The sequence below is a fragment of the Rutilus rutilus genome, assembly GCF_951802725.1.
Source record: "Rutilus rutilus genome assembly, chromosome: 22".
Lineage (NCBI taxonomy): Eukaryota > Metazoa > Chordata > Actinopteri > Cypriniformes > Leuciscidae > Rutilus > Rutilus rutilus.
Window position 1 is genome coordinate 29840450 of NC_140227.1, and position 144179 is coordinate 29984628.

Genomic DNA, 144179 nt, shown 5'->3' on the forward strand with positions numbered 1-144179 from the left:
CTCTAACTCAAGATAATTACTCACTTTGATGCCATAGAAATATACAAAGCTACCGCAAAAATGAAAGTTCAAACACAAAAATTCTTGTTTCTCTGGCGCATATATGTCTACACTAGTCCAAACACATTTTAGGGCCACTATATTCGGAAGTAGCTCAGTTCGTCTATGTTTACCAGGTTTAATCTCCTCTGTTCATTCACCTCTCTGTGAACAGATAGACAGACGCACGGAAAGAAAGAGAGAGAGAGAGAGAGAGGCAACTTAAAAGACTTGTGTTTTCCCACTATGTAAAACAGAATGAAAAGTAACATTTGTTTTGCCGCCTGTTGGATAATGCGCACAATCAAGGCCACAGAGGAGGCTAAATGCATTATCCATCAGCGAGTGGCACCACGCACTTGGCCCGGATCCTGCCGCTGTTGTCACTTTAGGTTATATGAAGAGGAAAGTGCTTTAGCCAAAGACTGTAGCGCTTTTCTCTCTCCTTTGCATATGAAGTGGAGGCAGGCTATGAGAAGCCAAGCTTAAACTGCTACCCTACTGAGAGAGAGAGAGATGCTCTGAGCTCTTCTAGAACTCTGCTTTCACACACCAGGGTGTCAATAGACTTACAACACGCAGATCATTGCGCAATACGTGTGACAAGCGTGTCTAACGGAGAAGTTTCATTATAAACAGAGGCCGTTTGAGGCGCTGCTTGTCAAGAAATCTTGCAATTATAATTGATTTAATATAATTGATTTATATTTTAGAATTATATTATTTTAATCGGCCTAATATTTATTTATTCATGCGTTTACAGCCTATGGTTTTCATATGGTTATCAGTAGAAAGTTTAGTCTAATTAAAACGAATTATTACAGTATCACATTGTTAGTTCATTAACATCAAATAGTATTTTTAATTGTTGTCCTGAAGTGATAGCCAAGCTTATTGTTAGCACAAATGCAGTCTTAAAATGTTGCTCATTTAATTATCCCTTAGATTAATGTGATAAGTTTGAAACTTGACATTTCGTAATAGTGCCACCCGAATCTCACCCTAATAAGTTTGTCTAATAATGAGTCATTAATGATGCTGCTTATGCTTGAAATTGGGATTTTGATTTGAGACTATTTTAAAATTGCCTGATTTCCCAAAAAAGTAATGTTTTCTGAAAAGTGTTAAATACCTTAAAATAGTATTTTAAACTAATATTTGTTGTTTTACATTCCTTTAGTAAACCTATAGTTCTTTGACATCAAGAGCTGTTAAACTTCATAAATGTCAAATCAATACAGAGATCCATGCAAGTTTGTACTAAAAAAAAAACAAGTTCAACCCTCCGAAAAATGTGAGTTTTATTCCATTTCTGAGCCAGTGAGTCCCACACAAACAATCTCTGACATGGATGTACCATTGATTTCACATTCCCCCGTCCAAACTTAAAGAGACGACGGGATTGTGTGTGAATCCTCAAACCTGTGTGCAACCCAGACTCTGTCAAGCTGACACCAGCTCCTCTCTCTGTAAACTGCCGAGATTATTCACTCAACAGGATCTTTCCCCTTTCATCCGCTGAACCGCAGGCCAATCCGTGTGCTGACAGCCCTGCGATAGTATACAGATGGAAATAAGGAGGAAGAGTGGCTCTGTTTGTTAAACATGCCGCTGGTAGATGGCTGGTATTCCTCGCTCCTTGACGTAATTCACCTGACCAGCAAGTCGACCGTATAAAAATCATACGACATGTAAGAAAGCATTTAGAAAGCGCAGCACGTCAACTAACTCTAAGAATGTTTAATGTGGACGATCAAAATACCAGAACTTCAGATCGTTAAAGATTTTATTTTACAGTCCATGTACATGTGCATACTATGTACTTATTATTAATAACTTGGTAATAACTAGGTAATAACCCCGAACCTACCTATAAACCTAACCTTTATCCATGTAGTTACCTTATTAACCTGTACACTCCCATTCAAAAGCAGGGGTCATGAAGATTTTTTAAAAGAAATGAATAATTTTATTCATCAAGGATGGTTAAAAAATAGATGACAGTAAAGACATACAGTAAAGAAAAATATTTCAAATTCAACAAAAAATCCTCCACAAATATATGAAGCAGCACAACTGTTTTCTACATTAATAATAATCAGAAATGTTCCTTTAGCAGCAAATCATCATATTAGAGTGATTTCTGAAGGATCATGTGACACTGAAGACTGGAGTAATGATGCTGAAAATTCAGTTTGATCACTGGAATAAATTACATTTTTACAATACATTCAAATAGAAATCTGTTATTTTAAATTGTAATAATATTTCACATTTTTGCTATTTTAACTGTAATTTTGATCAAATAAAGTCAGCCTTGGTGAGCAAAAAAAAAAGACTTCTTTCAAAAACATTCCTGTGGGGTTAAAATTGGAAATTGGAAATAGATTGGGTTGCACTTTATTTTACAGTATCACTGTCAGAAATAGGGGTACAGTAGGAGTCCATTTCTGTCCCCCAAGGTACAATCTACACTAACGTACCCCATAGGGCTTATTATTGGACCTCAAGGTACATATATGTTCATTTTTGAGGGTCAAAAAGCATTAAAAGGTACATATATGTACCATTTCTTTTAAAGGTTAAGGTACAATATTGTACCCTTAAGGGTACAGCCCCAGTGACAAGCCATTGTACCCCTAAAGGTATAATTATGTACTTTTATTTTCTGAGAGTGTACTTGCACTTATTTTATATGTAAAGGAAGGTAAAGAAAGAGTTTTGATATCTGTCCACTCTTTACCATATAGTTCCCTGCTTTCTGCCTTATCAGACCCTTTTCTCTTTTTTTTCCCCAGAATAAATGATGTCCTCCTCTTTAAAGGAGGGTGGAGAAGAGGGCTGGTCTGGCCTGATTCATGTCATACACACAGGCTATTATGCACGGAGAATTGATTTCTGAAGCGTCGGGGCCGGTGTTGGATCTTGATGGCGCCGCTGAAATGTCACCTTACTGATGTTACAGTGCGGGAGATATTAAAGAGAGCGAGATTCAAAGACTTCCATTTGTTTCTGATCCACTCCCACTGTGTGCTCGAGGAGGACACTGATCATCTGAGTTTATTTTTTATAGTTCTGATGGTTTAGTTCTCTTATCTGCTCGAGACAGTGAGCCGGCTTCTGTCGCCGCATTGAACATTTCCAATCGAGGACTTGCATCGTCCGTGTCTTTAAAGTGGAAATCCAAATATAGAGTCGTTTTGCTTTCTTCTTTTCTACTTTTTGAAGACATAATTAAGATATCAGCTATATTGTGTGTGCATATGTATGTGATCGAGGGAATATTTAACACCCCAGGCCTAAAGTTAAGTTTTAGCCCTGAAGCGTTAATTATAGACCTACATACATTACAACCCAGTTAAGAGCATTTGGATTAGAATTAGAGGATAATAGATGAGGATTTTAGAAACGTACTGTTTAATTAAATGTTTATTGTGGTGACAATATGGCGCAATATGAAAATCTGTGCAATTGCCCTTTTTTATATAGTGCATTGAATTTAAATGAAAAAAATGTAGGCCTACCTAACAAAAAAGTACTACAGTAATGGTGTCACATGGTGATTACCATATTTATACCAGGGCTTCTACATTACAAGAAAACCATGGTTAATATTAAACCATATTAAAAAATATTTAAATGCTGTTTTTATTACAGTTCTGTAATACATAGCATAACTTCTGATCACAAAATTAAACATGGTTTATTAATTAAATATGAAAATAATTAGCCGTGTTATTAATTCGGTATACAGTATATCAACAAAAAAGTTTGAAAATAATAAGCTTTCTTTATGAAGAGTGGCCTTTGAGTCAAAAAGGATATGACCACTGATCTAAATAAAGTTTTTTTAACCTATCAGTTTATTTTTGACTGTACATATAGGCCTTAAACCACAGCAACGGTTATATTTTAAGATAAACAAGTGGAGGAAACTAGGTCTCTCCGCCATATAATCAGCTGTGAATGAACATGTAAATATAGCCCAGTATTAACAGAATGATTTCTGTCCATCCTCTCGTATCTCACCCCATCAGATCAGCGTGACTGGAAGAAAACGGCAACAGATTTCAGTCTGAAAGAAATGCCACGTTGAGGGCGGCCGCTGATACACACCATATGTGTTTAGGTTGGTAGTTTTACAGCAAATTATATCAGTCTTAGCACAACATAAAGCAAGAGGAGCCAGCGTGTTACATGGCTGAAGACAGCTACCGTGTGATGGGCGTCTGTGTGTGGGAGGGTGATGTCATGATCTGTCACACACTTGGTTTCAGGACACAGCTGCTCGCCTCACCTGCCACATCCCGTACACAGCTGTCTCCAACCCGTCCGAAGCACATCAACGGCTGCGTCTTTACTTTTGACCGCATGCCATTTTTATTGTTTAGAGAGTGGATTGTTGGCAGGAAACTCTGGATCGGAAAACAACGCACGCCAGACTCGAACCTGCATCACCCACACGAGCACCACAGCACAACATGACAGAACTCAAACCATGTAGGATGAGGCCTTTAATTGTAAAAACGTCCCCTTCAGGCTGAAGTGCGCTTTGGCTTTGAATCTCAATTGTATTGCATTGCATTGTATGTTTTGACCCTCACACTAAAACTTAAGACCCCAAAGAAACTTTGACTTCTGAAAAATACGCTAACTGTATTTATAAGAAGAATTCATAAACATGCACATGCAGTTTTCATAATGCATGTACACATTTTTACCCAATCGGTGATGTCTGGGGGCATTTTGACCTCACACAAAAACTGCTGAAATTTACTCATAACAGGAGGGTTAAATATAATCTTGCTAAGATATAATATTGGGATAATATCACAATATCACAATATAAAATCACAGCTGTGCTGACACAACAGTGCAAGATACTCTTGTGGTATTTATTGAGTATTATTTTTTAATGATCATGCTTGCACATAAGTTGGATTATATTGTGCATTTGCCCAAAATTACAACATGGAAGAAAATGGAAGCACTTTGGGGAAAAAATCCGCTTTTATCACTTTTAAGAATATAGTGTTACAATGGACAAAAAAAAAAAAAAAAAAAAAAAACATTTTCTAAGCTGACAACCTGGCTAGAACACATGTTGAGGGGTTAAATATTAATACTGGATAGGTTGATATTAAAGTTTTAATATCAGTTTTGGACTATAAATGGGTCTGGTTTTAATAAATCAGGATTAGGCCTTAGTTCAATTAGGACATTTAAGTAGCTTTTATAATTGTACCTTAGAAAACATTACTGGTGTGCATCTTGCGACAAAACAATGGCAGTGACATATTTTAAGATATGCCAGTGTTACTTTCAGTTAAACATGCATTTTAGTCTGCTTGAGACTAGGCTTAAACCTTGTCTGTGAAACCGAGGGATAGCACCTGATATTTATGTACATTTTATGTTAGCAGTCTGTTATACTGCTATACACATTGAGTTACAGTACATTACAAGCGGCCTTTTTGGCCTTATAAATATCAGCATAAGCACCAAATTGCATATTTTTGCTCAGTTTGGGCCTGTCTTAGAAGTGTGATGATCAATAGCAATGCACGGTTTAGCTTACTGATGTGGATGGAAAAGCTCAGATAATGAAGTCTGAAGAATTTGCTGTTTGTATTGAGATCTCATGTCATACTGAGTTTATCTGAGCTCTTTTCGAGACTCCAGAGATTAGGTGTTTTTCTCAGGAGGCCAAACTGAAGCCAAATCCCCCATTTTAACTTTCACTAGAGAAACGATTAAGACATTAAAAATATCTCATTTGCATTTCCGTAGCTGTACATTTTTCAATAAAACTTTTTTAATGAAGTGACAAATCACAGAAACGTTCCTGGCGACTTATAGATATGTACTCTTGTGCAATTAGTGGCATGTTCTCCCCGTAGCTGTGGATTATCCCACTCACTATTGCCCCTAAAAATCAATAGAAAATCATTAAATAGGTGCTCAAGCAAAAGCCCTGGCATATTCTACACCTCAAGCTGTCTGAACCGGAGGGCCACGTTTGTGAAGATAAGCCGAGGATGGGCTCAGCTGGTGGGCACCAGCGTCAGCCGCTCTACACTCTAATAATCCCCGTATTTGTTACACCCACCTCGGAGCGCTGGCCCCCATAGGGCCCTGCTTCAGGTCTGCATGTCATCAGCGTGCTGTGTTTGAAGATAGGCCCTGTGTGTTATTATGAGCTAATGAAAGCAAAAGGAGAGTGGAACCTTCAAATCCCACCGGGAGTATTGCAGTCTACAGGCCGCGCACGTATCTCCGTGCACCCATGGCCTGGGAGCAGCACATGCATTTGAAATCATGTCGTGTGTGTGTGTTAGAAAGGCACATTAACATATATGCATGGGACGGACAGACAACTAAGATACCAGGTGTTAATGCAATGCGCTTTATCTGAGCTGACTTTGACTGCTTTGAAGACTCAAAGCTCTTAACGGTAAACGGCAATGAATGTCACAAATTATTGTGAGTTACTACCGGTGCATCTTTTAGACTGACAACATCTGGATTGTTCATTATGATTACTGCAAATTAAATCATTCACCTGGTAGATATGACTGAAAAGTTAGCAGTGTTTGTTAGTCAATCATCACTAATAAAAAAAAATCAATGACATAAACCTCAAGAAGTAATGATGTAACATTTGTGCGTAAAAAAGTTACATGTTACCAAATCACATTTTATTGTCTGGTGTCCGTGCAGACCTCAACATCCTTAAATGAAAAGCCTAAAATGGTTTAATATTAAAGTTTTTAACTTTGAAGCATTTGTGTTATGCATGATTCCCCAAATCGAACCAGAACACCAGAAAACCATTTGTGCCCGGAAATGCCCTGGTAACCACCCAGTACACACAATCATTATGGTTGCATTGAGTAAATGTATATGTTTTTAAAATATGTGCTTATGGTTGGGATGAGAAAATATGTACTCATGTACTGTATATACATGTACCTGGGCCATTAGGATGTGCATGGATGCCCAAGCATTGGTTGCAATGAGTAAAAATGTTCAGGAAAATGAGTGAGCTGTAAATATGTATGATATGCAATTGAAAAATGACGTGCACTTTAGCAGCCTGAGATATACAAGTCAAGCTAACATAGTGTGTATTCCTCCGCTGTCTGATGCAGATGTCACACAGGTCTGTCTCCTATAGAAGCACGGTCTTCTTGTGCATGCTCGCCCCTCTGGAATAAATAAATAAATAAATAAAAAGGCAAAAAAGAAAGTGTTTATTTTCATGTTTACACCGTTTCATATTCACAGGGCTGGTAACAGGATTACTCAGTGACAAACAAGAATTTGTGGGATTCCCTGACTTCTTGCATCTGTTGGTTGCCTTCTTTAAAGGAAGAAAAAATCCTCAGTATTAAAGAATCCCCAGTGGGAACATTCCAGAAGCCCCTGAGGTTTGAGCGGGAACCTCTGCGCAGCGTTAGATAAAGCTTCAGTCTGCAGAGGGTCTGGCAGATAATAAAGCATGTTCCTTTAATTGCACGAAGGGCCCTTACGCTCCTGCGTCAGTCAGACGATCTGATCGCAGATGAGTAGGAACGTATCACACCGCTATATCAGAAGAGCTGCCAAACCCAGATGAAAGGCCCAGCGCACTTGTTCTCATCCCTTGTTCTACAGTAAATGTGTTTTGCATTACTCCTCTTAAGCTGTGTGTTTGTGGGACATGACTCTGGGAGGTTTTCAAGAGTGCCAGCGACGCACCATTTTGAGCTTCCTCGACTTCTTCCTGAAGTCCACACACACGGCTAACTGGAAACAGACTGAATGTGGAAGTTTTAATCTGCTCACATTTCCTTTCCGCTCCATGACTGAACCTCGATTGAAAAGTTGCGTCTTTGCAGCCTGATGACATGCTTGTTGAGTAAATCAGAGAAGAGAAAAGCAGAGTTGTTTAAACAAATTACTGGCGTTAAACTAAAAGTCAACATTAAAACCGGCTCTATTTGCTTTCTAAATGCGGGTTCTTGGACTTTACTGCACGATGTGATGCCGAAGAAAAGTCTGAAGAGACTTTCCTTTTCTGCTGAAGGCCTCTATTTTTTTGCTTTCTGTCCTGTGCAATTTTATATTTGATTCTCTCTTTTTTCACTTGCTGACCAACACAGAACGTTTTTTAGCATTAGTGCCACCATAATGAAGAGCAAAGTATGATTAGGTGTTTAATTGATATTTTAGACGACTGTATTTCATCCTTCTCCTGCTGCCACTGAGACTGATAGGAAATGTAGTTTTGTTGCAAAAGCCTGTCGTGTTGTAAATAAAATCACTCTGACATGAATTTCAAATTTCAAAACTTTCTCTCCAGTCCATATTTTGAAAACAAGAATTGGCTAATTATCACCGAAACACATTTTTGAATAGTTATTGAAACTTAAACACATGGTTCAAAAGTTTGGGGTCAGTTCGATGTTTTACTGTATTTGAAAGAAATCTCGCCAAGGCCGCATTTATTTGATCAAAAACACAGTAAAAACTGTAATATTGTGAAATATTATAACAATTAAAAAAAAATCAATTTTCTATTTTAATATATTTTGGAAATATAACTTATTCCTGCAATCAAAGCTAGCATTACTCCAGTCTTCAGTGTCACATGATCCTTCAGAAATGTTTCTAATATGCTGATTTGCTGCTCAAGAAAAAAAAAATATATATATATATATATATATATATATATATTCATCATTATCAGTGTTGAAAACATTATTTTGCAGAAACTGTGATAACTGATTTTTTCAAGATTATTTTTAAGGTTAAAAAGAACAGCATTTATTTGAAACAGAAATCTTTTGTAACATTATAAATGTCTTTACAGTCACTTTTGATCAATTGAATGCGTCCTTGCTGAATAAAAGCATAATCAACTCTGGATGAGAAACTCAACCGGCATGAGGAGCCCGTCATAACAGATGTCATTTACATATAGAAGTCTTAACTGTAAAATCAGAGAGATTGAAAGTAGTCATGGACACTAAATTAAGACTGTTTTGGTGCAATAACCTTTATTTTCAGGGAGAACAATTAAACTCCAAACCCAGCGTAAGCACGCATAACTCTGCTAGGCCTGTTTCACAAGGCGACAGCAGAAGCTGTGTTGAGTCCAAACTCAAGGATGTTCTCTTTTGTCTTGAGAATGTGTCAGTGCATCTTAACCAGCGCGAGCGGCTGCCAGCAGAGAGTATGTTGAGGATTGCGCACAGATGGTTCAGCGGGCGACTCCACATCGCCAGTGTTTCAAAGCATAATCCCTCAGGATACCAGGGTCACCTGTTTTACAAACAACTTTAATTGCCATTTTGTATTTACAGCACAGGCACACTATACACTTCTTGGGTAAAGAGCTGGGGAAATAATTAAATAAAGAGGGGAAATAAGCTAGTGCTACTATGTAGGGTGAGCTCAGTTGATCCCAGTTGCATATGCTGGTAATCACCACTGCCTGCTGGATTTGCTCACAGGCACGCAACAAACAGGCCTCAGCCAGGACCCTGCGCAGTGTGTGTCCTTCTGACTGATGCATTATATATCACGGTCCAAATATGGAATCTCCAGATGCTTTTTCTGTATCAGCTTGAGACTTGTACTTCTTTTTAGGGTGCAGGATTTCGATAATTTTGCACTGGGTGAGGGAGCAGTCCAACCATCATCTACATCTCATTAAAATCAACACATCCATGACACAATTCTTTTGAAATGACTGGAAATTTGCATCTGGTGTCAACATTTTTGTTGCTCATAGGTGATGATGACACTGAATGCAGTCACAAATACAATGGTCTATAGCGTCCTCTAGTGGCTCAAGAGCTGCATTTCTCCATAAATATCTTCACTGGCTTTTAACAGTGATGTTTTACCATTTTAAAAGCAAATAACATTTACTTATATTATTTTAAGATGAAATAAATAAACAAATATTAAAGGGACGGTTTACGGCACTCCCCATACTATGGAAGTCAATGAGTGCTGTAAACTGTCTGGTTACCAACATTATTCAAAGTATCTTTTTTTGTGTGTTCAGCAGAAGAAAGAAACTCATACAGGTTTGGAACAACTTGAGGGTGAGTAAAGTGTCATTTTTGGGTGAGCTATCCCTTTAACCCAAGTGAAACTCTTAAAATATAACATTACTGTGGATATATTCCCCTGTTGTTTAAAAGTTAAGAATATCCACCTCTATATTTTTTTCCCCAGGAGATCCAAACAGATATAAAATACACAAGGAACCCTTTTATTCAGGTAGGCCTACTATTAATCTGTCGTTATTGTTCTAGTTTTCCTTCCATAACTGAAAATATATCTGTAGTGAAGACTATACATTTTAGGGTATATTTAGGTTAATGGGCCTACATTTTCATCCATCTATATGATTACTTTTTCTAATAAAATAGATTTTCATCCCTCAGATAATGACACAGTCTGTAGTATTTTGTTATAATTACTCTTTTATTGTAAAATAAAAATAAACAAAGCTTTTTTTCTTTGTGATTTAATACGCATGATTCTATTTTGACAATAATACAAAGTACATGATTAAACGTAAGAATATAATAAATTAATGCACTAACTGTATATTCAAGAAGAATATAAGAGGACTTTTATTTTGCCTGGTAGTTCCCCACAAGGAACTAGACCCGGAAACACATTTTATAATAAATGTGTGATACGTGAGTGGGGTTATATTGCATTGCAGACAGACACAGGCCCTCAGACTCACAGCAATGGCCGGTAAAAGAGCTCTAGTGATTCTGGCGAAGGGAGCGGAGGAGATGGAGACGGTGATCCCGGTGGATGTCATGCGCAGAGCGGGGGTCTGTACAACACACACACACATGTTATATTTAGTGCCACTGAATGCATGTCTGTGGGCATCTAGTTATATATTATGCATACTCTTCATTTTTGCGGTGTTCTTTGTAAAGTGAATGCAGTGATCAGGTGTTTCTTTTACATTGATGTTGCTCATGTGCAAGTGCAACTGTATATGGTCACACACACAAACATACATACATACATACACACACACACACACACACACACACACACACACACACACACACACACACACACACACACACACTGCTGCCAGACTCTGAGCTGCCACTGTGTAAATGCCAAAGTTTGCAGAGAGTCATCTGGACTGTGACATTATTACATAACCAGATTTTATAAGTACTTTTTTGGTAGAAGGTGAAACTTTATGCAAGGATGCATTACATTGATCAAGAGTGAAAGTAAAGACATTTGTCATGTTATAAAATATTTATATAAAAAAATAAAAAAAAAATAAAACCTGTATGTTCTTTTGAACTTTTTCAAGAATCCTGGAAAAAACTTATCATAGTTTGCACAAATATATTAAGCAGCACACCTGTTTTTAACATTAATAATAATCAGAAGTGTTTATTGAGCAGCAAATCATCATATTAGAATGATTTCTGAAGGATCATGTGACACTGAAGACTGGAGTAATGATGCTGAAAATTCAGCTTTGATCACAGGAATAAATTACACTTTAAACATTATTTCATATTATCTATCTATCTGTCTATCTATCTATCTATCTGAATGTATATATGTGTATGTGTGTGTGTGTGTGTGTGTGTAATTTTAATAATGATATATCCTGTAAAAGTAAGTCCTGTAAACTTGCATATTATATTATAACAAAAAAAAAAAGTTTCACATTAGTTTCAAATGTAAAAATATACGGATTAAGAAAAGCAGAAACATAAAATCTCTTATTTATACATCATTCAATCTTAAGCAAATTTCACAATTAGGTTTGGCTTTAGATGTATGATTTTGTCAAATGCCAACTATTACACAGATATGCCCCTTTCATCTCTCTCTCAGATTGCTGTTACTGTGGCAGGTCTGGCGGGTAAAGAGCCAGTGCAATGCAGCCGTGAGGTCATGATCTGTCCCGACTCCAGTCTGGAGGACGCCCGCAAACAGGTTCGGCTTTGGCTCGGTCCCCATAACTTCAAAGTTGTCTAGAGATCATCATAAGTAGCTGCTGTTCTTCTGAATTCAATATCAGTCTGAATCTCAGTTCTTCTGTGAACTGATTTGGGCTGAATGAAGATGAAGATGAAGATGAATGGAGTGTTGTCTCCATCTACTGGATAAATAATGCATTGCCAGTAAAACCATACCACTGATTTAAATGGTTATAACTCGATTTAAACTAGACTTTCTTAAAACATTTTCAGTTTACCCTTGACATGTACAAATGCACATCAGCTATATAACAATCTTGATAATGAAAACGTTCCTGGTTTGCCGCCGAATGCAGATGCATGTCATTTTTCTGACAGGGTCCATATGATGTCGTGCTTCTGCCTGGAGGTTTGCTTGGAGCTCAGAACCTTTCTGAGGTACAAATGCGTTTTAATTATGTGTATTTAACAGTTGAACGGATTCCATAGGAGAGTTGTACGCCGTGCACATCTTGCATAACATTATGCCGTGTCCCTCAAATAAATAGAAAACATCTTTGAGTCATCTGCTGAGGTTAGAAATGCGGACGTATTGTGAAATGCAAACATTGCATAATCATGTAAATTCAAGAGGTGTTGTGACAGTGTGACAGTGATTTCAGTAATGCATATTATGTGTGTGCGCGCGTGTTTTGTAGTCTCCCGCTGTGAAAGAGGTGTTGAAGGACCAGGAGGGCAGGAAGGGTCTGATCGCTGCAATCTGTGCAGGTAATCTTCACATCGTGACCTCTGTGCGCACATTAACCTTTCCCTGAATTAACATCATTTATTTCAACTGTTTCAGCGCTGCTCCATTATGCAAAACGTCGGGAAGAGAAGTCGTATATTACCCTTTTCCCTCCAGTATGAATTTCCCTGAGGGCCTTTGCCCCCGTTTGTACACCTGAACCGTCTGGATAATTTCTGGAAGATTTCTGTGCCACATATCTATGTCAATATGATGCTCACAGCTCAGTGGATTATAATTATGACTGCCGATCTGTAAAACTAAAAATCTGAAAGACAAATTATGAGGATAATGAGTTGTAATAATTGGCAGTATTAAGCACGTCCATCTTCATTTGGAAGCGTATTGAACACCGAGACGTGTGCTATCAGCTGTTCAAGGGCTTGTGAAGGACGTGGTGAATGAGGACAGTGAGCCCATGTGGCCGTAGAGAGCGCAGGAGAGTGGAAGGCGTCCCAGAAAACGGCAGATGTCCCTATAGAGATCTGTACTGAACAGGGAACGGCTTCTTTTAGTGCCGTGGAATACCTTTAAAACGGAGTCTATATAGTCGGGAATTCAGAATGCGTGATTACATTGTCAGGATTAAATTAGCAGACACAATTTCTCTGGTAATTACACTGTCTAATTTGAAATCTGCATCCAAGTTTTTTAGCTTTAGTCCATGTTTGTAACCTTTATATGCTGTATGCAAGTGTACTCCTAACAGTTGACAAACTAAACTCCTATAACACACACACACACACACACACACACACACACACACACGTGTATATATATATCTCCACATAAATTATTGTTATATGTTGGGAACAAAGTAAAATCAGATCCAAAGCACGCACATCCACAGCAAAGCAATATGTTGCTCAAATTGGGTGTTCAACTAGGAAATTAATAAAAAAGGAAAAAAAGTCGGCTCACCGCTGCTCCAAAAATATGAAAAATGTCATGATAGACTCTTCGTCCTTTTTTATTTTTTATTTTTTATATTTTGGGAACAAAAATATATTATGTTGCAATGCCATAAATGCCCATTGGGTTTTTTTTGTTTCATTTTTTTATGAACATTTTTTTATATTATATATATATATATATATATTCCATTTTAATTTTAAATTTAAAGTTTTAGTGATTTTGTTTTTGTCATTTATATAATTTTTTTTATAATATGTCTATTCTAAGTTTTATTTTTTATTTATTTGTTTATATATATATTAGTACTTCAAGTTCAATATACAGTATACTGCCTTGACACCTAGCTAATTTAAAATAAGTTTATTTTTTATTTATTTTATTTTATTAATGTTTAGTTAATAGTTGTTTTATTTCAAGTAATGAAAAGGATTTTTACGGTTCTGGTTTTAGCTTTAGTTAACGATAATAACCCTGAACGTGCCCCGTCGTGACATTTTTGCAAGCAAGCTTGACTATTCAAATGCAGTATGTTCCATGTAGTGCGGCTCTGATAGCCTTTGAGACTGTGATTGGGACATAAAGGTCTATTATACCTGCCTGTCTTTTATTTCCTTTTGTGCACTGAGCTTCTGACAAGCAAGACCTGTAACAGTAGATGCCAGGGTCAGATCGGCCAGCAGACGTCCTGCCAGAGAAAGTGTAATCACTAGACCGCACTGGGCGTCTGCCAAAGTGCACAATCAATAGTTAAGAGCTCTCTTTTCATTAATGTTCAGATGAGCTTAGTGCACAGTCAGGGCTGCAGATTCGGCTGTTGTTATTTTTAGACCCCGTTTTTACTTCCTTCCGTCCGTTCTTCCAATGTGGATTGCAGAATTAGACGGAAATTGTATACCTGGTTAATTTTGGATAATAATATTTTGATGTTTGGCTGACGGTGGTATGATGAACACCATGTTAAAGTCACTTTGCCCCTCACAGGCACTGAACCATCATCTCAGACTTCAGCAACACCACCAAAAAATAAGAATAACAGAATAATTATTTTCTTCATTATTTCCTACTTTTAAGAGAAAACATAAGTGGTTATCTAACTTTATATCATTTTTTTGACCTGTTGCAGGCCCGACGGCACTTTTGGCTCACGGTATTGCATATGGCAGCACAGTTACCACCCATCCAGGTGCCAAGGACAAGATGATGGCTGGAGGTAATGTCTCTATGTATACCTAGTTATTTTCTCACAAGAATTGATGTCAGTGATGGAAACGTGCATACTTGAAAGGCATGTCATGGAAAAGATCACAAGATAAATATCCAACAGAGGGTGCTGTAGGGAACCGCACAATGACAAGTGTTGGAAAATTATAAGTAACAATGTCAGTGTTTGGAAAGGAATTTTACCATGTCTTAATGCATAATATGCACTGTTCACATCTTACTGGAAATGTAAGGGCCAACAGTTTATTGCATTGTGAGATGCAATATTATGTAGGCTACTGCATATATCTATATAAATGTTGTTGGTCTTCCAGGATTTCTGTGCATACAGTGCACAGTTTACAAACTATGATCAATGTAAAGGTAGTATGGCATCTCATGCAGACAAACAGCCAAAGTATTTTGCAGCAGGAGAACAAAGTTTGTACTTGTAGACTGTGGTGATATCTTTAGCCATATGAATTATTTTGTGTTCTTCTTCTAGATCATTATAAATATTCAGAGGCTCGAGTTCAGAAGGATGGAAACGTGATCACCAGCAGAGGGCCAGGAACCAGCTTTGAGTTTGCCTTGACTATAGTGGAGGAGCTCATGGGTGCAGACGTCGCTGCCCAAGTCAAAGCCCCGCTCATCCTGAAAGACTAATCATCAGACTGTGAAGATCCGCACTGTTTAAAGTTGCATTTGCAATTGTACTGCTCTGCCAATATGAAAGGGAGTTTAATTTAATTGGCTTAGGATGTGATTTTTTTTTTTTTTTTTTCTGATGCATAGAAATATGAATATTTAATGAAATTACTTAAATATATTTGGCCATAGATTATCTAAATGACAATTCAAGTAAAATAGGTTTTTTTTTTTTTTTTTTTTTAGCTTTCTGTCAGATTCCTAGTTTTCTTGCTTTGCACTTGTAAACTTCTGTACCAGAATAAAGTATAGTGCATTAATGAAGTCTCAACTTTTACATTCAACATTAATAGATCTATGTTGCTTGTTAAAATCTTGAGTGTTTTGACGCCACAAACAGCAAAGATATATATGTGTGTGTGTGTGTGTGCATTTAAAAAAAATTGATTAAAATATTTAATCTATTCGTCTTTAATGCACCGCATAGTTTGAGGAAAGTGTATTGATCAGGCCTGCATAACTATTGGTCGCTTGTAACATTTCCAGTGACGTACTGCAAGACCAGCCAATCAACCGCCTCTGTCTTGTCGCGGTGCGTCTCAGCCAGCCAATAGGAGCGTCCCTGCGCAGCGCGAGTGTTTCTTTTGTAGCGCGTGGCGAGATTGTGAAAGCGGCAACAAAAAAGTCATTCGTTGCGGCTTGACCAACGTCACTCTGACTGAACGAACGCGCGACATCCCATAAAAAGCTATTTTTAAAGGTGAAAATCGAAAAAACGGCACATTTAATGAACCCTTATCCCTTCGCAAGGTAAGAATAAGATATGATATCCATGTTTAACGTCTGTTATGCAAGAAAAATCACGACTAGAGACTTTTTTGCTGCGGTAAATGGCTGAAAATTTCATATAATGACGTTAATCTGCCGTTATCTATGCATGTAACTTATATGAGGACTTTATGTCAGGCTACAGCTTATAAAGTTCGGAAATTATACTTTATGTTGTAGCCTATTTTACTATTCGCCTTCTATTTAGCTGGTTTATCGTCTCAGAGAGGTTTGATTTTGATTTTGATGAACAGCATCTGGATCTACGGCATCAGCATCTGCCTCCATATAATAATAATAATAATACAAAAAACATGCCAGATTTTTGTTTACCATCTTTTAAATGTGATTTATACTCGAAGTAGAAATGGGTTTTGTAGAATATCCTTCGCATCACCCTTTACCGGTATTTACCATGGTTGCTATAGTTTACTCTAAAACACCCTTTTTACTGTTAGTAGGCTACTGTAAAACATGATAACGTTACAGCTTACTTAGACGGTGAAAGAATATTTCATTTAGTTTATTATTAATGTTTGATGACATTGGCTGATACCAAGTTAGTTTAATTAAAATAACAAACCGTGTTATGGTATTTTGGTGGAAATTATAGTTATCATGGTACTTTTTTTTTTTTTTTTGTATGAGGGGCCTTAGAAAACATATGCACATATTAACCATTTACATTACATTTATACATTTGCCAGCTTTTATACAAAGTGACTTAGATTACATTCAAAGATGCATGCCTTCCCTAGGTATGGAACCAATGACCTTGGTGTCTAACGCTACTGTTTTGAACTATAGGAATGCATTCAAGGATATTGAGGAGAGTTTTGCACATTTGCTGACGTGATATAGCCTAGGCCTGCCTGGATTTTTGAGCAGACTTGAATTAATATGTCTGAATTGCACTCAAGAGACGTTCACACTGACAGAGATTTGCAGCAACCCAAGCAGACATCAATAATTTTCAGTGAGAATTAAGAATTTGCAATAAGGGTTCATTATCAACACTGGTGATGTGATAGTTATGCAAATGCAAACTTTATGCTAATGAGCAGCCAACATAATGTGGTGACTAGCAATGCCTGATGCAGTTGGATACTGCGGTGAAGTAGGAATGCATACTAAAAAGATTGCAAACGCTCACACAACAAGGATGTCTTCACTCTCATTGGTAGTTGCTGGAACAAGATGCTCTGCATTTTGACAATTTGCATAAAAAATTACTTTTCTTCGAGTTTCTGGATTCGGCCACATCCTGTCTGCAATAGTTGCTCATATACTGCTGGAAGCTCTCTTTTAAAGGGGTGGTATAATGCTATAATCACAAAATGTAAAGTATTTGATGTCCCCAGAGTGTGTACGTGAAGTTTTAGCTCAAAATACCCCCCAGATTTTTTATATATCATTTTGTGTCTGTCCCTTTAAATGTAAATGAGTTTCCCAGCACAGGGGGCGGACCTACAACAGCTTGTGTCCTTTAAGTTTCAAAAACGTTTAGCCTTTTATGTTCAAACCGGAGTCAGACAATGATGGAGAGACTCAAGAAGAAGTGACAACATGTAGAAGCAACAGGACATTTCTGAATGGTTAGTTGATGAATTTATGTAGCTTATGTGTAGTTATCTTCTAGTCATTGATTAGCATATTCTGTCATGATAATATATAAATCGTGTTCCTGGGGTGGGGTTTATGTAAATTTGAGGGTTGGTGATGTCACTAACCCTGGAGGAATGTCGTGTAGTCCCAACCAGCCGTTAAAAGCAATTTTAAAAAAAGAAAATATCTCCCTTTGCTTTGAACTTTGAGCATTGTAACTTTGCAGATGTTTATGCTCAAACAGCAACATTACACACTAAATAAAGTTAGAAAAATCGAATCATAATCAACCACCCCTTTAAAGTGAATGTGTTCTGGTCATTTTGTTGCTGGCAGTGTAGTGTGAAAATGGTTTTTACAGAGGATGGATGAATATAATTAGAAGTTATAATTTAACCTTTTTTAAGTTGCTACAATAGAATGCTGTATAAAGTTAGAACATTCTCACTTTTTTAATTTTTTATTTAATGGTAAAAAATACAGCAATCAGTCCGAACTGTTTGGCAGGCAGAGAAATGCACTTGCTCTGTCAAAAGAACATTTAGAACTGGCTTCCCCTGCTTTCACACTTCAGCTGGGCTGCAGTTATTTGAGACCGCCCCTCAAGCCACATGTGAATGTGCTTTTCTCAACTCGAGTGCAGGAACAGGAAGGTGAGTAAAGAGGCAAGAGTTCTCCTCACAGGCTGCATGAAAGTGCATCTTTTTCTCTTTTTTTTTTTGCGGGCCTCTGCTCCGTTCCACTGCAGCGCTGCAAACCAATGTATAAATAGAAACCACTGTCTTACTCATCTTTTAACAAGCTGCATTTGGGACTAGAGTACTGCCAGGAGTCATCCAAACAAAAGAGTAACATTGCACACCAATCCAGCACAAAGAGTATTGCTGGTACCACAGTGCATGTGATAATAGCTTGCATAGTTGAGGATTGCCCTTGAAGAATGCACGATTTGGAGGCATTGCAATAATGTGAATTCATCTAGAAAAGATGGACACTTAATTCCACTCTCTTCCTCAAAGATATTTCTGGAATATTAGCATATTTTGCGGCACATTTTCCTGCTTGAGTAGCTGTACAGTAGAGAGCTGGCGGCTAGACTCTGGCAAAGAGTGGCGCTATTAGCCAGGCTGAGTCATTCATTGGTTCAGCGATGCAATTATGGGGAGCATTTACTGACTTCCCTGATTGGATCTTCCCTGTTAACCATATCCGTTGGTTAGGACGAGGCCAGCACTTAAAAGGATAGTTCACTCAAAAATGTTAATTGTGTCATACTCACCCTTTTTGTCCCAAAACTGTATGAATTTCTGTCTTCTGCTGAACACAAAAGAAGATATTTTGAAGAATGTCGGAAACCAAACAGTTGATTTCCATAGTATTATTTTCTCCATACTATGTGAGTAAATGAGTAAATTTAGGCTTTCCTGTAGCTCAAACAGTAGAGCGTTGGCGCTTGCAATGCCAAGGTCATGGATTCGATTCCCAGGGAAAGCAAGAACTGATAAGAATGTAAATGTGTACCTTGAAATGCAATGTAAGTCACTTTGGATAAAACCGTCTGCCAAATGTAAAAAATGATAGAATGTTCACTTTTGGGTGAACTATCCCTTTAAGGCTCATTCACATCAAGGATGATAACGATACAGTTTAATGATCTTTCTTATTCTGTGTGAATAGGATAAGTCCAAAGAACTATGACGTTAACAACACTATCGCTGGAATCACTTTCAGAATAAATTTTTTTTTTTTTAGCTGATAAACACTGACAGCCAATCAGAGTCCACTCAACATTAAAGAGCTCGAGCATTTAAAGCGGCAGACGACAAAACTGCAGCGCGCTTAGAATATACAACTTTAGCATGCATTGGTGTGGATGCTAATGGAATTATCGTTATACTTATCTTTATAGTTATTGTTTTTGGTGTGAATGGGCCTTTAGATTTCCAAATAGAATGAAAACTCGAGGTTTCAGCATTTTACACGTTTAATAGTTTGACTATTCCTTCTCAGAAACATAAAACCCTCTTTTCAGAAATGAAATAGTTAATAGGAAACACTTAATCCAGTGTAATGGTTTTATTTTAATGGTGTCTCAAACCGTGAGCAAAGGAGCATGTTTGTGCTACTTTAGAGTAAATTATTATTATTTTTTTAATTCAAATTTTTATTTATTTATTTTTTAACTTAGTGTAAGGGACATTGATACTCTCTCACCTGTCCTTGTGATGCCCTTAATGTGCGTAGAGCTTACTGGAGTGATGTGATATCCAGTGTTTTCTGAAATAATATGGATAGTTGATTGCTGTAATTTGTCATATTTCATCTCCGTGACATTTTCAATTGCAGGGGTTAATTAGAAACCTGTCAGATGGTACGATGATCATCATTATAATAGCTGTGCAATTGTATATTAGCTGTGCAAATGTAGTTCCAAAATTACTATTGCTAGAGGGACTTGGACTTTGAACACTCTACACTTAATGGGCAAAAATGACTTGGTCGTTCCCAGCATGCGCTTTACTGTTGTATCTTTTCAAGGTCAAGGTTGTGTTAAACATCTTTCTTAGAATTACAGCAATTTGCTGCTAATGAGCTCACCTGCTTCATTCCTTTCTCAAACTATTGTTTTCCAGCTGAAAAATGGACGCAGTCCTGCAGGAATTGAAATAGGCCTACATCTCTTTCCATCATGAGAATGGCAGTGCACATCCCAGTGGGAAGGCTGTGGATGTTGCTTGGTGCTGTGACAATTTATTGCTTTTTATAAGTGCTCTTTAATCTAAGAGTCAGGGAAAGAACAGTGTAAGTTGTTCAATGTGCTATTATTTGAGAAATGTATTGACAAATGCTTCAGGGCATTCATGTGTAAGCTTTGTTCTTGTCCCATGTAGTAATTTGTAGCTGTTTTTTTTTTGTGACATTCTGAGGCAAAGGAAGTTTCCATCACATGTGTAACTGATAAGATAGTTTTCGGGAAAACCTACAGAATTTTCTGTGGTGGTTCTATTGCAAAAATTTTGCTAAACAAAAGATTTTAATTATTTAAAAGGATTTATTCCTTTCCTAAAGTGGCTGAAGACAACCTCTTGAGCTGTTTTGCCTATGGACCTATTAAAATGATGGCTAATGGATTTCTATTTAAAAGGAAACCTCATTGGTTTTTAGTGTTATAACTTGTTCACCAAACACTGCTGCATTGAATTTATACACTGAACAAAATTATAAACGCGACACTTTTGTTTTTGCCCCCATTTTGCATGAGCTGAACTCAAGATCTAAGACTTTTTCTATGTACACAAAAGGCCTATTTCTCTCAAATATTGTTCACAAATCTGTCTAAATCTGTGTTAGTGAGCACTTCTCCATTGCCGAGATAATGCATCCACCTCACAGGTGTGGCATATCAAGATGCTGATTAGACAGCTTGATTATTGCACAGGTGTGCCTTAGGCTGGCCAGAGTAAAAGGCCACTAAATATACACATAAATTTGTGCATGTTTAATAGACTTCTGTGGTCTTCTTCAAGAATGCATTTATTCTTACTCTTCTACGTAGCACTCATAGTGCTTTGGCTAAATGCTGCAAAGATGGGAATAGAAAGGTGGCATAAAGATCTGCTGTAGTATGGATGAACCGGACATGAGCCAAGGACCAGCGACACAGTAGTTCGCAATGCTAGAGTTGCTGCAGTCCCCAAGGCTCAAGGCAAGCGTCTCATAATAAAGCATGTGTTAATACAATCTGTGTGGAAAATGAGATGATTATCTATAGTGCAGAAACTGAAATAAAGGAAAGGCAGGACCATTGGATACAGTCTATTTTTATAAGGGATTTCGTGCTATAGTAGTAATAGGGACAGTTTAAAAAATTTCCCCTGGTTTCACAGACGAGGCTTAAGCATGTTTGAGCTGTTTTAACTGAACGCAACTTGCACTGACATGTCTAAAAATATGTCAGTGGCAGTGCCATTGTTTTGTCTCAAGATGCACACCAGTAGTTTCTTTTCCTTTTTTCTATGGGACGTTTATAAAAGCTACTTAAATGTCTAGGGGTGGGGGAAAAATCGATTCTTAGATGCATTGTGATGTGGATGTGGACGATTCTGAATCGAATCACAAATAAAAAATAAAAAATCGATTATTTAAATGTTAATTGATAACGTAATGTTGACGGAACGCAAAAGGCGCCTGTACATCTGTGGCGTGCAGCTGTGCACATAACAGAGACGCATGATGGTTGAGCGAGAAACCCGACCGGCACCCTCTGCGTTAATATCTAGCGTAACTTTGGCTTCTATGAAGTTGAAGGGAAAAAGGACTTGGACAAGAGCCACGCTTTATGCAAGTAGGGCTCCAGACTGCGACCAAATGGGCGACAAGAGACACCACGTTGTCCAATTGATAAGAGCTGCAACTTCTGTTACATGCGAGAAACATCAAACGGCAAACAAAACGAAAGTGAAACGATACCGCCCTATTCGTTTGAGCTGCGCGGAGCGTTTAGCGCAACGCGAGCTCAGAACAGGTTTACTCGTGGGCCGATCTCAATCACACAACACTGTTATTACACAGCCCTGGGAGATCCAGTGTGAAAGTGTTTGAATTAATAACATCACAGCAAGATCTAATTTGGAGCATTCAAATTCGGCACAGAATTCTGTTATAAACCACACATGTCAGATCAAACAGCGCTGACGTGGAAACCAGGACAACCTTAAAAGCTTCCAACCAACTCGGAAAAGCGAATTACAAACTATCGCAACATTTATTGACAAATCACTTCCATTTGTTTGATCAATAAAATATATTGGAAGTAAATTCATTATGGATCATTACAAATTCTTTGCTTTAAAAGTAGCAAGTACTCACACACAGTGAGAAAGAAAAAAAATCTGTATAGAAAAAAATCGTTTTATCATCTCATTGCCCTCTGAATCGTAATGGAATCGTGAGGTGCCTAGAGATTCCCACCCTTATAAATGTCCTAATTAAACTAAGGCCTAATCCTGGCTTAATCTAAGCCCTGTCTGTGAAACCATGCCTTTTATTTTAATTACAACCCTTTTTTTTTTATCTGTCAAAATTACAAAAAGCGTTTAAAATAATGAGTTTTAATGAGAAAATAATGTCCCACTGTATGTTCTTTCCCAACAAGTTCTGTTTCACAAGGTTTCACATTTCCGATTATGGAAGCTAAATGCATTGTAAATGCTGTTTAATGTAATCTTTGAAATTTTTTCGAGAGAAGTCATTGTCCTTCGACCTAATATCAAGTCCAACATTATGGTGAAGAAATGAGTGTAGAACCATTTCCAGAACCCTTTACCTGTCCAAACACATTTTAGCAGTGGGTTTACATGAAGACATTTTAAACGTGCTAGCTTAAATTTGTTTGTGTCTGCTTTCTTCTCTCTCTCTCTCTCTCTCTCTCTCTCTCTCTGTTCCTCCTTGCACCCGTTGTTCCTCCATATGGTTATGTTGCGCTGACTGTGCAGAGCGCTGTGTTCGAGTGATGTAAGAGGGAGGGACCCTGCGTTTAATGCATCTACTGTGTTCCACAGTCTCTATTCTCCGGCATTGTCTCGGGAGACTTGCTCACACATACTCGCTGCTTTGGTCTCTCTCTCCTTCCCATCCGCCCCCTCTCACGCGCACACTCATGCACTCAGGCATACAGGCACACACATTGACAGGGTAACGTGGAGGATAAACCCACTCACCATTCCCGTCTCATCTCCCCTCCCTCTCTCTCTCTCTCTCTCGCAGTCGTTCCTGACGCTCGGCGGAGGCAATCTGGCTGCACACACCCAACTCTTCTTCAGCCTCGCCGAGCAGGACACACTGCATCAGGCATCGCAGAGGTGGGTAGTCAAGCAACAAGACGCTCTCCTTCTCATCCTGCTCCCCACTTAAGCGTGAGTCTGTGTGTGTGTGTGTGTGTGTGTGTACGTGTACTGTGCGGGCGAAAGGGAATCTCCTTGTCTTTCGTCTCCTTGTCTCGGCATCTGCTTGCTGCGTTGAGAGGCATAACCATATTGCGCAGGGAGTTATTCCTCCTGCCTGTTTCCCATTGTGCTCCATGATTAATGCATGCTGTTTCTGCTTAAATTAGCATTTGGCATCATAACAATCAAAAATTGTGCCTTGAAAGGAGCGATATCTGTGAAATTCATTGAAGAATAAGCATTTGATGGCTGAATATGAGCATCATGCTCTCACCTGCTGCAGTGCCCATCTGTTGCCCACAAATGCAGGCTTTACGCTACGCAGTCCGACATTGACAATACGTGTACTGTTACGGCTTCGATTATAGCAGGTGCTAGATAATATTGCGAAGATGTGTTATGGTTGTGTTATGGTTGTCATGGTATTATGAGTACCGTCTGCTGGAGAGGAAGTGGCTTTTCCTGTTAGGTAGTGTGTGGACGGTGTCGCTCACAGGGCCGATGCTGGTAAACGCAAGGAAGTCGCAGGAATTTGGTGCAGTAAGTTTGTAATGGCAGCTACAGCATTAGAGGAAAAAGGTGCTAGGTCTCTTGTTTTGAAGGTTAGAGCTTTTGTAAATTATGTCTATTTCTTTTGTATTGTGTCATCCCAACCATGTTTACAAGTCATTTCTGGTCAAAAGGGATAGCACTGATGTTTTTTTTAACTTTGCGGTGTTAAACTGCATCAGTGATTGGAATGTATAATGCACAGATAGCTCATCATTTTCATAAGACATACTATTTTCCTTGGTAATATACAAAATAAACTGCTGTCATATGGTAAATGATACATATTACAAGTAATACTTGTCTTATATTCCTCTATACAGGAGAGCTGCACGATTCTGGGTAAACTGAGAATCACGATTTTTTTTGTTTCAAACAGAGATCACGATTCTCCCATGATTCTGAACAACTAACAACTAAACAAAATAACGTAATTTACCATTGGTTCTGACAAAATGTTAATTGCTGCAGTCTTTTTAAAATGTTTAATTAGTCTGAATTATATATTTAAAAAAAAAAAAAAATAGGTTTGATTCACTCATAAATATACTTCACTTGTTTCATTACTGGATCAATCATCTCTTGAATGAAGGATTCAATGACAAATACATTTTTTAACAGTCACTTGTTGCCATCGTTTTAATCATTATTTAAAGCACCAAGTTACTTTCAAATGGTGATTTGCTTTATTTTGATCGCTACCGTAGACATCAGTGTTTTTATCCAAACTATAAATTTATTCCAGTACTTCTGGGATAATATGAACATTTGTAACACAATTTAAGTCATGAGGAATAGTCAAATAGATAATTTGGTTCCTTTAATGGTTTTTGAAACATACATGATGACCAGTATAGTCACTGAATGAATTACTCACGTTATTTTTATTGGAATCAGAAACGCTTAATCAATATTTAATCCTGAAAAGTGCTAGAAGAATCATTCAGTTCCTTGTAGTTTCACATCCCTAACAATGTCAAAAATCATAATATGATTAATATGCATAAAATATTGTTTATTGCATTTAAGAAGTGAAGGCAATGCTATTCTAAAGGGCCCTTTCACACCTACCTTGTTTGGTCCGGATTTTCGGACTTTTCAGTTTGATCCGAATCAAAATTACAGGTGTGAAACTTCCCCCGGATCACGGTCCGAAACAAACAGATGAAATTTGGTCAGACGAAAAGAGGTAGTCTCGGTCCGGATCAAACTGAACAAAGGTTTGGTTCGTTTCTAGTGTGAAAGCATTTTCTGTATGGTTCGGACTTTCAGACCATTTACAGGAAGTTCCGGTGGTTCCCGCAGGATTGCTTGCAGTCTTCTCCTCATTTCCTGCCGGCGACCATAAAATGCTCGCACAACGAGGACGTTCATTTGGCGAATTTGAACTAGCCTCGAGTATAGTTGGTGCTGCAGGGAGTAATGCCGTAATAATAACAGTATAGTGGCAACGATATGCGTCTGTTCATTCATTATTGTCAAAGTTGTATTACATTTTTTTTTATTCTTGTCAAAGTTACCCGCCGAATTGACAACACGCTGACGTCAGACGCACGTCCGTTTACAAACCAATCAATGTCAAGATGCAGCCCACATAGATGATGACGACAGGACGCAAGTACGTCATGTAAAGTGCTTTAGTGCGCTTTCATAATTGCAATGTGAAACCAAATCGAAACTTAAAGGGGTCATATAATGGTACATGCACTTTTACAAGTTGATTGCACTGAAATGTCTGTTGGCAGTGCCTGTACACAACCATCCTATCATGATTAAAATCCATCCAGTGGTTTTGTTTTAATCTCCTTATATGTTTGACCATCTATGAAATCAAGCCGTTCGATATTGTGACGTCATAAGATCGTATGCCCCTCCCGCGATTGTGATTGACAGCCGTGCTTCAACACAAGACCCGCCCTGAGCAAGCTGTGACAGCCGTCGTCATAGTAGTCCGCCATTGTTGATATGCTGGAGTAGAATGGCGTCTACGCGATTGTGGTGTTCTGTTCTTAGATGTAATAAGAAACACAGCAGTCATTTGGATGTTCCTAAATCTGAGCCGTTATAGATGCAGTGGCTGAGTTTTGTTTTTGAAGCATATGCCCAAAGGATTGACGCGGGGATTCCCTCACGGGGATTCCCCACGATCTTCCATGCTTTCATGTTTACGCGAATCATTTCACACCAGACAGCTTTACAAACGAGAAAAAACGGATCGGTACCAACGTGTTACTGCTGAACCTCCAGAAGATGTGAGTGTAATGTTTTATTAACCTTTATATTAGTATTTATATTAATCTTTGCGAAATTTGCAAACCTTGCTGCAGGCTTCACGATGAATGCATCTAAGGTTTACACTCAGGGTACATTACAGCATGTTTTCTATGTACAACGTTCTCAATATAATTCATAATCCCACGTTTATAATGAACAACGCGTGGTTATTGTGTTACAAACGTGTACGCACAGAACAGAGGGGCGGGGTGAGCAAAGCTCATTATCATTTAAAGACACATGCACTGAAACGGCGTGCTGAAAACAGAGCTGTTTTTGACCAGGTAAAATTTGTGTTTTCTTACAATACTAATGAGAATTTTTAATTAAAGTATATTACAAACTTTTAATTTAGACCCTAAAGAATCATATTAGCTTGTACAAAAATGGCATTATATGACCCCTTTAACGAATGTATAAAATGTATCAAAACATGAACTTTGGTTCGGATCTTGTTGCGGACTTTCAGGTGTGAAAACGCCCTAAGACTGAAACACCATACAATGCCTTAAAAATTTGGTGAATAATATCTCATGTTTCAGTGTCTTTCTCTGTACTGCTTAATATGATCTGCAGCATTGAGAATAATTGAAAAAAGACAGGATGGTGGACTTTTATGTGATCCTGAGATACTGTCCGAAGATGGATGTGGATGAGAATGCTAGAGGACAGAATGAGATGTTGCTACCTAGTCAGATAATTCGAGATATTAATTATTTCACGCAGTTGTTTTGCAGCAGATTTGTCTTAATAGTTACCGGACTGGTTTTCAAGCAAGCATGAGGGAAGCTCTGCATGTAGATTTAAGCTTCTCCTCGGAGAGAGAACGCCTTAACAGTTCTCTCTAACCATCCTGTGGTGCAAACGCAGAGCTGCTGTCTTGCTGCATTACTCGTGTTTGGGAGTCCCACCAGGGAGGAGGTGTGCATTTGCAGATCTGGGTAACCTACGGCATTTATCACACCTGTCTTCATCGCAGGTGTGTGCTAACGTGTGTAGATGTGTGTGTTTCTTTTTTCATTTAGACCACCCAGTCATGTTACCAAAGAATTTTTAAGTATAGACAATACAAGGTCCAAAATGGACAACTAAATGTAAAACTTGGCCTGGTGACAATAATGTTTTTCTGACTAAAGCAATATGAATAAATCAAAGAAATCCAGGCTGATTCACTGATGCATGTCTTCAAAGTAATTGAGGATGCCAAAATGTTTGTTGTAACATTTTGTGGCACCTTTCTGATAACATAGTTTTCCTTTTTTGTCTTGATGTCTCTTCTAACTAAACGGGAAGTTCAGGCAGGACTTATTGAAGAACTCGGGCCTGGTTACAACAAACCCCTTAAGCTAAGAATTTGTTTATAATTAGGTTATAATTAAAAATGAATGATAACTAATTATTTCTTAACTTAAAGGGGTCATGAACTGGCTTTAAAAAAAAAACTGTATTGTTGTCTGAGGTCAACTTATGACGTTTGCTTGGTTTTTACATTCAAAAACATCAAAATGAATAAGTATTAGGCTATTTTCTACCCTGGTTTTGAGCCTAGCTCCTGAAACGTTCGGTTTTTATGGGCGTGCCACATTGAAGACTTGGAAGTAAACACCCACTGCTATGATTGGATAACAGTTTTGCATATTATAATGAGCTTCATGTAATAGAGACAGGGCGCAACGTGTCATAATCTGAAAACCATGCCCACCGGGGGGAAAACAATCCAACCGTCTCCATTGACTTTGCATTGCGAGAAGCTGCCTCCTTGTCATTTATGACTTATAACAAAAGACAGAAAAATGTCTAAAAGCTGCTGTGTGACAAGGTGTACAGCAAACAAGCTAAAAAACCCAGAAATAAGTTTTTATAATCTGTCGACCCCCAAAAAACGAGCGTTTAAGAACACAAAAGTGGGTACAGGCTGAAATGAATGGGTGAATTGGGATCCTGACACTCAGTATGCACTAAAAAATGCAGTAAACATTTTGTCACTGGTAAGTCGAATATCCAAATGTCAGTTTTATATATTATATCTCTGTAAGCTAAGCTATACTGTCGCCGATTTACGTTTCCTGCTCCAGTGGACGTAGTTCTCAGAGTAATATGACACCTTGCGCTCTGTTTCAATTGCCTGTATCCACTTTTGTGTCCTTAAATGCTCGTTTTTTGGGGTCGACAGATTATAAAAACTTATTTCCGTCCTTCGGATGAGACGTTAAACCGAGGTCCTGACTCTCTGTGGTCATTAAAAATCCCATGGCACTTCTCGTAAAGAGTAGGGGTGTAACCCCGGTGTCCTGGCCACATTCCACCCATTGGCCCTTACCAATCATGGCCTCCTAATAATCCCCTTCCATTGAATTGGCTATATCACTCTCTCTCCTCTCCACCTATAGCTGGTGTGTGGTGAGCGCACTGGCGCCGTTGTACTGTGGCTGCCGTCGCATCATCCAAGTGGATGCTACACACTGGTGGTGGTTGAGGAGAGATTCCCTGATATGATTGTAAAGCGCTTTGGGTGTACAGTAGTACATATGAAAGCGCTATATAAATGCCTCATTCTATTCTATTCTTTAGCTTGTTTGCTGTACACCTATGTCACATAGCAGCTTTTAGACATTGTTTTGTTTTGCCTCTCGCAATGCAAAGTCAATGGAGACGGTTGGATTGTTTTCCCCCCCGGTGGAGGCGTGGCCTAAATACGCTCTGTCTCTTATGCGCAAATCAGTGGGCGGGGCTAAACAGGCAGTGTTGAAGTGGACGTTGATCTTCTTCTGCAGAGGCGGGGTTTGATCGGGGTCATTCGCTGTGCCTGGTGTCAATAAAAGCTTTTATTGGACTAACAAGGAAGTTTTCAGTTCTGAAACTTGCAGGATATTCTTATAGTATGATGACCTCTTATATGTCAAAAGCTCAAGGAAAATTTGATTTCTCAGTTCATCACCCCTTTAAGGGGTTTGTCTGACTGTTCTTTTTAATGAGTTGAGACTTGCTGTTGCTAGTTGGTTGCAAAAACTGACAAACAAAGATGTATTTACTTTCATTTACTTCTATTTATTTAATTTAGAAAAGTGCTGACATAATAACATTGGCTCAATTAATTACTTGAAAGTTGTTGAGGGCAGGACTTACTGTTTCCAAATATTGGAAGACAGGGCAGTGTTTGGGGAAACGGTTTGAAATCATGCAAAACACACATTCGTGGTCTGTACATTTTCTTTTGTTTGGGTGAATTTTGGACGGGACTATGAATTTCGCGTCAGGCCTATTTAAGAGTGAGTGTGAGACAGACCTTTCTCTCCAGGGGTTCAGCATGCAGACCATCCCTCCACCTGTTCCCTGGCTACATAAAGGACAACAGTACTCTAGCATCGGCTGATGAACAGGGTTCATTTGCTTTAATGAACAGCAAATGGTTCAGCTGCATTAGAGTTCGGGGTCTTGTAAATTTTTCACTGACCTACATTTGCATGTTTATTTCTATCCTAACTAGCACGTTAATTATGTCCAGCCTCATTTGCCTAGAGCCACGTTTCAGCTGAAATCACAGTAGAGTTAACATTAATTTAAAAAAGGAACTGATAACTTGTCTTATTACAACCAAAGCTTGCAGATTGCTAACTTCGGTTGACTCGATTATTGTTTCTACATTGCCTAATTGCCAAAAAAGACAATAATGCAAAAGAGCTGAATATCCTAATTAGGCACGACTCCATTCTCTCCTCATTAGTGTTTAACTAGAGCACACCCGTTTGCCCTTTTCTTACTGTAGACAAACATCTTGACCATATAGATTGCGCTATTGAGGCTCAAGCATCGCTATCATTTTTTTCCCTGCCAATCAGCACTGCATCATCTTTGCCATTAAATTGTGGGCCTCCTTTCAATAATGGAAGCTCTGGTTCTGATAAAGCACTAAATTGATTATACTTTGTCAGATCGCTGGATTGTCCCCTGGCCTCCCTATTCTTGTGCCGTCAACATTTTTCCTTGGGAATCAAGGTCATCATTTCATTGAAACAATTTCTTGAAACTTATTAGCATGTTTAATGCATTATGAAAGGAAAATAGATCTGGCAACTCAAATGCAAAACAGTTATTGTAAAATGTTATGTAATTTAGGTAATCAGTGAAGAAGGAGATGAGAGGGTTAGTAGTGCTAGACTTGTTAGACTGTTGACATTTTTTTTAGCCAGATGAGCATTGAAAAAACAAGTTTAATTTTTTTTTATGATGTTGATATTAGTCGTAGCATTTTCCATCTCAACATGTTTGGGATTAGGGTTATAAGTCACTTGACAAATGATAAAAATAACACCACTCTGACATTACTTTTTTCATTGAAGTTAATATTTTGAAATGGTGGGATTAAAATAGTTTTTTAAATGTTATGAATATTTTGTATAAATTACTGTAAAAACAGGTGGGCTAATGTGATTACTAACCTACGAGCTGCACTGCTTTTCAAAAGTTTGGGGTCAGTAGGTTTGCTTTGAAAGAAATTGACACTTTTTTATTCAGCAAGGACGCATTAATTTGACCAGAAGCGATGATAAAGAATTGCATTGCTACAGAAAATGTTCAAATACTGTAAATGTTTTTTTTTTTCTTACTTTGTATTCTTTAAAGGTGAACTAAGTAACTTTTTTTTACCTTAACTGAACAGCTTCGGAGTCATTGGAATGGTTATATTACTTATTTCGGGTTGAATGGTGGTCGTTTCGCATCCCCCGGTGCCCGTGAGCGGAAAACCCGCACTTGCAACTTTGAGCCGGCGGGCCGCCGCGTCAGGAAGTATCGCGTGATATCAGGTCTCGCGATGTAAACAATTGCTTTACGGCCAAAAGAAATCTGCTAAAATGCTGTTATTATTGTGCTCCCTCACGCTGTCCGAACCTGAATGAAGAAGACGTTTTAAAGAATGTCCCATCTGCTTTGATGTCGTTGATCTACTAGCCTCTGGTGTCTGAGAATCGCCAACGAGTTTTTACAACAGTGTTGTCAAATATCTATTCCGAAGCTGTGGGGGGAGCTCTAGAGAGAAACCTGCGAGCAAAAAGCGAGAATACAGCGAAGAAATCCCGAAACTACTGAGCCCCGCTTTAAAGAATCCTGCAAAAAGCACCACAGTGTCCACAAAAATACTGATCTCAACTTTGATAATAACTCTAATAATATTGATTTGATAATAATTTGATAATAATAATAATAATAAATGATTTTGAGCACCAAATCAGCATACAAGAATGATTTCTGAAGGATCATGTGACACTGAAGACTAGAGTTATTTGTCAAAAATAAATAGCATTTGAAAGTATACTAAGTAAATATTTGAAATTGTTATATTTCACAATATTCCAGTTTTTACTATAAAATCAGTGAATCATGTACTGTACAGGCATCACAGCATCATTGGACGTTCACTGTTTAGATACTTTAGATGCCAATCGTATAAAGAGCATATATCCTAATACACAAATTATAAGGGCAACGTTCATTGTCTGCAGCATCCATTAACGTGAATTCAGCTTCATGTGCACCTTTCTAAAAGACGCTTTTCACCTTTTTTTTATATAGTTTAGTATACAGATGCTGCATTATTTTACTGCCATGTGTACAGGTGAAACTCGAAAAAAAATTATATTATGCAAAAGTTAATGTATTTCAGTAATTCAAATTAAAAGGTGAAACTAATATATTTAGTTATATATAACTATATACATATGCAAGGGCGTAATTTCCTATGGGGACAGGGGGGACATGTCCCCCCCACTTTTCAAAATCCCGTTTGTGTCCCCCCCACTTTCAAATTCGTTTGTTATTATTTTTATTTTTTTCGTACACCGTCATCGCCAAGGAGGAGCAGGACACAGAGAGCCTGTGCCGATGCGCGCTGCCGCGTCCAGGAACGTCGCGTCCACACTCTAAAAATAGCTCACTGAAAGTTCTAATGTGCAGGTAGGCAGCTCTCCTGACACGCACACGACGCACAGACAGCGCGCCAGAATCCAATTCTCTTTCGCGCTTGAACGAACAATAACACACATTTATGCCAAAATGCCCGTTTTGTCGAATATCCTCACAAGAACAGTCTTAAATGAGTTCAATAAAAGTCAAGAGTAGAAAATTATATGCGTGAGATCCTCTCAGCGGCTGGTCTTAAAGTGACAGCAGCCACTAATTCTCTCTGTCAGTAAAGTTAACCAAAGAACAAAGGGAACAGAGAAAATTACTCACTGATCTTGACTAAAGAACATTTGTAGCTTTAATAAGGATTAATCTATATGTAATTACAATTTATGCAGTGCGGACTATTTGATAACCTTATTCAATTTCTGTATAACATGTTAGACAGGAAAGGCACAGGTAAATATGACATTTATTATAGGTTTAAGTGAGGATTGTTTAAAGTTCACTTAAATTAAAATTTGTTATATTTTTGAAGCCTAATAAATGTTTAAAATTGGGGGGGGGGGGGGGATCATTTTCATCGAGACATCAGTAGCCTATATTAATATCAGTGATACTGGCCTTCATTCATAAAAAGATGCTATTAAACAATTATTTAAAATATACTGTCTTAATGTTGTTTCTACATTACAGAGGAAATTGAGTTGACTTTATTTCAATTTTATTTACACACAAAACATTAATAGTGAACATTTTTGACTTTATAAAATGATTCTCTCAAGTCTTGGCAATCTATTAAAAAATAAAAAAAAGTCAATAAAAAAAAAAAAAACATCTTTTTGTTATACATAGTTTAGTAGCCTACTATTCTTTTTGGCAGAATTTATCATTATAATCAACTTAATTATTTTCAAAATTATTATTATTTTTAATTATCTTGTATCACCATAGTCCCTAAATGTATGTAAATGCGGGAAATGGGATTCAAATCGAAAAATTTTCCCCCCATTTTGTGTCCCCCCCACTTTTCAAACCAAAGTTACACCCTTGTACATATGCATGATTACACTTTTCAGAGGGCTGGTATTTCTGTATTTAAAATCCTTTTTTTTACTGATTTCATGTAATATTCAAATTTTCCAAGATTTTGAATTTGGGGTTTTCATAAGCTGTAAGCCATAATCATCAAAATTATAACTTTTGCACGATATTCACATTTTTTGAGTTTCACCTGTATTTGCATTTGTCATATATCAGTGTTTCCCCTACAATATATTCAGTAGCAGCGCATCGCCACCACCGCTGGATTTTCAGTGCCGCTGCAAAATCTTCACATGATCAGTAATATCACGACATTCTTCATTCACTTACACACCTAAAAACACTGAGACATGGCGATCGGCGGCGCTGCTAATGCGGTGGCTCTGAATCCACTTGTTGACAAGAAAGGAGGAAAGAGCCACATATGGAAATATTTTCGATTAGGCTAATGTCACGTTGCCATAAGGGGCCGTTCACATAGTGCGGGTTTTTTTGCGCGTGCAAATTCGTTATTTCAAATGTAGGCATAATAGAAGGACGCGGCATGCTCATTTTTCCAGGTGGCCTCTGTTCATGGTTGCATAGCAACGACAGACGCCACGGGAGAGCAAGCGCTTGTGGAAAGGAGAAAGCGGTACGAACTGCGAAATTGGTTCCCGAGAACCGTGGATTTTCACTGGTATTGGTACCGAATACTGACATTTTTCAGTGAAAAAACAACAAAATGAGGAATAGGCTACAAGGACAGCATCTGGCCACGTGCATGCGTGTCAGCATTAATGCCCCCCCCCCCCCCCCCCCCCCCCACAATAGCATTCAATTACCAAAGAGTCTTAGAGATCTTCTGAAAAGCCCAGAAAAATTAAGTGCTCACAGATTTGGTGTGGCCTTGGCCATTAAGATAAAATTTTAAATAAATTGTAAAAAATATTTTTCTGGGTTTTCCTATCAATTTCTACCTTATAGCTGAAAATGAGCACAAAAGAAAAACATGAATAATCCTGTCTAAAATTATAAAATGAAGGTTTCTGTTTGTGACCAGTTCAAGGTACGTGCTGCAATAATCATGCCTTGAATCTGTTGATGGTATGTCATATTTGTATGTCTCAAAATGTCAATTTCTATCTACAAAACTTGCCAGAAGTCATGGTTTAAGGGGTTATTTTACAAAAAATTATTTCCGGAGGTGCATGCCCCCGGACCCCCCGCGCGGCACGTAACAACACTGCTCCTGGAAAAAATTCTAGGGGAAACACTGTATATATTCATCATATTTTTAATGAACCTCTTGGCAGAGGCTGTCCGGTTGGCTTTTGCTGCTGACTAAATGCTGTCCTGTATCAGTATCAGTCAAAGATGAAGAGGTCATATTCCATCAGCCAGGTCTCATTGGACAATCACATGTGTATGTGCTGCAGGGAGAGCCTGAGGCAGGAAAGGGAAGAGAAGGAGGTAGAGAAAAGAGGATAGGACACCCACACACACACACACACACACACACACATAAGGATTGAGAAACATTTTATTCAGAAGGGAGAACTGGAGAGGCACAAGACAGGATGACTATTGCTGAGTAAAGCTGCTTCTCTGCTATGCAGTCGGTCTCTAACCAATCGCAGCTTTGCTGCGTGACTGAACTCCCCAATTGGATCAGCGTCTGTTTATGTTCTGGTGTGTGTGTGTGTGTGTATGTGTGTGTTCGTGCACCTTTGCTCCAGTATGTCCCGTTTAAGAACGGGAAATTGATGTTATCAGTGACGCTGATGGTTATGTTGTAGCAGATTATAATGATGCACTTTTACACTATCACGACCCACACTGAAACTCTGCAGTTTATTGACAGAACTATCATACTGGGATCAGTTTGTACAGAATGCTGATTCACGCTAGAGATTATTATGTGCCATGTGAGCAAAACATTGCAACTCTTTCAGATCTTTTAAATGACTTCATGCCAGGCTGATATATGCCAGCTTATATACGTGTAAAAATTAAGAAAATATAAATACAATTTCTGCAGTTATGCATATAATCCGCATTCATTAGAATTTTTTTTATATTTATGAAATTATAGTATGTACACTGTCAGAAATAGGGGTACAGTAGGAGTCCATTTCTGTCCCCCAAGGTACAATCTACACTAGCGTACCCCATAGGGCTTATTATTGGACCTCAAGGTACATATATGTACCTTTTTGAGGGTAAAAAAGCATTAAAAGGTACATATATGTACCGTTTCTTTTAAAGGTTTAGGTACAATATTGTACCCTTGAGGGTACATCCCCAGTGACAAGCCATTGTACCCCTAAATGTACAATAATGTACTTTATTTTCTGAGAGTGTATCTGCATTTTATTGGCAATCAGCCACCCTGCTTTGTAGATATTGATCATTAAAAAACCCATATTTGTTGACCACTAGTATACACCTTTGTTTTTTAAATGGTACAAATCAGCATTACAGTATTTTGCTGGGCATTAGTATGCACACACACACACACTCCATACAGTTTTACATTAGTTTGCTTCAGCCCACAATCTGCACTGCTGCCGTATGTACAACTGCAGCTGACGCCCGTTCAAAGGCTTGCACAATCACTCATAAGTGTCTCTGTACAAAACCCCAGCATGCACAGCAAACCTGAGCCACTTTAAAATCTTGTTAATCACTGAACTGTATATGGCTGTTTGTTTTGCTTCCTACTCCTGAACCTAAAGCTCCTGTTCTGAGCTGCTTTCATATCCATACTGTAATGCGTGTGCATTTCTTGTTGTTGTTTTTTTTCTGAAGCATATTGCAAGATGTTGATTAAGTGTGAAGATTAGTTTTTTTTTTTTTTTAAAGAGCAGTCAGGAAACAAATGTCCTTCAGGCAAATGCATTGAAAACAGCACAGATCTGAGTCACATGTGTGGACATGTATGTAATTAGACAGATGGGCCGTGTTTTTGTTCATGTGTTTATGGATGTTATATATAGATGTTGGGAGGGTCCTTCAGGCAGAGTGGCCAACACATCGTGTCGCTCCGGTTAGGGTCGAGTGTAAATGATGTAACGTGTTCTCATGTGTATAGTAGGGCTGGGTATTAACACAAATTTCACAATTCGATTCAATTTCGATTCCGATTTGATTCAATATTGATTATTTTGGAAATCAGGTACAATACATGGCAAATTTTCTCAAGGAAAACAAATCTCTTAAGTAATACCTTAAACTATGGGAGTCAGTTGTAGCCGACTAGGCTTCATTAGCCTACTATATATAAAGTTAATAAAGTTATATGAAATATAAACATTTAAATGGTGGCTGTCATAAAAACTTGCCAGATTTATTCAAATAAATCAAATAAAAAACATGCATTAAATATTGAAGAACATTAAAAATTATAATGAATATGTAATATGGTGCATATATTTAGCAAAATGTTCCTCTCTAGAGTAAATTTTTCTAGCTGACTAACGAGTTTATGGTCACTGGATGTGTTTTTTTTTTAGGTAAATGTGACGTTACATGACATTGTTTACAAGCTGTTTTACTGACGTCTTTCCACGGTTGAAACACTGATTGAGTGACTCCAAGATTTTGATGAGTTTTTTAACCCACTTTCAGATGCTCATTCATGTTTATTTCGCGCTGTAACTGGTGTTATTAAGGCCAGAGGATCATGTGCTGCTGCTTCTCTTGAGCTGAGCCAGAGCGATCTCACGCCCCAGCACCAAAACGGTATTTATGTTTTTGAATTTCATAAGAAAATGGTCGTAATTTGAAATCTGAGACTTTGTTTCATATCAATAGTAACAAAGCGCAAAGATTATTGTGATTTATTGGATGGGATGCGCGCTACAGTGTTCCATTCATTCATCAACTGAAAACAGGATGACTAGCCTAATCGATTCTTGGGATTTAAGAATCGATATCGGTTCGTAAAAAATTTGAATTTTTTTTTTACCCAGCCCTAGTGTATAGTATGATTTTGTTTTGCTTTGTTAGCCTATTGCTAACTGATTATTCAGTCCCCTCAGTAGTAGATGTAATTTTGGGCTGCGTTTCCCAAAAGCATCGTAAGCCTAAGTAGACAGTAGAAATGGTCTCTGCGATCACCTAGATAGGAAACACAATTCGGTGTGTGCTGACAGGCAGCAAATGCACGCACAGAAAACCGCAACCAGTCTGGGTCATATGTCAGTACTGAATTGAGTTCTCTTTTATGGTATACAGCACTTTTATTGACTCTTACTGTATGTACTATCAAACATATCATACTTTTTATTTGGTCATTCATCCAATTTTCTTGATCGCTTCGCCCGGTCCCCTTGGCACTTACGGCAGGTGAGAAAGGTTTGCTTTGTTTCACACTGACATCACTGACATAACGGATCCTCATGAAAATAATGCATTACAACTTTCAGTTAGAGATAATTCAATTAGATCATTCTAATAAAAATTTTGTGAGACCTTTTTTTTTTTTTGCTATTATTTTTCGGTGAAATGGCAAATTATGCAGGATCGCCAAAAAATGCAACATTTAGTTTTTTGTGCTGTAGCGATCGCAGAATCGTTGCAAAATGGAGGGACTGTATAGTGTTTCCTGAGTAAAAACACAAAACGCTGTTATTATTCAAAGAACCTGTTCTTTATTTACCCTTGTATTGCAGAGACAGTGCCGCATGCAGTTTGACTTCATTCATGATAGAGGCGGGGTGGAGTTATGAGGTTTTATAGAGAGTTTGAGGATCCAATGGAGTTACGAGGTTTAGTCACATGCTCTTTTTTTTAAAATACTTTTTAAAATGGTTAAATATTTGCAAAAACCACAGACAGACATAAAGGGTGACCAATTGTAATGATTTCTGGATATGGAGATACAACATTTCCCCCCAACATATCAGTGTTCTAAACATTTCTTGTCATATTCAACTGAATAAATATAAACATAAACAAACTGAATATAATTATTCCTGAATATTTATTACAAAATGCATTGCTTTTAAAGCTTATGGAGCGATAGTCCAATGAATTTCTTCTCTCTTTTTTGTTGTTGTTGAATTTATCGTTTAAATTAGTCTTTACTGTCCTAAAGGAAAGAGCAAGCTCTTAGGCAGTTCTCATGTGCAATCATATAAAGCACATTAATCATGATGTATCAGCGTGCTTGGTGTACAGCAAAATAAGCCTAAGTGCAATGAATGTCTGGTGATATATAATGATGTGAGATGCATCAGTGTTTTTTTTTTTTTTATCCATAATGATGAGCTGGTTTGGTCTCTGTGTAGGTGCCGTCCCAGTGGCATGCATTCGTCTAATGCTCACCAGCTGTGGGTAAAGCTGCCTCACGTCTCTTCCACCTTCATCACTGTTTGAATGGCTGTGCCTAGTCAGCTCTTTCCTCTAATCTCTCTTCAACTGCAGTTTTCTTTGCTTCCCTCTCCTCCCTCCTCTTCCTCAGTGTGTGTGTGTGTGTGTGTGTGTGTGTGCGGGACAGCTGCTGCAGGCAGGCTTTTTCTGGGGGCGGGTTTTTCAGACTGCTTACAGCACTCAGCACGGCGTGCTGCATTTGCACCACGTTTCATTAGTAATTCTGGACCATTCTCGCAGCATTTTCCCCCTCAGTTAGCAGCCACATTCGTCAGAATGATATTTCACTATCCTGAGGGGAAGATTCAGTCAGTTCCTGCTCACACAACAGCTACCAACTGGAACAACCACAAGAACACCAAAACAAAACAAGACCGGGCAATTCTGAATTATTTAGCAGCGCTGCATTTTGAGAGATACTGACGTGTAATTGTAAAAACAGGCTTTAATACGCCCTGACTTTCTTCACCAAGGTTACTTAACACCACTACGCTTATCTGGATTCACTCCACGTTTCTGTTTATAAGTGCTTTATTGTGTCGAGGACGTATGGATGACGTATGGGTGCTCTAAGAAAGGCTCGGCAGTTTACCCGCATCAGTGTAAATCCTCCTGGTGATTTGACGATCTAAATGTTTGGACAGCTCGTGTTGTTTTGACATAGCCGGAGGTGTTTCATGCACATAAGGAGTGATGACTTCTCTCTTACACACATTTACACTGGCCTCTCTCCAGCGGTATAGGTGACTTCTCTCTCGCCGGTTTTATATCAGTGACTGTATTCGTCACAATAACATATGTGTTTTTTTTTTTTGTTTTTTTCAATATCTCAATTATGTTAGACTGATATTAGAAGCATATAATTAGGCCTTATTTATTAGACCTTATTCTTTTCCTATATGTATTATTTTTCTTCGTCATGTTTTAAAACAGCAGGAAACCTTTTTTTCTACACTACCATTCAGTTTAGGGTCTGTAAATGTTTAAAAAAATATTTTTGCTCACCAAGACTGCACTTATTTTATTAAAATACAGTAATATTCAGAAATATTAAATAACAGGTTTCAATTTGAATGTATTTTAAAAATGTATTTTTTTTCTGTAATGGCAAAGCAGAATATTTTTTTAGCAGCCTATACTCCAGTCTTCAGTGTCATATGATCCTTCAGAAATCATTCTAAGTTTTTTAAAAAGACACAAAAGTATCACAGAATGATCCCATGCAACACATGCCAAATATTTCAAGGGTATATGATAGAGTTTGGTGAAAAACGTAACAAAATTTAATGTAATTCTTGATCTTGGCGGTTGGTCCTCTCTGCACGGCGTGTGTGTTCGTGATATTAGTGCCGGAATTCACGCCGTCTCACCCAGAAAAAACACACAAGTTGTGAGAAATCAAGATTAACAAAAACACAACATGAATACAACCAACACAACGCGTATGTATGTATGTGTGTGTAAATATCCAGATAAGATGGTACATGGATGGTACATGGGTGTTGATAATTTATGTTGCGTTTCTTAAAGGATGTTGTATTATTAGTAGTATATATTAATTTACACAGAATTTTTTTTTTTTAGGTCATAAATAAAACAGATTATTAAAATATGTTTTACAATAAAATACTATTTCAGTCTTTCTACTTCAGTTTAATTTAATATCAATGTGAAAATTGTTTAAAAGTATATCTTACTCAGATTTTTTTCTGTGTGTGTGTGTATATATATATATATATATATATATATATACACACACACACAGAAAAAAATCTGAGTAAGATATACTTTTAAACAATTTTCACATTGATATTAAATTATATATTATATATATATCATCAACTAAAGTTCATCAAAATATCAAATATCATTTGTGCATATACAGTTTATTGTGTGTAATTTTGCATCATGAGTGTACTTTGTGTATTCTTAGAGTAGTTTTATTTTTAAGTTTAGTTTTATCTATTCTTAGATCTAGTTTTAAAATAAGACTTTAAGTTGTCATCATCCCCTGACTGCAACCACTGCTCAACTGTCCTTCTCATGCCTTTCTCCTCTCCAGACAGAAAGATATTGATCTCAGGGCTATTCTTTACATTACTGAGTGCGCCACAGTGCACAGAGTTATTTTTAATCTTTCCCCGCCTCCTCAAATGCACACCTATGCAGAACCTAATCCCCGCCTTCCCTTTGTATCAGTGATCCCCACATATCTGCATTTCCCTTCACCCTTCATGAAGCACCACCACAAAGCACATAGCAGATCTGTGACCTTTCAGAGCGCTGCACGCTCAAGTGGACAACCAGCCTGACACAATACATCATGCAGGGCTGATTCAACCCTCTCCTAGATTACCAACAAAGGAAGGCAGTCAGCTTTGTGAAGTAGGCGTCGTGGTGTAGCCTAGATTCATCTGAATACCTCACCTTTGCAGCAGTGCTGTTAGCACTGTGGCTCTCTGCAAGGCCAGCGGGTTGAGCAGAGCACATCTCTGAAGTCGACTGTGCCAAATGCAGGGGAGTAAAGCTGGCACAGCGTGAGTCTGTGTTTTTGGTGAGATGGAAATGAAACCGAAGGTGAGAGCCAGAGAGGGCTTCCCCAACCTTACTGCCGCAGTACTGAATGGAAAACATATTGAAGATCTAAAGCCCTATTCGGACGGGATTAACTTTACAAGGGTAGATGGAGTAATGTAAATTTACCACCGTCTAATATTAATGGCCAATTCGCACGGGATAAGATATCTCAGTAAAACTAGCAGAAGTGGGAGGAGTAACTTCACCCTCCTGCGCAAACACATAACCTATATTTATATATATAAAACAGTTATGTCCGGTCGAACGATGTATTAATTAACTTCAGATTGGATTGTGTTGGTAAGGCACTTATCTAACGCTAAAAGATGTTTCGTTCCTCTAACAAGCGCTTTCGATCTTCTTTCTGATCTGAATGGTGTGTGGAAAACACTTGAGTTTTGCCACAGACTCGTCCCAGCGTCTAGAACACAACAATGCTTTTTCAAGCGTCTCCATACTTGAAAAACCGCGGAAAACTACTTTTAAACAGGAAATGCCCAAATATTTATGTACATATTTACAGCGGGATTAGTTTTACCTGAGGTAATTTTTCCGGACCTTTTTACTGAAGGTAAAAGTTGCCATAATATTTACTGACATTGTCCGTGATGATCACTGAGATGCACATTCGGATGGGACTAAAATCACAGAGAAGCTCTGGTGATTATTACTTTACTCCACCTCTCCATGTTAAACTAGTCCCGTCCGAATAGGGCTTAAGCCGAGTAGAGCGGTTACTGATCTGTAACCAGCTCTCTGCCGTCCTCATACCATTTGTACATTGAGATGTGAGAGGCATTTGTAATTGAAGAACATTTTTAATGTAAATACAATTGTGTAAGTCAAGCAAGCAGTTTTGTAGATTCACTTTTTCCTATATCCATTTTATTTTACTCAATCGTCTATTTAATCATTTTTGTATAGTAATGGGAATTATAAGGAATTTGGGGATTTTTCCTTTAATTATTATGTTCGTGGTTGAAAAGTAATTGATTTTTTTTTTTTTTATCATACATAATGTAGTTCTTAGTTTTTTTGGCAGCTATATTTTGTTTTTGTAAATAAACTGTCATTTATTATTTAATAAATGACAGTATATTCAAGTCTTTCGGATGTAACATAAAACGTGAATGTTTTTTTACCTGAACATAAAAGTAATCATAAGCAGTCCAGTGAATAAGTCAAGAGTGAGTTTAGATTTTTGAGTCTTTTGACCAATTTACTGTTTCAGAATTATTATTTGTTTGCAAGTTGTATGACAAGATTTATGCTTGGTGTATGCAATCAGCAGGGACAGTGTTGTTTTGTGCCCAATTTTTCTCTGTTATCACAATCATTTGTGACCCTGGACCACAAAACCAGTCACATGGGTACATTTTTTGAAATTGAGATGTATACATCATCCGAAAGCTGAATAAATAAGATTTCCATTGATGTATGGTTTGTTAGGATAGGACAATATTTGTCCGAGATTCAACTATTTGAAAATCTGGAATCTGAGGGTGCAAAAACATTGAAACATTGAGACAGTCACCTTTAAAGTTTTGCATTTATGTTCACGATTGTGCAGCATTCACTCACAGAAATAAATGTTTTATATATTTACGGTAGGAAATTTACAAAATATCCTCATGGAACATGATCTTTACTTAATATCCTAATGATTTTTGGCATAAAAGAAAAATCGATAATTTTGACCCATACAGTGTAATGTTGGCTATTGCCACAAACCCGTGCGACTCGTGACTGGCTTTGTGATCCAGGGTCACATTTATATTAGCATTTACAGAAGAATGTAGATGGTCAAAAAAACGGTTGTTTTTATAACAAATGAAACTGGTTCTTAGGTACCAACCTTGCTCAATGGTTGCTCAGTCTCAAGATGAAAGTCAGAGGCAATTGCGAGGTCACCTCTGTCTCCAGCGTAGTCAGATAAGATAGACTGAGACCATAAAAAGGGCTATTTATGGATTAGGAGAGCTTTATACGGCATCGCCTTTAGGGACCAGTATCTGGACATCTGTTTGGAGGCCAGCCGTCACTGTCTGCTGCAGGATGAAATCAACATAGATTAGATGTTTGTGTCACACAGACCTTTCAGTGAAGTGATTCAAAGGCACTATGGGACTTGTCTTAAGTTGGAGAGGGCATTAACAATGGTTTATGTTCAAGGACGTAAAAATCCACTTTATTAAAGGCATGTTCTGTGTCAGTTAATGTAGAAGAATTTTGACTCGTCCTTTTCTTTGTAAAATGTTTACAGTAATGCATTCAAAGAGAATTTCAAAGCGTAAATATGAAGCTACGGTGGAAACAAATTAAAAAAATCTATATCTATCTAAGCTAAAAAAAAAACATTTAAAAAAATAAATATATTAAACAGTGGTTTACTGAACAATTACTGAATAATTAAGTTTCTTAAGGATAAAGAAAAATCTCTGCTAATGCTGTAAAATATATAGGGAGCTGTTAGCTGTTACACATTATAATATTAAAGGTTAACAACAGAGCCAAAACTATTAGCCTAAATTAAGTTGCTATTTATTTTTAGATATAATAATCAACACTCAAATAACAAATTGTATGCAAACATGTAATCTGCACATATGGCAGTTTTTGCATTAACTTCTAAATTTAATGCTTTTTGCTCCAATTCCTTGTTGAAATAGAATAATTTACACACTGGCTGTAAATAATCATTAACATGCATTAAATAATCAAGACAATACTAACAGGTTAAGTAAAATCTAATTAATATATAGGCTAATATAGTGTATATATTTAGCGAAAGAGTTAAATTTTTTCCAGCTGACTAACAAGCTGTGGACATTTGCCTGAGGTAAGTGAAATGCTACGTGGGATATTGTTTACAAGCTGTTTTACTGATGTCTTTCCGCCGTTGAAACACTGATTGAGCGATTAAACGAGATATAATACGTTTATTATATCTCATAAAGCGCACATTTAACCAGTTTCAGTCACGAATTGATTGCTGACAAGACCGGCAACACGACAAATCTGATGAAGCACTTGACAGTGCACGGAATAAACTTACGAGCAGAAAGTTGCTCCGTCTTCGACTGCAAGAAGAATTGGATTGTGTCACAAATGAACCGAAACTGAAACATGAGAAAAATGGCAATAAAAGCTTGAAATGTCTCCTTGCTATTTTTTTCTCGACACATTCATAATCATTAGGCTTACTTTTACCTGTGCTTTGCGGCAAGCTTTATGTGTGCTGAGCGCGAGGCATATATCATCCTTCGGATGAGACGTAAAACCGAGGTCCTGACTCTCTGTGGTCATTAAAAATCCCAGGATGTCTTTCGAAAGAGTAGGGGTGTAACCCCGGCATCCTGGCCAAATTTGCCCAGTGGCCTCTGTCCATCATGGCCTCCTAATCATCCCCATATACTGATTGGCTTCATCACTCTGTCTCCTTTCCACCAGTAAGCTGGTGTGTGGTGGGCGTTCTGGCGCAATATGGCTGCCGTCGCATCATCCAAGTGGATGCTGCACATTGGTGGTGGTTGAGGAGATTCCCCCCTTCTATGTAAAGCGCTTTGAGTGCCAAGAAAAGCGCTATATAAATGTAATGAATTATTATATCCCGCCCCCAATTAGCCTATATTCAGTTCAATTCACATTTATTTGTATAGCGCTTTTCACAATACATATCGTTTCCAAGCAGCTTTACAGAAAATGCGTGTCTACGTGACAATTTACAGTGATCTGTTATCAGAGGTTTGTGCAAGTAATGCATTTCAGAAATGTACATATACAAATCACACAGGTAGCTAACAGTTTATTAATTTAAACAATGTATTAATTTAAGACAGAAACAATGAGCTCATTGAAGTAAAGAATACATGTTGTTAAATAATTAGGATATATACAGGTGAGACTCGAAAAATTATAATATCGTGCAAAAGTTATAATTTTGTTGATTCTGACTTACAGCTTATGAAAACCCCAAATTCAAAATCTCAGAAAATTTGAATATTACATGAAATCAGTAGGGATGCACCGAAATGAAAATTCTTGGCCGAAACCGAAAACCGAAAAAGAGGAAACCAAGGCCGAAAACCGAAAACCGAAACACCGAAAGAAATTATGCCAATTATTAGTACGATTGCATTTATGGCTATGACTTTATAACTATAACTTGACTATAACTTTACTAAAATCAAGGCATTGCAATTGCATAAATTAATATTAAAGTTTCAAAGAATAAATCAATTAAAATTTTATGCAAATATTTATTTAGCACATTGCAAAGTATAAAATTAAATGTTTAACTAGACCCCACTCATGTGTACATTAAATAATAATGTAAAAGCCTACTGGCCTGCAGAAAGGTTTAAAAATGAAATGTTATCTCATAAAAACAAACTGCATTTAGGTCAATACTGCCATAGCCCATAATAATATCTGCACCTATATGCTCATGCACGTGAGTTGCAAAAATCATAAACAGCTAAGGTAAACACACCTCTGAGAAATGACGGCTGCTCTGCACACACACACAAGGTCTCTCACTCCCTCTCTTTGCCGCGCGCGCTACGTATGCGCGCTCATGCTCGCTCGCGATTCCGGGAGATTTAAACTAATTTGCGGGCATCAGGGAGCCGCTATCAATACGCGGGAGACTCCCGGAACTTCCGGAAGACTTGGGATGTCTGTGTTTTGAAAATCGCTGTCCGTGGGTCACTCTCAGATATATTGAAATACGTCCACACCGCAGATATGTTGCTTCAGACAAGCACGTGCAGGTCGCGGTGTCTGCTGTTTGCGTCATCACAACATTTCGGCCGTATTGTTTCGGTGATAAAAGTATTTCGGCCGAAAACCGAAAATGCACTTTTGGGCCATTTTCGGCCGAAAATTTTCGGTGGCCGAATATTCGGTGCATCCCTAGAAATCAGTAAAGGATTTCATAAAATTGGTATAGAAAAAAGTATTGTTCAGGAACCGGTATCGAAGTCAAGGTATCGGTAGCAAAAAAATTTGAACGATACCCAGCCCTAGTGTGTGTGTGTGTGTGTGTGTGTGTGCATATGCATGCATTTGTTATATGTATGCATGCACAAAAAAAAATTCCTGTAAACTTTTTCTTTTTTTATAAAAAGAAATGTCCCACTGTAGTATACCTGCATTACAGTGTTGGACATTTTCCCAGAGCCCTGCAGGGAAGTTATGTAGGTGACACCAGTACTCAGTTTGTTTGGCACTTCTATGGTGACAACCGTCACACTGTTTTGCTCTAACAATTCCTATTCCCCTAAATACGGAAGGAGTCCCTCTGGTGATTGTGTCATCCACACTGCTGGGACCACTTCTCCATCAAAGCAGGAGTTCTGCTGGTGACCTTTCTTTCGTCTGGCACACCCTTCGTGTGTCTCAACATGGAGAACAGCGATCAGGCTGTTGCATGCATGCTGAGTCAGCTGACCTTTGCAGTCATGTGCCGTACTGGATCTGTTCTCATGCAAAAAACACTACTTCAGCACTCTATTAACTTTAGGTTCACTGTACGTCCAAATCTAATCATACACATGTCCGTGAATGCAGTCTATTTCACATTAAACGATGAACAAAAAAGCATTAATTTCCAACCCTTTATTCAAAAACAGAACTGACAGTGCAAATTCACAGTGCAAAAAATGCTCCTTGAACATAGTATTAACCTGAGCTGTTAAAGTAATAATAAATAAATAAAAATGAACTAACACAAAAAACATACACATGTATGCTTTACATCTGCCAAATATATAGGCTTTTTTTTAAAAAGTGCACAAAAAGATGTATATTTTTGTTTAAAGGGACCTGAGCTGTCAGAACAATAAATCATTCATAAAAAATAAAGAAAAATACAAATCAGAAAACTTTACAGGATTTGTTTGAACGTCAGAACTTGTTTTCTACACTACACTCACAGACGCACACACTCACAAACTCTCACACTCACAGATGCACACACTCAAACTCTCACACTCACAGACGCACACACTCACAAACTCTCACACTCACAGATGCACACACTCACAAACTCATACTCACAAACTCTCACACTCACAGATGCAGACACACAGACGCACACACTCACAGACGCACACACTCACAGATGCACACACTCACCGACGCACACACTCACAAACTCTCACACTCACAGATGCACACACTCAAACTCTCACACTCACAGACGCACACACTCACAAACTCTCACACTCACAGACGCTCACACTCACAGACGCACACACTCACAAACTCTCACACTCACAGACGCACACACTCACAGACGCACACACTCACAAACTCTCACACTCACAGGCGCACACACTCACAGACACACACTCACAAACGCACACACTCAAACTCTCATACTCACAGACGCACACACTCACAGACGCACACACTCACAAACTCACACTCACAGACGCACACACTCACAAACTCTCACACTCACAGACGCACACACTCACAGACGCACACACTCACAAACTCTCACACTCACAGGCGCACACACTCACAGACACACACTCACAAACGCACACACTCACAAACGCACACACTCACAAACTCTCACACTCACAGACGCACACACTCACAGACGCACACACTCACAAACTCACACTCACAGACGCACACACTCACAAACTCTCACACTCACAGACGCACACACTCACAGACGCACACACTCACAAACTCTCACACTCACAGGCGCACACACTCACAGACACACACTCACAAACGCACACACTCACAAACGCACACACTCACAGACTCTCACACTCACAGACGCACACACTCACAGACGCACACACACTCACAAACGCACACACTCACAAACTCTCACTCACAAACGCACACACTCACAAACTCTCACTCACAGACGCACACACTGACAAACTCTCACACTCACAGACGCACACACTGACAAACTCTCACACTCACAGACGCACACACTCACAAACTCTCACACTCACAGACGCACACACTCACAAACTCTCACACTCACAGGCGCACACACTCACAGACACACACTCACAAACGCACACACTCACAAACGCACACACTCACAGACTCTCACACTCACAGACGCACACACTCACAGACGCACACACACTCACAAACTCGCACTCACAAACGCACACACTCACAAACTCTCACTCACAAACGCACACACTCACAAACTCTCACTCACAAACGCACACACTGACAAACTCTCACACTCACAGACGCACACTCACAAACTCTCACACTCAGACACACACACATACACACACACGCACTCACTCTCTTTGTTCATTAAAGCACCATGCACCTCATCCATAGTCAAAAGTGTCCTTCATACTCCGAATCTAGCATGTCATCATGGCACCCCTGTTCTCCATCAAGTACACTAATAACTTCCCCACATTTCTCTCATTCTCTCTCTCCTCATTCATGCAGTTATATGTGGAAGTGGAGAGAGTCACTTTGTGTTCCCCTGTGTAAAACTCCCAGTTGCTGTAGTCCGCTGAGTGCACCTTGCTTTGGTTTGACCGTCAGAACAGTAAATCTGAACACAAGCTATGCTGCAACTTTCAAAGCCTGAGTCTGCTCTCTTTCCGCAGCACTGCAGTATTCCAGCTCTCACGATACCAGCAGCCGGGTTACTGTATCACTTTAGCAATAATGAGCTGCCAACAGAAGCTACAGCATTTTTTTCTCATTCTTACATAAAAGGTTTGATCAGTACTTTTTATCACTATTGATTCAAAGAACTAAAGATGTTAGAAGCAATGCTTTATACTAAGATTTTTGAATCCTAAAATGCAGTTTAAATGTCTTCTGAATTATAACACATGAAATAACAGAGCATAGTTTATGATGTTTATTTATTTATTTTCCTTTTTATCCTCTCTCTACCATTTCTTCCTCTATCTAGTAATGTTACCATAACTTTGACAGTTCACAATGAGCAGAATAAACATTTTCTGGACATCAGACCTTTAAAAAATTCCAATTGGTGCTCAAGCATGATGGATGTGCCCTTATGTATAAATAAATGTCTTACAAAATCCATGGGGTGCCATAAAGCAGCATTGTCCCCCCTTAAAATAATTGTGTTGCATTTTAACTGTTTAAAGCTTTTTGGCACTTTCAGCTGTTTTTAGGAGCGATGAATATTAGGGATGCATGAATATCAGAAGTTATGTTGAAAAGTCTCATGTATTCTCTCAATCAGTGTTTCAACTGTGGAAAGATGTCAATAAAACAGCTTGTGAACAACGTCACTTAACATTGCATTTACCTTAGGAAAGTCATCCGATGTTCACAGTTTGTTAGTTAGCTATAAAAAGGAGATTATTTACTGTTAATTATATATGTATGTTTAAATAAATTTGCCATGAAGTCAAGTGCTTATGAAAACTACCTTATATGTGCAACAGAGTTGTATACAAACATTTAGGGCCCTATTTTAACGATGTGAAACGCAAGTATCAAACGCGAAACGCAAGTAACTTTGCCGTAAAAGACAGAGAAGTGACATTGTTAATCCAAATTAGCTTCGGTTTAACTGGCGTATAATAATTTGGGTACATGTGTAAGCTAGATTTATGCCTATTTTTTTTTACATCTTCATGGACACCGCACTGATTTCCCTCGTGTGGTAATATTTCCCTTGTAATTATGTATGGTTTGCAAAAATGGCAACTGCTGCGTCTGTGTAGATGAGAGAAGCAAAGTGTATGTGCGTTGTGCACACGCTACATTATGGCCAAGCATGCGCCCTTAAAATAGCATCTGAATAACGCACCACTGACTTTAGACTAGGTTTTTCCTGGTCTGTGGCGGAATTGTTTTCTGAAACTGCAAAATAGCACCAGGGAACGTTTGCGCCGGAACACGCCTCCTCTTTTCGCTGAACCGCCCCCCGGGAGCGCAAGTTCATTCCCTAATTTACCGACGTGCGTCTGTGGAGGGAAAAGCCGGGTGCAAAATAGGAATGATACATGCGTTGGTGTACAAAGTCAATTGCGCTGGGTGCAAGATAGGGCCCTTCAGGTGTAATTATTATATCTGAAAATAAATAGCAGATTAATATAATGCCTCTGTTGTTAATTGCAACCAATATTATAGTGTACCAAATGAGAGGGTTCTCTGTATAGTTTGCAGCATTATTTGGGAGAAATTTCTTTCCGTAAGAAAAAAACAAACTATCGGTATCAGCTTAGAAATTTCATATTGGTGGATCGCTAATATAAAGCTTAGTATCACATTGAAGGTGATCTATTTATAGCCCATCTGAACCACATTATTTGCAACATGAGCACTTTGTCAGCCTGGGCTAAAGAGGACTAACTGTTACGGTCACCTTGTGCTTCTCCTCCTCGCAGTTACTCCTCTGATGTGTGACCCCAGCTTCTCTATACAGTGCCCTTCTCTCACGGGACACATCCATCCAGCGTTTCCCGCTTAGCGTGATGGAAAGAGGTGGGCAGGCAGCGTAAAATGGGAAATGGAAAGACCTTATTCCTGGTGTCAGAGCGCATGTATGTGGAGATAGATGGGAGGGACAGTCACCTTGATAAGCAGTACAATAATGTGTTCTTTACCGTGTCCTTCAGCACTCGTGTTAAGCCCTATTCGGACGGGACTAGTTTAACATGGAGAGGTGGGGTGAAGTAATAATTACCAGAGCTTCTCTGTGATTTTAGTCCCGTCCGAATGTGCATCTCAGTGATCATGACGGACAATGTCAGTAAAGATTACGGCGACTTTTACTTTAAGTAAAAAGGTCCGGAAAAATGACCTCAGGTAATCCTAATCCCGTGCGAATAGACCCGCTGTAAATATGTACGTAAATATTTCATCATTTCCTGTTTAAAAGTAGTTTTCCGCAGTTTTTCAAGTACGGAGACGCTTGAGAAAGCATTCAGTTGCGTTCTAGACGCTGGGACGAGTCTGTGGCAAAACTCAAGTGTTTTCCACACACCATTCAGATCAGAAAGCGCTTGTTAGAGGCACGAAACATCTTTTAGCGTTAGGTAAGTGCCTATTAGCAACACAATCCAATCTGAAGTTAATTAATACATCGTTCGACCGGACATAACTGTTTTATATATATATAAATATAGGTTATGTGTTTGCGCAATGTGATATCAGGTGGTAACGTAATACGCACATGACGACAGGAGTGACGGCGAGTCGAAATCGAGTTACTCTCGCACTTCTGCTAGTTTTACTGCGATATCTTATCCCGTGCGAATTGGCCATTAATGTTACAGACGTCCTGTGGTGAAATTACATTACTCCATCTACCCTTGTACAGCTAATCCCGTCAGAATAGGGCTTAAGAGTAATAAGTGCTGAAATGAGAGGTGGCTGTAAAGAATGCTTGTGTGTGTGTGTGTGTGTGTGTGTGTGTGTGTGTGTGTGTGTGTGTGTGTGTGTGTGTGTGTGTGTGTGTGTGTGTGTGTGTGTGTGTGTGTGTGTGTGTGTGTGTGTGTGTGTGTGTGGTGTGTGTGTGTGTGGTGTGTGTGTGTGTGGTGTGTGTGTGTGTGTGTGTGTGTGTGTGTGTTAAATGCAAAGGTGTTCGTTAGAACCTCATAAGGGCCAATAAACTCCTCCAGTTTGGAAACCGTGCATTTCGCCCTCCTACCTGCCTGTCCCTGTGCGGAGGAAGATACTCAAGAAATAATACGTTTCAGTAAGTTGTACTGTATCTGTCAACATATCTTCAGGTGTTCAGTCATGTTTAATAGGAAGAGATGATCATGTTATCAAGAATTATTGACGACACTCTATATAACCAAAAGTATTTGCTGTTTATTATTATTTCAATAAAGTATAGGCTATAATTTAGGAAAGTTGACCATGTCATTTTTTACAGTGCATGTAAACCAATCAACAGGAAAAAAATGAAGCATGTAAATGCTTGAATCTGACATTTTTCTTAGTATAATTCAGAAATACCTTGGGGACATGCGCAGTAACACGACTCTTATGTTTACATGTTTTACTTCATATGAACGTGCGTATGTTTATTTACGCCTCATGTCTTATGAACTGGTTTTTGAAGGAGACAGTTGCCAAGAAAGCTCTTCTGACATTAATGTCAGCTTTCTTTCTTTTTTCCCGGTATTACTTTCACTTCTCTCTTCTCTACCTTATACAGCCCTAGTTCCCTTTTTGTGTCTGTCTTACAACCATTATCTATCTGACTCTCTCTCTCTGTCACTATCTTTCTGCCTTGCACTATAGCGTACATACTCTTAATGCAATAGGAACACCTAGCAAGGGCAGGACAGAAGGGTGTCAGAAAGCAGCTTGTCATTCACACTATCTGTAAGCCATGTATCTCACTTCCATGTGTGTGTAGTATATTATCAACACTTATGTGGTCTTAACATACTAAACAAAACAACACTGTTTTGTAACTATTATGTTTTTGTTTGTTTTGTGAATGTGTAACTTTAACTAGGCCTACGATTGTTATATGAACAACCTAATCAGTAATTGTACTGATTTAAGTATGCATAATACAATAACATTTCTCATGAAAATTACCATGACTTGAAGTTATAGTGAGTCGGATGTTAGTTCATTATTCGCTTTAGTGGATTCAGTGACAAATTAGGGATAACTTGGGAGTTTATTAATCTTTTTGACCATCATTTAAAAAATAAATCATAATTTCCTAAATCAATCTACATTGGTTCAATCTTCATACAACCTCATTACTCAAGATTTATTTTGCTCTGGCGCAGTAAATTCAGCAGCTCAGCATTGTGTGACACTATCATTTCTTTGTATTATGGATTAGCTGCACAAACAAATTTCTTTTGGTGTATTGGCCATGTTCTGCTCATCATCGTCATCACCATTTACCGTTGTGCAGAATCGCCCTCTAGTGGTGTTAATGCATTCTTACAGTGCAATTGCAGCACTGCAGTGCTGTGCAGATTCATGTTGTATATTAATGCACTCAGTATGTGCTGAAACAATCTGCATTTGTGTTTTTCAGAGGTCCTGTAAGGTGAGAGACAGACGTGTCGGTTGACAGGAGATAGAGAGAGACCCCTTGGCAGCCTGGCCACACCCCCCAATCTCCCGTTCCCCATGTATCCCGAATCGACCACAGACTCTCCCGCCCGCCTCTCTCTCAGACAGACAGGCTCCCCAGGCATGGTCTACAGGTCTGTATGCTCTCTCTCACACACACATTCACACCTAAACAGCTGCTCTGATTGTGCTGTTGCATCATTAATTTATGCTCGTTTGTGTTTTCATTTATTTTTTGCATAAACCATAAAGTCAGTGTTTGATGAATAACAGTTTTGTCAAATTACACTACTGGTCAAAGGTTTGGGGTTTGTAGGAATTAAAAAAAAAAGTTTTTAAAAGATGTCTTTTGTGCTCATCAAGGCTGCATTTATTTGATTGTAAATACAGTAAAAACTGTAAAAAAAAATACTGTTACAAATTAAACCGACTGTTTTGTTTTAATATTTTCAAAATGTAATTTATTCCAGTGATCAAAGCTGAATTTTCAGCATCATTACTCCAGTCTTCAGTGTCACATGATCCTTCAGAAATCATTCTAATATGATGATTTGATGCTAAAGAAACATTTCTGATTATTATCAATGTTGAAAACAGTTGTGCTGCTTCATATTTTTTGGTCTTTTTTTTCAGGATCCTTTTATGAATAGAAAGTTTGAAAGAACAATGGTTATTTGAAAAATAAATCATTTGTGACATTATAAATGTCTTTGTCACTTTTAAGAAATTATATGCATCTTTGCTGGCTGGATAAAAAGTATTAATTTATTTTTAAAACAAATCTCCATGACATTTACATTACATTTACATGTATTCATTTAGCAGACACTTTTATCCAAAGCGACTTATGTGACCCTATACTTTGACCAGTAGTGTACATTTCATGGCTTTAAAGCATGACCAAGGCCGTTCAGTGTTGGACTTTAATTAGCCTAATAAGTTTCCCTGGGTTAGATGGTATCATTTAAACAAACGTTCTGCACTTCATCAGGTTTATTTAAGTACGTAAAATTGAAAGAGTTATACTTGGTTTTATTTAGGAGAATTTGCAAGCCACCAGAGCTTCAGACTCTCTCAGAAACTCTGTGTGACTGTGTGGGACGCTCTGAGAAGTGTGACACAGATACACACGTCATGTGTGACCTAGCTCAAAGTTTTAGAGAGCAGATGAGAGTCTGAAAATGAGCCGCACTGCAAAAGCACGTATTGATTATGAATAACAGGTTTAAGACATGCTATCATGTGAACTGCAAAGTCAATTCTTATATTGCCGCAGTACGGATAATCTTACGTCACCAGCCACATTAGTTGTATTACAGTGATCATTTTTAGAAAGATGCATTTGGACCATTCAAAATCTGCTTTATCCCTGCTGCAGGGTCTGTGTATATGCAATTAATTATGTTCATCTAGCAAACCGAGTGATTTAAGCTGCAGTCCTGCTGGGCTTCCCAGTAGAAAAGGGCGAGAGTGGTCAAGTGCTTTGCATAATGCCCAGCATCCCACTTAATCAGAGCCCTGACTTCATTTCACCATTGCTGGAAACTTCCTGATGAATTTGCTCTGATCTTCTGTGACTCCTAGTGTTTTCATTCCCCTCAGGGTTTGCCAGCTGTTCTGGTTTTGAACAGCAGGTGGCGCTGCAAGTTTGTTTCCACCTCAAGTGTAATTTCAAGCATTCATTAAACTTTAAAGCTTTAAAGTCTTTTTAATGTTTGTTAGCTGAAAATAATTAATCAAATAATCAAAATCCAATTTAGAGTGTTTGCAATAATCGTTCAGCTTTCCATAACAGCTATTAATTTACAAATTTGTATTAATTCGTCTCAATAATTCTTAGAATTTTGATGAAACCTAATGTTAACTAGTAAGGAAAAAAAAAAACGTAAAATCAGCACAATGTGTTGTATGTTTACAAACAATGTTTACATTTGCAAGGCATAAAGCACATCTATATGATTAGCGAACATGTTAAATGTGACAGTTCAGAAACAGAAATAGTCTCTTTTTTTGTAAAAATGTGTTAGTTTTAAGGCCGTCTGTATGCAAACATACCCATAAACAAATAAAATCCCCTTTTAGAAAATGGAGCAAAAATATTACTCGTGTTTCACTATTAGACTAAAAAGTAAAAAAAAAAAAAATGTTTTAGAAATAATAGCATTTTTTCCTAATAGCTATTTAGAAAAAAATAGCATTGTGTTTTAATGTTGTGGTGTTCTTATTTTTGATGTCTGGCCATATTTCCTTTCATTCTAGAACTAAATTCTTCATATTTCTTTCTTTATATCAGTGTTGAATCTATACCTCTGAGCTCATGTTCATATGTCACTGCTAAAGCTGATACTGCTCTTGTGTATATGTGCACGTGCACGTGTTTGTTTAATGGCCTCTCACTGTTCTTTCCCCTTTTGCCTGTAAGACTAAGCTTTCCTTTCGGTCTTGTCTCTCTCTCTCTCTCTCTCTCTCTCTCTCTCTCTCATGCTGCCCTCAGTGCGAGATATGGGAGCCCAAAACGGCAGCTGCAGTTTTACAGGTACCTCTTTTGTTTGCTGATTAATTAGCCATGGCCATCTGATACTGCATTCGTTTTCATCTGTTTTGGAAAACACTTTCAAGTCATGGGTTCATTCTTAGTTTAGCTGCTCCTGATACCGGTGTGATTCTGTCATCATACTTTTGAAAGAGTAAGGGAATAATATTCAAAGTACACGTGACTGCAACGTTATTTGCTTGTAATGTTTAACATCGGATCACTAATAAATGCGACATGTATTGTAGAATTACAGTGGGATGAATTGAGACTAACTGGTGCTTAATATTGTTGTATACTTGTAAAAAGGGATAGTTTACATTCAGTGAGAACACCTAATCTCACTTGTAATCTGTGCGTGTGTTTGAGTTGTATACCAGTCTACAGTACAGTGGTGTGTGTCAGAATAATGCTCACTAAGTAGTGTCCCTAACACAAAGCTCTTAGATTTAATTTCACTCCATGTAGAATTAAAACAGTGTTGCAGGTAAGTCATGGAGTTCAGGTTTCCTTGGCTGCGGAACACTTCTGAAACTCAAAGCACGACAAACACGAGCCCGGAGAAGCAGTGAATGTTCAGTAATCTCATACGAGGAATCATATTTCATCCCAAATTTACACTTGGTTAGATATTTATGCCGGTGTGTGTTTTCTATTTAAACATATTCTATTTATTGTCTTGGCTTAACCAACACTTGTAGAGTGTGGTTATTTATTCTGCGCACTTTACAGGCAGAGCAATTATTATAGGTTCAATAATAAAAATATTTTTTTAGTTGAACATGTTCTGTGAATATTGTCAGTGGCAACATCTTAAAGTTTTATTTTTTTCAGGAACTATTTTATTTTTAGCAAAAAAATTTTTTTTAAAATATGCCAGCAATGAATATTGATTACTAGATTTTTTTAAATTCATTTGTTTGCCAAAAAAAGAAAGAAAACAGGTTAAAGCAAATAATTCTTTTTTTTTTTTTTTGTTATAATAAAATAACTATAGCCGGGAATCATTCAGCTTTCCATTTAAAGCTATTAATTCATGCACTTGAACCAATTTTAATAAATTCTTCCTAGTAATTCTTGCAATTTGCCAAACCTAATGTTAACTAGCAAGAAACAATTACCGTAAAATCAGCAGAATTTACAACCGTATTCAGTACAACAAAGAATTAGCCTGCATGCCAGCCGAACTTAGCCCCGCCCACAAAATGTTTTGGGTCGGGAAGTTCGGTCTGGACTTGATCCGTTGTGGAGCTATTATGCCCGAACAAAAGCTGTTCGGACCAATCAAATTGTCAGGGCGGGCTTTATACGATGATGGACAGATGATCAACAGTAACGTAATCATCCACGTCACCAAAGAGCGCTTGGGTTGAATTCCTTTACAACAAAGATGACTGCCGCTGGAGAATTGAGATTTCACGAGTTCACACTTACAAATAAGTCAGATAGAATAAATGCATATTTGACGTACTGTCCGAGTCCGGGCTCGTATTCGGCCCGAACCCAAAGTACTCCCCCCGTATTCCTGGCTGTGGAAGAACAGGCCGAGAGTGAGTGGAGGGATGCTGAAAACTGTCAAGGAATGTTAGGTGAGTTGACAGAGTGAATAAATATATGCTTCCTCTCATGCTGATAGTGCAGACATGGTAATTGTTTGATGACAAGTTGGCCCAGCGACAGTCAGTGCTTTGGGTGATTTCTTATACGTCACCATAAAACATGTTCGCTAATCATGTAAATGTGTTTTTATGCCTTTGGTATTCTTTGTTAGCCTGACGTCGTCAAACTCAGATTCTAGTCAGAATGTATGATCAAGAAAATATGATCATATAACACCGATTTTATCATCACTGCATTGGTTACCTATAAAGTTCCGTATTAATTACAAGGTATTGCTACTGACTTATAAAGCCCTAAACGGCTTAGCTCCAGTCTATTTAACGGATCTTCTATCGCCCTATAATCCATCGCGCTCTTTAAGATCACTAAATTCAAGGCTTTTGGTCATACCTAGGATATCCAGAACCACCAAAGGAGGGAGAGCATTTTCACATTTAGCTCCAAAACTCTGGAATAGCCTTCCTGATACTGTTCGTTGCTCAGACTCGCTCTCCCAGTTTAAAACTAGATTAAAGTCGCATCTCTTCAGCCAGGCATTCATAGAATATTTTTAATCTTACAGTTCAAATTACAATCCGGCCTCTAGTTAATAAACGCCAGAGGAGAACTGGCCCCCGACTGAGCCTGGGTTCTCCCAAGGTTTTTTTTTTTTTTCTCTCCATTGGGTCACCTGATGGAGTTTTAGGACACCATTAGGTCACTTGATGGAGTTTTTCGGTTCCTTGCCACTGTTGCCTTTGGCTTGCTCAGTTGGGGATATTATGGGGATATTTAATCTGATTTTATCAATCAATAAATTCCACTAGAAACAAACCTTGTTGTATTATTTTAATTTAATACTGTGAAGCTGCTTTGATACAATCTGTATTGTGAAAAGCGCTATACAAATATACTTGACTTGACAAGTTGATTGGATTGATTATTTGAACGTGCTCCTCTCGAACTTTGTTTATGTAACATCATGTGTAGATTCCGCCATCGCGTCTGTTATATAAGATATCGACAGCGCATTCATGTTAAAAGAGGAACAGAGAATCGCGATCAAGGCATTTGTCGATCGGAAAGATGAATGAAGAACATGCATCACTCACTCCGTTGCTCTGATTGGTTGTAGGTCTATCCAATTGAGTGCAGAGGCATTTTCTTTCCTGGTTCGGTTGAAACACGGCCCCTTAATCACAACCCAATGGAGCAGCATCAGAATCTGAGTATGACGACGTCAGGCTAACAAAGAATACCAAAGGCATTAAAACACATTTACATGATTAGCGAACATGTTTTATGGTGACGTATGAGAAATCACCCAAAGCACTGACTGTCGCTGGGCCATCTGTGTTGAGCCCTGAGCCAAAATTCATTGCACTTATTTGATTTGTATTAAGATTTTCACTCTAAATCACTAACTTAGTTTGCATGCTTCGAACGCAAACTGTTCTAAAAACAGATATGGAGGTGTATGTATACATAACTGTCAGGCCTTTATGAGGTCTGAAAAAGCTGTACAAACACAATAACGGAGTAGATTTTTGAAGTCGCTCCCTGCTGATGGCATGAGCTCACCTGAAAGCATTTATGCAGCAGCTGCTTTTAGCCATCAGACTGAACGCATCCCTTTCACCCTCATCTGCAGTGCACTTTTCTTCCTGTTTTAGTGAGGGATCATATTTTTATGGGTTGAAAAAAGGAGTTGTTTTGCTGATGGGTTGTTAAAACCCCTGACTCCGAAGCGCTGAGGCTAATGAGCACTCTATTGAATTTTGATTTCACAGCCTTTCACATTTTTTGTCCTTTTAAGCTCAAAGTCTTTTAACGTCGCATCACACAGATCCGCTTGACAGGAATTGATCACCATGTTTCACCCTAACACACAGATAGAGTGATGGGAAAGGAAGATTACCTAATTTCAGTCATTATTGGAGTGTGTTAATGGTTACTTTTTTGTAGGTTTTAGTTGTGTTGTGTTATGTTTTGTGTCTTTAAAAAAAAAAAAAAAATGTGTATAGCATGTGCATAGCACGCACATACAGTAGTACTGTGTGAGGATAATATTGTGACTAGTTCTTGGAGAACTGAGATTGCAGTGTGTTTTAACAGATTCAGTGAGTAAACTGGCTGTAACGGTTTGCTCTGTGGGATTTACTGCAGTCCTCCCTGTTAAATGGCACACCCCTCATTGCAGCACATAATGCAGTGACTTCAATGCAGTGTTTCGAGGTCTGAAAAATACCAATCTGAATGCACGAATAAGCTACAGCATTTTTTAATCTAGGTTAATTCAAGGTTCATTATTAGTTGATGATCATTTATACATCTTGAAATGTAAAAAAAAAAAAAAAACATTAGTATATGCCAAAATTAACTTAAAAGAAAAATATTGTTGATTTGTTTTTTAGTGTTATTGCATTAACTATATGTAATGTTAACGTATAGAACCTTTCTATAAAGCCTTTAAACACTGCAATCTGAGCATAGCACTACCTCTCTGGAAACTGTGAGAAAAACAAAAACACATAGTCTACTTAAAAGTCCAAATCAATGCAAAGACAATACTGCATTTCTAATAAAAGATGTACGTTGGCATATATATGCATATAATGTGGAAGACTCATTTAGTTAAAGAGTTGATATATATAATATATATATATATATACTCCAGCTCTTTGTGAGTATTGAATTGGTGATTTCCGGTAAGGGGGCTTCATTGATTTTCAGGATGAATGTTTTAACATTGGCTGTTGAACTTCTCTTTCACTTTCATTTAGGCCATTAAAGATGGATGTGCAAGTATCGTTTCATGTGTAGGTTAAAGTGGCTGTCATATGTGTGAACGGTGATGATTGTGGTTTGACGGTCGTTTACTTTTTGTAGAAAAATGCATTTTTGTCTGTTATTGTGTCTGTTTTGTACTTGATGCACTTTAGTTATCCGGAAATAGTGCTGAGGTCCAACTAATACTTAAATATATTGGATTGTGCTAAAGTGGAACTATTGCAAGTGCACTTTAAATATCTTTCATTTACAGTGATCATGCTATCCTTATTAATAGTGATATTAAAACACATTTTTAGGCTTAATATTAAGAAATGTGCATTGTGCAATAAGTAAGTTCTCCAAATAAAGTTTAATTATAATATTTATATCAGTAAGTCTCAAGCGATATGTCAGTAAATATGTTAATTGATTTGTAGTATACTTAAATAAACAGATTTTAAATACATTTTGGTATAGGTTTTTTCATTTGGTATCTAGTCAGTGGAGAGCCATTTGGACATTAATGTTTTTATTTTGTTTCTTGGATGAGTTATTTTTCTGTAAAGTCTAATGTTGAATATTTATACCTGGCATATTCATTTTTGCTAAAAAAAAAAAAAGGTGCTGATTTTGAATTTTACACTGATACGGCTGTGTCTGTGTTTTCCTGAAGATCCACAAGCTCACACAGGCATTATTAGTGCACTAAAATGCCTTTATCTATTATCACATGTGGAACAACAATCAAAAGCTTTTAGTGCAAAAGCTTCTTTGAATAATTTAGACCAGATATTATTTGCTGCGTTTAGCAGAAACAAATTGCTCCCCCCTCGAATGACATAAATGGATTTCCTTCATGGAGTCGGCTGGAGTTAAAGGCGGGATGGGGGTTGGAGGATGAGGGCGATGCTCTCTTCTTCACTAATCAGTTTAGATGCTGGCATGTAAGACACACCCAGTTTGGGTGGACCGCTGGATTCCAGCTGAGTTTAAAAGAGCAGATTGACATTCATATGTCTTGTTCATGAGCCGATCTCCAAGACCTCGGGTAAGTTTTTGTGCTTATTCTGTCTCTGGTGCGACTGCCCACCTGTGTGTATGTGTCTCGGTGTGTTTTAAGGCGTTATTCTGCACGATGTCCTGTATAATAACAGGGACTGCATGGGTGCACCCCTTTAATTTTCATCCCGTTCCTTCCTTTGCATTATGCTTCAAATGGCTACACCTGTTATTGTAGCATCACGCGTTGTACATGCAATAGCTGTACCACTAGATGATGTAGTCTTTTAGTCCAGAGGATGTTTCTTTTAGTTGCAGTTTGTTTGAGTGAAGCTCTTTGCGTATGGAAACACTCTGCAGTAGTTGAGTGGTGTTTGCAGCACTGTACATCATTCAGTCAAGATTCATAGGATCAATACAGGCTGATGATAAAGAACCTTCTGCACAGTGTACTATGGAGATGTTGGCTAGTTTTTGGTGGCAGACAGTTTTGCAAAGGGGCAAAAAAAACGGTATCTGACATATATATACTTTATATTATAGTAAGAATGATAAGAAACGATAAGAATGTAAATGTGTACCTTGAAATGCAATATAAGTCGCTTTGGATAAAGCGTCTGCCAAATGCATATATGTAAATGTAAAATATTACATTATGCAATACGTTACAATTATTTATTTATTATGATTGTGCATGTATACATTTTTTGTATTAAATGGCATTATCCTATCCCAGTTCAAGTTGTGTTCACACTGACAGCAGTTAAATCTTTGGATTTTGCCTAGTGTCTGTACTTTTGACTGATAGCAGATGTTACTGCTTGACTGCAGTATCTGTATCACACTTATTTTCCTTGCTATTATAATATTTAGAAATATTTAGAATTAGCTTTTATTTGTATATTTTCAGTTATCATTAAAAATTTTGTTAAAGTTTTAGTAATTTTGTTATGTGCTTTGTCATTTAAAAAAAATATAATCATATTCTTATTTGGTTTAAATGTGTTTTTATTTGAGTTTTATTCATTTTAGTACCTAAACTTAAACTTATTTTAATTCAGTTAGTTTCCAAGGCAACATTTCTAATGTTCATTTAAGTTTTTCATCTTATATTTACATTTTATTTCAATTAACAAAAACAATTTTAATAGTTCTAGTTTTAGTTAACAATAACAACACTTAATCAGGTGATTGATCACATGAGCTTCAGAACTGTCTTTACTCCTGTTGGTAGTTGCTGCATACAGCACCAAAAGCTCAAAACCCTTTTTATTAACCACTTGAATTTTGTACATTTTTATTGGTTCTTAGACAGATCAACAGGATTTTTTTTTTTTTTTTTTTAGCTGATTGCTTTTGAATGATTGATCTAATCTTGAAAATGTAGAATTACAGATTAACAAAATAATTCAGAGCTGTTGCATCCTGGCAGTATAACAAGTTTTCAGTGAATCACTTTCCCTGGATACACATGAATGGTGTCACTTCCCTCCCAGACGACCTGCAATGCATGTCTGTACATCGCATGTGCAGTCTAGACTGATGGGTTTCTTGCATGTGCCTAATGTGTGTGTTTTGTATGCCCTCTGGTGTTTCCTCTTACCTGAGGCTCATAGCACTTGCCTGAACCCACCTGAGTCCTGCTCCTGTGCCATTGTATTGGTCAGGAAAGAGGCGGGACCGTCTCTGATTACAAGACGCATGGCCAGAGTTCTCTGCCACTGATAGCACAGACCTGTTTTGTTCCCTCCTCACCTGTGCTATTTAAGGCGATGCCTCAACCCAGCTCTCGGCTCAGTCTTGGTCCCAGTTTCCCAAGCCCGCTTGTGCTTGGTGCGTGTGTGTGTGTGCATGAGTGTGTGTAACTGGTGGCAGAATCAGACAGGTGCGAGAGCGTCTGTGAAAAGTGTGTGAGAGCGGGGTGGTAGGGGACGGGGCGTAATCATGTTTGCGGGTGGTGGGTATGCGGGGGGGACCGTTGGGCGCCGGAAATCCACTCTCCCTTCCGAAAACCTGCAGATCCCCAAACCGGCGGGGGCGAGCGGCGTGCGTAAGAGCAGTAGTTGCAGCAGCGGAGGCAAGATGTTGTCCATGTCCTACAGCGAGAGTATTCGGAGCGGCATAAGCCGCTACCACTCGGACCAAGGTCTGAACCAGCCTCCGAGGCAGATGGACCAGGCCGAACTCCAGCGGCTCAGGGAGCAAAGAGTCGCTGCCCAGATCAAGAACATGGAAGACTTCCTCAAGATGAATGGCCTGGCGCTGGAGGAGTGTGTATCGTACCAGACGGGCATGAAGTACAGGTAAGAAAGAAACAACGTAAGCCGTTGCGTCCACTGGACTTTGTGGTCATTCGGACAGCGTAGCTTCATATCGAAGTGCGTTTTGAGCTATTTTTCTGATTCTTTTTTTGTTTGGCACTTGATGGGACCGGTTTCGTTTCAGGAAGTTGTTCTGCTTGTGTCCGGTGTAAACACGGTAAACTTGTAGGCTGTTTATGGTTGCCCAGCAACGTTGTAACTTGGTGTGGTAAATGGTATATGGTATGTTCACAAGCTTGCAACAGCCTTGAAATGGCTTGGAACATATTTGTAATGCATTACTGTTGTGGGGTTTTTGTTTCTAATTATGAAACAGAATATTTCTATTTTGCTTGCTTTAGTTTAACTTATTTGAATTAGTTTTAGTAATTCTAGTATTTCATCAAACTTACTTTATTTCAGTTAGTTGCCAGGTATATTTGCAATTTTATTTCTGCCTCAAAATGGCTCGGAACATATTTGTAATGCATTCCTGGCTTTTGTTTCTAATAAAGGTTTTTGAATTTCTAGCAAAAATTATATAGTTATCAAATAGATTTTGTATACAGTTACTGCGTCGATTTTGGCCATACTGCCTAATGCTAAAATGCCCAAAGCAGAACTCTGTGACTTTGGTGACTGTGGCCCATCTCAATGCGAGCAGCCAAGGTTTATTTTCATCAACTAGGTCGCTGGCATATTTGCCCAACAATGAGGGAAGGACATATCAATCTCTGAGGCGAGGTGGAGGAAAAAGGAGGAAAAAGTGCCCAGAGAGAGCATCATCTCAGCATGTGGCAAGATTGTCTTCCCTATTACGGGATTGATGGATTCTCAGCATCCTTGCTTCGGGTTAGGAAATTTACATGGATCTGTGTCAGCTCCCTGTTGCAGAAAAACTTCAGTGTTTTGAGTTTTTACTCATGCAGAATCATTGACAAGTGATGCTGCAGTATTCATGCATGCATCAGGTAAAAACAGTACTTTTGGCATGATATGTTGAGTTGTTATGCAATGGATAGTGTTGTCATGTGCTGGTGTTTAGCTGTCTGGTGTTGTGTATCAGGGACAGCAGTCGGTCAGCGTGTCTATTGTGCTTTACTGTAACGCTCGCTCAGCCGACCGTTAACATCTGATCTGGTATCAGTTCTGAGAGCGGGGCTCGCATTACAAGGCATATGTTGGTTCTCCCGTCATATTAAAAACAATGGGTCATAGAGCACATAAACTTGATGAAAATTAGTGCCATTGATAAAAAACACAATTATTTCTATTGCACCTCCAAGGCCAGTGTCTTTTTGGCTGAAATGCAGTGACTTCAGGGCTCGAATTTTGGCACATGATTGCTATTTATTATGCATAACTTTACTCATTCCTGCAGGTTTCGCACTTAAAAGGTGGGAAATTCCCGCAAACATTTATTGAATTAGCTTGTTGGTTGAATGAGCAAATTAATCCACACAGATTATCAGATCAAATTAGTAATTTGAAAACTTTGTGAGACATAATTTCACAGACACTAGTGAGAGTGATTCTGCGTTACCGCGTCTTCTCTCTCGCTTTCAAAATTCGCACATGGCTTCACATCAACACATCGTCTGTTCAAGCGAGCTGCACGACTTTTGCTTGTGTTTTGGGACAGAATTTTCATCGTTACTAAAGTTTATCATATGCACGACTTGTCAATTTTATTCAAGAAATTTTAAATCATTCAGTCGCGCTCTCTCTGATGGGCCGTTTTTGAGCATCGGCCGACTTAGTTTTTCCGGTGTGTTCCGCACCGTTGGCTCAAATTGGACACCGTTTTGTTTGGGCTGATTCAGCATGTAGAATCGCTGGAGAGAGAGAGAGAACTCTGATTGGCTGTTCAGCTTCGTGAATGAGTCAGTGCACAAGAATAATGGCAAAACTGCAAGCAAAGAAGTCAAAACGGTACAGCTAGAAAGCTGTTCTAATTTTACATCATCTTACCTGAGTGTTCCTGGGCGAATATTTTAATATTAACATGAGCGGAGTGGAATAAAGAAAGTGATCAGCAGGATTGATATAGACACGACGCGATGCGTAAAAATCAATCAAAACCCACATCCAATCAGAACAGTGTGTGGGCGGAGTCTCGCAGCACCAGAGAGTAATCTTGACGGCACTCGCAAGAAAATGGATAAGGCTACATAATGAAATGCACAAAGTTTGCACATTGCTTGTGTGATGTCCACTGGCTCACCTTCATGATTTAAAACTGAAACATTTCCAATATTGCGACGTGACATATTTCTATATCACAATGTCATCTTTGCTCGCAAAATGATGAACGACGATTCACATTTCACGTGCATAATTTTCCCCTTCCCCTTGATTAAGTGAATGAGTAAATAAACAGATAAATTAATAATCCAATAAATAATCCCCCCCCCCCACACACACACCCACCCCGAAGATAATATCATGTATCAGTGATCTCACACGCTGACGCAAGAGGATTTGACTATGAGTGTCGGCCAACACTAGTGTCTGTATTGAATGACCAGTTGAGTCAGCATTTGCATTTGCGTAAATCTTCTCTTGAAACCATTTTGTGCTTTAAATGATTTTATTAGATTAACAGAGGGGAGTATCTTCCATCATTCCTTGATTTTCAATGCAAGCTGCGCCCGGATCAGGCAGAAACATGCATTTCCGACCACACTCATCACTAATTCAAGCATGGAGGGATAGATGGACACTGAAGCTGCGAAAGAGAATGCCTCTCATGCCTTATTGCATGTCTCCTTAAGCCAGACAATATGGTACTTGTGTAACATCAGTACTTACTAGGTTCACACGCCAGATCTGTTATCAGTGTGCACAAGATTGGGCTTTGATTGCAGCGCACTTAAGTTTGACAGTAGGGTTAGTAGCCCATGCATCCCAAATCTGCTTTATTTATTTCACTTGCCTTAAAACAAAAGGCTGAATTTCAGTGTGCACATTAGCCTTATATATATATATATATATATATATATATATATATATATATACACATTACCACTGCAATGCACTGTTTTTTATACATTTGATTACTTTATACAATTTACGTAGTAGGCCTATTTCTTATTTATAGTGCTTGAAGTTTTTCGGGTAGGTCTGTTTCATTTGTGTCTTTGTTCTGTTGTAGTTTGTTTTCATATATGCTTGTAATTGACCATTCGCAAAGACCCGCCCCCTTTAGTTACTGTTGCTATGTCCGACAAGCCATGCCGCTTGAGCAGAGAGGACACTGACAACACGCTGACTGACCAGGTTACTTTTGATATGAAACAGTCTCAACTTTCAAATTTGGTCATTTTTGAAAGAAATTTAAACAATAAATACCGTTTTGTGGCTCCTTTAATGTGTCTGACAGATCGCTCAGTTAAAGCTCCTCATGAACCGATCATCTCTTCCTTCTAGTTCATTTATATCAAATAAACATAAGAAGGAATGTTGTTTTAACCACGGAAAGATGTCAGTACACACCGTTTTTCAAGTTCAAATTCTCCAACGTTAATCTACTAACTCTCCTGACTGGTTTGTCGGACAAAAATGGCGGATTATGATTGGTCAGATCGCCTGTCAATCAAACTCCCTGCGAAGGGTCAATTAGTTAGTAAACAATCACTGTTTTTTTTTATATTACTCCTCGTTTTTTTGTGGTATTGAAAATGGTGACAAGAATTATGACATTTCAATGGTATTGAAATTAAAATATTAAAATATTTTAATATCAAAAAAACCTTATTTAAAGCAAAAATAACTATATCGTTATCGTGAAATATAAGATTTTGGTCATATTGCCCACCCCTACTTTGTGTGATCATCAAATCGCAACGGTTGTGTTGTAAATATATAAATATATAGTCTAATGTGCTGCATGTTTCAGAGTGGAGTACAGCATTGTGTTTTTGTTTCGATAATATATTTCTTTAATCAACGTAATACTTTTTTTTTTAATGATGGTGGGGGATTCTTCCTTTTTTGTCTTTAGCTGATCACATGCATGTGATATGAATGTTGAAATTCACCCTTTGTACTAAATTGTAAGCAAATAATTGTATCTTTGTTGTGCCCTACATGTTGTTGTGGTAGAGTGTAAGGTGTATAACCTGAATGTTTAAGGTGATACGTAGAACACACACTCCTCTCCTTGACATGCATCCGCCAGGGCAGCACTCAGTGGAATTACGTTTGACCCACAAACGCGATTTCATTACACCTGCTAAAAACCACCAACTATCAGCTGTTGCATTTCAACCTCCAATTTACTCCCCAGACATTCATAGTATGTTTACAGTGCTTGCACGAGCAATTTTAGTGAATTTCCTCTCATTACTTATATATTACATTAAATAATAATAATTAATATCTTGATTGTTTTCAAGATAATTTCATGCTTAGATGAGCAATTTGGCCTAGAATGTTGCATTACTAGAATAGCAATTATGCTATTGTAATAGTTGCATGCTGAATTGTAATTGGTCTTTTCTTTTTGTTGCATCTATTTTCACCTTTGCAGTGGAAAGATGGCATCATATGACATTTAATTACGTAGCTTAGCCGAAACCTAAGCTTACCGAAATGCTGTTCTTTTGCTGTCTATCAGGTGCTGCTCTTTCCTTCACAAAAAGTGACATTTCAACATTGCAATATCTAATTTGTGCAATTTAACACCATTCCTATGCACATATTGGTGTCTTCTAAGTTTCAGTTACACATTGACCATAGTGAATAACTGGACATAGCCAGATACAATCTTGTGGTCAGTGCTTAATGGTTTCCCAGCCATTCACTTTTCCATTTTAACCCCAAGTAATGACCTTCTGAAATCATGAGCCTTGATTTGACAGCGCTGTAGCACTGGATGATTGTTATTACCAGATCTGAACACTAGGTGGAGATCGAGTTCTGTGAAGACATGATGTCAGACTCTCAGACACAGATCAGCTTTCTCTCATCTATCAGTTCAAGACATTAATGGATGTCATGTGATGTTAGTGTGACGTCTGAAGGAGAGCAGGTCCAATTTCTCAGTGTGATGAATTAAAAAAAAACAATTAAATATTGGCATTGTTTTGAGAAATGAAGTAAATCAGTCCATTAAATGCTCTTTAAGTAGTCCTATAATGCTTACTGGAACAGCTTTTAGTTAATCAACTGTGTGAGACGCTATAAATTCAAAATAGTGTTTGTGATGTGTTGTGCATTTCTTTTGGCGGCCAGCAGGGGGTGGTGTGTGTACAGGACTGACTAAAAAGCAGGTTTGGGAACAGCTGTGTGAGGACCACATGTTTGCAGATTTATATAAGTGTGTTGTTCTGCAGTTGCTGTGTGGATATTAGTCAGAAATGGTGTATTTGCAGTTTGTGATGGTTATTAGTAGCTTTATTGATCATTACTGTTTTTAGTCTTACTGAGAAATGAATGAATCACTATTATCTGAGCCAAATCGAACTGTAATGAATTCATGCTTATTCCGTGTACCTCATTAGTCTAGCTTTCTTCTCTCATGGCTCCATTTGCTTGTGTTTTTCTTCTAAATGTTGCTTAAGGAGGAACATTTACGGTATTTAAGAGCTTTTTTCTCAGTTTTCTTTAGATTTCGATCTTAAGATTTTGATCTTTTCGCATCTGAAGCGTCTCAGCTGGAGGAAATAACACATTATTTATTGGCTTTAATAAATCGGCCTAATTTTCTAATCAGGCCGATAACCATAACATGTATCGGCTGATACCGATATGGTGGCCGATACATCATGCATCCCTAATTTTAAAAATATATTGAAATAGAAAACAATTATTTAAAATTGTAATATTAATTGACAATATAAATGATGCTGAGTGGCCTGCAAAGATATTTCTTAAAAGTATTTTACTCCCTTTTTGTTTTTCTGCCTCTCAAGACACCATTAGATCAGCGGGAGAAGTTCTTACGGAGAGAAGTAACGCTTCTACACAACCTTTAATGTGAGGACAGCGTCTGTGTCAGGGCTCTTCAAATCAATTTCTCGGCCCACATGAATATGGCAGCGTTACATAAGAGGGCTTCCCCCAGATCTTTCATCACTTTCATGATCCTGAGACGACCAGACATCTTGCTTATCGAGGGGAACATCAGTAGACAGGTTTTGAGCCCAGAGGGACTGATACATCGTTCATATTCTTGTCATTTATATGATTACTTTACAGTATTCTTCGTTCAGCAGATGCTCTCTTGTCCAAACTGACTTTACAGTAGGTTTGTACTTTTAGGGAAACCATGGAGCAACACTTCTGCTGTAACCCGAGTCATATTCCATACAAGTCAATGAACCAAAAAAACATTCTTCAAAAAGTTTTAATTTTTTAGTGAACTATTACTTTAACACAGGGTTAACGGTTTTCTTCATATCAGATCCTTAACCTTGTGTATGCGTGATAGTAGTATGAGCGATTTTCATATATTCAGAAACCATTGTACTGAATAAAACGAGCCCGATGATGTAACACTGTTTCAGTGGCTGAGCGTTCTCTAACAAACCCAGAGGGAATTCAGTCTAACTATACCTCCGATCTCCCATTTTCCTCATTCGTGCTTTGGTGGGTTTTGAGATTGAGCACTGATTGTCTCTTCGCAGCATTGCTCGCTGCGGTGATCCCTCTGTGCCTTGTTATAGGACACAAAAACAAATGATTCGCAAAGCGCTCAATTCTCCAGTTAAACAGAATAAAAGTACGAGACCTCTTTATATATGTGTGTGTGTGTGTGTGTTTTCGCTGATTTTTGCGTCAGTTTTAGAGTTGAAGAGTCCAGTTATGTGGGCAGGATTCGGCTGGCTGACTGATAGTGTGTGTTTTTGTGTGATTGAGGGAAGCCTTCCGGCAAAATTGTGAAACCCTGTCACTCCTGAGGAACATAAATAGTGTTGTGCAGGTGAGGCCATCGCCATCTTTCAATCATCATATTCTTCCTGGACATGTCGGTCTAACAATGTCAGTGGGTTTAATAATGATGGATCAGGTCTGTCAGCGAGCCATTATGGGCCACCTGTGAAAATGTCACTTAATTTGAGGATGTTAATGCTTGTCCTTGTAGTTTCTTACGTTTGAGGTAGTTAATGTCCCCGTTAATCACGTCTTCACCGCTCAAGTGTGAGTTGGGAGTCATATCATCTCGATCACTCTGATTATGAGCTTCTTAGGATGTGATTTTCACCAAGTAATAATAATTGTAACGGTCTCTTTCACGGCAGGATAATTTTGTGAAGTCAGCACAGTGTTCGAGGAAGCTCAGTAGATTTTTAGGATGAGAGTGAGCTCTTAATTGAAGCAAGAAGCTGCTGAGATGGAGTTTGCAATTTTACCAAAGTGAAAATGAGCATTATAATATAAAGAAAGAAGAGGGAGTAAGTCTTTTCTGGACCAGAAAGAAGAATCCCTAAAGAATTTGTGTTATCTATATATTAGGAATCTGAATGCCAGTCACTGCAATTAACATGCAACATAAAAAGTGCATCTGACAACATTGTTATTATCAAGTTCGGGTTATTATTATTAAACTATAAATAAATCCAAAAACTATATAGAAAATAAAATAAAAGGTGTTCCTAGAATTAAAATCATTCCCAGTTCCTGCGGTGTAAACACGGCAAAAAACGGGTACTTCCGGCATTAGTTCTAGGAACTGTGAAAAGGTTAAAAAAACTTAAACTAAAAGTAAATCAGAAAATATATTCAAAATTCAAATATTAACAAAACCTATAATAGTATATCAAAAATACTAAAAAAACTGTTATCATTTGGGAAATAAATCCTTTCTAACTCATGCATTTTTAATATATTTTGTATGAAAATCTAGTTGCATTTTGAGTTAAGAAATCACAGTTGATATTGCTTTGTTTCTTCATCATCAACTTGATGTGATGCACTGCATTATGGGACACACTATTTCTTGCTTGAATATGACAAAGCAGTAGGTCATCCAGGTACTCTTTGCATACAGAAGATACTGTGCACAGTACATGCTGCAAAAGTAGTAGTGTAAAACTGGAGTAACCATTGTGTGTAATGTTAAATGTCACTGTCATCACCTTAGTTTATACTTGCCTATAACGTCTATGAAAAGAAATGAATTGCTTTAGTTTGAGTGTCACTTGGTCACCTGGAAGCCTTAAATGATGTATAGGGTTATCTGCTTCACCCAGGCAAACACCTGATTCCTGTACAGAGACACGGAAGTGAATCTGAAGTGACATTTGTCATGTTGCTGTGTTCGGGTCTGGCCTGAACTGCAGTCTGTCCCTACTGATGTGAGTTTGGGAAGGGAGGCGGGGTGTGTCAGGAAAAAGCCTTTGGTTGAGGAAAACCATTCTGATCTTCAGCGTCAGTGCCTGTTATTTCTCGTACCCAAGAAGTCAATGGACAGCTATGTCAATGTTGCCGTATATCACTGTTGGATAGGGAGTCCAGCACAACAAGCTGTTGAAAAAACAAAAAAAACTTCCAGTTTAAATACATTTTAAGTGACATACCTCTCTGTTATGCATATATATATATATATATATATATATACAGTTTATTTCAAATGCTGTACATACAAAATTTATTTGAAAAACATTTTTCCTGTTTTATCATATATACAGAATTATAAATATAAATGTATACAATGTTCATTTTCTTAGCAAAAACATCTTCAGGTTATACAGTTATATTTAACTACTTTGTAAATTCACTTTTGCTGGAAAAATTATAAAATAATACTTTTCTCAAAGTATATAATAACTCATTCTAGCTGAAAAAAAACGTGAAATTTTGATAAAGCTTTATCTTTTAGTAGCTCGACAATGTTACCATGGTGACATATTAACATCAGCTGAATTCATAGCAACAGTGTTCAATAATAACAGTAATTCAAATGTTAAGGTTTACATGATGTTTTTTAAGGCATATGATCTGCATCTGAGATGCTGTTCTGTCGACTGGGCTGAAACAACACACTGGTTACTATCCTTACTTTTGAGCCCTGGTCTTCCTCAGCACAGATAAGCTGCTTTAATGTGTTTTCTCCATCACAGCGGTGTGTAGCACAGCTGTGCGTGTAGCAGCTGTTAGTTAAGCATGATTAGCATGATTTGCATAATGGCGTTTTTCAGTTCACAGGAGTCAGCGTGTGCTCGTTAGTGTGTTTTGATATGTGGTATTGCTTGCCAACAACTGGAAAGCTTCCATCTCCAGGTCTCTCTGGAGAATCAAGTGTTTGTTTGATATTGGAGCACTCCATCAGGGAATACTTTCATTGTCACACCAAATCATCCAATTATTTACAGGTTCAACAAAATGACACATGGATCCTTGATTTCAACATGCACATCTGTATTTTTATTTTTATAAATGGGCTTTGTGATTTTTTTTTCCTGAATTTTCTTCTTTGCTCAGCTGTTTTGGTTCAGCCCTAATCAAAAAGCAATTTGTTTTCTGCCATTCGACGTTCCACGGGAACCTGCACATCTTCACAACATTAATTTCACGTTTGATGTCTTTGTGCTTTACTGTGTATCCCAGCAGACACTGATTGGTCCAAGAAGGGGTAATAAAGAAAGGATTGATTGGCAGTTGAATTGGATGGTACATTTACAGGCATTTACCAGAGAATAAATTACATTGTGCTTCACTCTTCCAAAATCTAGAGTCAGAACTACAATATAGTTGTACTATTTTGAGTGTTTTGTTTTTAATGCGAGTGTTACATACATACATACATGTTATACATTTGTTTTATGAGATTTGTAAGACATTTTCCATAGAATTTACAACAAAAATAACTTTTTAAAATACGCTGCCATTCAAAAGTTTGGGGTCTGTAAGATTTTTTTTTCCAATGTTTTTGAAAGAACTTAGTAACAGTAAACATGAAATTCTGTAAGCACCACTATCGTCAAATACGATTGACAATTAGCATACAGTTTGGATTGGCGGTATGGTTCTGTTCTGGACAAGCCTAGCATGGATAAGAGCAGGAGAGCAGCGAAAACCCCTTTTCTTAATCGGTATTAATGTCCTAGGTAAAATTTCTCAACGAACATCCTTAAAACATGACATACAACATGATATTCATTGTATCAATACAGTAAATGTATTTTGTTTTAAGGATGTTAAAAGTTATTTCTTCTGGAAAACAAGCTAACCTTGCAGCGGGACCAAATTGTTGTGTCTTTGAGTCATGGCCTTTTCACACACCTAGTTTGAGAATATCCATTGAATCTGGCCCAGAGAGTCATCCTTGGACATTGTGTGGATGAAAACTTCAGTTGCCATAGAGATTGCACATCCGCCTTCTCAAATTCACAAGGACTGTGACCAGTCAGTGTGGGAAGAAGACTTATAGGTTTCTAAATCAGTAAAATGGCACTATACATCATTTCCATCTTGTATTAATCAAGCTCTATGCATCATTTCATTGGCATCTTGCACGTCACAGGCTTTCATTGATCTCCCATTATCACATTTTACCAAATCATGAACCAATATCAGCCAGCCCCGATGAATCGATGTGCTTACTGAGGCATGATGGTTATGAATCGTTTGTTACTTGGCAACTGGAACCCACACACACAGGTCAAAATACAAGTGCTTAAAGCGAGCCGGTTCCCAGATGGCTCCGCTCATCTGTGGAGGGTTGTGTGACAGTGGTGTGGGTTTCACTTTGATACTGTACGTGCAGATACACAATATGATTAAACCAGGCCCTTGGGTTTGTTCGGCCTAATACACTCTGTGTTGTATTGTGTCACAGCTCCTGACGTGCCGAAGCTGGCATCGGCTTTCCAACACGGTCACACGTGTGTGTATTCTGGATCTAAGCCACTTTTTTTTAAAGGGTAACTCTCGCCAAAATTGAACCTAGGCTCTTTTTGTTAATCTACCCGAGTCAAACTTTCGTGTAAAAGCATAATTAGGATGGAAACGCCACTTTTAAGATTGACCATATTTTCGTTTTAGGTCCAAATGCCTGTTGAATGGGAGTGCATGGGGCACTTCTATGATAGCGCTATTTTTAAAACACTAAGAAGGCTCGACACAACATGAAACTGTGCTCGAAGTATCACCAGGGGCTCTACACATGAACTCCAGCATTGACTACATTGTGTACACAAAGTTTACTAAAAAGAGAGGTTTTGTACGACTCACTTTATCAGTTAGTGTTTCCGGTGGCTGGAATTTTGTCAGTCAAAAGTAATCGATCTCCGAATGCAACGTAATGAACTGACTCCATGTGAGGAAATGTCATGAACTTGTCATTTCAATGAAAAGCATGATAACTTAGATTTAAAAAAATATCCGTGAATTTATATGGAAACAAGCTTTTGGAGCTTTCCATCTTTACTCTCCTCATGTTACGTTGCATTCGGAGATCGACTACTCTGTACGATGCACTTGTGTCCGTGAGCACATGCACAAAGTTTGGTGACCCTGCTGTTTGATCGTAAGCAGAGCTGACATAGACAAAGCCTCTCGCTCCACTTGAAGAGTTCTGCATCGTCCAGGGTTGCGTACGGGTGACAAAATTGCTGGCTGAGTTTGAATAAGTGTGGCATGTGAGCTTCCCACTGCCACTTTTTCATTTTTGAATTTAGTCAAGAGCCTGGAATAGTTGTTGCACACAGAGATGGACAGTTTAGTGGTCCACTGGGTGGTCTACTGATGGAGATGCACCGGTCTACCGCCACTTGCACATCTTTGTTCTTAATTTTAATGCAGATATACTAAGGATAAGCGTCAAGGTCCAAAATTAACATTCGCCAAGCTGCAAGTAATTGGCTGAATAGGAAGAACTCGCCAGTTGGCCGGTAACTTTAATAGGATATGCAACATTACCTGGTTAAGTCAAATTGTAAGAAAGGTCTGAGAATTAAAGTGATATTTCACCCAAAAATGTCAATTCTGTCATTGTTTAGAATGTTTACTCACCTTCATGTTGTTCCAAACCAGTATGCATTTTTTTTTTTCTTCAATGTTCTTCCAAATTAAAATATTTCGAAGAACATTGGGAACCAATTTCCATTGTATGGACAAAAAAATATTTCTAAAAGTATCTTCTTTTATGCTCCACCAAAGAAAGTAAGTCATACAGTTTGGAGTGACATGAGGGTAAGTAAATTATGACAGAATTTCCTTTCTGGGATAACTACCCCTTCAAATCAAAGGCATTGAAATGGTTTTCTAAGCAAAATATCTGCTTTTTCAACCAGCTTTTTCCTCAATGTGAAATTCATTAAGCTTTTTTGATAAGCTTACATTTAAAGTAAGCTTACATTTATATCTTATATATATATATATATATATATATATATATATATATAATTTTATTTTTTGCTGGGGTTAGGCCATGCAATGAAAGTCAATGATGTCTAATGTTTTTGGACCCCATTGGCTTTCGCTGTATCAGCAAATCATCCTTCAGAATATATGTTTGTGTTCTACATATTTGGAACAACATGAGAGTAAATGATGACAGATTTTTCAATTTGGGGTGAACTTTCTCTCCATATGGTGATACACAATTCCTGGCATTAAGCCAGCAAAACAGAAATATGTGGAACAGTATGTTTTTGTGACAGTTTTACTGTAAAGCCAGACTGATTTATGATGCTCTAAGTGACAAAACTACCTGGCTTTCATACATACGTGATTAAAAATCTGCTACATTTCATGACATAAATATATATATATATATATTTGTATAAAAAAAAATACATTTTCAAGCAAAATACATTTTCATGGTGGGTTAGAACTATTTATGGCTGGTAATTTTTCTCAGTTCACAAATTGTTGGCAGGTCTGGCAGAAAGTAGGTCTTCAGTGGATAAACTTCAGCGTGCACCATCAGCATGTGCTTTATCCAGTCCTGTGCCCACTCACAATTACCACTAAATTTCCTTGCTCTGGCAATATTATTTTCCAGCATCCTATGTCGTTCCTGTCCACATTGATTTTCCATAACACAGCTAATTGGTTTCTGCTGTGCGCTTCCTGTCTTTACCACATCAGATTCTGCTGGTACTGACATAATTGGACCACTAAACCACGTTTTCAAAAGTTTCGAGATGCATGAAATTTTCCCCACATTTTAAAGGGTTAAGAGGGCTGTCATGGTATTAGTTCGGTGTACATATTCCCCAGTGTGCATCTGTTGTCTGACAGGAAGGCAGGCAGGTGAACTATAATGATTTAGCAGCTGCACTGTAATGTGCTCCATCCTCCCCTGGCTTTGATACACATTCAGACAGATCAAGTTGCATAATGAATATTTTACACATGCCTGCACTGCATGCATGTATGAAAGATCCTGCCATGCACAGGGCGAAATAGTTAGTGCTCTTTTATTCTCTTTTTAATTGTCGACAGCTTGAAGTCAGAGTGGACACCTAATAACACATGAGCCGCTATGGTAGCATCAGCTGCAAGCTGTGCAAATAAACCTCCTGGTGTTGCTTTCAATCTTCCGTCTTATTCGCTATCTTTTATTTTTTTTATTTTTTTTTTGAGGTCGATTGACAGTGACCACTGACTATTAGTAGCTTCTTTAGTATTTTTGCTATACATTTTTTCAAAATACATTATTAAGCCTTGAGCTAAACCATCCATCTCCAGTATGATTCACAATTTGCTGGTATTTGAAACTCAGCAAAAAAACAAACAAAGGTACAATATTGTATATTTAACATCTTATTATGAAGCAATAAACTACTCATCCTATGAAGCATTGTAAAATTATATAATGATTAAAAAATCAACAGTACAGTATGAAACAACTGACTATAATTAAAGTAATTCAGAAGTATAAAATACCTTATATTGGAAGTTTATTGTGTATTAGAAGTTTTTTTTTGTAAAATATACACAGTGACTTGATTACATAATTTACATTGCTTTATGGCAACGGCTGCTCACTTCTGAGATCTTTTGCTATTATTTTAATTTCATAGACTTCTCTGATTGAGTGATCTCTCTTCAGGAATTGTAATTCTTCACTGAAAGTGCTGAAATTAAACGTTGTTGTTGAAATCACATTGACTTGATTTTACCAAAGCATATGTCATCGCTTAACATCATCGGATTCTTGAAAGCAGTATACACTAGCCTTCGAAAGTTTGGGATCATTAAGGATTTTTTTTTTTTTTTATTGAAAGTGAAAAAAAAGAAAAAAATCATTGTTACGAAAAAAATATTATGTTCTTTCTATTCATCGAAGAAAAAAAGTATTATTATAAAGTATATATATTTCTGTTTTTACGGTATTTTTGATTAAATAAATGCAGAGTTGTTGAGCAGAAGAGATTCTTAATGTAGTGTACGTTATCGGTAAACGTGTGAAGAAAAATGAATGGGATTTTTACTTCGAAAGTAAAACATCTGTTGCCAAGCATTTGCAGCTTAGCCACGTGCAATTAAAATAGTGCAAAAATAAGAAATATAAATTAAAATAATGTTGAAAGTACAGCAAATATTAGTACAAATAGGGCTGCAGCTGCACAATATATCGAAATGATCGAAATATTGCAAATGTATGTTATCGTGATATGCATATCGCAACAGCTTGCAATAACTGGGGTCATGAACAAAAGACAAAGAGAAAATCACTCGCTGCTCTCGGCTGAATAACTTTTGTAGCTTTAATAAGAATCAGTATATATTTCATTCATACAGTGAAAACTAAGCTGTGTTTTATTTCTGTTGTTAAATAAACCTAATGTAGAATAACCTGAACCCCAGAACCCCGAGGTTTATACTGATGTTTAAATAACACTTCTTATGTTTCAGTAAAACACTGCTGTTCACTTTCAGAAGTTGTAGGGATGTTTTCTTGTCACAAAAAGAACGTGAAACTTGTAGGTTATCTAATTTTAAAGATAAGTGAAGTTTATTTTACACACTTTAAGCATTATCGTATCGCATATCGAATATCGCATTATTTAACGAGTTATCGCATATCGCATTTTTCTTCAATATCGTGCATAAAGTATAAATATGAACAAAAAATGATCAGTGTACAGCAAACCTGTTTCTGTACTCTCTCTTTCAGCTCCCCGTTTGCTCCTCCCACCCTCTCGTACTCGTTCACTCATGCTCTGCCTCTTTGTGTCTTGTGCTCTGAATGCACTTGTAAGTTTAATCTCCACTGAGGAGGAGGAGGAGGAGGAGCACAGATGCATGTTAGGTATCTCAGTAGCTAACAGATACAGTGCTCACAGGGGGAGGCATGAGAAGACATCGTATCCATTGATGCATCAATTTGTTGCTTTATGTTTGAAGTCTGTTTGGCCATTTTTTTTTGTGTGTGTGCTACCACTGCCAAGTGATCTGAAGCACTGAGCTGAGATTACAAAGAAACCAGCTAGTGTGTTTGGATATGCGCTGTCTTTGATCAGGGCTGAAACAAGGATTTGAATGCAAAGAAAAAACGTTGAAGGAATTAAAGACTAGGACTGTGGACATTGTACTCTGTTAAAGCCTCTTACGTGAGACTATATGTGACATGGAAGCCGTGCAGGTGGTCTTGAGCAGAAGCCCGTTTGATAATCGAGCTGTGAAGTTCTTGTGCCGGTCGGGGAAGCAATGAAAAAGGATTCGCGGCATCGCTGAAGACGGCTTCATCAAGTCTAGTTGAGCAAGTCAGGCTTCAGTTTGATCAGCCCTCATGTTATTCGCCTCTTAGTGAGGTTTCTGAGTCAAACACATTGCACAAACCAGTAGGACTGAGAAACTTTTAAGATCTGGATCTGGCTGACTTCTCTTTGTTTTTTGGAGACTCCACTCTTTCACTGAATTTTCTCTGTGATAACCGTGCATCCTCTGAGACGGGATGCAGGTGTCATTTGTTTGCACGGACCACCGGTCCATGAGCCGCAGCACGGATGACAGGCTCAATCGACAAAATGCTAACAGTCCGAGCACTGGTACCCGAAGCAAGTTCAAAGCCGTGGCCATGGTGGCCAGAAGCCTAGGGCAGCTGTCCGTCCAAAGCGTGCCCTCTTCAAGTGACCAGAGCATGAGAACTGGCATGAAATATAGGTAGGAAAACTAACATAATGAAAGAGTTTGTGTTGTGACTGTGAATCCTGTTGGATAATATCCAAGAATGAAATTTGCAGAAAATGTTAAATGATACATTTTGGTCAATATAATATTGCGTAATGATACAATTAAATCGTTTTTATGTAAAAATATAATTTGTACACATTGGAGTTAAAAGAAAAACATAATTTTGTCATCATTGAATGCTAAATGGTCCTATCAGGTTTAATAGCGTTATAATTGGCATATGCTGGTGCCTGTATATATATTTCAACAAAGTGCTTTGATTGCATATAATGAAATCAGCCCTGTCAATTTAACTATTACTCTTCAAATCATTCTGCAAATGCAGCTTTAACTGTTGGAGGATAATGGCTACTGTTTTTCTCAGTCATTTTAACCCAATTGAGCCTCTGGTAAAATAGATTCATATCCCTGCATTGCTGCTATCCGCTTTTCCATGAAATCCCCAGAGCTTTTTGTCCTCATAGATTGACTGCACAACTGCTGACACATGTGTTTTATAATCATTCTCTTAGGTGTTCATGATATATAATAATATTATATAATTTCATTATATAATTTGATGCCGGTTTTGTATTTCCTTTATTTCCAAGAGTTCCAATTCTTCTGTGTTTCATTAAAATGCAAAGCAAATTGAAATTAAACATTTTCTACATTCATTAGCAACAAACCTGCAAGTATTTGTTCATTTACATAATGACTGCTACAAAAACTGCCAGATTGCTTTCAGCTGTCATGTTCGTTTGCACACACACACACAGAAAAATATCCTGATAACAGCTCTTAATGGAAGCATGTGATCTTTCCCTTGAAATCAGGATTGCAAAAGCGATTTTGTCGTCAGAGGCTCCAATTTATGTCAGGTTTAATACTCGCTCCTGTAGAGCGAGAGAGTTAGCTAGACCTTATTAAGTTCATTTATTCATTTATGCATTCATTCTGAGTTACTTCATGCACTGTCACTGTCTTGACGCCTTGTCTTCCCATTTTAAAGAGATCCTCATTTACAGTGTTGTCACAAATTTTCTATGCAACACATTAAAAAGAAAAAAAAAGAAAGCTCTTTGCACAGCTCTTTCTGTTCAACAGTAATGGCCACATCTTTCAAGCTCCAAAAAAGTAAATAAACACCATAAATAGATGAATAATCTTATAGAAGTAGTACATAGGACTTGTGTGCTGTATTGTAAGGGTTCTGAACTTTTTTTTTTTTTTTTTTTTAACATTGAAATTCAAGTCGTCATTCATTGATCGTCCTCTGATAGTTATTATTCTCTCTATATATGCATGTGGTTACCATAAACTAAAATGCCTACGTACAGCATACTGGTTTAGAAGTGCAAGTAAATATAAGACAATTTAACTTTTTGGGTGACCTATGCCTTTAAGAGAGAGGTAACATTCTTTCTATGGTTTTAAATTCTCCAAGGCAAGCAGTATTTGATTCCAGCGCCTTCTGTTGTCTTGAGATTGAGATTGTAGAGCGATTTCCCCCCGGTGCCAATAGTCAAAGATCCTTCCGGCTCTTAGAAGCCCCCCATATTGACTGCGAGGTCAGCATCTGATCTTCTGCCAGAGGATGTGTGTCTGTGCATCGCTTTGAGCTGATCTTCTCTAATGAAGCTCGGGGCGTCCGAATCGAGCCCTGCCAGACGCCACTGTCAACGTGTTCTGTGTGAGTACATGTATATGCGATGAAAGACTGTGAGCAGTTTCTTAGAGTTTCTTTGAGTGTTTGTTTGTGTGTGTTTGAGAACTGTGCCCAAATACCCAGAGGAAGAAACAGCCCGGGACACACTGCTCTCTTGTCATGTTGAGTTTCAATGATGTGCCATATTAAGTCCCTAGAGCTGTTGGTAGCAGAAGTGGGCCATTGCACTCAGGGTTCAAGAATCTGAAACTTCAGCACCGGAAGTTACATCACCGGCCACTTTTAATGCGATATAATGAACATGCTGTGAAGAGAAAACAAGCTGCTTGCTACGAGAACTACAGGTGAAGAATGTTCATGCCACATTCCTGGGAAAATAAATTCAGTATAATTAGCTTTTAACTCTGTACTCTCAAAGGGATAAAAGTACTTCCAGTCCTGTTTTCCGGGATTCACTCTGGCAGACCGGCACCTTTGTCTCACCTGATGTAATTTTCTTTAGTCAGTTTCAATCACAATCTCATTCTGCCCAGATGAATCGAAGCAGACAAGGCCATTGTAAAGAGAGAAGAGTGGAGGGGGAGGGTTTCAATTAACCAGCACCTTTCCCAGTCCAGATCAGTATTACTCTGGTCTCTCTCCACCGTTAGATAAAAGAATTGTACCGGTGGGTGTAGAATTGGGAATGATGCCATATCGTAGATTGAAGTAGCTTATCCTCACTCTATGTGGAGATGCTTCAGTTTAGCTGTGTGGACAGTTTAAATGGCTCCGGTCAGGATATGATTAATGATTTATGTAAAACGCTCTTATGATTTTGTTGGAGGAGATCCTATTACACTAGGTGCTGCAAAATGAGCTTGTTTAGATCAGTGGTTCTCAACCGGGGGGGTCAGGGACCACTAGGGGGAATCAGAGATCCTCGGGGTGGGATATATTAACTTGAAATTAAATATATTAATATAATTCATTAATTTTATTATTAATACGATACATTTAAAAAAATTAACAAAGCACCAACACTCTTGTACATATTCTGTGATATGCCGTTTCTCATCGGGCTGTGTGAAATACAGACTGAACGGCGACTGAAAACACCCAAACACTTCACATTTCTCAGTTGGATAAAGAAAACCAGTGTTGCTAATAAAGTTTTGATGGATTGTAATGAAGGTAAAGACGATTACAGTGACATACAGGAGTCGTACATTAGGCATGCGCGAGTCCATTATTATTGATGCACAAATAAACCGTGTTGATCGCTATAACATCGTATTTCTGTTCAATATATTCATATATATGTTCAATATATTCGCAGTTCAATATATTCGTGCACTTGTCAAAATGTATGTAATTGCGAGTGTTTTACAATGGATGCTCGCCGAAGAAGTGTGATCATTGTTTTTTTTTTTCATGATATTTGAATAGAACATTTACAAAGCATTTTTTTAACATTATAAAAAAATGACTGTCACTTGATTTAATGCAACTTGATTTCAACACAATTTAATGCATCCTTGCTGAATAAAGTATTCATTGAATAAAAAAACTAAATAAAGTCTTACAGACCCCAAATTTTTAACTAAACAATATAGTTATGATCCCATAGAAGGTCATACAAAGAAAAGTAATCATTCAGTCTTCTGTATAATTTTTAAGTTAATTTAAATGTACTTTTAATGTAATAGTTTCCCTGGAAACATTCACTGTCTAAAGTGTTTATTAGATGACGCACCAGACACACTTAAATAGCATGTGTGAAGCATAATTGGAAGTTCTGAGATGAAAAAGTGTTGAGATATATAAGATGGCGCAGTAAGTGTTAAAGTGTTCAGGCGTTAAAGAGTAGGCGTGTTGAGAGATTTTATTGCACTTCTGTATCACTATAACTGATACTACCTTCAGTTCAGACTCACTCCCACATTAAATAATGCCTGATGAATGTTTGTGAGGAACAAACCGCAGCCTTTGCTTCTACAAAGCCACACAATACCACTATAAATGCTATAAACGTCTCACATGTGCATTTCTATTTAAGGCTGGAGGAGTGTGTGTGTGTGTGTAATCCTTCACTCTGATAACAGACTTTTCTTCTCATGCCTCTGAACTAGGGATGGATGGCTGTGTGTTCTGCTCTCTGTGCGGTGCTGATAGCTTTTAATTAAGGCCTGCATGTTTGCGCTTTAAAAACGTGTGGATTCTCACTGGCAGCCGAATGTCTTCGCGTTCTAGGAATAGATTTATTAATCCCGGCAGGGCTCTACCAGAAATAAATGCTTTTGCTCATCTCCCTGCTAATTTGTGTTGTGGTGGACTACATGTTTTTGCCTTAGAAAAGGTTTGAACCCTTTAGTTGTTTACTTTTTTGTTGAGGAATACTCCTGTTCAGAGAATACAGTCTGAATAAATCTGAAAATGTGCTAAGAGAGGAAATATCCTTTCATTCAATAACGGATCACATTTACAGTCGTGTATTAACTTTTTAAATGCACGTTTCTGGTGTTATTGAACACAATACATAAGTGCACATATTTCTTAAAGAAAATGTTTGTTTTCATAATCTTTCATCAAATCATTGCTGAAATGATTTCGGTTTTAGCTGACGTCGGTTTCAGCCAGTGGGTTCCAGCAGTGTTGCCTACTTGTTATTAATAGATTTGTAGATTAGATTAGTAATCTAATACTTACAGAAGTAAAATGGGCTGCAAACAGTTTCATGTATAGGCTTTGTTGGCCATTTAGCATGTAAGAAACTGCTGAGATTAACTGTTAAAAATTATACGGTTAGACTGAATGACAATATTTCGTTTATGACCTTAATGGGTGTTATTTGAGGCCTCCATAAAGTGTGTTGTTCTTTAAATTGAACGTAATAAACTGAATACAAGCATGTGTCTCTTAAAAGTTATGTTCTTTATTTCAATATTTTGTTCTAAAAGCTCATTTCAGATAGTAGATCTGAGTATTAAATACTATATACTTTATATACTACTAAATACCATATGCGATACATATAAACATACAAAAAAAATACTAAATGCAGCCTTTGTGAGAGAGACTTCTCAAAAATAAAACAAAAAATCTTACTGACCGCAATCTTTGGAATAGTGTACATTATCGATACATACACGCATAAATAAATGAATCACATCAGTGAGAGCTGTAAGTGAGTGGCATGGCAGCAACAAACAAAGGCCTTTTTTATACATGGGTGTGTCCAACCTATTTACCCTGAAGAGGCAGGAATTGTGTGGAAGTTTGTGAATGATGGGCGTTCCAGTTCTGCGGATCTCCAGAGCTTTCTGTGTAATTGTGCACATGCAGATTCTGTGTGGGCCACTTCATAATCCTGATAATGGTAACGTGAACTCGTATTCACAAAGTGTGTGTGGAGGCTGTGGAAAAAGGGGTGGTGTTGGTGGAGAAGAGGGAAAGATGTGGGATTTGAGATGGACTAGAGCTGAAGCCGTTCTCAGGTAGAGCTACTGCTTTTAGATCAGGGTGTAGGAGGCTTGCTCACAGTCTGAATTGCTCTTACATAAACACAAATTTCATAGAGCAAATCCGCATGAGGCAACCATCAGAGTATTGTGCACGGATGAAAGAATGGTGTGCATATAATTCAACACATTCCCCACTGTAGATTCCTTCAAATTTCCATGACCTTTTAGCCTTCTCCTCGCCATCTCATACAGTAACAGCAAGGCTTGTGCACTACTTCAAATAATGCTCTCATTTTCTTTTGAGGACCAGTTGGGCTACCATTTGGTGTGAAATGCATTCGCCTTAAAGGAATAGTTCACCTAAAAATTTAAATTGTCATAATTTATTCACCCTTTGGCATAAAAAAAGTTGGCAATATGACTTGTGCACTATATTTCAAGTGTTTTGAAGCCATACAAATGTCTTTATTTTAAACATGGCACATCAATACATTTTGCACCAAGGATTTCATGTCAATGACAATTGGAACCAATAGGATTTCTGCCATTTAGAAAGTCATGAGGGTGAGTAAATTATGACAGAATTAAAAATGTTAGACTTATAGGGCTGTGCAATTAATTGGATTTCGATGGTACTGTGCAATTAATTGGATTGGATTTCGCAATTAATTGGAGCTCCCAACGATCACCAAAATAGTACAATCGAATACATTTTTTTATTTTGCCATGTTCTGTTTTGCAAGAACACTCTTATTTTGTCTTGTGTTCTGAATGACACGTGCACATCCGCCCCTCCCGAAGCCATAAACTCTCTCAGCTTGAATGTTTAAACTGATAAGACTTAAAAAGAAGTGAAATTGATTAACTTTAGTTACGATGCAATGCTGGCCCGATTGTGCAAGTGACAATTCCGTCATGTCCCGACTCCTAAACGCGAGAGTGTAGTTTCGACGCTTGCCTTGTCCAACCCATTTTGAGAGACCGAGAGAGAGAAGACTCACGCGGTTTGTGAAATTGCGTCTTTGAGAAAGATTTAAAATGATTGATTTGATTTTATAATCTGTGTGGATTAATTTAGGCTACTCATACAATCTACATGCTAAAGTGAATCAATGTTTGCGGGGGAATTTCCCCGCATTATAAGTGGTAGACCTGCGGGAATTATTAAAAATACTTATTGAAGTATTATCTGTTATATTATTTATTTGAATAGTTCAAAAAGTACAATAAATGTAAAAAAAATATATATATATAATAATAATTAAGAATTGTTGAAAGGTGTCTTTTTAATAAATGCAACACGTTCCCAAAGTCATGTAAAATAATCGCATTACATAATCGTGATTTCAATACTGACCAAAATAATCGTGATTATGATTTTTTTCCATAATCGAGCAGCCCTAGTGACTTGACAAATGTGTGCTGGAAAAAAAATTGGTGCAGAAACAATTTTAACTCGTTAATAAATTTCTGCTAGTATTTTTAAATGACAAAGAAACAGCAAGTAGCCCATTGAATTAAATGTGAAATTACAGTTTTTCTCAGTCGCTTTGGTGCATTTCTCACATCACTATTTACATTTCCACAACAGTTAACGCAGTTCTCAAAACAATTAGTACAAACTGCAAAACCTAGTTGATAACCTGCAAAAGCGTGTCACTTGCTCAAAATGGATAGCCCATTCCTCAAAAGCAAGTATTCATGTCAATGAAAGTGTCAGTGTCATCAAAATGAAAAGTCCTGACACCATCGTTTATGAACAAGATAGTCAAATGGCTTAGTCATGTTTTCATTACGACAGTTTACTCTGTAAATGTTTTCCAATGATAAAAGTCAGATCTTGGTGACACTACCTGAAAATGCTCAAGACAGCACTAAATACTATTTGCACAGCCATTTGAAAAAATACAGTAAAGTTACACATTACTGTATTTATGAGGTAACTGAGTACAAGACACTGAATATATGTATGTTTCACATTTTTACTGCATATGCTCTTTGCAATTCTAATTTGTTCACAGCATTGTGCAAAAGAAAAAATACACCATTATTTACAACAAACATAAACTCCCTTTGGGTAGAGCTGTGCACAACTGTGAACAATATTGCAGTAGGCCTATATACTGTATTGGAACTGAACATACAACATACATAGGACTGTAATCATTCATGCACATCCAGATGTTCCTCTCTGTCTGGTCACATAATTTTATCTACATCACAGTGAATATCATCTCTTGCTCAATTGCAAATTGTTCAATTTAGGAGACTTTTTCAGGATTTTTTTTTTATTTTTATTTTTTTAAATGACAGATTTTGACAACTAGTTCAACATTTTTGTATGTGATGACTCAAGCAATGAAATGATGACTATTAGTTTTATATGGAATGACTATTCAGCATTCACAAGTATAGTTAATTTTGACTGACATGACATAAGCAAATGATAATGTTATAAAACAGCAGAGAGTTGTATGAAAGCAATTGATGCATGTCCAAAAGCCTTTGCAATTTGTTGGAAGGAATGAGAAACTGCTACTATGATGTGCACAAATGACTAAATGTTGTGGAGGTTGAACTAACTGTTGTGCAAATGTAAATAGTGATGTGAGAAATGCACCAAAGCGACTGAGAAAAACTGTAAGCGGAAAGACTGAAATAGTATTTTCTTGTAAAAATGTACTGCAATAATCTGTTTTATTTACAACTTTGTAAATAAAATAAAACATTTACACTGTTTTGACAAATCATGTTCTACTTTTAGAGTGAGATGTCCTGATCTTTTGAGTTCAGAAGCTGACTGAAGCAGGTGTGGCGGCAGTCACAATCCTACAGAGGCCGAAGTCACCTGAACTCTGAAAAGTTGAACTCCCTCTGCTTCGTAAACAAACCTGACCGTCCGTGTTCTCTGCATATCGTTAACCTGACTAAAAGACACAGGTAACATTTATTGACCTCTGGCTTGATCTCTGCTGACTCCTGGCAAACCCAATCTCCAGCGCTGCACCTGGGTCCAGTTGTGACTGGGCAACTGTCCATCATGCAGTATTCAGATCCAGCCTGTGAAATATTCAACACAACACAACACTGACAACAAGGAAACAGTAAGAGTTTACTGGTCCTGAAAACACCAGATTGTCTTTCGATTTACTCGTACCTTCAGTCCATCACTCTTTCAGCTGGATCTGCTTATTATTTAAGCTGCTTTGACACAGTTACACTGCTTCTGTCGTACGTTTATTGGTGTAGACAGCAGTGGAGTTCCAGTTTAATCTGTACTAATCATGTTAGGGATGTCACAAACATCAAACCACGAAAGGAGCCCTCGCCTGATCTCCATATCTCAGATCTTATTCACTGTACATATTATCAGCAAGGGCACAACCAATGAATGAATCATAAACAGCCTGGGAATTTATCTGTGGCATATTGTTTGTTTCCTACTGGGTGGTGTTTGCTGCGTATAATGAGAATAATACGCACATTTTTGGCAGCTTGAGTTGAGATAAGAAGTCTTTGGCAAGTCATGTTTTGCACAACTCAATCACATCAAACAGTGTAATAATTTATTGAATGGATATCATGCAAAGACACAATTATATATTTTTGTGTGTGTGTGTGTGTGTGTGTGTGTGTGTGTGTGTGTGTGTGTGTGTGTGTGTGGGCTGAAACATCTCAACAGGGTGCAAATTATAGGGAGTTTGGAAAGAAGTTTGGAGTTTGAAGTTTGGAGTTTTTAACGACAGTTTCAACAGTGTTTTCAAACCACAAAAGTTGGATTACAAGTATTGTAATGACATACAATAGATGCTCTCAGACTGAAGTCGAATTCGCCCCTTAGAAGGTAACCATAGCAACAGAGTCGTTTCCATAAGGGTCAGTTTTGAAAGTACATTGACGAAAAATAAGTACTGTTATTATGTATCACTTTGTTATTACAAATGAAAACTATCACTCAAAAAATATTTCTTTGTAAGGTTTCATGGCACTTTTTATTTCAGCTCAGATCAATCCTCATGACTGATTTGAAATGTTGAAGAAGTAGATGTGGAAAGCTGTGGAGTGCAGAGAAGAAGAGAAAACGACAGTCAGTTTTATTTCACCTATAAAGGAGTTAACAATGTATCAGAGGTTCACAAACGCACTCTGCGATGTATAATTGCATGCAACAAAATGCACACTTTTTGTTAGCTCACTGTACATTGCACAAATATCTGTAATTCAATGCACAAATAAATTTGATTTTGCGTTTTTAATGACTTTTAAGATGATGGAGTACATACTGTGATTTGATATTGATTTCAAACCTCTCAAAAAGTCAGTAGTTTTTCACTTATATATATATAAAAAAAAAATAATTGTATCCAACATTGTTTTCCGTCATGTACAACACATGCATATATTTTCTTGTCTAGGAAATGTTTTGTGTGTGTGTGTGTGTGTGTGTGTGTGTGTGTGTGTGTGTGTGTGTGTGTGTGTGTGTGTGTGTGTGTGTGTGTGTGTGTGTGTTTCATGACCCTTGTTTAGAGGGAATGTTTTTTCCTGTCCCAGATTAATATGCAGCTATTTGGTTGAATTCCCTAAAACATGTGAACACTGTGGCTCTGTGATGCTATAAAGACACTGCTCAGAGCATCTTAGCTCAACCAGGGTTTGGGGGCAGCAGACAAGAATAATTGTTTTTGCGATTCTGTCTGATGACTGTATGGTTCAGAATTTACACTCTTCATATTTAAGATATTGGGCCCTATCTTGCACCCAGCGCAATTGACTTTGTACACCGACGCATGTATCATTCCTATTTTGCACCCGCGTAAAGCGGACTTTTCCCTCCACAGATGCACGTCGGTTAACTAAGAAATACACTTGCGCTCCCCGGGGCGGTTCAGCGCAAAGAGGAGGCGTGTTCCGGCGCAAACGTTCCCTCGTGCTATTTTACAGGTTTAGAAAACAATTGCGCCACTGACCGAAAAAAAAAAAAACAGTCTAAAGTCAGTGGCGCGTTGCGCATGTTATTCATATGCTATTTAAGGGCGCATGCTTGGCCTTAATCAATGTAGCATGTGCACAACGCGCATACACTTTGATTCTCTCATCTACACACAGACGCAGCAGTTATTTTTGCAAATCATACATTATTACGATAGATAGATAGATAGATAGATAGATAGATAGATAGATAGATAGATAGATAGATAGGTAGATAGATAGATAGATAGATAGATAGATAGATAGATAGATAGATAGATAGATAGATAGATAGATAGATAGATAGACAGACATTTTATTATAAAAGCATACATCTAGCTTACACATTTACCCAAATTATCATTCGCCTGTTTAACCGAAGTTAAAGTCGATTGCTGAGTTCGCGCGCATAGGTTTAGTTACCTATGATCACGCGCGTGAACTCGGCAATCGACTACTTTGGACTTCAACCGAAAACAGGATGTAAACACAGGTATTTGCGCTGGCTTAAATAACATCATTTTTATACATATCTTTCACATCTACTGCAGTCAGATTCACTCGTGTTCACTCAGAAGGAATCACTCACATTTTCTGTGCACTTGTAATGACACATCAAGGATGTTACGAGGCTAAAAGCAGGCTTACTACTTGCCCCATTGAAGTCAACAGGGTGCAAATTTTAAAAATAGAATAACTCGGTGTAGGCAACACCGATGATTTTTGTCGTTGTTCTCTGTATTGACAGCACTCCAAATGTACAAAAAAATGATTGGGTGTGTTTCTCCATCCCCAACGTCCCTGACGAGAACGTCGGTCTCCTCGGCCTTGAACCGCTCCTGGCGTGCGCCTGGCAAATCCGCCGTTATAATAGGAATCCGCTTTAGAACAAGCGCGCCTGCTCTTAAAGGGAATGTGAGATGTCGCTCTGATTGGTTAATTTCACGTTACGCCCAAACCACACCTATGAGTAATGAAGCTACTTCAGACCAACCCCTTTTAGATTTGCGTCGGGCACAAGAGTCATTTATCCCGCCGGGAAAATAGCAACAGCGCCAAGACCCACCCACAAAGTTACTTGCGCTTTGCGCTTTGACACTTGCGTTTCAGATCGTTAAAATAGGGCCCATTTTGTCTGAGTGTGCTATACAGCGGCAGAATAATACACTAGAGGTGTTTGCGCTGAATTAACTGAACCATGTTGCATATGTTCTGCCCAACACAGAGCAATCTGTCTCACCGCAAGCTCTAATTAAAAAGTTATGAACTTTTTGACACTGACCTGCCCATTGTTGATTTAACCACATGCTCTTTACTTTTTATGCTCCATGTTAATTGCAAAACTAGATTTAAGCAGATGCTCATCCCTAGTGAATTATGCCATTTGCTGATTAACTTCAAGATTCCTACATATCTACAGGAAAAATGTACCAAACATTTCTATTTGAGCTTTTTGTGCTGAGGTGCCTTGAGAAATTGCCAGCCATAATAACGTTCTCAGCAAATGCTTCTATGAATAGGATCTCATGAAAAGAAATGTCCCGATCTGCAGGTTACTTTTCAGATCCAATGCAATGCGTTTCCTTCTGAGGTCTGTCTTTCATTGAGTTCTGCCACCGGACACCTACATGTTTCTAATCCAGCATAGACACCCCCACACAGACACACACAAAAACCCCACACACTCTTACAGAAACACGCACATACATGCCTTGCACTCCTACACACACAGACAGCTTGTTATATCATCTATAATCCCAGTTACACACTTCTGTATTCATGTACATGCTTGTGTACAGACACTACAAACTAGGGCTGGGTTATGTCTCTCAATCTGCCATTTGTTGCTAAGTACATTCACAATATATTTTAATACATTTTTCAATAAATATTTATATATGCATTTCAGTAAACAATCAAAATACAGAAAACTCTATTTTTCATATTGTTTAAGAATGATATTGAATGATTTTTTTTTTACTAATATGCATCAAATTAACATTACATAGCAATATTTACTTGTTTGTATTTTTATAAAAAATTAAAATGTAAAAAACCATGTGGAGATTTCAGTGAAAATTTAAAGTAATGGCACTAAAGAATTGTTGAACAGAATTATTGAAATGGGCATTTTGAATTTGTTGGAAAGGATTTTGAATGCTTTCAAAAATTCTAAATATCCCCTAGCCCTAATACACACACACACACACACACACACACACACACATGGAGAAAAGTTCAAGTAGCTCTGTTGTTTTTCTCATTCCAGAAGTCCGTGACACAAATCTGTTACCGGTCTTAAAATCCTCTTACCATCTTTTTTGCTTTTTACACAATACTGTTCTTTTTGGCGCACAAGTATTCTTGGGTGAAAAAAAAAATAATAATTAGGAAAGCTAAAACAACAAATAAAAAGTAAACAAAAGAAAGTTGTGTCCAAAATCCTGCAGTGTGAGACCTGGAGCACTTCTGTGCTCTGAGATGCTCTGGACTCTCTTCCAGAGATGGTAAACCTCTCTCATGTGGCTCTGTGACTCTGAGCTGCTGAGCCTGTTCTCTTCATTATAGCTCTATACTCTTCCTCACTCCCAGAAGCCCCTGGGCTCAGTAATCTGCCCAAAAGTGTCATTTTCCCATGATGTACCAATCAGCAAACTCCATATGCACCTCTGGCAGCTCCAGTGGCATCCACAGGGCTCAGGCTGTGGCCATTGAGGAACCTGTCCTTCTCAGTGCTCTTCTGGTTTGATGAAGACAGTAGCTCTGTTCTAAAACCTTGCTGTCTACAGCCTGCATGGGCCACATCTCAACCACGCTTGACTCACAATTGATTCCAATAGAGTTTGAGTTTAGGATGTTGCTAAGCTAATGGTGTGAAACTCTGAGCTAATAAACATGTAGCAAATTTTGGGTAAAATATTGTATACTATTTTTAGCAACTTTTTTTTTTTTTTGGTTATTTTCATTTATAAATAATGAATTGATATAATTTATTTAATATTTCATTTCACATTTTTATATTTCAATTATTTCATTATATTTATAATTAAAATATGATTTATAATTATATAATATCTTTTGACTTGTCACTGTGCATTCTCTGTGAAACAAACATGCAGTGCTTCCTTAGATTGTGTACAAAAGAAGATATCTTATAAGGCACCAAAAGTCTGACTTTGGGACCAAAACTTTTTGTTCCCAGGTTTTTTTTTCTTTTTCTTGAGTGCAAGATTTTGGAACAGAGCTTTTTTCTTTTTTTTTTTTTTTTTTCTAGTTAGGTTGAGACGGCCAAAGTTGACAGTCTCATTTAGTACAGCAATGATCTCACGCTGACTTCTAGATTGAACAAAGTGATAAGGAAAGCATGGTAAAACCTATTAATCATCGTCTTTATTTCCTTTTTTCCAGAAACTTGGGGAAGTCTGGCCTGAGAGTCTCGTGTCTTGGATTAGGTGAGTTTACGGCTTCGGAGTTTACGATTATAAAGTAGATAAAGAAACCTACAAAAGCTTTTTTAGTTTCTTTTTCACAAGATTATTATTTTTTTTTAAACCACCAGATGCTATTATTGGTAGACAACCATCCAGCCAGGGTTTTTCTGTTCTCTTCAGCTGGGAATTAAAGATTATCCATGTTATCTGTAGCTTCATCTTAAGGCTTTACTCTTCAGTGTCATTGGTGGATCAGTGATAATCATTTAAACCTGGTTTATCTTGTGAAAAGCAGCGGCTGATTCTAGATCTCTTTACAGGAACATGGGTGACGTTTGGAGGACAGATCACAGATGAGGTATGATGAGCCCTGATGTGAACTTTTATGTACACTTACAGGAACACTTCTCCCAAAAATATCCTGTCAGCGTCTGCTCACCTTTATATATTTCCAAACTGTAAAACGTATTTATTTGTTTTATTTGTGTTTCTTTCATGGAACACAATGTCATTTTATATTGTTAAACCTTGAACAGTATCAAGGTAGTCCATAAGAGTCATGTGCTATATTCCAAATATTTCGAAAGTATGTGAGGAACAGTGAATCTCATTTACGCTTGTGGTCATTCAAACATGTTTGATATCATTGATGTATAAAGTCTCATGACTGCAGCACAACACATTTGAATGTTTTAAAATAAATATGGAAGAAAAATATACTAGAATCAGAAATAATGATGGTTGATAAAATGATTAAACCTTTTTTGGGGGTAAATTAACCCTTAAACACAATGTCTGTGGATCCTTAAAATGTATGAAAACATCCTAAATTTTCCTTTTTAAATTTAAGGCTGAAAAAAACTTTAAGTCATAAAGTAAAAAAAAAGTTAATCAATGCACAATTTAATGGTGAATATTCCCAGATTCAGATTCTGTGTATGAAAAAAAAACAAATGTGATTACAGAATATTCTTCCATGAACCACAGTTCAGCTGAACTTATTGCTGTGCTAATAAAACATTTTTTTAACAAAACTATTCGGTGGATGTATCAAAATGTTTTATAGTGCTTTGATATTAAATATTAAATAATAGATGTTATTTTTGTCTGCTTATGCCCTATTTAGCATGCAGTAGTGTTTTATTGCCAGCATATACTGTAAATGTACTATTAAAGATGACTTATAGACTGGCACGATGCAGAATACAGCTTTTAATAATTGAATAGGCTGCAACACCTTGAATACTGTATTCCTCTGTCTTCAATCCTGGCAGATGGCAGAGCAGCTGATGACTCTGGCGTATGAGAACGGGATCAATCTGTTCGACACGGCAGAGGTCTACGCTGCTGGAAAGTGAGTGCGCCAAAATGAACACACAGCTAACCCCATCACATTATTATTTGTAGACTGTAGTATTGCAATGTGCTGAAATGTGTTCTTTTTGTTTATCTTGTGTAGTTATTAAAAGGCACATAACACACATAGTTTCTGCCGATCTCATGTTAATCTTGAGTACTACCCATAGAGTAGGATTGCATTCTTTAGTTTTATCATATTTCTAAAAGACAGTGGAATGAACAAACACACTTGCACAACTCCGTTGCTCCCCCGGAAAAACAAACTGCATCCACTGTTCCCTTACGCTGGGTTCTTTGGGAAGCTGAACAAGGTTATCTTTCCGTCACAACCAAAAACACACTTATTTTGGTGACATTGATTTACGGTCTAAAAACAAAATGACAAATCCTTCTTGAGCAAGAAGTGCCCATACAAGGTATTTCTGCCTTTATGACCATAGACCATATTCGGAAAAAAAATTTCCGAAACTTTTACGAACCCTGAAGGAGTGTATTTGGCACAGAAATACTCTGTAATACGTCCAACTCGTTTAAAAAAAAAACTTTTCTCACATTTAGCATGAGAATCCAACTCTTTAACAGTGTAAATAAGTCAGAATGCATGAAATAGCATTCATGAATTCGTGCATTATTACATCCCCATTAAGTAATGTAGTAATAATAATGTTACACCTATTTTACAGCTTGTGTTTTATTCTTAGAACTTTTTTTTTTTTTACAGCACTTTGGTCAACTTCGGTTGTTTATAAATTGTGCTTTATAAATAAACATTGTATTGTATTTGAAGAAGGTTACATAACATTTGCAGACCACCTTTGTGTGATTTTTATTTCAAATATTGGTATCGTTTGCTCACGCCATAGCAACTCTTCGCAGCACTGTAGCATTGTGGTGCTGCTCTTTAGAAAATGTCAAATCTAGTTGTCAGTTTTCATTTGTGAAGTTCATTTGACTCTTTTAGCATGAACTCTCTTCACGTTTTCTTTAAAACTAGGGGTCATTTCAAAAGGTGAATGAACATTCAAACGGCAGCTGACCCAGAGCATCATTGGAAATGGTGTTCCTCGTCTGTGTCTTGCGTGGGAGTTTGTGTTGAACTTGTCATAAAGACTCAGTACAAAGCCTCCAGATCAGGGAAGGGCTCTAAACTGTCATGTGCATTTACTTTTTATGTCGAATATCACAGTTTTCAGACTTGAGTATTACTTCTAGTTGGATCTTGAAATGATAGCATCTCTTAATGTTTCAAACAAGCGAGATTTATCAGCTGTGAGCCAGATGAAGCGCAATAATCTGAGGGATTATCCGGCTTTGACAATGAATACGATTACCTGACCTAAACTGATACTATGAGCAACATATATGTCGATATGTCAGTAGAGAATGAGGAAATAACAAAAAGATGTAGTGACCCAAAAATAAGGTCCAGATGCCCATTTTACAAAGTTAAAGGTGCCCTAGAATTTGAAATTGACTTTATCTTGGCATAGTTAAATAACAAGAGTTCAGTACATGGACATGACATACAGTGAGTCTCAAACACCACTGTTTTCTCCTTCTTATTTAAATCTTGTTTTTGAAAAACACCCCTGAAAAATAGGCGAATCTCCACATAACACCGACTGTGACGCAACAGTCGGGATCATTAATATGTACGCCTCCAAAAATTTGCATATGCCAGCCCATGTTCAAGGCCAGGCGGAACTGCGCAGCCGAATCATCGTCCGAATCATTTTTCTTCTCGAGACATCATGGCTTGCAAACGAGCGAAGCATGGCAGTTGCTCAGTGTTTGGATGTACAAATGAACACAAAGGTATTTTTTTAGTTCCTTCATCCGAGCCTCTGAAGAAGCAGTGGGTTATGTGGATTTCTGATGTGTAATTGTTCAAGTTGTTCAATACTGTTTATGCATCAGTAAATCAAGCCAGTGACTAAACGATCAACTTCACGTCGTTTCTCTTAGTAGGATGAAAATAATCGTACTTAAACTGTGATTAATATACAGATAGCGATCAAAGAACAATCCCTTTCCAGTCGCCCAAGCTGTCAATCACACAGCGCGAGTTTATCTGGACACTTGCCAAAACTCGTTATGAAATCAATGACGCTGTTACACTGCACAACGAAGCTCTTACTGTACGTACATCATGTTTGCATTGGTGAAATCATTAGAGTGCAGAAACTGCGTTGCAATGATAAGATCTTCATTCACGTGATCAACAGGCTTACACTAAAGTCTCACAGCAGCCAATCACAGCAGTGGGCGTTTACACTGAAGTCTCACAGCAGCCAATCACAGCAGTGGGCGTTTACACTGAAGTCTCACAGCAGCCAATCACAGCAGTGGGCGTTTACACTGAAGTCTCACAGCAGCCAATCACAGCAGTGGGCGTTTACACTGAAGTCTCACAGCAGCCAATCACAGCAGTGGGCGTTTACACTGAAGTCTCACAGCAGCCAATCACAGCAGTGGGCGTTTACACTGAAGTCTCACAGCAGCCAATCACAGCAGTGGGCGTTTACACTGAAGTCTCACAGCAGACACGCCCCTTCAAACAGAGTGTTCAAAAATCAGGCTAAAATCAGGCTAGGAAAAATGCCTTTTATTTCTAAATTATAACAAATTTTTATCTAAAAAACATACTAACATTATAAGGGCACCCCAGGAAACATGCTAAAATAATAAAATAATCCATGCAAGGGCACCTTTAAAACACTATCTTGCATATAGAATATATTTTAATTATATATATAATACAATAATATTACATTACAATATTATTCTTATTAAATGTACTATATATATATATATATATATATAGATTGTCCTAAATACTGTTTTTCAAAGTTTTAGTTTTGACGGCTTCATCAAAGAATGTTCCCTAAATGTAAGGGATCCTAGGTCAACATCTGATGCTAATTTTGTCTTATATTTGGACCCTGCTGCTGAGAAACTCATATTTCCAATTTGAGAGATTTGTATCCTGACAGTAACGCGCGTGTAAATCAATGGGTTAATTTCAGCTGCTAATCCATATTAGAACACACACATTTTCTCTAAACCTCTAAACAAGGAAAGTTTCCTGACACATGATGTTTCATAAATAAACTGAGGATAGCAGTTCGCTGTCATTAGCTCAGTGCTGGGCGTGGGCATCACTGATGGGGTGAGAAGAGTGGGAAGACATGAGAGTGGGAAAGTCTGCTTTATTTATCCGTTTGGCATAAACGGCTTTGGCAGTGTCTACCATACAGCTGCGGTCAATGCAGTGTGTTAAACCCACGTGCCGTAACGGGACAAACACCCCTGCTTAAATATATCTCACTAAACTGCTTACATCTGCAAATACACACACACACACATGTGCTGGCACACACGCGTGTATCTGCCCTGGCATGTGCACACATCAGCTTCTGTCACCTCTCTCTCTGTCTTTCTCTCCCTCGCACATAAGCAAACGAAAACACAGGCTGAGTCGCCCCCTCACGCATCTGTGTCCATCTCTGTTCCACATGCTAACACAAGAATACTAGCGTTCATATTCAGACATCCTCATGAAGATGAGCGACTCGCATTCACAGCTTTCCGCCGTCTCAGGAGCCTCCTTTGAAGTTGGGACTTGTTTTTAGAAAGTGCGGTGTAGCGGTGGGCCGTACATTCATGTGGATTAATGACCCGCTCTTTTCAGCTAATGACCACTAAATCAAAGCCCCACAGCTTGCTATCCAACAGCTTTCTGTTTTCATGTGAAGCCTGGATCAGTTTGAAACGCTGAATCAATGTTCATCCATCTTTTTGATCGATTTACTTCACAACTCTGGAATGCTTGATTCTGAATGGTCAGTCACAGCTTTTCTGTGATCAAATATTTTTTATAATATTGCTTAATTTCTTTATTTATATGCACACAGCCATGCATATACAGTTATAAAATGGATTATTTTCAGTGAGCAGGTTTGCTTTATGTTGGTTGTGCTTGGGTTTATTTTATGATAATGACCATTCCTTGTGTGCAGTGACAAACATGCATATTTTATATTTACGTTCAGAGCTGTTTGTCCATAAGAAAATAAATGGAGATGTTGGTTCACCTGATGACAGTGTTATTTTATTGTTTTTTTTTAAATACTGTTATAGTATTTATTAATAATTTGAATTAGATTGTATATATTTCACTTTAATTTTAGTTTTAGTAATTTTTTTGTGTGTGCTTTTAATCATTTTCTTTTTTAAACATTTCTATATAATTTTAATTTACATCTATTTCAGTTTTAGTGGTTTTAGTACTTCTTCAACTTATTTTATTTCAATTAGTTGCCAAGTTAACATTTCTAATTTTGGTTTAAATTGTTTAAAGTTTTTCATTTAATATTTATTTTGTTATTTTACTTCAGATTTATTTCAATTAATGAAAACATTTTCCCCCAACTTTTATTGTTCAAGGGTTAGTAGTTAGAGAATGGATATTGTAACATTTGTTGTTTTTGTTGTTTTCATTCACTTTCACTATATCAAAAATATTCCTTTAATATTCTCTGTCTTCCCATAACATCAAACATTTGAAAGGAAAAACGACATTCCAGAAGGATTTTTAAGAGAGAGTAATAGTAAAACACTGGGATTTGTGGCGTCGAGGAGCGTTGACTGGATTACAGAACACCGGTTCATTGACTAGTGTTTGGTCTGGGAGAGATCTCACTCACCGAGAAATTCACAACCCGATCCGTATCCTCATTGGGCCCATTAGCACCTTCAGCACCACTAATGGCTGCCAGAGAGCCTTTTAGTCTCCAGGGAGTTACTGACACTCCTCACTGTCTGCAAATATAAAGTAGGCACACTTCTCAGGGAGTTAAAGATGCTTTTAGCACCCAGGTGTTTGTTAATTACTCGTTCACATGCCTTATCGCTTTAAATGTCTGCACTCTCTCCAACTGTAACTGGAGATGCTAGCCTTGCATAGCCTCAGATTTAACCAATGCATGCGTTACAAAGCAACCAAAACTCATTGAGCTCCCAGACTCTCAGAAATTGTGTAAAGCCAGCCACACTTGCTGTTTTAAGAAAACTCTTGTCATTTTATTTTTTATAATTTTTTTATTTTATTTTTTCGGGATAAGGATCAGACAGTCCATGAATAATCCATGAATGTGCTGTCTGAGATTCACAGTGTGTTCTAACAAGGAGCGTCGTTTTCAACAATTTGCCTGTCCACGCTGAATGCAACTTGATGCATGACATGACAATCAAAGCCAGATGAAACATTTAATATAGATATTATACAGCTGTTTGCATCAGGGATCTATAGATCGATAGCTAGAATAATAAACTCGAGAGAGGAGCAAGAGATTTTTTTTCCTTGAAAGATTTCCATGTGCTGTACCTGATATATATCAATGAATCAATATTGAATTGAATCAAGATCAGAATTAAACCTACTCGCAAGTTTTGTGATTTGAATCAAATCGAATTGAATCGAGAAGTTTGTGTCAATACCAAGCCCTAGTTTTAATTGCTTGTTTATGGCAAGAAGGAACCACTCTGAATATGAAAATACCTGGTATGTTTTCATGAAAAGTATTGGCAGAGTCTTTTTGGCATTGAAGTGTGGTTTTTAATTTACATGAATTGTATTATATTGCTGTCTTAGAAGAGGTGATTTACAGCACTTTGAAATGTCCCTTCAGTGTTTTGTTGGCTGTAGATGTCAATAAGATGACGGATTAGTCCGATAACCATCTGGTTTTCTGTTGCAGGGCGGAGATGGTGCTTGGCAACATCATAAAGAAGAAAGGATGGAGGTATGTTCATTAACCGCATACAGCTTTTCATTTCCTTCGGCCGTCTCTTATCTTGCGCTGATAGCTCGGCCCAGTGCCTCAGAGATTGTGCCACCGCAACCCAAGACAGGCACAAGTATAAATTATTAAAGCCCTGTAGCCTGGTGCTGTGTCCCATCTAGATATTGAATTATAGAACGGTCGTGTGTGTGTGTTTGTTGTGAAGTTGATGTCCTTATATATGTTTGTGTAATGTAACGCAATCTAAAGGACGTTCATGGTTAATAGAAACCCTTGATAAGACATTTTAATTTAAAGCAGGGCGGGCTCTCACTGTTTCTGCATAATGAGATGAAGCGTAACTGAGCTCTCTGCTGGAAAGAATCTGTGTGTGTGTGTGTGTGTGTGTGTGTGTGTGTGTGTGTGTGTGTGTGTGTGTGGTTGTGATGCTTAGTCATCCTGCTAGTCAGTGTGCATCAATATCAGGGCAATAACCCCTCACATAGCGCGCGTGTGTGCGCGTGTGTGTGTGCGTGTGTGTGTGCGTGTGTGTGTGTGTGTGTGTGTGTGTGGGCTTTCTTAGTGATAGTTTGTGAGTGGAAGTGAGATAAATCTGATAGACCTAAATATTATATATATATATATATATATATATATGTATATGTGTGTGTATATATGTATATGTATGTGTGTGTGTGTGTGTGTGTGTATGTATGTATATGTATATATATATATATATATATGTATCCATTTCATATATAAATGCAGCTTTATATAAAACCAGTAGATGTCTGTTGCATGTCCTTATTTAGACAGCCAAGTATTTACACAGCCAAGTGTGTTTGTTTGTGTGCGTGCGTGCGTGCGTGCGTGCGTGCGTGCGTGCGTGCGTGCGTGTTTGTATGTAAATGCATTCCTTTGAAATTAAAATTGTTACCGCAAGCTGTTACTCAGTTGTAATTATTTGCAACTTAGTTGCTTCCTAAAAGCCTTTCGAATAGTGTGACCTTATTTTAAATAATTGTCCTTTTCTTTTTTGCAGACGCTCCAGTTTAGTCATTACAACCAAAATATTTTGGGGTGGAAAGTAAGTATATTTATTATTTATTATAAAATGAATAATGGTATGATACAGAGCTGCATGATTCTGGAATCAATGGAGAATCAAGATTTTTTTTATTTCAAACAGAGATCACAATTCTCCCACGATTCTGAACAAACAACTAAACAAAATAGCATGTAATTTACCAGAGGTTCTGACAAAATGTTAATTGCCGCAGTCTATTTAAAAAATTTACATTAATTTGAATAATTTTTTTAAAGAAAATTGGTTATAAAGACTTGACTTGTTTCATTACTGGATGAATCAACATTTTTGAACAAATCTCTTGACTGAATGATTCAATGACAAATCATGTTTTTTATCAGCAACTTGTTGCCACCTAGTGGCGGAACGCTCTATAATGATCGCTTCCATAGACATCAGTGTTTATATCTGAACTATAAACTTTTATCCCAGTACTTCTGTGATAATTTGAATATTTGTTACAGAAATGATGATACTGTGTGACCGTTTGTGAAGCTGTTTCCTATACACGATAATCGCTTTCTCTGGGGTAACGAACTGAATGTTCTGTTGTGATTTCGTCAAAGGTTTAACAGACACAGGCGAATCATTGTTATTTAGGAATGAAATTGTTGGGTTTTTAATCGAGATCGTGATCTTTTAATGATCAGTCGTGCAGCTCTAGTATGATACAAATAATACTCTTGAATTATGATTGAATGGGTAATGTACCTCTGTTAGTTTCGGTAAACAACACTTAACTCTTTGTGTTATATTTTGCATTGATTAAAATATCATGGCCTCAGTTCTAATATCAAACCAAGTAATGTCTTTTTAATATAATTTACTAACGATGGCATCAATGATAATTGCATAACAGTACATGTCCTGTTGTTCTCTAGAGCAGAGACAGAGCGAGGACTGTCAAGAAAACACATTATAGAAGGTGAGTAGACCACAAATCGTATGCATTATAGAGCAGTATAGGTTGTCAGAACTGGTTTAATTGTGTGCTGGATTGATTTGAGTTTACTCTTCTGTAGGTTTAAAGGCATCATTGGAGAGATTGCAGTTAGAATATGTGGATGTAGTGTTTGCAAACAGACCAGACCCCAACACACCCATGGAAGGTACGTCTTAATCTCAATTCATTTGTTCTACTGTAACTCATCCGTTCTGTTTGTGTTCCAGATATAATTGATTCCTCAAATCATGTGTCTTTTTGAGGAGAGGAGATTACACTATTAAAAATAAAGGTTAAGAACCTTTAGCATCCATGAAACCTTTCCATTCCACAAATGAAGTTAAATGAAGGGATGTTTTGGTTGTTTCTGTGTGAAAAAACCCTTTTGCAACCTTTATTTTTTAATTGTATAAGCAAGATGCTACTTTGTGGTGCTCGCTTTTAAAATGCAAGCGAAGGCGATCTTTTCGATTTGCCCTGTTGTCCTTTTGTAAGTCGCCAAACTAAATTAAATCTCAACCAATGTTTTTAGGTGAAGCGGTGGCTGCTCTTTTAAAACCCAAGACAAAGATGTTATTTGATCTTCTTTTATTAGCCTAGTTGCCCTTTAGAAAGTTCACATAGTTCAATGGTTGAAACACAAACAGCTCGGGGGTCTGCAGACATCTGCTGTTCTTGTCATTAAAGAGCTCGACGTTCAGTAGTCAGTTTCTTTCTCTGGCTTTTAGACAGATCTCATTTAGTCAAGCGAGAAGCCGTAAATGACTGTCTAGCTCATAAGACTGATGTTTGACCATCGCTGGCGTGGGTTATTAGGTACCCAGCCCTCATTTGAAGCTTTGTTTCTTTGAGCCGAGATTCATATTGACCTGAAGCACGAGTTGTTTATTTTGCCTCACATATATTGATTAAATTCTCCAGGCTCAATCCAGAAGCGATTTATCATTTTAACTCCCCAACCTTGCATTAATCGAGCTTCTTTTCTTTTTCTCGTTAACATTTCACACGTTCATCCAAAGTGACGCGTTCTAGTGGCACCGTGACATGATGTATTGTGCGGTAAATCTCTGAAAATGTGCCGTCTGATTGGCAGAAACGGTGCGGGCGATGACGCATGTGATCAATCAGGGAATGGCGATGTACTGGGGCACGTCACGCTGGAGTCCGATGGAAATCATGGTGAGTCACAGTCTCCTAACTTTTAGATGCTCACACCCCTGTAATCAGCATCACCACTGACTGCTTTTGTTCCCGAAGAGCCTTTCAAGAGCTCTTTAAACGCTTGATCAATCTAATGATGCTTCTGTTTAAATAGGTACTGTCAGTGAGGTAGTCTAAACTTACACACAGGGTGGAGCGGAGACCTAAAACAGCACCACACTGAGTCAGTCAAACCGTTTCACAGTGACGATGTTAAACGACGCTCTGTTGTTCATGTTCAGTAACGTCTCGTCAGTCAACGCAAGTCACTGTCTAAGTTATGCTTTCTGGTTTTCTGTCCCTCCACCTCATAATTAGTCCTAACCATTAACCAGTGTTATTTTATATACTATAGTTTTTGTTACTTTAAAAATTTGATTTTGTTTTTGGTTTCATTTTAATTTTTCTGGGTTTTTTGACATTTTTTTATTTTTAAAAAATGTCTAAATAGTTATTTATGTAGTATAAAAACATTTCCACAAAAGAGGATGCTAATAGTGATTAGAAGTAATTGGTGTAACGATACCCTCATGTCACGATTCGATACATACCACGATACTGAACTCACGATACGATATTATTCCGATACTCCAAGACATATGGTAAAAGGCAATCAAAAAATGTAATGTACTGTTGATAAAAATGCTAAATTTGGTATTACATTAAGGGGTTGAAATGAATAGGCTTGTACTTGGTGCTGATAACCCAATGCACAGAAACAAAATATTCATGAATCTGAAGCTGAAAATACAGAATTATTTTAGACGAATATGCACTCTGTCACTACTAGATATGTTTCAAATAATGTACGCCACTTTTTACTGGTAACGTAAGACATTTGGCATTATCATCATGACCCACAAATATTCCCCCATTGCATTTTATATATTATATTCAACATTATATATAGTAGTTTAATGTAGTACTGATACTAAAACTCTGTAAACTTGATTTTTTTTATCACACAGTCATTTTTATTTTGGGTGAACTATACACAATACTTATTGTCACTATCCACGATACATATTGTTGCATTTTTGTATTGCGATATATTGTGACACGATATGTTGTTACACCCCTAGAAGTAAAGACAAATGTAGAGAATAAAGTTATAAAGTGCCACTGTGAAAATAGGCCAAGAGATGTGAGTGAGGTGTCACTTTAAAAAATGTATTTGCTACTGTATTTTACAGATCAATGGCATTAATATGGCTCTTCTATTTTTGATTCTAGTGATTTTGTAAATCCAGGCTGTTAAGACTTTAGACATTAGATTCAAAGAACTGGCCCATTAAAGTGATTTGTTTGTGAATCAGATTCATAGACCTGGCTCATAAGAGTCATTTATGTTTGAATGGGGTTCAAATAACTTTCTCATAAGTTAAGAGTAATTTGTTTATGACTATAAATGCATCTATTTGTTGTCTTTGTATTAATAATTTTAGACTAAAAACGTACAATTTATGTTTTTTAGTTTAGTTTCAATAAATGGTCCGGCTGGACTGGGGATGGAGATTTGAGTTTTGTCACTCACTCAACACAAAAGAACAAGAAAAATATTCTCTTCTGTTATATTACCCTTTAAAAATGTAGTTTATCTGCACTGCATTCATGCTTTCAGAACACTAACCTCATCACTTGACTCATGTTTTGTAGGAAGCGTATTCTGTGGCCCGACAGTTTAACCAGATTCCACCAATCTGCGAACAGTCCGAATACCACATGTTCCAGAGGGAGAAAGTGGAGGTGCAGCTTCCTGAACTCTTCCATAAGATCGGTCAGTGATGCCGCCGTCTGTCAATCCCAGAGAAACAGCGTACGGACGACAACAAACGTACCGTTTCAATTGGTTTCGACCTGTCTTCTCAGGTGTGGGTGCGATGACATGGTCTCCGCTGGCCTGTGGGATAATCTCAGGGAAATACGACAGCGGGGTGCCAGCATACTCTCGTGCCTCACTGAAGGTACTACATATCCCATGAGTCTCTCTGTGTCCTCCTCTTCCTGGTCCTCTGGAAACATTAGTGACCTCATATGTGATTCCTTTGTGTTTGGTGTTCTAATGTGGATGTGTTCCGTGTGTTCCAGGTTCTATAGTTGGGTGTTTTCCTGTAGATGTGTTTGTTGTTGATGGCATGAATCCACACGCCTGATCTTCAACATTTATTTCTTTATGTGAATGAGTTTCTATGGTAACTCTGAGGAGGATTGGCACTTGTTTTTTTATCTGTGTATCCATCTCTTTCAAGCACACTAAACCACACACACAAGTGCACTTTAAAATCACCCGTTTCCCAAGCTGTGTGTTGGCGTAGTCGCATGTTTTGGCTCATTGGTGTTTTTGTGACCCATCATCTTCCTCCTGTAGTCTTGTGTCACACTGTTAAACATTCCTGATTTCTTGTTACCTCTGTGTAACGTATACGTGTGGATTGACACTTGACTATAACAGAACCGTGCTGGTGGTCTGAACAGTGATGGGTCCGTTTGATTCGGGAGACCCATGAGTGTTTAGATCACTAGACCACACTGGTCCTTTTCCACTGTTAATTAATATTTATTAATAATGGACCTGAGCCTGGATTATTTATCCTGGTCTAGCACACGCACAAACATTCGCTTTTTGCTATTCGGTACAAATTACCCTCTAATTAGTTTGTACTTTAAAGTCAACATGAAGTCAATATATACTAGTTTCAGACATTTACTCAACTTCATAATTTTTTTATCATCAATAACTTCAATAACATCAATAACATGACCAATAGCCAAGTAGCTATTTAGTATGTTTCTGCATTTTAGCATTATTTATATACTATTTTAGTATTTATGCTGTATGATCTGTACATTTTTATTTTATTTTGAATTAGCTTTTATTTTTATATTTTTTGTTTTCATTGAAACTTTTTTTTTATTACTTTCTTTAATATTTATTTTTAGCTTGAATTTATTTTAATTTCAGTTTTTTTTTTTTATTGTAGTACTTCAACTTCAACTCATTTCAGTAAATCTAATATTTACATTTTATTTCATTTCAGCATTATTTAAATTAGCAAAAACACTTTTTTTTAATAGTTAACAATAACAACACTGGTCTGTTTTATGCTGTTATTGTAGGTATTTAGCCTTTCTAAAACATTGCCATTTAACACAGTAATTTAATGCACACCAATTCCATAAAGATACAACAAAAATAGGAATTGCTACCTTTTGGATACATGGAAATGCTGTTCATTTCAAGTATAAATATTCATTCATATGTTTAACATTTATATTAAATCACTGATTACACTTATCAATATCCCACATTACCAAATTCAATGAGTTGCAAATGTTTCATGTTGGCTTTAAATTTATAGAAATGTGTTTTATATATATATATATAATTTATACTACATTTTACTCAAAACAAAAATTTGTCATTTGTCAAAACAAAAGTCCTGTTATGTTTGTGTGTGTGTATAAGATCTCTTTACCCCCTAAAGTTCTCCGAGCGAGTTCATCTCTGCTCGTTTGAGCTTTTGGGCGGACAGAGTCACGTGTTTAAAAACAGGCCCTCGCCCACACAGGTGCGGTTGTTACGTGTCCGAGAGCGTGTGTGTTTCTGTGTTGTGTGTGTGTGTGTGTGTGTGTGTGTGTGTGTGTGTGTGTGTGTGTGTGTGTGTGTGTGTGTGTCAGTGCACCGCTGTAGGCGTGGGCCCCTGTTTTTGAGCAGGTGTGCTGTGTTGTTAACAGGGCTACCAGTGGTTGAAGGACAAGATCTTGAGCGAGGAGGGCCGACGCCAGCAGGCGAAGCTGAAAGAGCTGCAGGCAATCGCTGAGCGGCTGGGCTGCACGCTGCCACAGCTAGCCATCGGTACGCCTAACCCAAAGACACACTGCCGCTCTCTCTCTTTCTGTCTGTCTGTCCGTCCGTCCTGTACCTCGCTCATCCTCTCCCCCTCTCATCCTCCCCTTCCTCAGACCACCGGAGCGGAAGCGGATGAGTTCAGGAACAAATGCGATTCGTTTGTGGCTTTTAGGGAACTGTTAATGGGAGATTGTTACTCGTAGCGTTGTATTCTTGCTTAAATGTAGTGATAAATATATAGAGTTCTTTAAAATAGTTTAAAATTGATTTTGCATAGTGTTTTATGATGTCCAGTGTGTTTTCTGAGATGGAAAGTGTTGTGTAATGCTTTAACCGAAGTCTCATCACAGAGCAATTTTACATCACTGTATCAGTGTATAACACAATATATTATTTATTTTTGGTGGAAATTCAACAAAAAACATCATTTATAAATTAAATGATATATCATATAATTATGTGGTAACAAATATTTTGGGACAATCCAGTCAATTTAGTGAATTTAGAAAGTATTTTAGATGAGGTACTTCATCTCATCTACTTATTTTATTTAAAATGTTATATACATCTACCAAAATCATTTTATTTAAATAATAATTATTTTATTTGTTGTATTATTTTATTAATTTTTTTGTAATAATTATGTTATCTAAATAATTGTAACAAATATTCCAAAAAAAGTCTTCTTCTTTTTTTGGAATAATTTGATCAAACAGTCCCAAAAAAAGTCTGTCCCAAAAAAAAGTGCAAAACCTGCTTCACATTATAAAACAGCAAATACATAATACAAACTTTAGTATTATACTAATGTTTTTCACATTACTTGTGTTTCCACCAATATATCTTGCGTGGTATAAATGGTATAGCAAAACACATTTCTATCGTCATACCTCTATACCACCATCACACCGCGGTCGGATACCCTTCATTACTCGGGTCCATAAAGTTTCAGGAAGTCCCTCATCTTTCCGAACTTTCCGAGTGGTAAATTGGCCCTGTATGTGACAGCACACGCTCCGTGATTCATCGACTGCGGGACGCAGGGTAATACAAATCTTGACAGGACCTCAATCCCCAAAGCAGCGGCCGATAGAATCATGTCCCCTTCCCTCACCTGGCCTTTAATGCAGTCGTACATTACGTTTCGCACCTCATTACTGCGATGCCAGCCCCTCCCAAACACTGCAGATCCCACTTCCCCCGCACAAGCGTGTCCGATCGATTCACAGCCGGTATACAGCCACCGCTGCTCATTTAGACGACTGCCAACGAATGTAAAAATAGTGCTGTGGGTCAGATCTGCTGTGAGGGTTAATGAACTGCACAGGGATGTAAATGGGCAGATGATTTTGAGGGATGACATCATCCAGTGTGTTATTGACAGTGTTGAGGACGCTGGTTTTACACAGTAAATTATGAGTGGCTAAACTACAGTGAAGCTTTCCCTTTTAGTTAAAGTTGTTCCATTAAGTTGCTAACAAAAGTAGAGAACAATATTTAACATCTTTGCACTATAGATATTTGAATATATAGATATTTGCACTATATATGAAGAGTTCAGATGTAAAAGCCTCTAAGTGCCATCTGAAATGTTCTTCTAGAATGATAATTTTTATCAAGCTCATATATTTAACTTCAGTAATTTCACTTAAATGGCAATGAAAATTACCTATTAATTGTCATTTAAGTGAAATTACTGAACTTAAATATACGAGCTTGATAAAAATGATCATTCTAGAAGAAAATTTCAGATGGCACTTAGAGGCTTTTGCATCTGAACTCTTCATATATAGTGCAAATATCTATATATTAATGCGATGGAGTATTTAACTAAATTATTTTGTTACAGTGAAGTGCAAGTGAAAATTATGCACAGGGACAATTATGTTATAAATTGATGAATCTGCCTTTAAGTAAGTTCATTGAAACTGACCATCTGAACAAATCGATTCGCTGAAATGAATCATATTTCCCATTGCTACTTGTGAGAGAGGACATTCTAGGAGAGTGTTTGGTTTTAGCCTCACTTGCGTACAGTGCATTGTGACGTAAAGACTGCTGATGACGTGTGTTGTCAGGTTACAACATATTAGAAAAGCTAAAAACATGAAGAAAAAAAAGTTAGTTAATCCCCAACACTAGTTTATGCAGTTTAGTTTATTCCCAGAAATCTTTTGTTACAGTGTCGGCGTGAATGTATACCATTTGCATTTGTGTGTGTGTGTTCAGACAAAGCAATCTGTTAGGGCTAAATCCATTGAAATCCACTGTAGTCTGATTTACGAAGAACATCAGAGCTGAAAAATAAGAACACACTTCCAAATGGCTGTCGTTTTACAAACACAACCACCCCCACACACACACACACACACCAGTACAGTAAACACACTGCAGTGCCAACACACGGAATGCCAGCGCAACAGATGGCACACACACACATACACACACACAAACAAACTCCCAGGAGGGATTGAAATCCCCACAGAGTTTCCTTCCTGTCTGTGTGTGGCGCGGTGTTGCATGGACCGTGTTTAGGGAACGGCAGCGGTCAGCATGGCTCCTCTTCACCTCCTCTGCGCTCCTGCAGATATCACTCCTCTTCCTGCAAATAAAAGATCACGCGGCTCTGATTTTGAGCGCTCGGTGTGTCCTGGTGCTGGGAGCCATGGTAACAGAGTGGTCTGGCAACTGCTGTGTGTTTTTTGAGATGCTTCAATGTGTGTAGGAGTGGGAGAACTAGCTGCTTTAATTTTGGAAATGGCTTAATTTGTGTATATATATATTTCATGTTTTGTTTTAAACATAACATTTATCTCTTCGTGATGGGTAGATTTTGGTGTGCATATGTTGTGAATGATATTATTTATGCTGTATGTTCAACATATTTGCTGCCTGTCTCCAGCGTGGTGCCTGAGAAATGAAGGCGTAAGCTCTGTGCTCCTCGGAGCCTCCAACACGGACCAGCTCATGGAGAATATAGGAGCAATACAGGTGAGAATGCAAATGAGTGTGTGGCAAGTGTCAATCAAATGCTAAGCTCCGCCTCAAACCCGTTATTGACCAATCTTAGTTGACTGCAACTTGCAGCCATATGGACTTTTCATATTTCCAGGGTTCCCAGAAGCAGAAGTCATTATAGTTGGGCAAACTTTTATTGTGGCGTATGGAAACGACAACAAATTTTGTGTTCCTTTTGCCTCAATAGCAAATAATTATTTTTTTAAATCCACGATAGCATTTCTATGACTTTCCAAAAGAGGATAAAATATATATCTGAGAATGATTACTTTGGTCAGATGAGAGAAAGATGCCAAATTTGCCTTTACACCTACAGACGTAATAATTAATAATAATAATAATTTATATGAATTATTAATTTTATTAAGTAATAATACACAGTGTACATTTTTTAAAATTAAATCTGTAGATTTAGGATGTTAAAGGGTCTGCAGAGTGCTGGATTGATTGACCCAACAGATTTTTTCCATTAGCTTTTGGATTGTTGCAGAAAACAAGCTCTGTGACCAACAAAAATGTGTAATTCTTACATGTTTTGTTCGTCATGATAATCTTTACAAATGAACTAAACTTTTATAAATTTTGAAGCCTAAATACAATCAGCAGACGTAAAAAAGATAAACGAACTATACCACATGACTTCAACGTCTCTTTACATAAATATTTTTTTCTACTTAAAAACCATAATTTCGTTATTTTACTAACCCAACTAATTAGTCTTCCGGCCTTTCCAATATGTTGCATGTAAGGGGGGGCCAGTCGGGCTGCAGCAGAGAAGCTGTGTAAGATCAGCTTTGGAAGAAACGCCAAAAATTCCATGATGGGCCCACGGAAGAATTCCGTGAAATGAACACGGCCCCTTAAGTTAAGGAAAAGGTCGTGGGTGGGCTTACGTTTCCATGGCATGCAGGACAACAACGGGATGGTTCGGTTTAGGAAAAGAAGAACATGACGGTTGGGTTTAGGAAAAAAAGAACGGGACGGTTGGGTTTAGGAAACCTGACACGCGGAACACGATCCCCGGTCTCCTGGGTGAAAGTCCTGTGTTGTTTGACCCATCCACCACCCCTACAAACCAGATTTTCGGCCTTTCATACTACTCGCTACCGTAGTCGCTCTTAATGCTCACGAAAAAAGAAAAAAAAACAGATGAACGTGTCCGTGTACGCAAATCAATAGATTCAATTCTGTGACCATTTCACGAACTGCCGTGAGACTGGGCTGGTCTGACAGGGTGGAGGGCGTGCGTGGCATCATCGGCACAACCCTAGTTTGAACACATGAGCGTTTACACTGCGAAAGCAATCCGGTCGAATGCGTACCTCTGGAAGTGGTTTAAAGTGGACAAGCTCAAAACCTTTTAGACCTCATTTACACCTGTATTTAGCGTTGTCCAATTGTGATCCAGTCAACCAAAACACCTTCTTAATACCAGGTGTAAACGTCCTTAGATTTCAAAAACTCTCTCAGTCTTTATTTGCAAAAACATTTCTGTTCGAATAGTTTGCAGGAGAGCGATTCTAAACACAATGAGGATGTAAAAGTTTTCCTGTTCAAATGATGATGTTTAATGTCCTGACAGCCTCTGTAGTCTTATTTAGACTCTTGTTAGCAATCTAGTAAAAGTAAAAACTCTTTAAAAAGTCTCAAGGGGGTACTGATGTATTGTGAAAATATCTTGATTTTGTGTTAACCACAGACCTTATTTCAGGCATTTAATCAAAAGCCACTTTCCTACGGACTACGGAGCACACAGTGCTAAAATGCTAAGTTGTTTCTGGGTTTCGGCTTACAAAAAGGCTTCATTCCTGCAGCACTCTATTATTAGATATTTTTTAGTTATTTTTGACTGTCAGTGAATGCAATCGTTTATACATTTAGCTGTTTACCTCTGTCGATTGTATTTAAACTTGTGTTATTCATGAAACAAGCCTCATAAAACAGTGGAAAAGCACTTATAGTAACACAAGGTACTTATATTTTGATAATTCTTGCACAAACGTTTTAGTTAATGGCTATCAAATGATGTTTTTCTCTTTTCAGTTGGCTGTGAGAGGCATTTGCATCCATTCTGAATCAAACTGGCATTTTAACCATGTTACTGTGCAGTTTAACAATATAACAGCATGCTTTCCAATCTCATAAGAATAATCCGTTCGATTTTAATCACTTTATGAGCCCATTTTACAGCATATCATGCTGTTCACAGGAATCTCTAATGGACGTTCTGTAAAGCTCATCCGAGCGAGCGACTGTACTCTGGGTGGGCGGAGCTTAGCAAAGGCTGAGTTGCTGGCTGTGAAATGTTATTTGTGTAAACTCATATAATCAGGGTTTTCACATTCATGGAAAACCTGAAGATATCGAATATAAATATTCTGAACAGGACATTTGAAAGAAGGCATTAGTTAGTGAATGCAAATGTAAAGTGTTTAATCAGCTAGAAATTGGTCTTTTTAAATGCTATCTTTATTCAATTATTTAAAAAAATCCTAATCTTGCTATCATGAGGAGCAAGAAAGTCATGCAAATTCATTGATCAAAATGTCTGGGAACCCTGATTAGAAATCATTAAAATATATGTATGTATATGTGTGTGTGTGTATATGTGTATATATATATATATATATATATGTATATATATATATATATATTAGGGCTGTCAAAATAATTAATTTTATTAACTAATTAATAACTAATTAATAATTAATTAGTTAATTTCGATTAATTAATTGACCTTTGAACCTGGAGCCGTTCTAGCCACCATTCGACTGTAAAATGAAGGAGGGAGACGAGAACACGCTGGCTCTGCCTGGATCACACTGATGATGGCTTAGGCTGAAACGCATCTGTGTGGACATGGTATAAATAAATATATGAGATATAACTAGAGAGTGCGGTTTTTCATCTTTATTGGATCATTGATTGGAACATTTACTTATAAAAAACAGCCTGATGGAAGTGGTGATAAAAATAAAGTCGTCTGCAATGTCTGAGGCAAGGAATTTGCATATCACCGGAGTTCGTCCACTCGAACTCGAACCACTCGAACGTACCACATCAATGCAAAGCATCCAGGAGTTAAAGGAGAACTCGGTAACTCTAGCGAACTCTACTCACTTCTTCGCTGATTTTCCCTTTTGTTGTCGCATGTTTTCCCCACGAGCTCCCCCTACAGCTGTGGGGGGGCGTATATTTCACAACATGGTCGTAAAAAACTCACTTGCGGCGGCCTCCTCCCCCTCTCTACCGCTGCTCATGTGCGTTTGTTTTGATCGGAGCAAGCCAACTGTATCGCGTGGAGCTATGTCTACCGAGGTGGGTAATCTGGTAATACATCATACATGCGTGTGTGTTTATGTCGAATTGCCATAAAGCAATTTGTGTTTCGCGCTCGTTCTCATTCTCGTTCTCACTTCTCACGAGACTTCCAATTTCTATCTTGCCGGGACGGTAGTCCCCAAGTTGCAAAGTTGGTTTTCCGCCTGGGAACGCTGGTGGAAGCGGGGGAAAGTCACCAATATCACCAGAACAGGTTGTTTAACCATCCAAATGATTTCTAGACAGTTTTATTAAGTTAAAAAAGTTACCAAGTTCTCCTTTAACGTTAATATAACGTCCCGTGAGACCAACTCTAGCAGTCAACGTCATCTTCAAACCTTTTATTTAATAATAATAAAAGAGTTTTTGAACTTTAATGTCACTAATGCTGATTATTCATTTATTCATTTGAATTTAAATATTTAATACTTTCACAGCAAAAATGATGTATGCGATTAATTTAGATTAATTAATCACAGAGTATGTAATTAATTAGATTAAAAAATGTTATCGATTGACAGCCCTAATATATATATATATATATATACACACTTCCCCCTAGTGGCTAAGGGTTAATAATGTTTGACCTCACTCTTTATATATACATGGAAACCAGACTCAGTTTGCAGCTCTTTTTGCAGGTTCTTCCAAAGCTATCCTCCTCCATCGTGCACGAGGTGGACAGCATCCTGGGAAACAAACCCTACAGTAAAAAGGACTACCGCTCCTAATGTGGAACCAGACGGGACCGGATGCTCCGCACTCACCTTTGCCTGATCCTCCGTTAGCTTCAGCTTTTACTGAATGAGTACCGGCCGCATGAGACGGGCAAGCACCCACAAACCCTGGAGAGCAAGACTTTTAGAACACAAAGGGCAAGAAACACGTGAAAAATACACAAAACAAACACATTCACTGACAGAGGGGGTTGAAATGCAGCATAGAGAGCGATGCATTGAAGATATGTGCTTACGGATCCATCCGTGTTTGCTCTACAGTCAAGGTACTTTAAAATGAGATCACTAGGGTAATTAAGAACAGAATTAAAAAATATGCTTAAAACATTTAAAAAATAAATAACATGCTTGCTTGGTTGCTGGAAATATAACATTTTTGTTTGTTTGTTTGTTTGTTTGTTTTTTTAAATATTGAATGCATAATAACAAAAATGGAGCTCAAGCTGAAATAGGTAATCAGTTGCACATGATCCATAGCCACTCATGTGATCCATTTGGGTTTGCTCACCTCGCTCACATCGTCGAGGTGTCTCGGCCCAGAACTCTTCACTGTGTCGTCTGCGTTACGTATGCACACGCCCCCTCCGCAGGCAAACCAATAAGCACTTTAAGGGAACATCAGAGGGAGTGGCTTTGTGAAGACTGATTTAAACGCAGCTCCTCGCTAGTGTGGAACGGGGCAAAAATCAGTGGCTTTTGCTTATTCTGCACAGGGCATTGCATCGTCTCGGTGTCCGCTCTTCTCTGTTTAGCCTCGAAAAGGCGGCCCTGGCTTCTCATGTGTCATTTCTTTGCTAACAGTTCTGCAAGAGACCTTCTGATGTCAGATCACTCCATCAGATGTTGTGCTTTTGGAGGGCAGCGGTCTGTTTGGTTGTTGAAGAACGCCGGAAACTGACGGCGACGAGGTCTTCCTTCCACAGTAACCTGCTCCTAGCACACACCTTTAGCGTACTGATATTACAGTTACTCTCACTGAGTTATTAGCTTTTAAGTGTAGATTGAATGATCTGAAGTATTAATGGGATACGCATGCTTCAAAAAATATTTAATGCGATTACTAGTTTTCAGTCTGGAGAGTGAATGTTAGGAAACATGTCAAGAATATGTTTTGGTCATATTTCACCTCAGAATCAATATCGATATGAGATATATGAAATTATATAAACCGTTACAATATTTTTTTTTTCTTGCTTTGTGACTTTATTTCCATGACAATTAAGCACATTTCCTTCTCAAATGAGCAAATATGTATATAAGTATGTTTAAGTTTAATTGTAAGTAGATATGGTAGTGTTTATTGTACCGATTTTAATGTAAAAATTTAGTAATAAGTATTTAATAAGAATATATATATACATACATACAGTACATATAGCATAACAATATACAATCTGAGAAGGAAATGTGCTTAATTGTCATGGAAATAATGTCACAAAATAATACAAAGTCCTAAAAATATAATGCAAAAATAATTGATTTTATGGTGAAATATCTGGAAGTTTATTCATAACGTTCAAATTCTTCGATGATTAAAACGAGTAGAAACATGGGGTGGTGGAAGCCTAATGGACCGTTAACACAAAAGTTGAAGGGTCAATCCTAAATAAAGTTAAAACACAGTTCTGCTTTACCACCCCTGCGATTGGACATCTATAATTGGCACCAAAAAAAAATATATAAATAAAAATCAGTTTGATAATATTCCCTGCAGTTTGGCTGGGGCTTACAGCTGACGTCGCCTGTGGCCTTCACCAGCACAGGGATGTGGCAGATGTTTTTAGCCAATAGAAAAGCGGACTGTTTAAATGGCATTATTTCGCCTGCCCAATAGGAGCAAAGACCTGTTTGTGTCAGCAGCTCAGGGACTGCAGTAGAATGTCTATGTTTGCGTGCGTGCGTGTGTGTGTGTGTGTGAGAGAGAGAGCTACATCGTCTAACATCCTTAAGAAGCAGAAGTTGCTGTTTCTTCAACTCATTTCTGGACACTGGGCATTTCTTGTATGTACTGGTGATGATACATGTGGCTGAAGCCAAAGATTTATCCCACATCCCGTCAGTAACGTGACTCCCGTGTCCTCTTTCGGACGGAGAGATGATCGGTCATTTAGCAGCATGTATCTGGTTTTTAAACTGCGCATCTTTCTTCACTTTGTATTCACTCTTAGCAGCGCTCTATACATATAAGTACATATATACATACTTAGTGCAAGTATACATAGTGCACCCAGTATGAATGATAAGCAGTCTTTAGATCTTTTTTTAAATGGAGGTCGGTCACCAAACATCGATCAATAAGATATTACTGAACCCGAGCAGTGTTTAATCAAACCGGCCCTGATCGAGCACACGGGAAATGCATGAGATTCATTTGGAAAGCATGCTGGATCCCGGATCAATGCTCACTGCTCTCAGCGCACAATCGGCTAGTGCTATCGTCATGTCCCATTTTCACAGATAATATTGGCAATATTATTATTTTTTTGGTGCAGTTCTGAAAAGATGAGCTTGCTGTTCTTCATGATAGTGATTAAACTACTTTACAGATCAGAATCAAATTTAAACAACAAAACGTGGACGCTGTGTGCTTATGGGAATTAAATGTGATCTACAAAAAGCTCTTAGCTCAGCTTTAAACACAGTTGAATGTTGAAGCTGGTGTCCGTCCATCTCATCTGTGCGTTTGTGTCTGTCTGAAGAATAATGAACTGAGCGCTTGGAGCCACGTACATTTACTGTGTGATGATAACGGTGCAGTTATTCCTAAGATTTGCACTTTATTCATTAGGCACTTATTAATTGGAGATGATTTACATTTATAGTGTTAATGTCTTCCTTTTACCCCTTTAAAGGAATGTTTCAGTTTCAGAAGTTCAGCCGATGTCGATTACCACAGATGATCGTTTCAAACAAACAAATCTCTCTTTTTTTTTTTTACAGTATTGGAAAGACATGTTAATAGCAGAAATGTGCAGTTTTGTTCAAAGAGTTTGAAGCAGATTGGCGTGTGGTTATGTGTGACTGTCATCATTTCTGAAGGTAGATCTTTTTTTCTGGTTTCCTTGGTGCATATTGTGGGACAGTTTCCTTTTTTTCATTACAATAATGAGAATTTGGGAAGAATTTTCATAGGGATAATTTTATATGATTAAGCATACTAATAAAATATGATAGATTTTAGGGTCAAATATTATTTTATTTTTTCAGTCAGATTCACAGAGAAAGGCAAATAAATGAAACAAATTAATTGATAATTAAAGAATAATAAAAAAAAAAAAGGGGTGGTGTTAGCCCGATGGTTATAAAAAATGGGCACGGATAGTATTGTAAGCAGTTTTGTCACACTAGTATCAGTATAATGTTTGAAGTCTTCACAAACAGTGTATTTTAATAATGTCTAATACGTTTCAAATGAGAATTTGGGGGGAAAAAAAAGATGAATTTTCATGAAGATAGTCACACTCAATAAATAATCCTAAAATAGGCATCTTTTTTTCTTTTCTTTTTTTGCAAAATATAATTCGTCAAATAAATAAAATAAATTCATCGATGATGATTTAAAAAAAAAAAAAACTTAGAAAAATATAATGGTATAGCCAAATGGTTATAAATGTGTGACAGACGTGTTCAGTAAGCATTGTTGTTGTTTTTTGGTAACACTTTATTTTACAGTGTCCTTGTTACATGTACTTACCATATTAATAACAGTAAATTATGCATAATTGCATGTCACTAACCCTCAACCAAATCCTAATCCTACCCTAACCCTATAGTAAGCACATGTTGTTAATTAATATTACTCAGTACTTCAATATACTGTAACACAGACACCTTAAAATAAAATGTAATCATTTATTTGATCACGCTGGTATGCTAATACTGTATAACGTTGAAGTCATGATGGTTTGACTTCACAAACAGTGTTTTAATGCCTCGTAGACTTTCATTGTAAGCTCATTACTGTCAACGGCATTTCTCCAAACTGAGCAACGAGTGGAAATATACTTCTGTCCCCAGAGCTGAAACATTCCTTTATATTTCATTGTGTATCGTCAGCAGAATATTAGTGCACTGAAATATCATCAAAATTGAATTGCATCACTTAAAGTGTGTGTGAGAAGTAATCTGATGAGCAGTAGATTTGTGAATAAAGGCTTTAGTTTCAGGCATGATGTGTTTAGTTGTGGATGTGTTTTAGACACTAGATCTGGCGGAGCGGCTTTGAATGGATCGTCATGTTCAGTGTGTTCTGTTGATCAGTGTCGTACACGTCAGCCTGTGTTGTTCCTTCACTAACTCATGTTGTTTGCCGTCTGATAGCATCAAGAAGGCGTGAATATCATTGACACAGTTGTTTCCATGCTTCCAAGTAGTGTGTAAAACTGGCAGAATCTTTAGTAGCGACATTTTAAGTTGTTTAAGAAAAGCAGGGAAAAGTGTATTTGCTATTAAATCTGTAATTATCAGTCCAGCCATATAGATGAACCCTCATCTACAATCCATATTTTACAGGTCAGAGGTTATGGATATGTGTGTAGAAGTTTTTTTTTCTTTTTCAAATACCATACTTCAGTTCCCAAGGAAATAATTTGTAATGTTTAATATTTTGCAAGGATAAAGACAAAAATATGATTTTATTTTTTTACCATTCTTCGTTGCCCTTCGGTGGTACTGACCTGACGATGATGATGATGATGATGATGATGTTGATGACGACAAAGAATACAAAGAGCAATTATTTGCACTTAATATGCATTTTGGAGAATTCTGTGAAATGTATACAATGGCAAGCTACATATCCACGCTTTGTGGAGAAATACTGTATGTCGAGTCAGATTTCTGTATATAGTTTGACCTTTGTACATATATATACATATATATATATATATACATAAGAGTATTCATGGTCCTGATCACTCCAGCCTTTGGTTCTTTATTTTCATCGAAAGGCATTTGCTGACTGCATTGTGCTTGAATCTGAATTTAGACATGTACAGCGCCAGTATCTATGAAATGACAACTATAAAATGATGACAATGAAAAACAGCCCGTTTGTGTATTCGTCTTCTTGCTGTGGAAGAATTACATGAATGGAGGCTTCTGTTCAATGAGAAAATATCACTACCAAAATTTAAGTTTACAAAACTGAGGCCAGAGTAAAACATTTCTCAACTCTTTCCCTGTTATTTTCCAGGTGTCCGTGTTTTTACTATAAGCAGAGTCTCTGTTCTTTCTTTTCAGATATTTCATGTTCAGATATTTATACAACAAAATGATCAAAAATAATGGCGGAGAAAGATTTATGTAATTTAAGAAAATGTTCTATGAATTTTTCAAGACTTGCACTCAGGAGTATTAAAGGGATAGTTCGGCCAAAAATGATATTTAACCCATGATTTACTCACCCTCAAGCCGTTCGAGATGCATATGTCAATCTTTTTTCAGACGAACACATTTTCAGATATTTTAGAAAATGTCTTAGATCTTTCAGTGGTTATAATGTGAAGTTATGGGGTCCACCTCCTCCAAGTCCCAAAATGTGCATGCATCCTTCACAAAAGTAATCCATCCGGCTCCAGGGGGATAAACGAAGGCCTTCTGAGGGTAATCCGTGCGGTTTTGTCATAAAAATATACATATTTAAAACTTTATAAACGAAAATAACTGGCTTTCGTTTATAAAGTTTTAAATATGTATATTTTTACGACAAAACCGCACGGATTACCCTCAGAAGGCCTTTGTTTATCCCCCCGGAGCTGGATGGATTACTTTTGTGAAGGATGCATGCACATTTTGGGACTTGGTGGTGGTGGTGGACCCCATAACTAATAACCATAAATCATGAGTTAAATATCATTTTTGGCCGAACTATCCCTTTAAGATACTCGCCGTTTCTCTGCAATTATTTGTGAAGTTTAAGTGGGAAAAAATATTTTCAGGTTCTCAAGTTTTGTTTTAAACACATTACAGATTATATAATGCAACATTACCTTTATTTTATTTTCCTCTTTAAAAAAGTAAAACAACATGCGTTTAAAATGGCAGTCTTTTATTCTGAAATAGGTTTGGCAAATCTGGCCCCTGGATTAAAAAAACATTGAAACTCAGAGTCTCTGAAACATTTACACATAAAAGTCTAGCATTCCAGAATGAACTTTCTTGGGGCGTTGAGTAAAAACTATTTCTGTAAGAGGGTCACACGTTAAAGAGTTTGCATAACATTTACAATTGTATATTTGTATATTGTACAAAATATATAAATAACTCAAACTTTATACAAAACAATCAAATGCTAAACAGGAAATGAAGCAATGGAAAAACTGCACCAGTTCCCCATGTTTTCTAATATAAACATATTTCACAAACAGACCCTCCTTTAATAAAAGAACGTCATTACATGTACAATATCTTGACATCCACATGTTTTTTTTAATCAGATTACAGTAAAACAAACAGTTTGGGTTCAACAATATTAGTAAACAATGAGTGACATAATCTGGGATTGTTTTGAAATTTGTAAAAATCAAAAAGGCACTTGTGAATCATATTTCACAACAGTTCTTCAACACAGCCGATGTTAAAATCCCCTGAAAGAAGGATGAAGGATCAAGTATGGAGTGTTATCGGTGAGTAAAGTGCGTCTGTGTGTTTGAACGATCACTTCTCGTGTCTGCGCTCCATCGCTTTTCCACGGCCAACACGACCTCCTGCTTGTTACACACACTCGTGCTTCCATGTAGTCTTTATGGTGTGTGTGTGTTCGTGCTATGAGGAGTCCAGCTCTGGAGCTTCACCTACAAACATTCAAATCACAATATATTGCATTACTTTGTATACTATATCAGGGTTATTAGAGTTAACTAAGATCATCAAACTACTTTTTTGTTACTTGAAATAATTTAAATACAATAAAATATAAAGAAAATAAATGTAAGATTTATTTCAGATAGCTGCCAAAGCATTTCTCATTTTAATTTAGTTTAATAATAGACTAAAATAACTAGGTAACACTTTACTGTAAGGTCTCATTTGTAAACGTTAATGTATTAACTAACGGTGAACAATATCTTTTTACAACATTGAGTTGCTCATGTTCACAGAGCATTAACTAATGTTAACAAAAACTTTTGATTTTAAAAATGTATTAGCACTTAATTGAAATTAATATTAGCTAAGTGGTTAGTTTATTTAGGTGTTTTTAACATCAATAAATGTTCATTATTATTTAATTTTAACAAACAAAACCTTATTGTAAAGTGCTACCAATAACTAACTGAAATAAAAATGACAATTTAAACTACTAAAATTACTAAATAGAAATAAAAAAGTAGAAAAATGCAAAATTACCAAAACTGCAATGAAAATGCAAAATAAAATAAAAACTAAGTCAAACTATACATATATATATAAAAAGAATCATTTAAATTCCAAAAATATGAAAAAATGTTAATTTTGTTTTGCTAGTAGAAGTTCGAAATAGCCGGTAAATTAAAAATGTAGCAGCAAGCTTGACTTGTGAGAGTGAAAATGTTCATATATCAAACCCTGATTATAATATATAATATTATACTATCTACAGCTGAAAAATAAGCACTACTTTACGTTCCGAACACGTGAGACCAATCCAGCCGTTCACACACACACAGCGTCCGTTTCTGCTGTCGCACTGAGATCCGTTCTCACATTCACAGGCGAGCGCGCAGTCGGGCCCGTACCGGTTCACACTGCAGTCTGTTGAACATCACACACTATCAGAACATATTCAGATATAATAATCATCAGAGTGCAGAGGTTCACTGACTCACCGCTGTCACACCTGACTCCTGTCTTTCCCGAGGGGCAGATACACCTGCCACTCACAGGGTCACATGGTGTGTGTCCCGCACAGTCACATGACCGAGAGCAGTTCAGACCGAACGAGCCACGCTCACATTCTGAGGAAGAAAAGTAGAGTTTATACGGTTAGAGGTTTTGTCCAGATTTTAAATTACATTTTCTGATAGTGTTTTATGTGTTTTTGTCATTTTTATTAATTTTTTTTTATGTCTATACAGTTTTTAGTTAGTTTACACAAACATGAGAAATGTTGCCTTTGCAACAAGCTGAAATAAAATAAGTTCTTTTTTTAACTTCATTTAATGTGTATTCTATTTAAAATAATGAAAATGTGTTTTATGGTTTTAGTTTACAATATAAATAACCCTGCAACTGTGTGAAGCATCAGTCTGAAAATGTGCACAGGCTCAATGAAATATACATCACATATTAACTCTATTTCCCTCCGGCTTTCTACACATCTACTGAAAGAGTACAGAAGCTGAAGGAGAAGCAGAAACAAGCCATCTCATGTAATCATACGCATATGTAAAATAATGCGATCATCAACATTAAACAGCATATAAATCAAAACAGTTTTGTTTGTTTAAAAGCAGAGGCTCTGTTCTTTCTTTCGACATATTGCATGTTCAGATTTTCATACAACCAATTATTCCGGGGGCCATGAAACTTGATGATCAAAAACGCTGTCCTGGCTGGCAACTATTTTCCAAAAACCTTGGCGAAAATTGAATTAGGAAATGTCTGGAATTTTGTAAATAGTCAAGAATTAACTTATTACTTGAAAAGTGTTACTGATTAATAGATTTATTTAGACAAAAATCTAATTGAAGAGTCCAGATCATTTATATCCCGGCACTAACTCCTTCCCCTCTTTCTATACTGTGCATAAGCAACGTATTCATCGCTTTTTATCAGGAGATTCTGCACTCTTTCAGGAGATGTGTAATAGCGCCCCCTACCGCACAACAGTGAACACACAGAATCCTGGAAAATTCCATCAATGGTGGTGAAAGAGTTAATAACTCTTTTTAATAACTCGACTGACTCTCACCTCTCTCACAGCGAGAGCCGTGAAGTCCAGCGGGACACACACACTGTCCGGTTCTCGGGAGACAGGACGCCCCGTTCACACAGTCACACCGATGCTGACAGCGAGACCCGAACACGCCGGCAGGACACGCTGAAACACACTCCGGATCAGAACGCATTCGGTCTGAGGTGTGAAAGCTTTAACTGTGTGTTCTGGATCTCACCGTGTTCACACAGATGTCCGTAATATCCCGCTTCACACTGACACGCTCCTGTTACTCCGTCACACGTGCTGTTGTTCACACACGAACACTGAAACACACAATCAGGACCGAACCGACCCTCGGGACATTCTGCCATCACACACACACACACACACACACACCGATTATAACACAGATACAGACAGTTTAGAGTTTCAGCATAATAAGCACACATGCAGAGACAATGTGTGACGCTATGATCTTCTTTCATATTTACAACCAGTTCTTGTAAAACTGAACCTAAAACTGTTTTAAACCTGAAATAAAATAGAAATATTCGATTGGAAAAAACAGACTTAAAAATAGAAAAAATACTTTAAAATAAATTGACATGCTAAAATTACTAAAAAATTTAAACAAAAATATTAAACAAATAAAATAATAAACCCCCCTGATAAAAGCACATAACGAAAACTAATAAAACTAAAATCAAAATGAAAAAAATAATGATATAATATAAAAAAATCTTTTTTCATGTTAGATGGAAAAAAAAAGTACAAAATAATTTAAATAAAACTAAAATAAGTTGATTAAACTAAAATTTAACTAAAACCTTTAACTAAAAGTTGACTAAAATGACTTATTGAAGTTAAACAGAAATATTTAAAAAATCCCCAAAATAACCAACTCATTAAAAATTGTTGGAACAAGCCTCTCCTAATCGACTAATGTTTGCTCTAATCTCTATAGAGAATGATGAACACACACACACACACACACGTCACCTTTCTCACAGTGTGAGCCGGTCCAGCCGAGGCCACATGAGCAGTTTCCAGAGACGGAGTCACACACACCTCTGTTCCTGCAGTCACAGCGCTGAGAACAACCAGGTCCAAACCAGCCCTCAGGACAGACTGCACACACACACACGTCTGTCAGAGAAACACACCCTCACACACGTCTAACATCAGAGCAAACAGCGGCTCACCTCGGTCACGCTCGTCTCTCACACATCTGCCTGTGACTGGCTCGCTTCTCGTCCCGTTCCCACATCTGGACACGTGAACACAGTCCAGCCCGTAGCGTCCAGTGGGACACGCTGAAGAGGAGAGAGAGAGAGTGAGTGTGTGTGTGTGTGTGTGTGTGTGTGTGTGTGTGTGTGTGTGTGTGTGTGTGTGTGTGTGTGTGTGTGTGTGAGAGAGAGGTAAAGTGTGTGTTTCTCAGTGTTTGCTGTGCAGGGACTCACTGAGGTTACAGCGAGCTCCGATGAATCCGGCTGAACATTCACAGGCGCCCGAGACTGAGACACACACTCCTCCGTTCACACACTGACACTGACGCTCGCAGTCGGGACCGTAGAGTCCATCAGCACACGCTACACACACACACACACACATCACATTACACACATGCACATTCTGTTGAAAACACACTTCCTTCTTCTCAGACAGAGAACACAGTCTTGACCATTACAGTGAAGAAGCTTTCAGACAGTACAGTACAGCAGGATTATTGTACCTTTTAGTTATTGTAAAAAAAGACATTTGTGTTACTTGAAATAAAATAAATGTTAACTAAAATACTTTTTTTGAGCTACTTGCCATTGCAACATTTCTCATTTTCATTTAGTTGAACTTGATGTACTCAAATAACTCAAATAAAACTACATAGAGATATCAAAAAATACTAAAGCTTTAGGGGGGACACTAAATCACTAAAGCTTTAAATAAAATTCTAATGAAAACTATAATAGTATCTCAATATAAAATATTAGATATTATACACTGAAGAACTCTAATGTTGGTTTATGGTCACATGACATGCAGGTAGAGTGGTTTATTTTGGTTTATTTTAAAATGATTTATTTACTTAAATTTTTGAGTTTTATTGAGTTTTACTAAGTGTTTTAGTTTGTTTTTATTTTAAAATGTTTTATAAACTTTTAATTAATGTGGTTTTATTTATTTAAATGTTTACATTTTAACAATACAATTCATTTAAAATAACAAAAAAAACTAAAACACTTTAAATTTAATAATATGATAAACATAAAATCAAAATAAATACATTTTAAAATAAAAACTATCAAATTAAAAAAATAATAAAAATGAATAAAATCAGAAAAATCTAAAATACAAAAACAATCAAGCTAAAACACAGACTAAAATGGTTCATCATAAAAATGTAAATCTTTTCATGTTTATGATTTTCTGAATGATCTTTTCATCAGCTCATGAAATGGTGATGTAAACCACAGATGTACAGTAAAAGCTCCTCCAGTAGTAAACGTTCCGTGTCTCACCCTGATCACACTTGTGTCCGGTGAAGCCGGGCGCGCAGTAACACACTCCGGACACCGGGTGGCACAGCTGGTTTCTCTCTGAGCACTGACACACCTGGTTACAGTTGATGCCGAACGTGCCGGACGGACACACTGCCGGGACAGAGGCAGATGATGCTACTGTACATACATGATGGATGCATTATTCATGATAAAACATTACGCTGCCCTAAATCATTGAGAATTTGAGAAAGAACTTGTGTCTTAAAGTCGCCATAAAATATAAAACTGACCCCATTCGTGTTTTCCTTATGAACAATTCATTCACGCAATTATTCTTTTTATACTGTACATACACCACCGTTCAAAAAGCTGGGTTAGGGTCGGTACGATTTTTTCTTATTCACCAATCAAAAATACAGTAAAAATAGTGAAATATTATTACAATTTAAACTATGATTTGCAACATTATAAATGTCTTTACTGTCACTTTGGATCAATTTAATGTGTTTTTGCTGAAAAAACCTGCTACCCTTAAACCTTTAAACAGTACAGTATTAAAAAAAATGTATAATATTTAATATGTCACAATACAGTAGAAGCAACTTCTGATTCTTGCCGACTTTAATTTGTCATATTTGACCCTGGACCACAAAACCTTATGGGTAAATTTTGGGTAAATCTGAATAATTAAGCTTTCCATTGATGTATGGTTTGTTAGGATAGGACAATATTTGGCCGAGATACAACTATATGAAAATCTGGAATCTGAGGGTGTAAAAAAATCGAAACATCGAGAAAATCTCCTTTAAAGTTGTGCATTTATGTTCACGATTGTGCTGCATTAACTCACACAAATACATGTTTTATATATTTACGGTAGGAAATGTACAAAATATCCTCATGGAACATGATCTTTACCCAATATCCTAATGATTTTTGGCATAAAAGAAAAATGGATAATTTTGACCCATACAATGTAATGTTGGCTATTGCCACAGATATACCCGTGCGACTCGAGACTGGTGACGTGATCCAGGGTCACATATATTGTGGTTAGTGTATATTATTGCACTGGTATTGCATCATATCTAAATAAAGAATATTGTTGCCACTTGTTTTTATTAATAACCCTTTTCTGCAGTAATTGTGGATGTGGGCTCACACACTCACTGAGCTCGCAGCCGTTGCCTGTGTATCCAGGAGAGCATCCACACACTCCGGTCACATGATGACAGGATGATCCCGACGGACAAGAGCAGATCTGATCACAGCCCTGACCGTATGAGCCCGGCAGACATGCTGACACACACACACACACACTTCAAATCAAGCTTCAGTTTCACACACACACATATATATACAGTGAGGAAAATAAGTATTTGAACACCCTGCTATTTTGCAAGTTCTCCCACTTGGAAATCATGGAGGGGTCTGAAATTGTCATCGTAGGTGCATGTCCACTGTGAGAGACATAATCTAAAAAAAAAAAAATCCAGAAATCACAATATATGATTTTTTAACTATTTATTTGTATGATACAGCAGCAAATAAGTATTTGAACACCTGTCTATCAGCTAGAATTCTGACCCTCAAAGACCTGTTAGTCTGCCTTTAAAATGTCCACCTCCACTCCATTTATTATCCTAAATTAGATGCACCTGTTTGAGGTCGTTAGCTGCATAAAGACACCTGTCCACCCCATACAATCAGTAAGAATCCAACTACTAACATGGCCAAGACCAAAGAGCTGTCCAAAGACACTAGAGACAAAATTGTACACCTCCACAAGGCTGGAAAGGGCTACGGGGAAATTGCCAAGCAGCTTGGTGAAAAAAGGTCCACTGTTGGAGCAATCATTAGAAAATGGAAGAAGCTAAACATGACTGTCAATCTCCCTCGGACTAGGGCTCCATGCAAGATCTCACCTCGTGGGGTCTCAATGATCCTAAGAAAGGTGAGAAATCAGCCCAGAACTACACGGGAGGAGCTGGTCAATGACCTGAAAAGAGCTGGGACCACCGTTTCCAAGGTTACTGTTGGTAATACACTAAGACGTCATGGTTTGAAATCATGCATGGCACGGAAGGTTCCCCTGCTTAAACCAGCACACGTCAAGGCCCGTCCTAAGTTTGCCAATGACCATTTGGATGATCCAGAGGAGTCATGGGAGAAAGTCATGTGGTCAGATGAGACCAAAATAGAACTTTTTGGTCATAATTCCACTAAACGTGTTTGGAGGAAGAAGAATGATGAGTACCATCCCAAGAACACCATCCCTACTGTGAAGCATGGGGGTGGTAGCATCATGCTTTGGGGGTGTTTTTCTGCACATGGGACAGGGCGACTGCACTGTATTAAGGAGAGGATGACCGGGGCCATGTATTGCGAGATTTTGGGGAACAACCTCCTTCCCTCAGTTAGAGCATTGAAGATGGCTCGAGGCTGGGTCTTCCAACATGACAATGACCCGAAGCACACAGCCAGGATAACCAAGGAGTGGCTCTGTAAGAAGCATATCAAGGTTCTGGCGTGGCCTAGCCAGTCTCCAGACCTAAACCCAATAGAGAATCTTTGGAGGGAGCTCAAACTCCGTGTTTCTCAGCGACAGCCCAGAAACCTGACTGATCTAGAGAAGATCTGTGTGGAGGAGTGGGCCAAAATCCCTCCTGCAGTGTGTGCAAACCTGGTGAAAAACTACAGGAAACGTTTGACCTCTGTAATTGCAAACAAAGGCTACTGTACCAAATATTAACATTGATTTTCTCAGGTGTTCAAATACTTATTTGCAGCTGTATTATACAAATAAATAGTTAAAAAATCATACATTGTGATTTCTGGATTTTTTTTTTTAGATTATGTCTCTCACAGTGGACATGCACCTACGATGACAATTTCAGACCCCTCCATGATTTCTAAGTGGGAGAACTTGCAAAATAGCAGGGTGTTCAAATACTTATTTTCCTCACTGTATATATTACATATTTAATCATTCATTTATTATGTATTAAATAATTAACAATAAAATTAATAATAAAAACATTTAATTATTATTTACTATGGGTGATACCAAAATGACAAATATTATACAAGTTATAATATTGATAAGTTAAATTCGACTTCAAGTAAAAAAGTACTGAAAGGTAAAATGTAAAATATATCAAGTCTTTAATAATAAATGATTTAATAATTATTAAATTAATTAATAATTACTGAATAATTATTATTTATTAAATAAATAAATAAATATTGAATTAAATCTTTGATCATTATTTAGGCCTATTATGTGTGATAACCAATATGACAAATATTATACAAGTAAAATTATTCATAAATTAAATTCCTTTTCCAGTGAAAATACAGGAAGGTAAAGTGTAATATATAGTATTTAATAATTATCAAATTATATATATATATATTACATCATTAAAAAAATATAAAATAAACATTTAATTAAATATATAATAATTTGAATGGGTGCGCATGTGTGTTGCGTGACCTTTCTGACCTTTCTCACAGCGTCTTCCTCTCCATCCTGCAGGACACACACACTGTCCACTCACATGATGACAGGGGGCGCTGTGCTCACACACACAGAGTTCCTCACAGCCGACTCCAAACCGTCCCGATACACACGCTAACACACACACACACATCATTACACCCTCGCCCTTCCTTACACACACCTACTGATCTTTTTATATGTGGAAAAATACATTATTTAGTTCCTTTATTACATATTTTCAATCCTTCTCTCAGTGTGAATATGACTAGTGAACTCAGGATTATACTCTAATATCCTGACAGCCAGTCTTTATTAATATACATCAGAAAATATGTATATCTAACCACTAGCAGGAGCCAAATCCTCTGTAACTACTACAGTTCAAAAGTTTGGAATAATTGAGATTTTTTTCAAATGTTTTTGAGAGTCTCTTCTGCTCACCAAGGCTGAAAAATACAGTACAAACAGTGAAATAATATTACAATTTAAAATAGCTGTTTTCTGTGTTAATATATGGTAAAATGTAATTTATTTATGTGATCAAAGCTGAATTTTCAGCATCATTACTGCAGTCTTCAGTCACATGATCCCAGTCAGAAATCACTCTAATATGCTTTTTTCCCCGCTAAATTATTATGAATGATTTCTGAATGATGTTTCACAATACACAGTCCTGCTTTTAATGCATTTTTCATCAAATAAAAGCATTCTTGGTGAGCATAAGAGATGTCGTAATTAACTTCTGATGGGTAGTGTATATGGACACGCTCAGTGTATGTCCTGTTGAAGTATTTCCTATAGATGTGGGACATATTGAAGCGCTGCATTTCCAGAAATAGCCAACAGCCTTTGGTGTACGTCACACACATTTCAGATGACCTTACCGTTCTCACAGCGTTCTCCTGTCCAGCCCGGCTGACAAACACATCGCCCCGTCTGTCCGTCACACTGACCGTCGTTCTCACACGCACATCTGTCCTGACAGCCTGACCCGAACCGACCCGCTGGGCATTCTGGGACCACAGGGATACATGATGCTTTGTGTCGTGACTTTACATGAAACATCTGCATCTGTGACTTTCTGCTTTATTTTTCGCTTTCGCACTGAGTGTAAATGAACCTGCATGTGATCGGTCACGTCTAGTAAGAGTTCACTGCGTCCATGAGGAAACCTTCACCCTGGAGCAGCGGCCAGAGTTATGAGGTGCGAGGAGAAGAAACCAAGATCTTACATGAGACGAACGTGTCTAAACTTAACAAATCCTGGAAGACCAGCACGACACTAAACATGATGTAATGCCTGGAAATCGGCAGCTCTTTTCCTTCCCGACTTACACTGGACCAGTGACGGTCAGCATGAGAGATCCATTACTGGAGCTGAACATCGAAACTTATCAAAACGCAACGTCAAAAACATTTTGCACAATATCAAAACTAACATTTTATATCCTGATCATTTCCAGGCGTAAAAACAAAACCAGAGCTTCCACACTGGCAATCATGGTTTCCTCTCCAGTAAATGTAGTGTGTAGTCAGCACTGCGGTTAGCAGTCTCGTCAGCACACTGCACACACTCAATTAAAGCGTATTACATATTGCATTGAGTATTTACTCGAGATCACGAACAGACCGGCTGAATATTCCAGGTGTTTCCCCTCAAAGTAAATAAAGAAACTGAAGCGTGAAGATCAGAGTCACTGACCCAGTTGACAGGCGGATCCCGTCCAGCCGCTGGGACAGAAGCATCGGCCGCTCGCAGGGTCACACGAGCCCCCGTTCTCACACACACAGATCTCAGAACAGCCCAAACCGAAGAAACCTGGAGAACATCCTGCAGAAACAGCGACACAACACTTGAGATATAACACAAGACTCAAAGACACATGATTCATCATGAAGTGAAAAACACTGGCTTTCTACTCTGACGTATTTAAGCTGTCCATACTGTTGTCATAGTGAGCATAATGAGTCTTGATTACTTTTTATGCAAATTAATATGCTTAATTACTTCTAGGTACATGGTTTCACTTTGTTATGTTATTTCATTGTATTGTCCAATCTAAATTTCCCCTTAGGGATTAATAAAGTTGCATTAATTAATTAATTCATTAATTCATTAATGAATATTGATGAAATGTTAGGGGTCAGATTTCTTATTTTTAAAGAAATTAATACTTTTATTCAGCAAGGATGCATTGTGCAAATGTGTTGGTAAAGACATTTATAGTGTTGCCAAATATTTCTATTTCAACTAAATGCTGTATTTTTAAACTTTCTATTAATCAAAAAATCCTGTAAAATATGTATCACAGTTATTCAACTGTTTTCAACTGATAATAAACAATGTTTCTTGAGCATCAAATCATCATATTAGAATGATTTCTGAAGGATCATGTGACACTGAAGACTGGAGTAATGATGCTGAAAAATTAGCTTTGATCACAGGAATAAATTACATTTTAAAATATATTCAAATAAAAAAATGCTCTTTTGAATTTTAATAATATTTCACAATATTACTGTATTTTTGATCAGATAAATGCAGCCTTAGTGAGCAGAAGAGACTTCTTTAAAAAACATTTTAAAAAGTTTCAAACGGTAGTGTTTAAATATATTTTTTAATCATGACAACTCTAAAATGCTTATCAATCAGCATTCATTGATAAGCATATGAATGTACACAGACTTAGTACGAAGAACACTGCCGAAAAAACGCACATGAATACGGTGAATAGAATACGCGCTTCTGCAAGGAAAAGTAAGGAGATCTAGGCAGGTGGAGCTGGGGAAGAAAAAAAATATATACATTTGGAAATAAACTGGCCAAAAATATCAGCTTCAAGACAACCAATCAGCTGCTCAGAAGAGTTTCATGACTGAACTACGTATATGTACTTCAGCGTTGTACATGTATATAGTCAGCTAGTACAGTTTTTTAAAGGTCCCATATTGTACGCCTTTCTGAAGTTTTATTTTAGGTTTTGATGTCCTTAAGAATAAGTACCAAAAACCATCTCAGTATATTTTTACAGCTCCTTTCTCAGGAGCTCTGCCAAGGACAGGTCGATTTTGGCCTGTCTACTTAATATTCATGAGCCTCTCTTCTGATTGGCCTGTTGTTTTCTGAGTGACCCACCATTGGTGGGGGTGGAGACATTTATACGGAAGTCACAATGTCTTGTGAAAAGGCACAGCTACTTTATGCAGGCTGTGTGCATGTGTCTGTGGATCGACTGTTTTGAAACGTATATGGTAGTTTCATCGCCCCTAGACCTCTGCTATCATGAAAAAAGCCAGGAAACTACAGTTTTGACCATATGGGACCTTTAATGAATGAGGTGTCTGAGGAATCTTACGCTGTGAGCAGGAGTGTCCCATCCACCCTGCGCTGCACACACACTGACCGCTTACGGCCTCACAGCTGCTGTTATTGTGACACACACACGTCTGAGAACAGCTCGCTCCATACAATCCAGCAGGACACGCTACAGACCAGACCACAACAAACATCACTCATGGGAAAACTGGGACAGAAGTGCTCAGAAAAGAATAATGTCTAATCATGCAGGGTTTTGCACAGATGAGCAAGATAAAAATCCTCTTTGCTTGACAAGGCTTTATCAATTTCACAGGTGAAGAAGTTAGCCAATCATTTCCACACAGAAGTCTTAAAGGTACAGTAGCAACGCATGAAGATAGAAGTGATGATAAAATGCTACAAAAGCTCACTTTGGTCACAGTGTGGACCGATCCAGCCAGGCCGGCAGGAACATTCACCATGGACATGATCACAGAGACCCCCGTTCATACACACACACTTCTGTTGACAATCCAGACCATAGAAACCCTGCGGACAAGCTGAACACACAAACACACACACACACAAGCATTCAGTCAAAAATCTGATCATCAGTATCCGATAACGTGTTAATAAATGTTAAGTTGAACAATCATACTGTACGTTTTTCACAGAACGTTCCAGTCCAGCCAATCTCACAGGTACAAGCTCCGCCCACATGGTCACATGATGCCTGGTTTTCACACTGGCAGCGATGCCTACAGCCCGGCCCGAATGAACCAGCAGGGCATTCTGGGATAGATGTACGACACAGATCACGTGATAAATACTGTAACATTTATAACAGATTTAGATATGCATTTAATATAGAAGGACTGCCAAATCTACATCTACAAGGAAAAATAATTCATATTTATAATATCATATATCAATCAAATTATTTTATTCATGGTCACATATGAATTGAGAAATTACATGGAATATCTGTACGTTTATAAATTATTTTGTCAAATGCAAAACCATTAATAAATAAGCAAGTGAAGTCAAAAAGGTTTTAAAAATTTACAGGATCTTAGATATACATTTTCCTTAATATATTCCTGTATATTTGAACCTAAAATGATGAGCCATTTTATTTTTATTTTTTTACATTGCAAAAAATACTATGGAAGTCAATGGCTATCATTCGCTACCATCATATGGAACAATGAAATAATATTAATATTGTTAGGACAGCGCATAACATGACATGTGTCTTTAGCACACTTTTACGCTGTTGTACGTGCATGTGTGTGTGTTTAAAGTAATGTGTGTGTATGTGACTCACTCTGGTCACATCGAGGTCCAATGAAACCCGCCTCACACTCACAGTGTCCGGTCTGAGCGTCACACCCTCCGCCACTGTTTCGACAGTCACACACACTCACACAGTCCAGACCCCAGCGGCCCGTGTCACAGGCTACAACACACACATTATCTCACCATCAAAAAACAGACATTTTATATTACATAATAATAAAAACATGAAACGTACCCTTCCTGCAGCTGTGGCCCGTCCAGCCGGGAGGACACGAGCAGCGTCCGGTTACAGGATCACAACGTCCTCCATTCTCACACACACATCTGAGCTGACAGCCCACGCCGAAACGGCCCGCGGGACACACTGAACACAGAGAGACTCAAAAACACCGGATCCAGGAGAAAGCACAGAGATCCTGACGGATTTACTCACTGTTCTGGCACAATCTGCCGATGAATCCGGGAGCGCACACACACGTGCCGTTACGCCGGTCACAGCGGCCTCCGTTCTCACAAGACGGACACGTTTCCCGACATCCAACACCCCAGTGACCCTCCACACACTCTGATGCAGAAACACACTGTGTGTATCAACATTTATAATTCAGATAGTTATATCATTTCACCCTTATATTATGTTACAAAATTTTTTAGCTGTCGGAAATAATGGAGATCATGAAAATGTGGGACTTTCTCATTGAGGCTCATGAACATCCCTGCAAACTGAGGTGTTGTGAAATGTGCGTACTACATTTATATTACAAAACTGTTAGCGACCCTCAAGTTTCAGGGTTGAAGGAAGCTGCACAGACACAACATTATTCAAAAATGCATGTATTTTGTCAGGGTATTAACATTTACGCATTTGGCAGATGCTTTTATGTAAATAAAATGACATTGCATTGATGCTGTACATTTATATCAGTGCACACGTTAATAGAGTCGAACCCGTGATCTTGCTAATCTACTATTTGAGCTTCAGGAAAGCAATATAAATATAGTATATTTAAATGTTATTAAATATAAATATTATTTAAATATAACCAATTTAAAAATAAAATAAAAATCACAATCTTAAATTTTAAATAAAATGCATATATATAAAAATATTATATATATATATTTTTTTTTTATAATATTGTAAAAAATCTAATAAAAATCATATATTCTCATATATAGTCTGAACCTTTTGGTGATGTTTGAGAAGTTTTAATGTTAACTGTTTTTTCGTGTGTGTGTGTGTGTGTGTGTGTGTGTGATTTTTGGTGAATTGTACTGATCCAAACTAGGGTCAATCTGACCTGAAACATAATGATCGTACCCAGAATTCAACTTAATACATTAAACAATATCATGCAAACTTGCAGAATTTTCATAACGGATCATTTTGTGTCTATGAGCCACTAATGCAGCTTGTGTTTTCAAAATACTGTAAATAGCGCATTCATTTTTATCATAAGAAAAGAGTTTAGCTCAATATAAGCATGACATGTTGATGTCAGAATGACAATTTCACCTTTTTCACAACGTTTTCCAAACGTTCCAGCAGGACACATGCATTGGCCAGTGATCCTGTCACATGATGCCCCAGAACAGTCACATGACTGATAGCAGCCAATCCCAAATCTTCCATCAACACAATCTATCACAGAAATGAAACACTAATCAAAGTCTTGCATCACATTCCATTTCCATATTCAGTTTTATTGCAGTGTATAATGTAGCATCCTATGGCCTTAGTTGGCATACAGTACAGACATATTATATACCTGTAATTTGACCGAACATACCTAGGTCACATTTGTCTCCTCTCTTTCCAGCTGGACACTGCGGTCGACAGGCTCCAGTCACATGATCACAGGTCACTCCATCCGGACAGGAGCATTTCCTCTCGCAGCCAGAGCCGAAGAAGCCTGATCCACACTCTACAACGAAAAACAATCAATACTGATCGTATCGTATCATATATTGCCATCTTTTTAAAATGTCTTTCAATGCAAATTAAAAATGTAAAACAATGTTAAAATGCGATGTTTTAACATATCCATTTTCTTTTCTTTTCTTTATTTCTAGATTTTTTTCAACTCTTTTCCTGGAATTTCTTTAACACATTTCAATGCAAAAAAAAAAAAAAAAAGAATATATATATATATATATATATATATATAATATTTATTTATTTATTGGATTGCATGTTTTAGATTGTTTTCTAATTATTTTCCTTGTATTTTTTAAAACTATTATATCAAATGAAAAAAATATATTTAAATGCTTTGTTTTAACAAATCCATTTTAATTTAAAAATTTTTTATATTTATTTATTTTAGATGGCATGTTTTACAATTATTTTCCTTGTATTTATTTAAAGCATTTCGAGGCAAAAATAAATAAATAAATATATATATATATATATTTTTTTTTTGGATTGCATATTTTCCTATTCTTTTTCTTGTATATAAAAAAAAAAAAGAAAAAAAAAAGTACATTTATTTAACTTTTATTTGCACGTTTTCTAGTTATTTTATGGTGTTTCATAAAGCATTTCGATGTATACACTTCAGACGCTCGTCAGACGCACCGTCTTCACAGCTCTCGCCCCGATAACCAGGCTTGCAGACGCAGGCACCGTGACGACGGTTACACTCCACAGTGTTCTTCTGGACACACACACACTCTTCAGAACAGCCTGGACCGAACATCCACTTCGGACACACTGCGTGAACACGGAAGAAACAAAGAGCACAAGTTTTTATAAAGAAAGTCACACTCATATAAGTATCCCTTTAAGAGACGCACATACTCGGGTAATTCACATACAATTTCTCTCTCTCTCTAATTGAATTGAGTTGTGCAGTGTTGAATTGAATACACATTTAAAGCACAGCACAGCATAAATGGAGTTGTTTTAAAAGCAAAGTGTGGTTAAAAGGGTAAATCCCGACTCACATAGATGGCAGAACCTTCCGTACAGTCCCGGGTCACACAGACACGCTCCATAAGTGCGATGACACCGTCCATTATTAGCACAGTTACACTTCTTATTACAGAACTTCCCATAGAGACCCTTAGGACAACCTGGATTGAGTGCATCAAATAAACTCTATAAACATGACATGGTGCATATGTTATAAATTATTTGTAGTTGATGTGAACTGACCGTCCTGACACAGCTCTCCACTGACCCCTGGTGGACAGCGGCAGCTCCCTTTGACCGGATCACACACACCACCGTTCTTACACTCGCAGCTCAACGAGCAATTCCTGCCGAACCAGCCCTCCGCACACGCTGGATGACAAACACACAGGAGGAGAAAGGTCATGCAGAACAGTAAGACAGTGACATGTTTTTAATAAATGTCTCTGATCACTGGTTTATGGTGCATGACTCATCAGTCTTTTCATCATCTGATCAAAATAATTAATTCTCTGCCTGTGAAATTTGGCTTTTCTGTCGATGTAATCAAGCCCTCATTAATTCATGCTGAATCGTCCATTCCTCTCTAATCTTTAATGACATATTTATGATCAGCCTTGAGGACTACGAAAATTAAACATCTTTTGAAAGGTCTATGGGCTTAGCATCAATACATGTTTTTTTTTTTTTTTTTACAATAGACACTTTATGTCTCCAAAAGCATTACATTTTGAGATTTAATGATGTTTATACTATAAGCCTTTGAATGCTTGAATCTGATTGGTTGATGAATGTTCTAAGGTGTCCAGTTATTTTCAGGGAAGTAGTTCCGGCAGGTTTTGACCGCATCACAGTTTCATATCACTTCACCAAATTATTTCTGTCATTTCAAAGGCAGACAACAGCAAAAGAACCCAAACCCACAACAACACTGACCAAGCAAATCAATATGGTAAACAATAGGATAAAACAACAAATTATTTCCATGTTTTTTCCCACAAAATTAAGTTTTATTATGTACGAAAAGCACATACTCTCTTTCTCCCGCTCTCTCTCCCACTCAAACACACACATACAGTTCGGCCACACACTCGCACAGAAACGTGTTGTCAGCGCCGCTCTGACGATTTTATGAGTTAAATAGTTCAGAAACGTAAAAGCTACATGACATTTCTCACTAGCGAGGTAATAACAGCGCTGTTCTTGAAGCAGATCAACTTACAGTTTCACTATTAGTAGAGACGCTGATGCTGAACTCTGTTAAAGGGATATTTCACCGCTGGAAAGATGAATGTGTATTTAAATTGGGTCATTTATGTAGTAGAAATGTGAAATAATTTTAGAAGTTGGTGCCTTCTAGACTGAGAAAAGCCAGAAAATGTATTTTTGGCTCATGTGGATGAAAGACAACAACTCCCAGAATGCACTTGCTTCGCTGCCCTACGAGGACACTCCCAAGCCACGCCTACCGGTTACAGAGGGCAGTGTCGGGAGAAATGATACAGCTAGGCTACTAGTGACTCGAAACTGAAAAGACGGCGTTTTATCGTGAGATCCCCCTATGGGCGGGTTGAAGACATGCGGGACGAGCTCCTCCTACTGGCTGGAGTCTCTCGCCTCTGGATGATGAAGCTAAATGACGATTTTTACGTCATCAGAGGTTTTTTTTTCCAGACACACAATACAGAAATCTCTCGTCTCAGGGGGACATGAGGGAGGGAAGCACGGTCACTCGAAAATACTACCGGGTTTCTACTGATACAAAGCTTAATGTTTATTGGTGAAGTATCCCTTTAAGAGACACACATACTCAGGTAATTCACACACACTTAATTTCTCTCTCTCTCTCTAATAACTGCATTACTCTGCTATCAATGGCTCAAGCTCTAAAATGACATTTTGGGATTATGAACGGAGGCGTGGGATGAGAAATTAGTCCTACACACGAGCGTTTTGAGAACAAAAACCCTGACAAATGTCTTGAAATACAATATCTGAACCATGTTAGAGGTGTGGTAAGTGTAGTGTAAGCAGAATAACTGACTCCAGCGTTGTGGCCGCATTACAACCTCGGGTCTGCATTATATTGCCCGTCGTCAATTATTCCGTACATTATCCATTGTTTACGTCTAAAAGATTGTAATACATTTAGACACCTAAACGATCAGCCCTCCATCTTAAATTTTACTTACTAATTACTGATAATTATGTTAGTGTTGAGGCTCTTTCGGAGAAACTCACTCTCATTGCAAACGATCCCCGTCCACCCGTCAGGACAGTCACAGCCGTTTGTGTGTTTGTTACACACTCCTCTGTTAGCACAATCCTCACACGACAGACTGCAGTCGAAGCCGAACGAGCCGTTCAAACAAACTGCGCAGACAGGAGGAAAAGATTTGTGCATTTGGAATTTGCATTATGATATATGTTATCCTACAATATCTAAAATCACAGCACTGGTACAGAACAGAATGACTAGGTTTTCGTACTGAATTTCTCAGTTAAAGTGCTCTCAGCGCGCAGCTCTCCCGCGTCGTCCTCGTAGTCGTCGTATCGCTCCAGGATCTGATCATAGTCCTGAAGGATAGTGAGATGAGGTCGGGGTTTCTCCACACCACTGCTCAACGCCTCGACGGACTGCTCCAGCACTGACACACACACACACACACACACACACACACATAAATGCAAACATCAGTTTAATTAGATTCCTTTAAATGCACTGTATATGGATCTAAATAACATTACATCGCATAAACTATACTTAAATGGTCACATTTTAGATTAGGGTTCTCACTATTAACTACGACATTTGCCTCAATAAACTCCTAATTACTGCTTATTTATAATTAGTTCATTACAATTTTATGTGTAATAAATTCTATGTTGAATCAAAATATTTATTTCTAAAGCTAATTTTTATAATGTTTATTCAATGCTTTTCTCACCTAAAACAATAATGACTTTAAATGATCATTTCTAAGCCAAAATTGATGTGCAATTAATTTGTGATTAATTTTATAAATTAAATGGCACATCATGTAATTAATTAGAAAAAAAAATGTAATCACTTAACAGGCTTAAATATAATATAATATAATATAATATAATATAATATAATATAATATAATATAATATAATATAATATAATATAATATAATATAATATAATATAATATAATATAATATAATATAATATAGGTTCTGATAAATATGATATCTATTAAATAATATATAAATAATTATAATATATAAATATATTCAAAAAAATATTATAAATACATAAAATCTATCTTAAAATCTCTTAAAACTAGAATGACTCTTTTTAATATAATATAATATAATATAATATAATATAATATAATATAATATAATATAATATAATATAATATAATATAATATAATATAATATAATATAATATAATATAATATAATATAGGTTCTGATAAATATGATATCTATTAAATAATATATAAATAATTATAATATATAAATAATTATAATATATAAATATATTCAAAAAAATATTGTAAATACATAAAATCTATCTTAAAATCTCTTAAAACTAGAATGACTCTTTTTAATATGAATGAATATAATATAATATAATTTAATATAATATAATATAATATAATATAATATAATATAGGTTCTGATAAATATGATATCTATTAAATAATATATAAATAATTATTATATATAAATATATTCAAAAAAATATTGTAAATACATAAAATCTATCCATCTTAAAATCTCTTAAAACTAGAATGACTCTTTTTAATATGAATGAATATAATATAATATAATATAATATAGGTTCTGATAAATATGATATCTATAAAATAATATATAAATAATTATAATATATAAATATAAAAAAAATGTTTTATAAATACATAAAATCTATCTTAAAATCTCTTTTAAAACTAGAATGACTCTTTTTGAAGCATTTCTTCTTTAAAATCCTTCTATCAGAGAGAAAATTTCCCCTATTTGATGAATCTCTCTTATACAAGTGGGTTTCCGTGCATTAGGTTACTTCAATTAGCTCACAAATCGTTTATGGTTCTGCATTGGAAATATATTTTTTAAATTATGAAAAGAAACCCAGTTCGTGACAGACTGAAAACTCACATATACAGGAGCGTCGGTCTTCATCGAGGCGATACCCGCGTCTACAGAAGCACTGGAAGGAGCCGGCGTTATTCTGACACGTGTGATCACATCCTCCGCTAGCAGCCAAACACTCATCGATATCTGTGATCAGACCATTCAGTCAACATATTTCTGATATTTACACACTTTACACACTGTCTTGGATATTTGTAAGGTGAAATCTCTGTATGTTTGAGTGTCATACCGTCACAGTTGCATCCATGAGCGTTCAGACGATATCCGGCTGTACAGTAACACTCATAACCTCCAGGATAGTTTGTGCAGTCGTGCTCACAACACGAGCTGCCGTCTGCACACTCGTTTATATCTGACGGACAGAACACACACCTTTACCTTACAGGATCACCATGCTTGTGCGGTAAAACAGGTAATGGCCAGATCTAGTTTGCTGTACCGATGCAGGTCTTGCGGTCGTTGTCCAGATGATAGCCTTGGTTACAGCTGCACACGGGTCCAGTGGTTGAATGTTCACAGTGATGAGAACAACCACCGTTATGATGCTCACAGCTGTTTATGATCTCCATCTCAATACCTAAGAGACAAAAACAGACCGAAATTCAGGCAGACATGTTTAAAAGCGTGTTTAATTCATATATAAATGTGACCCTGGACCACAAAACCAGTCACATGGGTCACAATTATGACATTGAGATTTATACATCATATGAAAGCTGAATAAATAAGCTTTCCATTGATGTATGAGGATAGGATTTGTTGAATGTATAGAATGTATTTGTCAGGATGGGACTGATAGGAATATAGGAATATTTGGCCGAGAAACAACCAAAATCTGGAATCTGAGGGTGCAAAAAAATCGAAACATTGAGAAAATCTCCTTTAAAGTTGTGCATTTATGTTCACGATTGTGCTGCATTCACTCACACAAATACATGTTTTATATATTTACGGTAGGAAATTTACTAAATACCTTCATGGAACATGATCTTTACTTAATATCCTAATGATTTTTGGCATAAAAGAAAAATCGATAATTTTGACCCATACAATGTATAGTTGGATATTGCCACAAATATACCCGTGCGACTCGAGACTGGTGTTGTGGTTCAGGGTCGCATATATGCTAGTAAATAAATAAATAAATAAACTAGCACATAATATATATATATATATATATTTTTTTTTTTTACTATCATATATACTAAATATATATATAAAAAAAATTAAATTAAAATATATAATAGGAATAATTAATTTTTTCTATGCCATATGCATTTCAGAGCCGCTGTATTATAAATGTATAATGTAGTATATTTTGTTTTGTCTGTCCTATTACAAACTTACATATTTAGATGTACATCTACATTACATACATAAATATATAGTTATCTACAGGAACATTTCATACCCATTCTATTCTACTGTATTTTACATGTATTATATTCTATTCTGTACTATTCTATCCGATTACATGTCATACCTATTCTCTATGCATTTTTGAGCCATTCTATTCTATTCTATTCTATTCTATTCTATTCTATTCTATTCTATTCTATTCTATTCTATTCTATTCTATTCTATTCTATTCTATTCTATTCTATTCATCAAAGAGCCAACCACATCTGAAAGAGGTTACAGAGAGAAACAAGTGATTTGATGGACTTTTTCTAATTTTTACCACATATGTGAGAGATGTTGTGTGTTGCAATTCTTTATAAGAAAGAATTACATAAAAAAAATGAGAGAGTGAGGCTACAGAGAGAAACAAACGGTTTGATGGAGCCGTTTTCTGACAGGCTCAGATCACACTCACGATAGCACTGCTTGCCATCCACACCCAGCTCATAGGCAGCGGGACAAACACACATGAAAGATCCTCTAGTGTTCCGGCATCCATGAGCACAGTCCGCCTGGCCCGTCTGGCACTCATCAATGTCTGATGCACAGAAAACACACGCATGATCACTGGAGTATGAAGACGTGAATGTGACCAATGCAACAGTAATGTAATGTCATCTTTCTGTTCTAGAAGCATGTGACACAAACTCTAATATAAGTTACCTTCACAGGTCTTGGCATCTTCAGCCAGCTGATAACCTGGACCACATTCACAGCGGGCCTGATCTCGATCCCTGAGGCACTCCTGAGAACAGCCACCGTTACGCTCCGCACACGGGTTCTCCACTGAAGACAGGACATGATCGTGTCACAGATAAGACAAAATATCTTCATGGAACATTATCTTTACTTAATATCCTAATGATTTTTGGCCTAAAAGAAAAAGCGATAATTTTGACCCATACAATGTATTGTTGGCTATTGCCACAAATATACCCGTGCAACTCGTGACATATATATATATACACAACTCGTCACATATATGCTAGTAAATAAATAAATAAATAAACGAGCACATATCATATATATATATATATATATATATATATATATATTATTATTTTTTTTATATATTTTTTTATATCATATATACTAAATATATTATATAAATCTCACAGAACCTGTCATATTTCACCCTAAAATCAAAAAAGACTAATTATGGCAAGACACAATAGGGTAACAAATTAACTAATAGATTTAACTAATACTTTAGTTAGATTTAAGAAATGCACACATTTCTTGTATTACAAGTTTTGTAAAAATATAATGTTTAAATATGCAAATTAGGTAATATCTAATAAAATATGCATGCATTTCTAAATTTACATAATTCCAAGCACAAAAATCTGAACACTGGATAAAGCCAGGTTCAAAATTCTTGTTTCATTTTGTTGACATACTGTATTAGAGATACAGGTTTTCACCGACAGGATTTTTCAATATCTCTTTGTATCCCTCCATAACTCCAAAAATACATTTTCACCAGTTTTTTTTTAGGAAT

General features: G+C 37.5%; 3 protein-coding genes across 11 annotated transcripts in view; 2 read left to right on the forward strand and 1 right to left on the reverse strand.

The window, feature by feature from the left end:
- Positions 1-10691: 10691 nt before the first annotated feature.
- On the forward strand, positions 10692-16150 carry park7 (parkinson protein 7). Its single transcript, XM_084396249.1, has 6 exons — positions 10692-10886; positions 11932-12033; positions 12396-12455; positions 12716-12785; positions 14843-14929; positions 15425-16150. Exons 1-6 carry the CDS (start codon positions 10797-10799, stop codon positions 15583-15585), a joined length of 570 nt encoding a protein of 189 aa, XP_084252375.1. The 5' UTR covers positions 10692-10796; the 3' UTR covers positions 15586-16150.
- A 41-nt stretch (positions 16151-16191) lies between these two features.
- Positions 16192-115181, forward strand: kcnab2a (potassium voltage-gated channel subfamily A regulatory beta subunit 2a; the record flags this gene model as incomplete). Of its 9 annotated transcripts, XM_084396243.1 has the most annotated exons (17): positions 16196-16377; positions 23767-23861; positions 53659-53830; positions 56191-56232; positions 93459-93502; positions 93802-93839; positions 94756-94835; positions 100600-100644; positions 101666-101710; positions 102592-102635; positions 102733-102819; positions 103747-103832; positions 105510-105630; positions 105723-105817; positions 107589-107709; positions 110606-110694; positions 114684-115181. In XM_084396243.1, 15 exons carry the CDS (start codon positions 53754-53756, stop codon positions 114771-114773), a joined length of 1104 nt encoding a protein of 367 aa, XP_084252369.1. In that variant the 3' UTR covers positions 114774-115181. The 9 variants fall into 9 exon arrangements, with proteins under 9 accessions (XP_084252374.1, XP_084252369.1, XP_084252371.1 ...); XM_084396245.1 differs by lacking the exon at positions 56191-56232 and having other exon boundaries at positions 16199-16377; XM_084396247.1 differs by lacking the exons at positions 16196-16377; positions 56191-56232 and adding an exon at positions 17911-17990 and having other exon boundaries at positions 23767-23915.
- Positions 115182-120593: 5412 nt separating this feature from the next.
- Positions 120594-144179, reverse strand: part of megf6b (multiple EGF-like-domains 6b) — a gene marked incomplete at its 5' end in the record, with an annotated part of 65015 nt that continues 41429 nt past the window's right edge. Inside the window, 31 exons of the mRNA XM_084395843.1 lie at positions 120594-121573; positions 122382-122510; positions 122585-122713; positions 123670-123798; positions 123872-124000; positions 124636-124764; positions 124800-124949; positions 125097-125225; positions 126153-126284; positions 127305-127433; positions 129640-129768; positions 130521-130649; positions 131339-131467; positions 132993-133121; positions 133366-133494; positions 133598-133726; positions 134262-134393; positions 134469-134597; positions 134667-134798; positions 135750-135875; positions 136024-136158; positions 136812-136946; positions 137180-137308; positions 137391-137519; positions 139389-139520; positions 139637-139795; positions 141281-141403; positions 141507-141629; positions 141717-141854; positions 143094-143216; positions 143342-143464. Of these exons, the coding sequence (XP_084251969.1) occupies positions 121545-121573; positions 122382-122510; positions 122585-122713; positions 123670-123798; positions 123872-124000; positions 124636-124764; positions 124800-124949; positions 125097-125225; positions 126153-126284; positions 127305-127433; positions 129640-129768; positions 130521-130649; positions 131339-131467; positions 132993-133121; positions 133366-133494; positions 133598-133726; positions 134262-134393; positions 134469-134597; positions 134667-134798; positions 135750-135875; positions 136024-136158; positions 136812-136946; positions 137180-137308; positions 137391-137519; positions 139389-139520; positions 139637-139795; positions 141281-141403; positions 141507-141629; positions 141717-141854; positions 143094-143216; positions 143342-143464 (3956 nt within the window). The 3' untranslated portion in view covers positions 120594-121544. The remainder of the gene's footprint in view (positions 121574-122381; positions 122511-122584; positions 122714-123669; positions 123799-123871; positions 124001-124635; positions 124765-124799; positions 124950-125096; positions 125226-126152; positions 126285-127304; positions 127434-129639; positions 129769-130520; positions 130650-131338; positions 131468-132992; positions 133122-133365; positions 133495-133597; positions 133727-134261; positions 134394-134468; positions 134598-134666; positions 134799-135749; positions 135876-136023; positions 136159-136811; positions 136947-137179; positions 137309-137390; positions 137520-139388; positions 139521-139636; positions 139796-141280; positions 141404-141506; positions 141630-141716; positions 141855-143093; positions 143217-143341; positions 143465-144179) is intronic.

Coding starts and splice junctions, on each gene's coding strand:
- park7 (XM_084396249.1), top strand. CDS start 10,797: ATGGCCGGTAAAAGAGCTCTAGTGATTCTGGCGAAGGGAGCGGAGGAG. Junction 10,887..11,931: donor ATGTCATGCGCAGAGCGGGG/GTCTGTACAACA, acceptor TCTCTCTCTCAG/ATTGCTGTTACTGTGGCAGG. Junction 12,786..14,842: donor GATCGCTGCAATCTGTGCAG/GTAATCTTCACA, acceptor GACCTGTTGCAG/GCCCGACGGCACTTTTGGCT.